Below are 144,179 nucleotides of genomic sequence, written 5' to 3'. Positions count from 1 at the left end.
TGTTATGCGTTTACTTTTCTACATTGTCTAGAGATATAGGGGGAGGGTTAAGATATTTTAATTTTAGTTGAAAATTAGTATGGCGTTCATTATCACTGAACTAGTATATATTTGTTTAGGGGCCAGCTGAAGGACGCCTCCGGGTGCGGGAATTTCTCGCTACATTGAAGACCTGTTGGTGACATTCTGCTGTTGTTTTCTTCTATTGTCAGGTTGTTGTCTCTTTGACACATTCCCCATTTCCATTCTCAATTTTATACATAGAACCTAACTATTTTAAAACTACTGCCATATTTCAGACTTTTTACGGGAAATTTTAAGAAAAAAGTAGGTTTGCTATTTTTTTTTTAGTAAATCTACAACTATGATAGACTATGGACAATATTGACATATTTTACAGAAATCCGTTTTCAATATCTACTGTTTATGATTGCACGATGCCTTCTATATGTCGTTCAGCATATTTTCTCTTTGGGTTGCTGTCTCATTCAAGTGACAAATAGCATACATGTCAATTAATTTTTTTTTTATATTTATGACAATAAAAATTCCATTTTAAGTATGCAATAAAACAGACAGTTGATACATGATTTAAATTCAATTACACATCTCAACAAAAACAAACCACAATGGCCTTCAATACAAATAAACGTGTATTAAATATGCAAAATTGATTGCATGATAAACGCGATGAAGAAAAAGAACATGATGAAAATACTTCGTTTCCCTCTTGTAAAACTACTAATAGCAACATGCAATTTATCAGTGTATCATATGAACTCAGTAAATAAATATGACAATTTTCTTTCCATGTTCACGTTTTGTAATTAAAAACAGATAAAATAAAATTTCGTTATGGTTTTGATAGTTATACGTTTGGAATATTCGATAATATCAATTCCCGAAGTTGTCATCAATTCTTTTGATGTGTTTGAGCTTTTGATTTATCCATTGATGAGGGACTTCCCGTTTTGAATTTTCCTCGGAGTTCAGTATTTTTGAAATTTTACTTTTTCCCCAAAGTATAAACACCAAACGGAGTTCGTTTGTATTTTAAATGAAATAGAAATAATATTTAATAACTTTTATCGATTTTTATAAGAGTTTCATTATCATTTAAACGACGGCACTTTTGTTAAGATTCGTTTAAAAAAACTACCTCTTCAAGTAAAAGTTAATCCGGTCAAATCTTTTCTCCTTCCGTTATTCAATATCAACATTCGAGATTAATAAAAATGATATCCTGGTCTATATCGAGGTGTATGCTAATCCAGTCAATTCTTATATGAAATTCAGTAAACCATATTGTTTTATCAACACAATTAACCAATAACGTCAAGCCCATTTTCAATTGCATCTTATAAGTTTCTTCGATATTAAAACATTTGCTACAGCTTGCTGTAAAATTCAATAGTTCAAATAAAGGAATTAATGAACTATTTAATGTTATTATTACGTGTGTATAAGCCTGAGGCGATGATTATTACGTGGATTCATTTGGATTCATTTGAAGACGGAAAAAACAATTGAAATAAATTAAACCTAGTATTCACACACATAATGTTAAAATTGGAATAAGAAGATCTTACATTTATCCCCAAAACTAACGCCAGTCTAATTAATGAGGTACGAAAGATACCAGAGGGACAGTTAAACTCATAAATCGGAAATAAACTGACAACGCCATGGTTAAAAATGAAAAAGACAAACATACAAACAATAGTGCACATGACACAACATAGAAAACTAAAGAATAAGCAACAAGAACCCCACCAAAAACTAGAGGTGGTGTTTGGTGCTCCGGAAGGGTAAACAAATCCTGCTTCACATGTGGCACCCGTCGTGTTGATCATAAATGATTATCATTAATATATTTCACTATATGACATGAACAGATCATATGAAAACCTTGATGAGAGGAAACTATACGAAAGTGTTTACCTCTTGATACATTACCTTGTATCGTTAGGGTGTCGTCTCTTTATGGACATACTAACATTAGCAAAATGTTTCGATGGTTAACTTTGACGGAGCGAATGGAGAATTTTAGAATAGTGTGCACGTGTTGTATGTCAATCCAGTACCTGATGATACTTCAGAAGACTCACAGACAATGAACAGCGGTATCGATGCGCGGATAATGAAAATATAAATTGTAATAACTATTTGTTTTCTAGTCTTAGGTATTTCAGTGTTGTACGAGAAACTCTACACTTAAATTTACGACAAAAGGGACACATTCTCATTGTTAATTTCATTTTATGATGGTGATGTTCCTTTGGTACCATCAATGTTGTTTATCTATCATAACTCGTTTTCTCTTCCCGTATCAGTTTTGACGTTTTATATTTCAATGAATGCAATCTCTTTAAAATGATTATTACTTGTAAATTATTTAATCAAGGATTTCTTTACAATAAGTTACTTAAACCTGTAAAAGTATTAATCGTAGTACGTTCGATACACAGTTCTTTTTTCTAATTCTATGTTTCATGGAAGAAAGGCATTGTAATGCTCAACTAAAGATTCATGATAACATACCAGCACTTGCATAACAGTTGAATAACTTAAGTAATAACAAATGTATTAACTTCAAAGTTTATGTTCAATTTTGTGTTTACTCCTAAATGCCTCATGATTTATGTAGATGGCAGTTATGTATCTTAGAGATAGTGTCATGTTTATTTGTTAATCCCGTACAGTAAAACTTACGCTAATAAATAATGGAACCTGCAAAGGGTTTCAGCGTTGAAAGAGCAAGTCTATGATGATCCCACATATATATTAACTGTTGGCACGTTTAAATCTGTATAGATTTGGCTGCGTATATTTCCAGTTAGTTAGAAGTTGGGTTCCCTACTATTTGATTTTGAAACTCTATTAGTTGAGCGTATCATCACCCTATCAGTGAGACTTTGAAGACGAAAAGCATCAAGATTTTGATAGTTTTTGTTAAATTTATTTACAACTTTGAAAGACTAGAGATAGTTTAAAGTTTGATCTATATGACAGACATCTGTCTTACATGTCTACTGTGGAAGAATGCATGCTACCTTCTAGATGTCTTTCAGTATTGTCTTTGAATTGCTAGCCTCATTCTAGTGACGTATGCCACTCACGTTCATTCATTCATAATTTTGATTTATGCCTATAACATTCCGGTTTACTAATACAATGAAAGAGACAGTTAATGCATGATTTAAATTCCATCGCACATCTAAACAAAAACTAGCCATAATGTCCTTCAATCCAAATAAGCGTGTATCAAAATAAGCAAAATTGATTTCATGATAATAGCAACAAAGAAACTGAACTTTGTGCGCTTCCTCCTTTGCAACACTTATAATTGCAATACACAATTTATTACTTTATCATATGCATTCAGTAAATAAATTTGACAATCTTCTATCCATGCTCGTGTTTTGTATTTTAAAACAGATAAAACAAAATGTTGTTATGGTTGTGGGAGGTTAAACGTTTGCAATATTAAAGATAAAATTCCCCAAAGATAAACACAATGAAGGAGATCGTTTTGGATTTAAGATAGTAATAGAATTACTATGTAATAATTCTAATCCCTTTATATTACAGTTTATGAAGCTACCTTTTTCAAGATAAAAGTGATGAAAAAAATTTCCTGATCTATATCAATTATACAAAATTTCAGACAATTCTTACATAGAATAAGAAGTTCTTTATTAACCTATTGGTTTATGTATGTAATCAACTAACACAGCCATGTCCGTTTTCAATTACATCTTGTACAATTTCTATATATTAACACATTGACAACAGTTAGCTTTAAATGTAATAGTTGCATGCTGATTACTACGCGGATTCATTTGGAAACGGAATAGAAATTAAAATAAAACATTAAATTGTTCAAATTCCACAAATGTGTCGAATTAGAAGATCTTACTGTTATCCACAAGATTAACGTTAATCTACTCAATGAAAATATAAGTGAATTGCACTATATGATTGGTAAATTATTTAGTCGAGGATTTCTTTACAACAAATTACTTAAACATTTATTAAATTCTTCCAAAATGTACAAAGGTTTTGAAGTTTGGCTGTAGATAACTCATTTGAAACATGATACCACATTATTATCTTTACTGAGGCGTTATTTACTGAGCCCATACATTAAGATATGTTCCGGGTAAACTTATCAATCCTTAAATAAACTATGCACCATTTCCTTTCTAAATTTTATTATTAAAGGTTACCAAATACATGATATGTTAGACTGTCTCTTTCTTGGAGTTAAGATCAAAAGTAACAGAGAAAAATGCAAGGCAATTTTCTAGCGCAGATTGACGGACAAAAGAGCGTACATAAATTAACATATTTTCATTGGAAGCGGAGGTGAAATAAATACACACTATGGGAATCAATTTAAAGATTTAGTCATTAATTTTCACATGTTATTTAGATAATTTTGACGAAGTTTCAATTCGTTATGGATTTTATTGTGTTATCGAACTACTAACACTTCTCCCATATAACACCAAATATAACAATTGATCGCCATATTTATCTTTGTACATGATGGAATAAGTGTATTGTTTTTCATTAACAAAGAAGAAGTAAATCATGAATTTATTTTTGTAATTTAACGGTCGAAAAATCATCAACTATATTTATCATTTCATAATCGGATGACCAATATGTTTCCTTATGAAACTACTTTTCACAACGAAAGATTTATATTTGAAATTGATACTGAAGCAAAGCAATAATCACGTTTGATAAACTGTTCTTTGTGTAAGTTTACGTTTCATGGAAGAAAGGCAGTGCAAGGTTCAACTAAGGATTCACGATAACATACCAGCACTAGCAAAACAGTTGAATAACTTTGGAATAACTAAACCCGAGGGTGTATACAAATGTAACAGAGTTTAATTTTGTGTTAAATCCTGAATGCTGCATGACTTATGTAAATGTAGCAAAAACAAATGGACAACTATAGGTTTAATTAACCGAACGGTATATTTTAAAACCTCGAGACTCCTAGGCAGTTATGTATCTTCGAGATAGTGTTATGTATGTTAATCCATACAGTTAATCATAAGCTACTAAGTAATGATACCTGCAAAGAGTTCGTTTTTTAAAAGAGTAAGAATATGACGCTCCCATACATATGTTAACTATTTACACATCTCAAGTAATTATGACGTAACTGTGTATATATCCATTGCACATTTGAGGTGTTTGGGTAATAAGACGGGATCCACTGTTGGTTAAGAGCCCTATTAGTTCATCCTGGCGTCCTATCAAAGGGACCTGGAGCACCATAAAATTTCACAAAGGATCCCAGAGACCAAAGCGATACAAAATCCAAAAGATACACTGTCTTGAGTAGTACACAAGTGTCGACGCGAATGATCAAGACTTTTGATAGTTTTTGCCTCTGATGGTGGACCAAGGTCATACAAGCCTGGGATAAGAAAATACTTAGTTTTTCGAAAAATTCAAAGTTTTGTAAACCGAAAATTTATAAAAATGACTACTGGGTTGGAGTTACCCTCGGAGACGTAAATTTTCTGTTTACAAAACTTTGAATTTTTCGAAAAACTAAGGATTTTCTTATCCCAGGCATGTATTACCTTAGCCGTATTTGGCACAACTACTTAGAATTTCGGATACTCAATGTTCTTCAACTTTGTACTTGTTTGGCTTTATAAATATTTCGATATGAACGTCAGTGATGAGTCTTATGTATACAAAACGCGCGTCTGGCGTACTAAATTATAATCCTGGTACCTTTGATAACTATTTGGTAAATCTATTTACCACATTGATTAACTAGAGACATTTTTGAGTTTGACGTGTTGTACATACATGTGTCTTAATTATCTACTGTTGATGACTGCATGCTAACTTCAGATATATGCCAGAATATTTTGTCTTAGGGTTGCTGTCTTATTCTAGTGACGTATACCACACATGTCGATTTTTTCTTAATTTTGATTTATGTCAATAAAATCCGTTTTTAGTATGTAAGGAAACAGACAGTTGATGCATGATTAAAATTCAATTAAACAAAAACAAACCACAATGGCCTTCAATCAAAATTGACGTGTAATTAAGCAAATTTGATCGCAATAAAGACATTGAATTACATGAAAATAGTCTGCTTCCTCCTAACAATACTAATATTTTCAACATGCAATTTGCCAGTTTATCATATGAATTCAGTAAATAAACATGAAAATCTGCGTTCCATGCTCGCATTTTGTAATTATAAATAAAAAAAACCAAAATGGTCGTGGTAGTTTGTCATGTTAAAGATATAACCCCCCTTCCTAACCAACCCCCCCCCCCCTAAAAAAAAATAACGGAAATCGTTTTAGGTTTAATATGACATAGAAATATTATCTAATTACTTTCTTACAATGGTATCAGAGTTCTTTTTAAGCGTTTTTTTTATAAGATTTATTTTCTAAACTGGCTCTGCAAACATCCGGGAAAACATCCTCTCTCCGTTCGTTCATCAATATCAGTAATCGAGATTAGATGAATAAAAATGATTTCCTGGTATATATCGAGGTGTATGATATTCCAGTCAAATATAATATGGAATAAAATTCTTTAAACCAATTAGTTAGCCAATAACGCCAAGCCTATTTTCAATTGCATCTTATAAATTTCTTTGATAGTAATAACTTTGCAAAAGGTTGCTGCTAATTTCAATCGTTGCAGTAAAGGATTTATTAATGAACTTAAGTTATTATCAAATGTGTATAAGCCTGACAAGATGTTAATTACTCGGATTTATTTGAAGACGGGAAAAAAAATTGAAATAAAACATTAACCTATTAAAACACACAAATACTAATAAAAGTAAAATAAGATGATCATATATTTATTCCCAAGAGAAACGTCAGTCGAATAAATGATTATTATTTAGATATTGCACTTTATGACTTTACTAGTGTATAAACTTCTGGATAAATTTAAATCTTTGCATAGTTGGAGTGCCGTCTCTGTTTTTGGACATAACAGGGATTAGCAAAAGTCATCGATGGTGAACTTTGACGGATTGATTTTGAACTTTATTTTCTTAACGGTATCTAAAATGATCAACGTCGAATTAACGAATGGCGTGTTTTATATCACGTCAGTACCGTATCAATATCTACTAACGGATATACTTTTGGGGACTTGCAATCAATCGACATCGATAGCGACGACCAACTGTTAAAAAATGAAAATATTGTTTTTCTGGTTTTAGATATTTTAGTTTTACACGGAAAACTCTACATTAAAATGTTTAACAAAAGGGACGAATTTGACGTTGTGTATTGTTAATTATTTTTTTGGAGGTTGATGTTTCTTTGGTTCCATCTAACATTGTTACTATATCACCTCTCGATCTCTATGCCCTTGTCTGTAGTGATGTTTTGTATTTCAATGAATGTAATCTATGTATTATTGGTAAATTATTTAGTCAGGGATTTCTTTACAATAGATTATATAAACCTTTATTAAATTATTCCAAAAAAATATAAAAAGGTTTTGAAGTTTGGCTATACTTATATTAACTAATTGCAAACGGGAAAACACTTTAAATTTTTTATGGAGGCGTTATTTACCAGAAATGTAAATACGATATGGATAAACTGATCGATCCTTAAAATAAACCTATTTTAAAAGGTTACCAAATACAGGAGTCTCTTTCTTCGAGTTAAGATAGGAACTTCCTGAGAAAATCTCAACGTCATTTCACATTGCAGACTGACGAACAGAAATTAACATGTATATCTTTTCTATTTGAAGCGGAGATTAAATAAAGAACCAATATGGGAATTAATTAAACGATTTAGTCATTATTGTTCACATGCTATCCGGATACATATGATGAAGTTGTTTCAATTCGTTATGACGTTTCTTGTGTGATCAAACTACTAACACCTCTCCCACATGGCACCAAATAAAACAATTGTTTGTTGTATTTATATATGTACATGTTGGAATAAGGTTTTAGTTTTCCTTTAACAAAGAAGAACAAAACCATGATCCATCCATGTAATTTTACTGTCGAAAAATCGTCAACTATATCTATCATTTCATAATCGTTTGACCAATGTGTTTCTTTATCTAAGGAGCCTGTAATTCAGTGGTTGTTTTCGTTCTTTTTTTAAAAATAAATAAGGCCGTTAATTTTCTCGTTTGAATTGTTTTAAATTGTCAATTCAGGGCCTTTTATAGCTGACTATGCGGAATTGGCTTTGCTAGTTAATGAAGGCCGTCCGGTGACCTGTAGTTGTTGATTTCTATGTCATTTTGGTCTCTTGTGGAGAGTTGTCTCATTTGCAATCATAGCACATCTTCTTTATATGTACTACAACGAAAGATCTATATTGGATACTTAAGCAAAGCATTAATCGTAGCACGTTTGATGAACAGTTCTTTTTGTAAGTCTACGTTTAAGGAAGATAGGAATTGCATGGCTCAACTAAAGATAAGGGATAACCTACCAGCACTTGCATGAAAGGTGAATAACTTAGTAATTGTTCTCAATCTAAATGTATATAATCAGACATTTTAGGTTAATTTTAGCGTTTTTTCCGGTTTGTGCGTTGAAAAAATTAGCCAATGATGACCCCTCTTATATATTAACTGTTTACACATCTTTATGAGTTTGGATGTGGCTGCTTATATATTTACGTACGTTTGAGATGTTTGAGTAATAAGACGTATTCCACAGTCACTGAGGTGCCCAGATCACTACTATTGGAGTTTGGAGCCCTATAATTGGAGTCTAACGTCCAGTCAGTGGGATCTGGAGGTCTTAAAATTTTCACAAAGGAGCCCGTTATTCATAACAAAAGTATCAGGATGAGGCAGCTATAACAAAGAACGTGTGTATTGCATTTTTACGTTGTGTCGTTTGTATTCTCTTATTTTTGAGATATTAAAATAAAACGTGGCACGGTACTTGTCTATCCCAAATTCGTGTATTTGGTTTTGATGTTATATTTGTTATTCTCGTGGTATTTTGTCTGATGCTTGGTCCGTTTCTGTGTGTGTTGCGTTTCGGTGTTGTGTCGTTGCTCTCCTCTTATATTTAATGCGTTTCCCTCGGTTTTAATTTGTTACCCCGATTTTGTTTTTTGTCCATGGATTTATGAGTTTTGAACAGCGGTATACTACTGTTGCTTTTATTTATCCTGAATGACGAAGATTTGAGTAAGCTTAGTGATATGGTGTCATAAATGGATATACCACAACCTTTAGTTTTCATCCAGGAGAATATACGTTTACGATACAGCAACCCAAAACGACACAAGAAGCCAAAAGATATACCAGTAATGTCTTGAAGTGTCAAGCAGCAATATTTTTGATGTTTCTTTTGTAAGTCTATTTACAACTTTGAAAGACTGGGGACAATTTGGAGTTTGGCCTATAGTACAAATATTTGTCTAACATGTCTACTGTTAACGACTGCATCTACCTTCAAGAAGTCATTCAGTATTTTCTTTGAATTGCTGTCTCATTCTAGTGACGTATGCCACGCATGTTCATTCATTCAATTTTGATTTATGCCTATAAAATTCCGTTTTACCAATGTAATGAAAGAGACAGTTAATGCATGATTTAAATTCAATTGCACATAAACAAAAACTAACCATAATGTCCTTCAATCCAAATAAACGTGTATTTAAAAAAGCAAAATTGATTTCATGATAATAGCAACAAAGACATTGAACTTGATGAAAATAGTACGCTTCCTCCTTGCAACACGTATTATTGCAACATGCAATTTATCACTTTATCATATGAATTGAATTAATAAATATGTCAATCTTCTTACAGATAAACCAAAATTTTGTTATGGTTGCTGTGGTTAATCGTTTGGAATATTGAAGAATAAATTCCCCTAAAATTTACACAAAAAAGGAGGTCGTTTTGAATTAAAAAGAGTAAACGAACTACTATTTAATAACTTTATAAAAAAGAAGATGTGGCATGATTGCCAATGAGACAACTGTCAACAAGAGACCAAAAAAAGACACAGAACCTTAAAACACCTATATGTCACCGTATGGTCGTCAATAATACGCAAAGCCCATACTGATTAGTCAGCTATGAAAGCCCCCGAAATGACAATGTAAAACAATTCAAACGAGAAAAGTAACGGCCTAATTTATGTTTTTTTTTTTATATTATAGCTCCTTTACTAAGCGTCATTCATTTAACCTGCCTCTGCAAGTCATATTGATCCCTTGGAAAATTATGTCCCCCTTTTTTTACTTCGATATCAACAATTCCATAAATCGAGATTAAAGGGATAAAAAAAGAAAGATTTCCTGGTCTATATCAATTGTATTATATTTCAGACAATTCTTACATGGAATGAAGTTCTTAAAACATATTGGTTTACGAATGTAATCAACTAACAAAGCAAAGCAAAGCAAAGCCAATTTGCAAATGCATCTTATACATTTTCTATATATCAATACCTTTGCAACAGTTAGTTGTAAAATTTATTAGTTGCAGGAAAGGATTTAATAAACTAATTTTTGTTTTAAAAAGTATGTATCAGTCTGACACGATGATTATTACGCGGGTTCATTTGGAGATGGAAAAGACATTTACATAAAACATCAATTTGTCCAAAACACACGAATGTTGAAATAAAAAGATTTTACTATTATACCTAAGATTAACGTTAATCTTATCAATTAAAAATATAAGTAAATGTCATTACATGACATAAGAAGATCCTATCAAAACTTGTATGAGACTTATTTGTGCTGGATAAATGTTTGTCGTGGACATAAAGAGATTATCCAAGTTCTTCGACGGAGTGACTTGTAATCTTAATTTCCTAAAGAATTTTTTAATTGAGCAATGGAAAATTTAAGAATAGTTTCTTATATATCATTCCAGTACCGAAATACTGACTACTTAGCGAATCATAATTTAGGGGACATACAACCCAGCAGCAGAGGTAGCGATCCACTGCTAGAAAAAGGAATATAATAGAAAAATAAATTAAACATATAACTATAAAAATGTCCTGTCCGAGTTTTAGATATTTCAGTTTAAAATGGAAAGCTCTACACTTCACGATTTCTTCTACAACATTTTATGCAATAAAGATAATTTAATTGTTTTAATAAAAAAAAACCAAAAACAAACTATTTCTTTCCTATTGGATTTTTTTCTTTCTTGGAGGTGATGTCATTTGTTTAGGGACTTTCCGTTTTGAATTTTCATCGTGGTTCAGTCATTTTGTGATTTTACTTCTTTTCATATCATCTTACGTTATTCCCATGTATTTCGCGACTTTTTATATTTCAATGTACGTAATCTATGTATTCTAAGTGACGCAAGGGCCTGTGTTGAAGACAATTCTTTTTTCAAATAATGGTTTACTTTTACAAAGTATGACTTGGATGGAGAGTTGTCTCATCAGCACTCATACCACATCTTCTTACATCTAATTAGTGGTAAATTATTTAGTCAGGCATTTCTTTACAACAAATTACTTAAACTTTTTATTAAATTCTTTCAAAATATCAGTGCAGATTGACAGACAGAAGAACGTACATAATTTTCAGTATATTTTCATTGGAAGCGGAGGTTAAATGAATAACCACTATAGGGATCAATTTAAATATTTTGTTATTATTTTTCATATGTTGTCTAGATACTTATGATCCAGTCTCAATTTGTTATGACTTTTCTTGTGTCATCGAACTACTAATACTTCTCCCACATAGCACCAAATATAAGAATTGATCGCCGTATTAATCTATGAACATGATGGAATAAGTATTTATTTTTCATTAACTAAGAAGAAAAAACAATGATACCATCTTTGTAATTTAACGATCGAAAAATCATCAACTACATTTATCATTTCATAACCGTTTGACCAATTAAGTCACACAACAAAAGATCTATTGTTGATACTGAAGCAAAGCAATAATCGTAGCACGTTTGATAGTCAGTTCATGTGTAAGGCCACGAGAATACTTAGGTATTTATCTGTTAATGTATCTTAGAGATTGTGTAATGTGTACTTGGTTATTCCATATGGGCAAACTTCTGCTAATAAGTAAGGGTACCGGAAAAGGGTGTGTGCGGTTAAAGAATGGGACTATGATTATCCCATATATATATATATTACCTGTTTACACATCTCTATCAGTAGGGATGTGGCTGCGTATATATCGTACGTTTGAAATGTTTGGGTACTAAGACGTATTTCACAGTTACTTAGGAGCTTGGATCCCTACTATTGGAGCTTGGAGCACTATAATGGAGCTTAGTGCCTTATCAGTGGAACATAGAGGACCTTTATTCCTCCAAAAGGAGACCGGAATTCATAAAAATAATGTAAGGATGAGGCCTATATCACAAATAACGTGTTATCCTCAAAGACGAAGATTCGTGTAGGCTTAGTGCTATGGTGTCATAAATGGATACAATATTTCTTATCGGTTACGTATACGAGACAACAACCCAAAAGCCACAAAAAGACAAATGATAAACTGACTTGAATAGAAGTATTGAATATTTGAAGTGTCGACGCAAAGCATCAAGATTTTGGGCAATCAGTTTAGGTTAATTTATTTCCAACTTTGATAGACTATGGGAAATTTGGAGTTTTTGTACAGACATCTGTCTTAAATGTCTACTGTAATGAGTAAAATTGAGAATGGAAATGGGGAATATGTCAAAGAGACAACAACCCGACCATAGAAAAAACAACAGCCAACAGGTCTTCAATGTAGCAAGAAATTCCCGCACCCGGAGGCGTCCTTCAGCTAGCCCCTAAACAAATATATACTAGTTCAGTGATAATGAACGCCATACTAATTTCCAAATTGTACACAAGAAACTAAAATTAAAAAAAGACAAGACTAACAAAGTACATGCTACCTTCTAGATGAATGAGTAGTTTTTCTCTCTGTGTGTGCTGTCTCATCCATGTGACATTTTTATTTATAATTTTGATTTATTTCGTTTTACAATATAAGGAAACAGGCAATTAATACATAATTAAAATTTAATTACACATCTAAACAAAAACAAACCACAAAGTCTTTCATTCCAAATTAACGTGTGTTTAAATAAACAAAATTGATTTGATGATGAAAGCAACAAAGAAATTAAATTTGCAGAAAATATCCCACTTCCTCCTTACAATACAAATAAGTGCATCAGGCAATTTATCAGTTTGTCATACGAATTGAGAAAATATATACGACTTTCTTCTTTCCATGCTCGTGTTTTGTAACTACAAACAGATAAAACAAAATGTCATTAGGGTTGTGGTAGTTTTACGTTTGGTATATTGAAGATATTTATATCCCAAAACATTAACACAATAACGGAGGTAGATTTGGATTGACAATAGAAAAGAAATATGACATTATAACTAACATCCATTTTTTTTTATAGAATTCTTTTTAAGCGTCATTTTTTTTGTTACGGTTTGTTTTCAAAACTGCTTCTGCAAACCAAATTTATTCTTTAGAAAATTATCTCTCCTTTTCTTCAGAATAAACAATTCCATTCATCGAGATTAAAGGGATAAACAAGATTTCCTGGTCTATATAAAGTGTATAACATTTCAGACAATTCTTATAGAGATTGAAGTTCTTAAAAAACATATTGGTTTACCACTAATGTAATCAACTAAGAAAGCAAATCCCATTTTCAATTGCATCTTATAAAATTTCCAGATATTAATACTTTTGCAACAGTAAGCTTTCATGTTCAATAGTTGCAGTAAAGGATTTAATGAACTAAGTTATTTTTTTTAAAGTGTGCGTATCAGCCTGACACGATGATTATAACGCGGATTCATTTGGAAAAGAAAAAAAAACCAACAATGAAATAAACCATTAATTAATTAAAAACAGACAAATGTCGGAAAAGAAATTCTTACTTTTATCCCCAAGATAATCAATAAAAAATAAAATAGATTTTACTATATGGCATAAAAAGATCCGTGAAAACCTTTATGAGGGAAACTAAACGCATTTGTGCTGGATAAATGTTGGTATTTGTATTATTAGTGTGAAGTCTATTTAAAGACATAAAGAGATTATCCAAATTCGTTGACATTCAACTTTTACAAAGTGATTTATTTTCTTAACGATTTCGTAATTGATTAATGGAGAATCAAGTAAATTGTGTTATATATTACGTCAGTACGGAACTATTATCTACAAAGCGAATCATGCGTTAGGGGACTTACAGTCCATAAACAGCTGTAGCGACCTATAGCTAAAAAATACAAGGAACATACTTTAAATTAATCAAAAACAAACGATAAAAATTGTCTTTCTCGAGTTTTATATATTTCAGTTAAACACGGAAACTCTACACTAAAATAAACGACAAAAGGGACAATTTATGTACCCTAAATAAATTAAAATTTACCCAAATTGTTATTTCAACTGCGATATCACATCCTAGTTTTTACGGAAACGTTTTTTTTCCAGCCATATAACTAGATACGATCCGGGTAAACAGTTCAAATTATCGTTCTTTTAAGTAAACTTGTTCAAAAAGATTACTTATTCAACACTTTTATTAGATCTTTGAATATTGCTTCTATTAGTATTAATATCAATATTGCTATAAGTAAATTAAAATTGAACTAAATACTTGTATTATACATACATGCCCATTTATTGCTCTACACTATATCGATAACTATTTCTTGCACATTGCACAATGTTATTTTTTTCTCTGTGACTGAAGTTTTTGCAATAAATCCATGTCGTATGTGAACTAAATGATATTTCTGTTATATTTGCATGATTTCTTATTAGTTGTTATTAGCTTTTAACTTAGTGTCTTTTTGTTATGGGGATGTATTGGTACCCTGTCTCGTCCACTCAGCGTTTTGGTTACATGTATTTCTGCTTTGTATAATTTTCTGATTAGTTAAGCCCATTTCAACTGATTTAATAGTTTGTTCTTATGTTGTATAGTTATACAACAGCCCAAGGTTAGACGTTGGTTGCCGCCGTTAAACTAATTTACCCTGCCCTATTCTGTTGTGCATGTCTTAAGATCCTGTAATTGAGTGGTTGGTGTTTGTAGCTGTATATCACATTTCTGTTCTGTTATTAATTTTTTATAACTTCCAGGCTGATCATAATCTCTTTTGATTTGATTTGCAGTTGTCATTTTGGGGTCGTGTTTTAGCTGATAGTCGTGTAAGTTATTTCATTTGGTTACTAGTATTTGTATAATACTATTGCAACACATTTACCGTCCTCATTTTATATCAGATTTTTGAAAAAGAGAAATTAAGTTGGACTAAAAAAGGGATAGAGACGTATACTAGTAGTATTTGGACAAAACTTTGCCGGGGGTTGTTAAAACAAATCGATTGACACAGCTGTGACCTGTTCAAAGACATATTTAGTTAAATTTCAATATTGAACACAATGTTTTTTATATAGATTTTCAGTTTCTTTAAATCGTCGACTACATAAATAATGTGTTAAAGTTTTCGACGCCGTTTTTCTACACCAAAAGCCAAAATTTATATACATTTTAAAAAATGTGCCAAAAAACAAACACAATTTAAAATTTTATTATGATTTTATTGTCCCGGAATATCCATAGAAATATGTGTTAACAATGTAAATATCACATTAATAAAGGGGAATATTTTTTTTATCAGAAAAAAGCACCAGCGATATACCAGTATTCCTTATGTAATCCGAAAGTTCAATAGTTTTGAAAGCCAATTAGCACAAATATACGATATCATAAAATCACTAGTTTTCACAACAATCTTGTTTAACGCGTAAATGAAAGCTTGATTCAACCTGAAGTATAAACATTTTATTTAAGAATTAGATAATTCTTTTTTTCTAATTTTGTAGGGTTGTGAAAGGCTTTATCGTGCGAACATTTATTGGATGAAGTCGGATTTAAAAAAAAATCTGTTAAAAGAACCAGGGAAAATTTGTAAAACCCTATAACTAAGAATCCGATATTTGATAAATCGTTACGATAAAAGATCAGCTGCACGGCTGTAAATGAAAAAGCAAGCAAACATTTACAGACATTTATACAAAGTCCTTTATAAAAAAAAGGAGATGTTCTGAATCCGAAGTGAAGCAATTGCGAAAAAGGTGTACCAAACACCGAATAACAGTCTTATCCTTTTGCACCTGAGACGTAATTTTCATACAAAGTATGTGGGTAGAAAAAACCCATTAGTTATTCACAATTTTATGAAAAGTAAACTAACAGAAAATTAAACGTATCAATGTGAACACAAATGTACTGAGCACGGAGCTAGTGATGTCATCGGGGACAAAACGTCTACACGCAATTATAGTAAAATATGAATATAGTTAACATACTATATAGTAAAAAATCATTTCTGTAGATCACCGAAAGGGGAAGTGGTCTAGAACACAGTATTATTTTATTTAGGGGGTTCACTATACATGCAAATTTTTATTAGTCTTCACTTCAAGGTTAATCGAGCAAATCTTATTAAATAAGGCTTTTTACAGTTGTTTTTTTACTTTACTACGGGCTCATAAGGATCTTAAATCTGATTTTATTGCTGTGTCCACAATAGACACAGCAATATTATTCTACGTATTTCACCTGTATCGGTTTGGACAATTCCATGGACTATTCCATACACACATCATTATGCTTAAGGGGTTTTCATATGTCATGTCAAGATGATATAGGCTATTTACCGTTATTTGCCACAAAAATAAATCTGGTAAAGTCACTTTTATGAAAAACCAATATAAATATAGTCAACATATTTATATATTTAATCTAACTGTTTTCATTGACCCGAATGTTTTAATGACAACACACACCTAAAATTCGTTTTGGTCTATTCCATGACATTTGCGCGGGAAATATTCATCACAGACTTAATTTTAATGGACGTTCATTTGGAAAATTTTACTATCTATTTTATGTGAACAATTGTCATATGTGTTTGTGTTTCGTACATTTAAAGGATCAACGTTATTTAAATTCCGTATATCTTCATTTGACTTCAGGTTTGTACGCATTTAGTCTCTTCTCTAGTGTATAATCTAAACTGAAGGCCGCGAAGGGACACATGTCATGATGACACGTGCTGCACAATCCCACACATTTCAACGAACAAAAAAGTTACTATTGAATAGACTTTATCAGCTGTTTATAGACATCTATATGCATTTCATCCCCTAATGTCAGTCATGATAAGGCAACAACCATTTGATTTTCGGGGGGGGGGGGGGGGGGGGGGCTTAGTCTAAATAATTATCAAAACGTTTTAGCATTACACAAAGTGGCAGTTGAGGGTGAAACATACAATTTTTTTTCTCAGGGTCCGAAACAAATTTTTTTTTTCACCAAAACCTGGAAACAAACTTCCAAAAAAACCATACCCCCCCCCCCCAAAATCAAATGGTTGCTGTCTAACACTGGCATTAACAGTGGAAACCGTGTATTCGCGCATTCTGTCTTTCTGGACGATTCCATACAACATTGTATATTCGGGGTTTACATTATGGACGATTCCATATAACATTGTAGTTCAGGGGTCGTTTACATGTTTAGTCGTATCTGGTATCTTAATGAAAACGATGTACATTATTTCTACATATTTGTATATGTTGAAGGATACAGATCAATTTCATGATAATTTGGTATATCCTACCATAGTCTAAGATCGTTCATCTTGTCAGTTCGTTAGGTATTTGTGTTTGAACTTAACACACGGGGAAACTCCGCATTGATGTCACTACGGTACTTCTGGCGTAGAAAAACAGTGCAAAATACGTTTTTTCTGCACTTTTGAATATAAAACATTTTTAAAGGTAAGTTTTCATTGTTCTCAATTATTGCCAAAAAATGCCAATTTTCTAATGCCCGTTTCAATCTCAACTTCCGAATATTTAATTAAAAACATTTTAGAACTTCACAAAATCCCATTTCGGGCCTCCATTGCTTTGTGTACATTCCATTCAGCGTCATCATTCTTGTGGCAGGCAATATAGGTCAAGCAAATCGTATTTTTAGGAATTTAGAAATGACATGCTCCTTACCTCTTTCTCGATTTTCCCGCGAAAAAAGCCCAACCAAAATGAAAGGAAAACTATATGAAAAAACGATGTCCATGCCATAATTTTGAACAGGCATATAGAGTTGGTTAATAAGAAACAATTTACATTTATTTTTCATAGAATTTTCTTTTTATTCATTATACATGTTATAAAAAGATCGATATTCTGACCATCATGACTGTAGGTAAATATTCATACAAAATTCCCTTGATGTCAAAAGGGATGGCAAAAAAAGAGTTTTCCTGTTGAATAAAACCCAGAACTATTGCAAACTATTTTGAAGCAATATCCCACAAAAAAATAACGTAATTGCCGTAGACTGAAAAATCCCCTAATTGACAGTAGAGCAATTTGATTGGATATAACGAATTGACATCACCTGATTTTGACGCCATTGAAATTTTAATGTAAACGAACAAGGTCAGAAGGTTCCGTATGGGACATCATCGTACATTTAGTTACTGACAAACAATTACGAGTTATCAAGCTTGCCAATGCATGCAATGGTTATAAAAAAATTAAAGCTAAGTCTACAGAAAAAATAAGAAAAAAATAGCCTTTATAGTATAACGACTTGTCATTACACCTGGATACAGAAACATGACATAAGTTTTTTGTACAATTTTGGTGTGTATAAATGACCTACATTACAGCCCTGAAATTTCTTGGTGCATTTAATGAGGGGGGATAGGAGGGGTTTACTCTTTAACGGATTTACTGTACACATGTAAATACTGGTGGAGGATATTCAGGCCATAATAAATAATAGGTTTGTTTGCCCAAACCCTACCTACCCAGAAAAAAGCTGCCTACTCAAATTCTTTTATTGTCCTGATCTGAAGAAGTTTTTTTTTAATCAAAAAGGCATGAAGACTAATAAACATCTGATACTACAATTTCTTTTTTTGAAAAAAAAAAGAAATTGCCTACCAACCTACCCACTGTCTCAACCTTTGGGTAGGGTTTGGGCAAACCAAAATATTTTTAAGTGTGGCCTCAGTGTATTTTTATACACCGTTCTCAGCTGGGTTTGCCTAAATTGGAAGAATATATTTACAGACAGCTATAGTATAGATGAAGCAGCTGTATTTAGACATGGCATTTACCTGGGAATTCCCAAAATACAATGCTGACATGGAATTTACCATCAATTTGGAATAAGCATGATAGTCATACTGTCATACGGCAGATTTTACAGTATTGTGTTCTGTCTCCTACTTTCATGTTGCTAACGTGACGGAGACATAAATTAGTAACGTTAGCGACATTGGGACATGTCACATGAGCAACAACATCTTTAAAAGTTAAAATGTATGCACACAGTGATGTTTAATATATGCCTGGAGTAATACAATTGTACAGTCTGGTTTAGAATTTCTAAATATACAGAATGTCATTTGCAGGTGTACTTTATATCAAATGAATACACAAGAAACCAATAAAATAGTAACGTTAGCGACATTTGGACATGTCACATGAGCAACAACATCTTTAAAAGTTAAAATGTATGCACACAGTGATGTTTAATATATGCCTGGAGTAATAAAATTGTACAGTCTGGTTTAGAATTTCTAAATATACAGAATGTCATTTGCAGGTGTACTTTATATCAAATGAATCCACAAGAAACCAATTCGTAATAGTAACATTAGCAACATCTACTATCATGACATTACGTTTTGTTGCGAACGACTTTTTGATGGACGGAATATATTTAAGGTCCTCTTGTAACGATATTACATACAACTTACCTTCTTTGCTTCCCCATCATGTGAAGGAACTGACTCTGAATCTATTTCTGCAAAGGGCGATATCGTAACTCCTATACAGGAGAGTTACAGATCTAAATATATGTTGCTCACGTGACACTGATTTGGACGGAAACCTCGAGCAGTAACGTTCGCAAAAAATAAAACAGCCAATGATATTGATTCCTCAAGTCCTTTGACCCCCTTACGTCATCCAAATTTAATATGATTGCTATTTTCAATTATTTATAAAACCAGGGATAAAAATAACTTCAATGGGCTGTCTGAGAACCAACAAGAAAATTGCGATCGTGACATACCACAATGGACGGAAAAGACGTGACGTTAGCAACAATATTATTTAATTACCTTTTTTAGCCTTTACCAATAAAAATCTGCCTTAAAGTTATGATTGAAACACAAAAGAAGACTTTTGATTAAAATATAAGTCCATGTTATTAGGCTCCACTTATAAATAATACTTCAAAATTCCACTCCAAATAAGCTGGATGTCAGTAAAGTAGGTCATGATGTCTATTCCATGTCCAATATTTTGAAATTAAAAACCCTCTAATTCTAACAAAAAACACAAACACAGAGTAATTTTTATTTTTATTTACTCAGAAAGACACATTTTATTCAATAACATAATGCATTACTCCATTACACAGTCTGTTTCACAGTTGCAGCAATTGCTTTTTTGATGGATACAAAAAAACAACAATTCCTTCTTATTGTAAAATCTGCCATAGAGTATGAAAAGTATAGTTTAGCAATGATTGTGTATATCCCTCCTGTAAATGTGCTTTAAATTTTGGTGTATCTATTTGGTATTATTCATTTATTTAAAAACATGATTTTATCATGTTTTACAGAAACGTATCCTTCAATTGTCATTTGTTTTGTTTATCTGTCTGTTTTGGTGTGATAAAATTCAATTTGCAAGGTTTAGTCACAAATTGGGATTTTGTAGTTTTTCGTGATTTGTAAATATTTCAATGGTGCTCTCAGGAAGGCCAAAAAAATATATGTTTGTTAACGGTTACCTGACCGATCCTATTTTGAGCACCCACCCTAAGCCATTTTATTGCCGTCATAAGAAATTATCCAATCATTATACATGTAAATAGGGGAACTCTCGCCCCATGGACAACTCGGACCATGCAAGACGGACCACACAATTCAAAATCATGGCGCAAAAAATAAAATGGACAAAATAATAAAAAGAAAATACTGACCTACCTACCTACCCTACATATTTTGATGATGTAAGCTTAAACAGACATTTTAGTTTTCTCGTTTGAATTGTTTTACATTGTCTTATCAGGGCCTTTTATAGCTGACTGCGGTATGGGCTTTGCTCATTTAACATGTACAACAATCAAACATCAACCCACACTAAACTGAATGTAATTTAAAGACATCTAGAGGTTGATATCAGAGGCGGATTTAGGGGGCCCTGCTTTTTGAGAAAAAATTTAATTGCTTATATATAGGGAATCACTGAATCGTGACTGGAGCGAGCCCCCTCTTAGGTCAGTCAGTGGGCCCCCACTTTAGAAAATTTCTGGATCCGCCACTGGATATACAGTATCGAACAGAAGATAAAAAAGGGAACAATATGGTGAATTTTAGAGATTAATATTATTTCATGTACATGCATTTGAAATATTTAAGATATATTGCTTCGATTTTTTTTAGTTCTAGGTTCCACGGTGACCTAGCTTCCATTTTCGAAAACTGTGATTTAAATGCTAGTCTATTAGAGGGATATTTCCTTTTCATTGGTTGTAGGTATGGAATCTAATTTTACCATGAAGTCAGATTTGAAAATGACTTTGGGAATGAAGATATCGTAAAGACTGAATGTCAGTTTTAGTCTTATATATACATGTATGTACTTTATAATTTTAGTCTTGCATGTACATAATTATGTGTACATAGATCACTGATTCAGTGGCAATGGTAAATAGACACTGACAAGTCTTAGATAATATTTTATAGTTTTGAATGTTTTGTTCGTTGACTAAAATTAGGTGGAGGTTTGTGTGTTCTTATTTCCAACAGAGGTAAACTCAACACATATCAATATGTGCATGAAACAAATTGATAGTTGCTAGATACGGAATGATTGTACCACAAGAAATTTTTAACCTGTGTATATATACTTAAAATATGATAAAAAAAATCATGTCTTTTTCAGGACTTCTGAATCCAACCATGTAGTATGGAATGTTTTTGAGATGTGGTTTTGGTCGATGGATGTTAATGAAGGACCTGTAGTACAAAGTATATCACTGAATTTAGCTCTTTGTCTAAGTGTATTATTGAATACTTTGCTTTGAGCTCAGTTCATTGTTATGCAAATCATTCTTTGTGAAATAAAGATTTGACAGAAAACTCCCATGTACAAGGATTTGTCAAAGTAGTATCACCTCTATTTACAATGTAAGTATTAGTGGCGGATCCAGAAATTTTCATAAGTGGGGGCCCACTGACTGACCTAAGAGGGGGCCTGCTCCAGTCAAGCTTCAGTGATTCCCTATATAAGCAACCAAATTTTTTTCCAAACGGGGGCTGGGCCCCCCCCTAAATCCGCCTCTGAGTATTCGGGAGATAAAAGCATTCTATTTTCATTTTGATTTGAACCAAACATATTATATAAAAAAAAAAAAAAAATTTACCCAAGAATGCTTCTACCAGGCTTAAATTAAAATATTGTTTGTTTGCAGTTTACCGACCGACCCTTGAAAATCCTCCCGACTGTGAAAATTTTATTGCTTTAAATTTGAAGAAATTTTTTTTAATACCTCTATTGACGCGATCCGGAACTTTGGGTCCTTTCCGGAAATCATTTAAAGTCTGGGTCAATTACGCATTTCAAGTTCGGTTTTTCTTAGCTTCCCGTCAAGCGTTCATGTGACCATTTAATGATAAAGCACATGGAAATTGTTTACAGGTATCCATGAAGTCACGGAGGAGACTGGAGCACAGGTTGAAATCCTATCAATGAGGGTCTAGACCCTGTAGAGAGAAGCTCTACTGTGATAGTCGAGTTGACATATTTATAGACCCTCATTGATAGGATTTCAACCTCCTGTGACTGGAGTAATAATAATAATAATAAAATTCTTTATTTAACGAAGGTAACACATTTAACAATTACATGTTACTTTACGCTGTCGTCTCGTGTCAATTTTAAGACAAATAACAAACAAAAAAGTTTATTAGTAAACTGTTTATACAGATTCAGGCACATGTAATGATGTGTGATGATATCATTGACGATGATGCAGCAGATATTCATAACTGACACGATAACCATTCTGTCTCAAACAAATCGGGTTCAGAATCTGTGGAGCCTGACTTTATGGAACCAATTTCAGTGGTTAAATAATTTGACAGCGGCTTGAAGTATGGCATATTTTCTACAAATCGTTGTGAAGACGACAAAGATGAAACCACTCCTCCGTGACTTAAATCTTCATGGATATCTGTAAACACGCCTGTACGGAGGAAGGGCTCATTTGAAATGTTAATGGATATAGATCATGCCAAATCAATCAGAAGCAACCCTAACTACACAAAGATGTAGATAAAATGAATGGTTAGCTTGAAAAATAAATATACTCTCTCTATAATAAATCTATCTTCGATTGCAATGCGTATGCTCCTTTAGGATAAGGGGGGCTGCCCCACTCATTGCAATTATTCTCTTTCTTACAATATTAGTTATCAAAAGTACCAGGATTATAATTGTATACGCCAGACGCGCGTTTCGTCTACATAAGACTCATCAGTGACGCTCAGATCAAAATAGTTTGAAAGCCAAACAAATACAAAGTTGAAGAGCATTGAGGACCCAAACATAAATATACCCAAACTGTGTGGCCTGTGTGAATTCAATTTAAACGTGTCCTTAGGAGCTATGCTGCCAATTTTTGTTATGCATTATAAACATTTCAGTACAGACCATTTACTTTTAATGGGGTGCTATGGATTTCACCCCGAACTTTAGATTTTTTTGGTTTTCATTAAAGCCTGGCAAAAATATAACCTTATCACATATAATTAAATATTGTTAGAAATATGAAAACAGTCGGATGTCTTAATACTTTTTTTTCAAGTTGCCTTTTTTTCAATTGAGGAAGATTCAATGGTTATTTTTTTTTTATTAAAAATACTCTTTAATAATTGTCTTATAAATCTATAATATATACATTTTTCTGATGAAAATACTCTACTCATGAAAACATTCTAGTCAAGAAGCATACATGTCTGAATATATTTCTTTAAAACAGTTCTAGTCATAATGACATTCCTTGTTTATAAGTGTTCCAGTATTTAATAATTATACCATATTTTATGTCATAAATTGGATAATGACACTATGTTAAAGTTTCAGTTTTGGTTAAAAAGTTTTTTATCTGAAAATGCCTGTTCATTTGATGTTGGTTTTCAGCATGTCCAGTGTTTGTTGTTTTAAAATGTTTTTTTTCTTCACAAGAAACTTGGTTTAGTGTAACTGCTTGTTTAAACTGTATTTTGGCTGATAAAATAAAATATTTTTCCTACCTACCGACCCTTCAGTCTGAAGGTACAGTCGGAAAACTGCAAACAAACATATTTTTAAGGTTGGCCCCACTACTAGCAATATGATGCTAGGTTGTTTTAATACATGTACATCTGTACTAGCTGCCTACTGATGACTCGGTTCTGAGTGTAAATGGTCCTTCAACTATGCGGGGAAAAATTATAAGGCATATCTAGGCTTATCAATTTCTAAAACAATATTTCATTGTACCAGTACATGTTTGAAATTTTTAAACAACCACAGAAATTTTTGCAGTTGAAATACATGTAGGTATCCTGTCGTCGTCTTCCCAAGACAGATGGTTTCTAAATAATAACTTCAGTATAAGTAAAAAGGAAGCCTTAACATTATAACATACTGTGGATTCATTTATTTTCGTGGGTACCAATGTTTGTGGATTAAAGAAAATTTACTTTTCATGGATATTTAATTTCGTGGTTTTGCCGAAGTCTGCATACAAGCCTATAGAATATTTGTTAATCGTTGAACATTTAATTTCGTGGTTAGACTCTACCCACGAAAGCCACGAAAATTGGTATCCAAAGAATAATAATGAATCCACAGTAATATTTAAAATCATAAAGGAAGCTTAGGATTGTTTTGGGGGGATATATATATATAGTCCCTAAGGTTTAGGAATAAGGGTTCCAAAGGTGACCAAAACAAGCATTAATCTAGTGTCCGTACAAAAAGTCGTGTATAAGTATTTCAATTGTTCTGAAATTGTACCATAATATTGAATACCATAAGTAGAAGGTTGAGGTCTATTTTGTGGGTTATGGGGCAAACAGTCTATGAATTAAGGGCCAAAAACAAACATCTTTGTAGATTCCAGACAATAAATTGGTGTTATTTCTTTGTCCAGAATGGTTGTTGAATTACCTAAAACCAATGCTTTATGAAATCTTCTTTAAAAATTGGAGTTTAGATTTCTCTGTCCAGAATAGTAGTTGAATCAACTTAAAATAATGCTATACATGTATATACAATATACAATGCAAAATTCACTTTACTACCAACTGATAAATTTAAGCAGTCTTTAATAGCCATTCAGTGATTACAAGCACTTTGATTATCATTCTAGGGTTATGCCCTTTCACAAATGGAAAAAATTCTCAAGTTTGTCTCAACTAAATTTAGTGAAATGTGTATATAATGCTTATTACCTCTAAACTCCTGATGAAGTTTAAGTTCAATTTTTGGCAGTTTCACTTTATGTACCTTTTTAACATTATATGCTAGCGGGGCTGCGCATCATCACCATGACTGTATGACATTTATATTTTAATACTTTATGTTTTATTAAAATGAGTAGTTGAATAATTAATTATTGTTGCAAACTCCAGTAGAAATTTGATTTGAGATCATTTTTATACGACCGCAAAAATTGAAAACTTTTTGGTTGTACATTGGTATCACGTTTGCGTCATCGTCTTCATCCAAAGACATTTGGTTTTCGCACTCTAACTTAAGTAAAAGTCAATAGAAATATATGAAATTTAGACACAAGGTTTATGACCATGAAAGGAAGGCTGGGATTGATTTTGGGTATTTTGGTCTCAACAGTTTAGGAATAAGGGCCCAAATTAGCATTGTTCTTGGTTTTTGCTCTATAACTCAAGTATTAGTAAACAGAAATCTATGATTTTTTAAAGGCAGTGCTTTAAGGCCTGACTTTTAAGTCATGAGGTTCATCTTTTCATACTCAATCTTTGCTGGGGGTCTTTTGGCCAGAAAAAGATCCGGAAATGTTCGAATTTCTCCTCTTCTTTTTATGGTATGATATGGTTTTTGTTTCTTTCATTTACATTGGGGACTAAAGAAACGATCAGTGTGTATTGTTCGTTTTGTAGAACTTGCTATTAGTGTGTATTTTGCATTATAAGCAGTCAACCTGACTACAAACTATCATTATTTGTATATTCCGTGAGGAAAGAGGTCGGGTCAATTTCAAGTGTTATCTGACATATAAAGATTCTTTAATTAGTTCAGACGTTGATATAACAATGAAAAGTCGACTGAACATGATTAATATTGCATCTTCTATAATTCAAAGCGGAATTCGGTTTATGAACGAGAAACCGTAAAGCGTTTTCAATTTCGGTATTAGTTATGTATTTTGTCTACTTATTATCCTGGTTCCCTGTACTACGTTCGGGGTATTAGCTATTTGATATATTTGATGTGTAACATTACAATCGGGTACCAGCCAATCTACGTGTGTATGTGTACATGATTTCCCGCCAAAATGACCGACTTAAAAAATAGTCCATAAACGTTCCGTATAATGATATGCAATTTCATAATTAATCGTAACTTTTTTTTTCTTTGTATAATAATATAACAAAATGGATTCAACAAAATTGAAAATAGCATTATTTTACGAGGATTTCTCATATTGTTTTCACTTCCGGGCGCAGTAATACGTATGTTTTGAAGAAGCTCGAAGAATTTGACAAAGTGAATTGAGAAGGAAACGGATAGATATACGTCCTTGTTATCAGGTAAAACAATTTAAATATACAGAACAAACACATTTACTTCACACAAATAGTACAGGCTTAAGCTTTTTATTGTCTAGCTTATACACGACTGTAGTCAAGTGTTTAAACAGTTAAACGACGACGGTGACCTACAAGGCACGGGTCATACTGGGTCAAGTCTAAATATGTAAACATATCCACGTGCTATTAGGTAGAACGCATCGTAATGCAATATCTACAATTTTTTCCTCCTTTATACATCGTTTAACCAGATATATTTCTCCTTTTTACATCGTTTAACCAGATTTATTTCTCTTTCAAATACACTTAAACACGGGTTGTATGTACTTCTTCTTATGGTATCCAGTTATCCATCAGATTTTTGATGATTACTAACTGCTGCGTACGTATCTTTTCTAGTGTTTTCTTGTCCTTATTAAAGTTCATTTGTTGATGTTTAAATATTTTTGAACGACTGAACACAGGAGTGAATGAATGCAACAATTATATATACTGAAGACTTGGGCTGTACAATGATAGTGTACATATATCATGCAGATAATTATTCTAGCAGTAATTATGTTAATTTAGGATGTAATGTCTAATGACAGGAATTCATGAGCTATGCCTCAGGCTTTCTGAAAAAATATCAATGACAATGTAAACAGGAACAAAACATTGACACGAATGATGCTCTCTTCTATGTTATATAGTTATTTAGGTATATGTGTTGCACAAGTTTCAATTAAACTTAAGTTATAAAACTTTTTTTCAGGGCACAAACCCACTTTAAAGAGACTTGTCTACTACCATACCCATCCTATTTTCATGCACCATTTGCAAGCAAGAGACTGAATGGTTTGCAAAATTAAAAATCAGGATGGTGTCCAATTAAAACAAAAGAACTAAACTGGATGATTATTGTAGGAGAAATCTAGAGGAAAGTTTTGATTTGTGAAATTGGTTTTCCTGAAAAGTCATTCATCCTAGCCTACAGAAAGGAACTATAACTGTCCACCACCAACTGACGAGCTAATGTTGAGCTTCACATATGGAATTACTCAAATACCATCAATGTCTATGTTTTCAGCACAGATTTCACAATTTATGACACAGCTGTGCTTTTTTTATACCTGTTAAAGAGTTGTATACTAAATTTTATTTTTTTATCAATAAATATATATTATATTAATTGTGTCATCTAAGAACTTGTATTTTGCCAAAAGATGCATACTAGTGAATGAAAGTGGTGCAGTTCATTTTGCTTTGGTATATAGAATTGAATTACAATTGTTCATGTTATTGGAATGCATATAAAAATACATATGGTACAATGTACATGTATATGATATTTAGTGAGTTTATCAAGCAAAAGTGAATAAGAAATAGGAATAAGCAGTTACAGGTACTACTGTACAATATTAAACAATGAGAAAAACTAATACCGTAAAGAGAATTTCATATTTACAAGTAAGTTTTGTTTTTGCGTTGAATAATTTTCTTCTATTGTTTTAATTGCAAATATGGGAAGTGGTTGAAATGCTAATGAGACAGCTGTTATGGCCACAGAGCCTTAATTGAAAACTTCTTTTTCATTCATACCGGTAGATTTTGCCTGGAGTTAGAAACATATCTGCCAACTTTTCAAAATGCACATGGGGGTTTTACGTGAAAGATGGTTCATATAGTCATACAAAACCTTCAAGGGGGCCTTCAAATGGAAGAAGGACAAGTTGCCCCACTGGCTAATCGCCCCACTCTTTAAAAAAACACCACAAACTGATTTATCAAATCGCCCCACATGTGAAATTGGTTAAATCATGTTAAATATTACTCCTGCCAACTCGCCCCACATGTGAAATTGGTTAAATCATGTTAAATCAGGGTTCTCGCTAAGGATTTTTGAAGGCGAGTCCAGGGACTCGTCATTTTTGGCCACGGTGAGTCATGGTAACTGTGTTCAGTTTATACAAAATATTTCAATATTGACGTATTTGTGGACTCACCAGTTTTGAAAATGGTGAGTCCAGACAGATTTTGATGAGTCCAGGACTCATGGACTTGCCTTAGCGAGAACCCTGTTTAATATTACTCCTGCCAACTCGCCCTACTTATAAAAAAAACGGTAATTTTTAGATTAATATATATATAAATAATTAAAAATTAAAACTCGCACCACTTTAATGAAAACTAATCTACACAGAATACAAACAAACCGAAAATTAATTTAATTACTATTGTTGAAGAATAAATGTAAGTTTTGAAGCTTAGTTATTTGCATAACAATTGAAAAGAAACCTGTTAATTGTATCATAAGGCAATATAAGGAATTGAACTTATATTCAAAAGGATAACATCTTTTTCCATACGTGGGGCGAGTTGGCATTACTAAATTCATCCTGGTTAATAATATATTTATCTAGATTTCACCGATTTCCATTAGGTGGGACCAGTTGGCAGGAGTAATATTAACAGAATTTAACTTATATACAACGGTATAACTTTTTACATAAGTGGGGCGAGTTGGCATTACTAAATTCTTCCTGGTTAATAATATATTTATCTAGATATTATCGTTTTCTATTAGGTGGGGCGAGTTGGCAGGAGTAATATTAACAGGATTTATCACAGTTCACAAGTGGGGCGATTTTGTAATCCAGGTTGGGGCAGTTTTTTTTTAAAGTGGGGCGAGTTAGTGAAAAAGTGGGGCTATTTGCTAATGGGGCGATTGTCATGGATTCCCTTCAAATATATTCTAATGTGGGTTTTGGCTTCTTCTTGCATTAACAAGCTTATAGCCATTGTTGAATTAATTGTTTTCTTTAAATAGTCGACAAAATTGCTCTTACAAAATTTCCATTTGGGAGCCTGGAGCTCGATGGGGGAAATACTCTGCAAATACTGACAGTTGGCAGGTATGGTCATCAAAAAAGTTGACATGTTACTATGTACATTTACCATTATGTTACATTTTACTTGATGTTCTTGCTATACACACAGTACAGAGACTAGTCAATCTTTGTGATCTATCTTTTATGGGAGTCATAGAATATGCGTATACAATCAATAATTAAAAATAGTCTATTTATATTGAAAAGGAAAAGTTCTTTTATGTCTAAAGAAGAGGGACGAAAGACACCAAAGGGACAGTCAAACTCATAAATTTAAAGCAAACTGACAAGGCCATGGCTAAAATGCATTTCATGGCGAGGCACAAAAAATATACTGTAAACAGTAGACTATAGATATAGGTGAACTAGGTACAAAAGAACTCTAAATCTTAAATTCTACAAACCACCTCTGTTCTATGGAAGATAATGATATAACTGGACTAGAAATACACACAACCTGTAATTAACTGCCTTTACAGCGCTTTCGCGCTTTGATTAACATAAGGTCTATGGCCACACAAGGAGGGTTGGAATAGATTTTGGTAGTTTTAGTCCCAACAGTGTAGGATTTAGGAACCAAAAACAGGTCACAAATAAGCATTTTTCATGGTTTATTTAACAATACCTTTAGCATAAGTTAATAGAAATTTATAAAGGTTTATGACCACAAAAGGAAGGTTTGGATTATTTTTGGGAGTTTTGGTCCCAAGGAATAAGGGGCCAAAATTAAACTTTGTTTGCTTTCATAAAAAAAAAAAATTATTGTGCTTCTTTGATATGCCAAATCTAACCGTGTTAAGATTCTTAATTTTTGGTCCTGTTTTTAAATTGATCTACATTAATGTCCAAAGGGCCCAAAATTAAAATTAGCTTGATTTTAATAAAAAAAAATATTTTTGGGGTTCTTTGATATGGTGAGTCTTAACATGTACTTAGATTTTTGATTATGGGCCCAGTTTTCAAGTTGGTCCCAATCGGGGTCAAAAATTATTATACTAAGTATTGTGCAATAGCAAGAAATTTTCAATTGCACAGTATTCTGCAACAGCAAGAAATCTTTAATTGCACAGTATTGTTCAATAGCAAGAAATGTTCAATTGCACATAATTGCACAATAGCATGAATTCTCCAATTGCACAGTATTGTGCAATAGCAAGAAATTTTTAATTGCACTGTATTGCACAATAGCAAGAAATATGTAATTGCACAATATTGCGCAAAAGCAAGAAATTTTCAATTGCACAGTATTGTCCCGTTTTCAAATTGGTCTACATTAAGATCCAAAGGGTCAAAAATTGAACTTTTTCATTTCAACAAAAATTGAATATATGGGGTTCTTCAATATGCTGAATCTAACCGTGTATTTAGATTTTTAATATTTGGGCCTGGTTATCAAATTGGTCCACATGGAGGTCTAAAGGGTCTAAAATTAAACATTATTTGATTTCATCAAAAATTGAATTCTTCAGGTTCTATGATATTCTGAATTTAACCATGTATTTAGATTTTGGATATTGGACCAAAATAGGTAAATGTCCAATTTAAAATTTTTAAGTTGAAGTTCTTAGGCCCTTAATAGAATATTGTTTGTTTCCCCAATCCCGACCGACCCTTCAAAATTGGTGCTACTCATAAAATTTTATTGTCAAAACTAAGTGAAATATTATTTTATTCATTTTGGATTTTCAGGCTTGCCGGATCGTCTGATAATATTCAAGCTTTTTGAAAAAATAAAATTATTTCCCTACCTACCTATCCACACCTGACTTGGCAGGGTCGGGATTTGGGAAACAAACAATATTTTAATTTAGGCCTTAGACCACATTCAATCTGTGTGAGAAACCTATGTTGTGTCAACTATTTAACCACAATCCAAATTCAGAGCTGTATCCAGCTTGAATGTTGTATCCATACTAGCCCCAACCGTTCAGGTTTCCAGTAAATGTTAATTACTACACTTGCATACCACAACAAATACTGTATTGGTACATGTATCACTTATATTTGTATCCATATAACAAAACAAAAAATGAAAAGGAATAATTTTGCAATACCTTTTGAGTACTAAATAGCTTTTTAGGTATTTAGACATATTAAGACTTATTAAGTAGATGTTGATGATATCTGCTTGACATGCTTCAAATTCTATCAGATTACTTTTGGAGCAGTTGTCTTTGAAGCATGCTCACAAAGGTTCTTTTGGTGAAATCATTTTTATATTGGTCAAAATTTGTCTTTGCTTCGACCAGCTTTGGAGGAGATATAAAGAATTGACATAAATCAGCACAGAGGTTTACTTCCTCTCTTATTTAGCCCCAATAATCATGTCAGACATAAGCCATTGTCATTACTTAAAACCAATAGATGTATTCTAATCTGAGGAAGAAATTCGACATTTTAACATAAAAATTTACTAATGATACTGACGATCCACCACAAAGTAATGTAAATAGAACCATACCAATAGTAAGCAAATACATATAAATAAAAAAGTTGAGGTATGATTGCCAATGAGACAATTCTCCACAAGAGACCAAATTGACACAGAAATTAACAATTGCTCTCCCAGCTACAAAATGTATCCAAAACCCAAGATGTAGAACATGTTCTATCATAATCATTTGGTTACTAATGTAATTACTGTCTCCCCATGTCTGTATTGAACATAAAATAAAAAAAAAAAAAATAACACTCCTAATGCTCAGATCGGTTGTCACCGTGCAACACAGTTATTAACACCATATAGGAAAAACATAGAACTTTATTGTCATAAGACACTGTCAAACATCCAAACATACTATCCAACTCATCTGTGTCCACACTTGTAGACGTTTAAAAAAATAATTTTGACACTGATGTTGGGTTTTCTTATATGAAGCGCCAGTTACCATCAAATAAACAAAGTGAATCTATCATGATTTATTGAATTAAACCAATACTTTGGATGGAGAGTTGTCTCAATGGCACTCATATCACATCGTCCAATATATATAAAAGAGTTCACATTTCTCCATATCAAAAAATAAATTTTGGTCTTTATTATTTGGAAATACATGTATTCATAGTTAGGAAAGTGGATATAAGAAACTTTATAGCAATCTATATAGCATCATGCAGGACAGTCAGAACTGTACTGAAATAAAGGAAGTAAGCCTTGGTTTGTAAAATAAACTCATCAAAGATACCAGGAATGTGATTTTGCTAGACGCGCGTTATGTTACTAAAAGACTCACTGGATCAAAAAGGTAAAAAAAGGCAAAATAAATTACAAATTTGAAGAGCATTGATGAACTAAAATGAAATAGAAACTGTATTTCCGATGAACCGCTTTTCCATTAAGTCTTTTATTTGAACAATTATCGTCTTTTCAAAATTGCATTCCAGGACTAGAGTTCCTTAAGAGTATTTGACAAAACCCTTAGGGATTTTGAGTTCTCAATGTTTTTGAACTTGTTTCTTTGTTTGAACTTTTCAACGTTTTAGACTCGAACGTCACCGATGAGTTTATTGCTGTTTGGACTGTATTTAAGATGCTTTTAGCCCCAACGGCAATGTTTTTTTTGTATAAATATATAGCGATAAACCGTTCATTGCATATTAATTCATTATTATTTCTTAACACTACACTTGATTCCATAGAAAAAAAAAAGTATGTGAGCAATGATAAAAAAGTAATAAAAATTATATTTATTCATTTATTCATATATTATGTATAATATGCGGAAACTACATTCTAATTTCTATTGTATCGTTTTGTTAATGTGCTGGTAGTATCAAAGTCGATGCAATTTACCATGGCTAGTGTATTCTATTACGAGTTACTTGAAAGAGGGTTAATATTCACAAGGAAGTTATTGAAAAATACGTGCTTTAAGTTGAAAAAATCTCTTTGAAAGTCATACGGATGCCTGCATGACTTTGTCGTTCTGTACATTATCAAATGTCTGTGTCACAGGTGACGAAATGAAGATGAAACAATTTAACCTATAGCAATCAATAGTGTACTGGAGAAAATCGAAAAATGACCGGACAAACTAATGAAAAAATGTTACTTAGTTAAAGAGACTATAACACAAAGAATAGACAACCTTAAACACGTAGACAGTTAGAGACGAAAAGAAAGGGCTGATTAATAAAATATTTTGATATGGTTGAGATTCTAATTTTACCATTTGATAAGGAACTTTCCGTTTTGAATTTTCCTTGAATTCAGTATTTTTATGATTGTATCCTTTTCAGACTTATTATGAATAAATGATATGGTGACTAAGCAAAACAGTACAGAACTACAAAACAACAAATATACTGATAAAAGAAGCAGGGAAATTTACATAAGAAAATGAATCTGGTGTTCGAAGTGAAAAAACAGCTATGCATTTACATTTTTTATAAACTTTCCGTGCCTGTCAAAGTAAAAGAAAACATTTAAAAAAAGATAAGAGGACATTATGAAAAAGATAATTTTCAAAAATTTCTAAAAAGAGAGACAGCCAGACATACTGATATTCAAAAGTTCTCTTTTCATTTTATTTATCATACATTTAACTCAACAGAAGTACTAGTAGAAACAGTGTAAAACAAGACCTACCAAAAACCGTTAGTGATCAAAAGATCATTCAAAAGTTTTTATGAAAAAAAACTCACCACAACGAACTAAATAACAAAACTTTTGAAATCTGACTACTAGTATTAATTCCTTTAAAATAAGATATGTTTGCCAATTGATATATGATTCTACATCTTATTGTTTATTATATTGAACAATGTATATCATATACGTGATATATAACACTAAGACGATGTCCTGCTTTAACGATCAATGTCTTGGTACTGTCTCAATGGACTTTCTTGTTCCAACTTTCTTGTTTTATAAGTTTTTGTTCCTATAATGCGCCTTGCGTGACCTCTTTTTTTGTGTTACAAACATTGAAGCTGTAACTGAACAATTTGAATCATTTCTTTTAGAATTATTCAATATATATAAAACCTTAAAATGGCATGTTCTTCTGATGAGTTGTGGTTATTATTGGTTTTAGTAGGCGGCTTACCTGTGTACTAAAAGCGCCTACTGATAAATACTTTGTGACATTTTCCAATTATTAAACAAATATAGTAATACTGAGTTCGATTATGAAGCCTTAAAATTCTTTCTTACTTTTTACTCTAGCACAAGGAGCGCTTGAGTTTTATTAATACGATGCTTTTATCGTAGTTAGTGAAGTTAAATCCGTAAAGCAGCTACATTACCCGACAAATACATCTAATGTACTTTTGTATTTCAAAACTATATGTTCGCAGGTGTTTCGAAATGGTAAAAAATCAAACTAAATCTATGCCAAAAGTGATGATTATCACTTTATAATTTCAATTGGTAACATATCGTCTGCGCTATAGTAAAGCGACTAATATATACCGAATAATATGCTTCGCTCGTGCATATAGGTTCGTCCTAATCACTCCTTACACAAACACAGCATCATCAGAGTAATGATGAAGAACGATTACACAAGTTTTAGAGACCGTAAATTACGAGTTGAATGCCCGATACGTTAGTATACCAACTAACTGGGGACATGTTTTTGAAGTCTTTGGTCTAGAAAAAAATTGTTCGTCTAATTTGTAATTAACTGTTTGTGTCTATTTCTATATGTGCCGCTTTGATTGCGTGTGAATTAACATGACAAAGAAATCCATTCGAATTCACCTGACTTAAGTTTATAATCAATTTTTAAAGTCACAATTATCAGTATTGTGGGTGTGATAATAAAACAATTGCAAAACTCTTACCTGATAATTTTCTGCGATATAATTGATTTGAATATTCCCCATTATATTGCTATATAACAGTAATTGGAACTATCTCAGCTTAAGGTATTTCCAAATGTATATAAAAATATTATTGAAATAGGAAATGTATTTCTTCTTAATGAAAAACGAACGCCAATGTTGATAAAAAATAGATATTTATATTATGAATGCCTCTTTCGATCATTAAGCTGATTGTAATTTTATTGAAATTTAATAATATGCTTAAATTTGAAGATTTACCTTGTTATTCCTGACAAAATCATTGAACTGCAAATGGTTTTCAAAAAGAAGATGTAAAAACAATCAGTCTTCAATTGAAGTACTGAAATAATTTGCATTAATATTGCAAAATTCGCCAACTCTATGCAATACAATAGACAATTTGCAGTGAGATTATGGAAGAGAAATAACAAAAAATATTGAGAGTATTGCCAGAAAAAATATCAGACTAACTACAAAATTGCTGGATTAAAACATCCAGCATGATGTTTTTTATGGAACGCCTCAGCTGTCTTATGTGGAACTGCGATATAACTTTATGTTGTTTTATCATTACTTAATGATATTTTGTCTTAACTTGATATGGTTTTGACAAAACGTAATAATGTTTTAATATAACTCAATATGGAATAGTCATTACTTTATGATATTTCGATATTACACGATATGGTTTCGTATTGACTTGATATAGTTTTTTCATTACTCAATATGGTTTTGTCATTACTCGATGTGGTTTCACCATTATTTAATATGGTTGTGTCATTAGTCAATGTGGTTTTACCATTACTTGATGTGTATGTGACTTAACGTAATGTAGTTGTTTCATTACATGATGTGGTTTTGTTATTTCGTAATGATGATTTTTCTATTCTTTAAATGATTTTAACATTAAGTAATGATGTTTCAAAATTTAACCATTTTACACTCTTTGATAGTAGATGTTTTTGTGTCCTGTTAGATTGTTCCTTTTACAATTGTTATACGATGATGACTGTTGTACCCATATTTTGACTATTTAATTAATTGTGACTGTTTATTTAACGCATCATGTAAATGTAGCGGAAGTTGATGAGACTGTAATTAAAGTGAGAGGGTTAGCGCTATAGAACCAGGTTTAATCCACCATTTTCTACATTTGAAATGCCTGTACCAAGTCAGGAATATGACAGTTCTTGTCCATTCGTTTTTGATGCGTTTTGTTTTTTGATTTTGCCATGTGATTATGGACTTTCCAAATTGATTTTCCTCTGAGTTCAGTATTTTTGTGATTTTACTTTTTGATGTGTTCGTTTCATTATTTGATGTCGACTTGTCATTCTTTGATGTGGTCCTGTCATTCTCTGATGTGGTTATCCCATTACTTGATGAGGTAAAACCACGTGACCAATTCGGAAAAACCTATTCTATTTTTAGATAGATTTCTATATTGCATGTGCCTTGAATGCGTTTGGCCATCCATCTAATTAGTGTTCAAATTAAAGTTCGAGTTACTGTTTGAGTTAAACTTTTAGTTAGTTTTCGAATTCAAGTCATACTTATAATTAAAGTCTAGTTGGCATTGAGTTTCGATTTGGACTTCGAGTTTGAGTCACATTTAAAGGCAGAGTTCTAGTTACAACACTTCTTGAGGTAGAGTTTGAGTAAGATTAGAATTCAGGTCTAATTTCTTTATTAATTAAGATTTCGTGTTGAAATTCGAACTATTTTATACGCCTTTTTTAGTTCGTAATTAAATTTTATATCGCGTAACAAGGGCTTTTGCCCGGGGTTCCGAAAAGAGGGCTCCGGGATATGCGTTCTAAATAAACAAGGTTGCAGTATACAAATCGCAAACAAGGAGTTGAAATAAAGTTAGGTGTGGTATGATGGCCAATGAGACAACTATCCACCAGAGTTTAAATTCAGTGGATGTTAGAAATCATATAAAGGCAACCGTACAGCTTTCAACACTCCGTATAATCAGCTACAAAAGGCCACCAAAATGTTCGAGTGGTTGTTTAAAGTTATTTGGTATGAAAAAGGGGAACAGCAGACAATAATAAAAAAAATAAAATCTTAAAAAGTTTACAGTATTTCGGACATAATTAGGATATCACCAAACCACTTGGTACTGTTATTTGATACGAAAGTTTTAAAATAGAAGCAGTATTATAATAAATTTGTGAAAAAGTCCACGGAACGCTGTGTCTCGCCTGATATTGCTGATTATTCCGCATAACTCCTTAAACAGTTTGAATCCTATGAAGTTTTCTCTTTACTGTCTATTTGTACATGTATTGAAGGTGTGCTGCATGTGGTCGGGGTATAATTTTTACTAATATGTGCTCTTTTGGGAGAAAGTTGAACTTTGTCATTTTTGGGAATTTTACTTGCATAAGTAGGGCGTTTCCAAATTACTCATCCTACAGATTGAATGCTTGGAATTTATAACTCTGCTGGCTGTTTGTACATGTATTGATGGTGCGCATGTGGTCAGGGGTTTTTCTTTTTATTATTGTTCCTCTTTTGGGAGAGAAATTGAACTTTGTCCTTTTTGAGGTCAAATGAGTGGAGTGCGGGGACATCGATTTGTCTAGTTTACATTTTTTCTCTCGTGTTGTGCTGTTACACTACTGTTAAAGTTCGATGTTCTCTCACCTTCATGCTAAACTCCGCCACGTGCACAGTCTTAATGTACATGAACCAAGTCAGGAGCACGAAGTTCAATTGTTGTCGTTGTATACATATGTGTCATAGTTTTTTTTTGTGTAAAATAGACCGTTAGTTTTTTCGTTTGAATTTTTGTTCACATAGTGCATGGTGGTCTTTTGTAGATGACTGTACGGAGTGTTGAAGGCTGTACAGTTGCCGATATTTGATTTCTTACATCCACTGCATTTAAACACTGGTGGACAGTTGTCTCATTGACAATCACACCACATCTAACTTTATTTCAACTCCTATGTTGCGATTTCTATACGGCAACCTTGTTTATTTAGTACATAAAATTGAGAATGGAAATGGGGAATGTGTCAATAAAGCAACAACCCGACCATAGAAAAAGAAACAACAGCAGAACACATATCCCGGAGCCCTCTTTTCGGAACCCCGAGCAAAAGCCCTTGTTCCGCGATAGAAAATTTAATTACGAACTCAAAAAGACAGATAAAATAGCTCTAGTTTCAACTCAAAATCTTAATTAATAAGAATAAGACTTAAATTCGATTCTTACTCAAACTCTACCCCAAGAAGTAACTCAAATTTAAAGTTGAAACTAGAATTCTGCCTTCAAATGTGACTCAAACTCGAAGTTCAAATCGAAACTCAATGCCAACTAGACTTTAATTATAAGTATGACTTGAATTCGAAAACTAACTAAAAGTTTAACTCAAACAGTAACTCGAACTTTAATTTGAACACTAATTAGATGGATGGCCAAACGCAGTCAAAGCTGATGCAATATGGAAATCTATTTAAAAATAGAATATGTTTTTCCGAATTGGTCACGTGGTTTTACCTCATCAAGTAATGGGATAACCACAGCAAAAAAATGACAGGACCACATCAAAGAATGACAAGACGACAGCAAATAATGAAATGAACACATCAAAGAGTGTAAAATGGTTAAATTTTTAAACATCATTACTTAATGTTAAAATCATATAAAGAATAGACAAATCATCATTACGAAATAACAAAACCACATCATGTACTGTAACAACTACATTACGTTAAGTCACATACACATCAAGTAATGGTAAAACCATATTGACTAATGACACAACCATATTAAATAATGGTGAAACCACATCGAGTAATGACAAAACCATATTGAGTTATGACAAAACTATATTAAGTCAATACGAAACCATATCGTGTAATATCGAAATATCATTAAGTAATGACTATTCCATATTGAGTTATATTAAAACATTATTACGTAATGTGAAAACCATATCAAGTTAAGACAAAATATCATTAAGTAATGATAAAACAACATAAAGTAATATCAGAGTTCCACATAAGACAGCTGTGGCGTTCCATCTTTTAGCAGAGTTTAATTTTTTTTAAACTTTGCCCCTATTTCGGAGAAGATTGAAGTGTAAAGCATTTGTAAATAGATTGCTTTAATAAATGCCTCAATAAAAGAAATATAACAATGTTATACAGATAATGGAAGTCTATAAATGTTGATGTTTAAAAGATTGTTTGTCGTAAAACTTTGTAGATTTGTTTGAATTGTTGTGGTACATGTTTCTGTAATGTCTTAATACCAATATTATAAATAGTAAATGAACCAGCGGGGAATGCACGAATTGTTGACTATTGAAAGCCAAAGTTCAGCAAGAAAAGACCAATTCGACCGGAATAATGTATTGTTCGAACTGTTGTCTAGACCAATATAAGCTAAAAATAGATACAATACAGAATGCTGTGAAAAATACACTAATATCAAATATGTATTACTAATTTGAAGAGGCTTCCTGCGTTGATGATACTATATACCCCGTATAAAGATATAGAATTTTTTTAAAAGAAAGTTTATTACGATTATATTTTTATTTCCAAAGCATAGACATATAACTCATCATAGATACAAGACTTATGACAGTCTTATATACTGTTTCTTGGAAAAAATCATAAATGCAGTATTTAAAGAGTGTCATTGAAATGTCAATGATAACATCTCATAGATATTGCATTTTTTTTTACACTAAACTTGACATAACTGAGCAAACGTTTGTATATTTAATTTAATTTCTGCACAGGACATGCTAATCCTTCCGGAGTATTAGATATCACCCAAAGTTTTTTTTAAGGACCATGTTACTCAATCGTTAACTTTTCTTTATATATATTTTTGTGCAATGATTGTATTTTGATTGTTTAACGTTATTTTTCCATGGCATTGTCTGTTTCTTTTCGACTAGGGAGTTTGAATATCTCTTGGTATTGTCTATGTCCCATTAACCCGACATCCTTATTTCAATGAAAACATTCTATATTTAAGGATGTACACCTCTGAGGAGCCAAACATTTCTAGAATTAACTTATTTTCTAAACCTGATATTTGGGTTTATATGACTGTAAGAAATAATTGGCGAAGAAAAAACTCATATGGTGGTGAGCTTCATTTTTGTTTTGCTACTGTCCTTAGAAAGTACCCAATTTTGATGATTTCTCCATTTTCATAAATTTTTACCCATTTTTCGGCTATTATTGTGACAAAAATCACAGTTCCACAATTAAACTTTTTTTCATATTCACAACACTGACGATGTGGACAGATCTGTATAAATTCAACTACTTTTTTGCTACGGTCCTTTGAAAGTACCTTATTTTGATTATTTTCCCAATTTTTGGGCTGTTATTGTGAAAAAAAATCACAGTTCCACAATTAAACTTTTTTTTCATACTCTCAATAAAGATGAAATGGACCAATCTGAATAAATGCAACTAAAAAAAACCTATAGGTAGGTGTCATAATAAGAAAGTCTTTGTTGTCAATTTGGGAAATTTGGGATTTTTATCTGTTTAAAGAATAAAATACATATTATTTCAATTTACTTGTTATAAATGATTGACAAAATACATATAGAGGAAATTTGAAAAGGAAAAATTATATGGGATGTCTACGTTTCTGGTAAACTCATTTTTTGTTCCGTTTCTTTTAAAATTTCAGCTAAAAAACTGACTTGGTTAGTAATAAAATTAGAAAATTTCATTACTCTAAAACGACTTATTGGAAATACACAGAGTAAAGTTTGATCATGATAATTATCAAATTCATTGCTTTGTTCAACTTTGTACTTGTTTCGGCTTTCAAACTTTTGTATCTGGGCGTCACTAGTAGGTCTTGTGTGGCCAAATGCACTTCTGGCGTATTAAAATTTTTGAACTTGTTGCCTTTTTTTGGCTGTTGTTCTTGTGATTCTTTGTCAATTGTGTTCTCAAATTTATTTATATTGTATTCCTGTGGTGTTGTGTTGTCATTTTGATGTTATATTTCACATGGCCATAAAAGTGCGAGGTTTGGCATGCCACAAAACCAGGTTCAACCCACCATTTTTTTCTTTTAAAAATGTCCTGTACCAAGTCAGGAATATTGCCATTGTTATATCATAGTTCGTTTCTTTTTGTGTGTTACATTTTAACGTTGCGTCGTTTGTTTTCTCCCATTTTTTAGTGTAAATTCACATTGCGATAAGACGTGTCACGATACTTTTCTATCCCAAATTCATGTATTTGATTTTGATGTTATATTTGTTATTCTTGTGGGATTTTGTCTGATGCTCGGTTCGTTTCTGTGTTTGTTAAATTTTAGTGTTATGTCGTTATTTTCCTCTTATATTTAATGCTTTTCCCTCGGTTTAAGTTTGTCACCCCGATTTTGTTTTTTGTTCATGGATTTATGATTTATAATTTATGGGATCGAGATTTCAATGAGACTGCATGAAACTGAAACGTCAGAAGAATACATCCTTACTATTTTCTTTCGCTGTTAAATATAAGTGCCAAATAGCACAACCTAGAATTAGTAATTTATTTAAAGACCAGTTTATAGTGGTCATAACGAAAACATATATGTATACCATTTTCATTGTATATTATATTATCATTTGCATTTAGAAACCAAGGCTGAAAATCCATATTTTTCACAAATACTAGTTTACCGATAAAGTTCAGTTATTTTTGAAAAACAAACTGCATTATTTATCATTGTTCCGTAAAAGTGCTAGTATTCAATGACAGATGCATTAAACGCACTTAACTATTCACATTTGAGTTAAGAATTTGTATTGCCATTCATACCAAATGAATGCACATCAAGGCGTTGAAAACATAACTCTTTAATTAATCAATTCAATGTCGATATTTAATGAAATTAACTTTAAATTTTGAATGAAATTAAAATCAATGACCGACCTAAAGAGTTATAGATTGATATCCTGTTGTTTGAAATATTATGCAATCAACTATTCCTGAACTTCATGAATAAGACGTTATTTTATAATCTGTAATGAACAGACGAGTTAAAGTCTATACTTTCTTTAAACTTGATACACTCGTCAAGCATAACGATTTTTATAATTCCACATTTCTTGTCACCATTGCAGTTGTGAATATACTTACGAGTCTACAAACAGTAATTAATACCAAAATGCTTGTTACATAATATGTTATGTAATTTACAATCCCCTACCCTTTCATGAATATGACCTACCGAATTAGACTATTTACGGGGTTTGTTATCACATAAGCAACACGGCGGGTGCCACATGTGGAGCAGGATCTGCTTACCCTGAGATCATCCCTAGTTTTTGTTGGGCTTCGTGTTGTTTATTATTTAGTTTTCTATGTTGTGTCATGTGTACTATTGTTTGTTTGTCTTTTTCATTTTTTGCCATGGCGTTGTCAGTTTATTTTCAATTTATGAGTTTGACTGTCCCTCTGGTATCGTTCTTCCCTCTTTTATCTGTATAGTTTTGTTCGTATGTTTGTCTGAGGGTCTTAGTCAATGCCTAAGACAACCAGAATAAATATCGTCAACACTGCGAAAAAATCCCGTATTAAGTCAAACAATTATGTTTACTAATCCAGTGAAATGGACACCACACTTAAAACACCGAAACATACAAAGGAACCGAAATTTATAAACAATACACACGGGCGTCCAAACGTGGCACAGACACAAACTGCTGAGGTGTTTAACATGTTTTGTGAGACCTCAAACCCCTTACTCATCAAGCAAATAAAGAAAGAAAAAAGCACACATCAATACGCACAGTAAAACTCAGTCCGAGTCCGATGTTAAAATAGGTAACAGAAAAATCTAAGCAAAGTGACAATAATAGAAAGCCAAAGATAATTATTCAAGTTATAACTTAAAGTAATGAAACTAACTCGTTGCGTTGTATGTTTCATGCGTCGATAGTGCTTTTCTGGATTTACATTCATCATCGATCAACCGAATATTTGAAATTCACTGTTAAAAAGATACTAAACTTTTGAATAGCTGTATAAATGAAAGAGGCTTAAACAAATAGCAAAAATATCTCAGGTCAACATCCACTGATAGAGTTAAAGCCTCATATCATGCCAGCACTGAAGTATTTAGTGCCGGGTAGATGACACAATCAACTGCAACCGTCTTTACACTTTGTTCTTATGTCGTTCCGTTATACCACTGTTACAAGTTTATGCATGAGGAGTTGAGGCATCAAAAACAAGTTGCGTTAACGTTATCATAATGTGTTTTGACTGTACCATGTTAGGAATCTTTCATTACTAACATCTAATTAAAGTTTTATCCGTTTACTACGAGTAGTAAAACAGTTTTATTTATACATTGCTATACACGTTGTTTTAAATATTTGTTCTTTGTTTTTTTTCGTGGAAAGTTTTTTTTAAAGAAGTTCATCCTAACTTCAACATTTTATCATGTGCATATGTGTTTTTACTGCAGTTTACCCTTGAAAGGAACGTCCAGAAATTTTTAAAGTTTGCAAGTACATAAACGGTACCAATTGTTCTGCACCAGATGCGCGTTTTGACAATTAACTTCTCTTCAGTGATTCTCGAACAAACAGCTCGTGTGAAACTGGTTTCCATTTACCTACTCTTTGAAGCTTCTCTTTATATTTGTTTTATTATTTATTTCAATTCTGGCAAAACTAATTGATCATTTATCAGTAATTGTAATATTTCGTGGTACAATTCCCATGAAAGATAATTAAGTATTTTTAAAGGTAATGGCCTGTTTTTATCTTGCTAAAGTATCAGCCAATATAAGGTAATACAGTTTCCTGATACAATTTATGGATATATACTCAGGAAAAAGTGAATGACCAGGATTCTAAACAAAAGTTATGACATATACAATAAAAGTTCAATTTAATGAAATGTTTTCCAATCTGTTTTTTTTTAAAACATATTGATTCGGTAGAATTGGCCACACCAATTATTTATTTATTAAAAACTTGTACACACAGAATGCCAAAGAAGCTTTCAAACCCGAGGTGGAACAGTCTACCGGTAATCAATGAGAATGATTATTACCACGTATCAACACGTAGAGCGTTTACAATCTGAGTTAAAGACAATGAGTTCGTACCATTGAGTTTAGGAGTAACATAAGCCATAACAGTCATAATTTTATTTTCAGAAATTCAAAAAAAAAATTGTTTTCGACATAGTAATATTCAGTTGTGAAAAACTTTTAACGTGACTATGAATGATTTTGGAACGGTACTGACTTTACTCATCTTTTTAAAATCAGTATTCATGCCGGCAGGAGGTAAGTCAAATTAGTTGATTTTATTCTATTATGTCTTTGTACGTAATTTGACATTGTCTTTACTAGTGAATTTAAAAACAAACATTTGAAAAAAAAACCGGATTGAGAAATTCATATTTAAATTAAGTTTGATAATACTAAAACGATTTTCAAACCTTCATGCGTGCAGGGTTATGTTGTTTTACAGAGGTGTGTTTGGTTTTTTTCATTTTGTTTTTGTGATTCCTAATTTGTCTATTTTTTTCAATTTTCTTATTTTAATTTGCTACGTACGAGTGAAACTTTATGAACTTGGTCAAGATAAATACAAATAAAAGACTTAAGCGTATTATGTCTTTACTCTAATGTTGTTTTAACTTTAATTTTAACAACATCACGGTTTTTCTGTGATGAGTATCGAAGAATATATAACGATGCGATGACAATGATTATAAGGTAATGCTCACTATAATTTGATATAGAGATTTTATCAAAATATTAATTTTTACCACATAATATTATAAAACAGATGATTTCTTATCATTATAACTATTTTGACATGAACAGTTAATGACAGAAATGTAACAGACTCCCTAGTCGACTTCATTTGAGAAATATTGTTTACATTTCATACAAATATATAAACGACGTATTATTTGTAAGAATCTGCTATATTGCAAATGTAATACATATATTGTTGACCCGATCATACTTTAACACAATCGACTGTTGTAAGTGATCGTTGTCCTTTTTAAATGGTTAGTTTAATCCACCTTTTCTACATAAGGTAACATCTGAACCAAGTCGGGAACATGCTGTTTCGTTTCCCATTCGTTTTATGTATTTTAGCTTTTGATATTTGTAAAGGGACTTTCCGCTTTGAATTCCTAGAAGTTCAGATTTTGTTTTGTATTTTAGAATTTGAAATAGAATTAGGAAAAAAACACAAATGACAAAAGGGCCGAATTTTGAGTCTTAAATATGAATATTACACTTTCTTGAGGATTGAGGATATAACATTGTCTCATTCTCAGCACGTCCGATAGGCACACAACACATACCTAACACCACTTATCAAGGAGGAAATCTGTAAAAATCATAGATCTGCTCTATGTTGCTTTGGATTGAAAAACTAGATCTTCCTTCACTCTATTGGAGACGAGACGCTCTTTGACATAACACTAGTTCGTCTGCTTTTACTCAGACTCTGGTGCCAGGCTTCAAAATCTGGGTCGCAGCTGCAAGATCTTGAATATCGTATGAGTTTGGAAATGTATTTATAAACCCTATGCAAGTGATTTTGTTAGATTGCAACTAAGGTGGGGGATATGGATAATTTCCAAAATCAAAATAGTCTCGAAACATTAGATGTTAACATAAGAGAACATAAGAGTTCTTATTTTTAATTGTAACGTGCTTAGGATTTTGCTGAACATGTAGAAAATTGTTGACCAAAAAGAATGAACATGATTTTAAAATTTGTTTAGATTTCAGTTTCATAAGCTTCATATACAATTATCTCGATAAATACCGATCATTAGAATAACGTGTTTTGGATGTATCTTTTTTATTGCATATTTTAACCAAACAATTTCTTTAAAATGTACAATTATTGTTTAGAAATAATTTTGACCAGTATCGTCACCGGCATTGTTTTATTATTAATATTTCTCGTTATTTTCAGAAGAAGAGTGAATTGTCTTTTTTTCGCATTCACTAGACTTCTAACTTTGGCATATACATATATATATAGCTAACTGATTTTACACAATCGTTTACATTAAAAAGTTCTCCGACAATTAATGATAATTGCAGTATGGTGTGGTACTAATTCCCATGGCAAATAATCAAGTATTTCTAAAGCTAATGAAAGATTTATATCTATATAAACTAACAGTCAATATTTGCATATTCAGTTACTAAGTTATCTCTATAAAAGATGTTAAATGAATGTGTAAAGGATCAAGAAATAAAGTAATAGTATAAAAAAAATCTTTTAAATAAGTTGCAATTTTTTGTAATGCAATTGATTACAGATACGCATAAACAACTTTTGCATTATCTATTGCAGCGTTTTTTACCAATAGAATTGGTTTCTGCGATAGCAGATTTCAATTAAAAGGTCTTTAATCATTGTAAAGTGATTCTTGTATCTATGCAAATTTACGGTCTGTGTAAAATAGAAAGTCTCTGTACCTTTATTCTCGGACGACCTTCTTAGACTAAAGATGTAATATCGGTCGAAAGAACAGAAGAGAAAACAACCATGTACCATAACAATATTGAATGTATGCTCACATTATCATTTATTCTGAAAACGTAAAAGGACAAAACAATTACGAAGTTATCTTTATAAAAGTTGCAATAAAGTATGCTGACAACTGTACTAAAATAACACTGATATATGTAATGGCGGAAGTTGCTGTTTCTAGTCTGAGTTATAAATAATGATTTTTTACAAATATAAACAGATATTGTTTGATTGCGAATGAGACAACTATGCTGCTTTAGAGAAGAGGTGAATATAAGGAAATAGAGATCACCGTACGTTTTTTTTTACAATAAATGTAACCGAGATCAGAAAGAAAGATCGAAGAGGCCAAAGCATCAATAAATGTGAACCAATTCAAAAGAGAAAAACACAACAGCCTTTTTTTATGCTCAAAACAATGAACGAAAAACATTGTAGACATCAACAAACGACATTCAATTACTTATTCTAATGCAATTAGTTTGTAACGATAATTTTCATTAGACGTTGACAAATATTTTGAGAGGTTAGATTCCACTTTCTACCAGTCTGTAACTAAGAAAGCCACCATTTTGAATTTCATTTTTTTTGGGGTATCTTATTTCTCAAAAAATGAACAAGATAGTCACATTTTAAGCCTCAAATCCTTCTTTTTGTCCATATTTCAACCATAGTGAAGCGTACGAAAAGAAAAAATACGTTTAGTATTCATGTTTGACATCTGGAGTATACATATGACGTTACATTGTGTAGATGCTAAAGACGATGCAGCAGTTTTCGGACTTTTTACATTATGCCATTTTTTTAACAAAATATTAATTAAATGACATTTATTTTAATATGTGGCATTAGAATATAGATAACTATATTTTACTTTAAGCTTGGCCTTCGTAAAACTTGATTTTACTGTCGCAAATATTCGTTTATCTATCTCCGCTCCGCGTTGCTAGGTAAACTCAATTTGCGACAGTAAAATCTACGTTTTACGAAGGCCAAGCAATACAGTTATCTCCTAATTAGACGTGTTTGGATACTTCTCTCTCTCTATAAGAGAAAGTAAACCCCTAAACACACATAAATTATCTTTGGTCATTATGTATGGATATCAATTTTAATGAATTCAACTATTAACTGTTGGTGTGTGCCTTAAATTTTATTCGGTGTCGACATAGTTGTCATTTTCAAAAGTTAAAAGACAATTTGGATGTTCTAATTTTTATGTTTAAAATTATAAAGTTTTTAGAATATTAGTGACATCGACTTATTATTCATTCGACAAAAAACATAACAAATTTAAATAATGTGTATTCCATAATCATAGCTGCATTATAGTTATCTTCAGTTGCACAGACAAAACAAAAACAGTTTATTTTATTTTTTTACAATTTTTTATTTTGTTTTTAATCATTGTTTAGAAACTTATGATCAGACGTCGTCTAATTGCTATTTACAAAAAGATTACAGTTACAATATACATTTATTTAATGTCATTTGCCAAATATGTTTAATAAAATAAAATTTCATCACAAACCACAATTGATTTTGATGTTTCATCAGGTAAATGTACACTCAAAACAAACTTTTGGGGAACAAAATACAAAAAATTATATATGCCACACAACAAAATAGGTCAAGGTTAAACTTTACGTACAAACGTTATGGTTCTTAAAACATAAAACATAAACATTTCCAAGGTCTACTTCAAAATCTCCAATCACAGTCATAACAATGGTGAAGTTATGTCAAAACTGTTTTTATATTCTCAACAAGTATGGAAGCGACGTAGATGCAAACAATATAGGTCACTGTTACAATGAGCAAACCAATACGTTAAGAAAGCTATGAAAGGCCCAGGACTCATCTAATTTGAATCAATTAAAAAAATCAAACATTTTGATTCGTACTAATTGATTAAAGGAAAAACAAACATGACTAAAACTAACACAACTACTTAATAACATGCTTCTAACTTGGAACAAGCAACATTAAAATGCGACAGGGTGAGCACGTTTGAATGTAATCAATCTTCCCGCAGCCAGTTGGTATTTAAAGCAGTAGGTCCAGTAAGACCTCTTTTTGTCCCCAAAATATAGCAGTTTTACAAAATTGTTTAAATGTAAACTGTTATTTATTTATTGGACAGTAGAATGCTTCTGCTACATAAATATGGGCAATACAATGAACATATATCGGGTACTAGCACCATCAAGTCATGCTAAATTACTGAAATCTTCTCCATTCTAGCATTTTAGTTAAATTTTAGACGGTTTCCGTGTAAAACAAAAGTGGCCGCATTCGTGTTCATCCTTAATATTGAAATGTAAGTTGTATTCGATGATAATACATAACATATATAATGGTTGAGGATGAACACGGATGCGGCCATTTTCAATTTTGTACAAAATCTGTCTGAAAAGTGACATTTTACGGCATATTTGGTAGATTTGTCATATTTAAGCTTGTATCGGATCGTTTTTATGGACTAAATTTCTTTCACATAAATTAATTGAAACAAATGAAATAGACACTTAGGTGTTTACAAAGTGGTCAAAATCTTTCGTCAGATGATCCTGAAATTTGAGGCCAAAATCGGTCCTTACCGGACCGATTTCTTTCACACGAAGAAAAAATACGGTTTAACATCTTTTGATTTCAAAATGTTTGTTCTTCTTCTGGTTGTTATATTTTGGACCGATTGCATATTCACATTTATTGTAATGCATGCATAGCAGAAGAGCCTACAAAAGACTCATCAGTGACGTTCGATTCTAAAAAAGTTTAAAATTCCAAATAAAGAACGAAGTTCAATAGCATTGAGGACCAACATTCCTAAAACGTTTTGCAGAATACAACATATTACCCTTTTGAATAAAGGAATTCTTACATATTTTTTAGGTAAATTCTTTTTATATTGTTTTAATTGTACTGATGATGCTTATATTGATTCGTTTCTAATAGTAGCTTAATACACTTTAAAACTCAGTAGAAGGTTCATTTCATAATAAACATCCGTCACATTAAATGTCTGCATAGAGAATAATGCTCCTTTAACACGAAACTGAAATAAACAAGTTTAGATATGATCTAAAAGACTATTTCATTACATTGGAACTCAACATAGTTCATGACCTAGAGGTTATTAACTTTATTCCATCGGGAATATGCTGGAAACAATGCCGTCAAGATATTAAACCCTTGTTTTTGTTGGATTCGTGTAGATCTGTCTTAGTTTAATATGTTATACTGTTGTATTTCTTTCTGTCTTTTATATTTTTTTTGCGATGGCATTGTCAATTTATCATCGACATATAGATTTAAATAACGTTTCTGTATCGTCCGCCTCTATCTCACGAAATACTCTTTCAACTATCGCAACATTGATATAAATGGAAGAAATTGTATAAAGTCAATTGATTTTCATTGGAATAAATATATGAATATAGTGGATATTTACATGGTACATAATTATTTTTTAGTATATCATCACATTATTTTGATACTTACCATACTAACATATTTAATACAGAACCTTTAGCTAAAGATATTAAATGCCCATCATTGTTAGTATCAAATTTCCAATAAAATAATAATATACAAACTAATCTTTTTTCCATCCGTTTTGTTTAAAAAATTTATAAGAAATAATTTATAAAACATGAAAAACTATGTAAGGAATAAGAGTTTATTGAGTCGTCTATAAATGATTTCACACACGCTGAACAAGGCTTTTTGTTGAAATATATTGATAATATGACAATCAATAACTGTTTCAATACCGAAATTAAAATTGATGTTTTCTTGAAGGTAGAATCAACCTTTTTATTGGGGAAAGAAATATTGGTTGAACTCAATACATCTTCGACAAAAAGTTGTGAAACGAAAATAGGTATTTGGTGTAATAGCTTTGTTTTCTTAATACAATGTTCCCGTATTCAATTATAACTTGGTTTTATGACATTCTGCCAATCATTATGGAATAAGTTTTAAAATTAATGGAAGATTCATACGCAAGGCTTTCAATTTATGACTTAAAGCATCTCAGTTTAATCTATAAAGAAAACGTTGCGATTTGCAAATTATGAACAAAGCTTAAGTATTTTTTCTCCAGCAATGGTTCGATGACTCTGCAAGAATATTATAATTTCAGTAGTCAGCGCTTCGGTACTGATATGGTTTAAAACGTACTCTTCTTAACAAGTTTTTTGCTCATAAATTGAGAAAATGTTATAATTTTCTCAGTTGATCAACGATCTGGTCACGTTATCAAATAGTTAAACATCATTATATTTGTCATTTTTGGTCATACCGTCCCTGAGGAAGGTGAATTCAAAATAGAAAGCGAAATTTATAAACACGAAACGTAGGTTTATTCACAAATGACATTTTTACCTATTATATAGATGTACGAATATGTGGTATGAGTTCCAATGAGAAAACTCTCCATCCAAGTCACAATATGTAAAAGTAAACCATTGTAGGTCAAAATACGGTCTTCATCAAGGAGGCTATATATATAAAAAATCAGATGTGGTATGATTGCCAATGAGACAACTGTCCACAAGAGACCAAAATGACACAGACACTAACAACTATAGGTCACCGTACGGCCTTCAACAATGAGGAAATCCATACCACATTGGCAGCTATAAAAAGCCCCGATATGACAATGTTAAACAGTTCAAACGAGAAAACTAACGGCCTTATTTATATAAGGAATGAACGAAAAACAAATATTTAACACATAAACAAACGACAACCACTGAATTACAGGCTCCTGACTTGGGACAGGCACATACATTCATAATGTCTATGTGTTTTGTTCACATATTTTTGTCAATATTATGGAATTGTATACGACTGTCATAGAAGTGAGAGGATTAGCTAGATATACACCAGATTTAAAGTACCATTTTGTACATGCGGAAATGTCTGTACCAAGTCAGGAAATCCAGTTGTTTTCCACAAGTTTGAAGAGTTTGAGGTTTTGATTTTGCCATTTAATAAGGGACTTTCCGTTGTATATGTTTCCTTGGAGTTATTTTTGTTATTAAATTTTTATGGAAACACTATGACCAATCTATAAATTATTGGGTGCATTTTTACGTTTTTTCAAATGCATGAGCCATCTCACGTCCATGCACATAACTTTTTGTGTTGCATCTACACAAGTATATCACTTACAAATAAAATAATTCAGGAATGATTTATCTTACTAAAATAAAAAGAGTAAACAAACATTGCTAAAAAATATTCCAATATATATTTCGGACATTCACTAAACAGATAATACTTTCAGTTTTAGATTTGTTGTTGTACCTTTGAATGAATAAGCATATTCATTGAATCCTATAAAAGGGTCTGTTTCCATTCAAACATATATGTATGGATTATCGAGATATGTATTTTTTGTGCTTCTTTGTAACATTTTCTTTTATAGTGATTCAGATTTTATCACAAATTGAATACTGTACCCCTATATTTGATATGTTTACCTATGATATCTGTTTGTTTGTTCACACATTGTTGTCAGTACTATGGAATTTCATGCGACTGTCCCACAAGTGTGAGGTTTAGCTAGCTATAGAACTAGGTTTAAATCAACATGTACCCTATCTAATACATAAAAATAAACTACATTACACCTACATGTAAATTAGGTAAGCAATTTATGTTCGGTTCGTAAAAGGGAAGCGGTTGTGTTTAAAATTGGCCCTAATCTCAAATTAATTTCGAAATTTCTCAAATTCGTGTAATAACATAAAGAATCTGTGTGCAATGCAATTCAGTAAATTATTTTAATACTCAATATTTCTCTTCTATGGATTATACGTTCATAAAAGACAAGGATTTTTTAGTAAAACGGTGACATAAAATAAAACAAAACACATTTATGAGCGATCAATTCATTCCATTTTTATGTTGATCAGTGTTCGCAATTTTAATTTTATTTTGATGAATATTTGATACAACAACGTCACGCAAAGGTCTTGAAAATGAACAAAGTAATTATGAATAGAGAACTCTAACAAAGATTATATTATTGATAAAATTAATGCTGTTACTATTTCCAGGACAATATTTATCTTCTTTCATTTTGCACAAACTGTGAATTAAAAATAAAAAAAGGAAATTCAAACATCACTTTATCAAGAACGGTTTTATATTCTGAAGGCATATTTGCCAATATTTGATAAATCACTTTTGTGATCAATTTTAGAAGTGAATAATTCTGATATTTATTCCATAATTCGCGGCACGGGGTCTCTAAATTAGCTCTTCTACGTATATTTTAGGGATATCTGTCGATTAACATTTTGAGAGGAATCATTTGCTAGAACGATTAACCAATTATGATTGTCAAACAAAAAAATCAGGCAAATTACTAACACAGAAGCGATAGCATATAATCAAGGCAATTTTGACAACATAAATTTTAGGCGATGATAAATGACCCAGGACTGCTCTTGAATAGTAAAAAACAGTTCATTGACGTAAATGCAGATACAAAAATAACACAGCGGCTTTTCGAATAGAATATTGAAACTTTTGCAAGAAACATCTACACAGATAAAAATGAAAATACTTTAACAGAGCTTTTTGAATATTAGTTACAATTATCATGATCTTGTCGTTTTGTTGATCTCTATGGTAACTGAAAAAAGTAAAATCACAAAAGTACTGAACTCAGAGGAAAATGCAATCGGAGAGTCCATGATCACATGGCTAAAATCAAATGACAAAACACATCAAAAACGAATTGACAAGAACTGTCATATTCCTGACTTGGTACAGTCATTTTCAAATGTAGAAAAAGGTGGATTAAACCTGGTTTTAAAGCGCTAGCTTGCTAACTTTTAATTGTTTTTTCAATTTTTTGACTAAGTAGGAACTGTAGAAATGTGTTGTTATCAAGGTAGCAACACTTAAGCATATTTGAAACGATAAAAATAAGTATGCAATACCAGTTATACTGTGCGAACATAAAAATGAAACACTTTCGAAATGAGTTTGAATGATTATTAAGATTGGCTTATTCAATTAAAACTGTGTATTATCTGTTCTTATTTAGACCAAGTTCCTTACTAATTGCGTATTTACGGAAAATAAAGGTAGGATGCTGACAGGCATGCACAAAATAGAATTTTTTTTACCAAACATGTGACATGTATTTTCGAAATGCGCATTTGGTGCAAGAAGATTGGTACCGGTTATTTTATTACTATTCAAAATCAAAACTTACATGTTAATCTTACATTTTTTTTTATAGCATTTGATTAAAGCGAGCACGTGCAAAAGTGCATATTTAGCAGTAGGTCAATCGTCTTTATTTATTATTAATTCATGGTCAGCGTTGTTTACTTGAAATATACAATTAATAGTAGTTCTTTAAAATATAAAATTGTTATTGTCGGTATCTGTTTTGATGTGTTTCCCTTGGTTTCACTTAATCGATTTGAGACGTTTGAACCGCATTTTACTACTGTTGTCTTTATTTAACAACAGTGCTAGTAGGATACACATGCATTAAACTGACATGCAAGCTTTTATTTTAGAAAAAAAAAGAAATGGTTTAAAATCCAAAGGATTAATTCTTATTTGTGTTTTACTCAATGAATTCTAAACAGAAGTCAATTATCAGATGTCTTTAATACATGTCAATAATAATTGCACCAATGTTGGTGGGGATAAAAAAAAATAAGTACTTAAAACATTAAAGATAAAAATATTATTTGCAAACTTGCACTTTCGGAATAACATATTCAGATATAAACAACCACGACAAGAACAGGTGCAATTGTAAATGAATAATATACAAAAATATAAGAATATTGACCTTGTATCCTTAATGATCTTTTACAACTAATGTAGCGATGTCTTTGCCGTTGGACATTCGTCCCTGGAGCTATCACGTAGTCAAGTAGTTTTCAATTTAAGTATTGATCTAAACATATTTTGCTTTCCACTCCCTGGCAGAGATGGTCTTAGTCGTATGTTGCATTTCTTGTTAGAATTTTATGTTGTCAGGATCTCCAAGTTTGTGTTTCATTTGGTCCCCTACTGTTTTTATGTGCGTATCCCAGTAATAAGTGTCATTTATTCGAAATGGGCATATTTTGTAAATTATATAACCCTAGGCTCTTTGATAAGCTCATACAACTAATAGATATATGTCAATGATGTTGGACTTTTCAATGTACGGCGGAATTCTAGTCAAGTAATAAGGAGTTATATTTTTCATAGAGTCCGGAGCACTGTCTACACGAAAGTTTATTGTTAAGAGATACCTTGCTTTAGAGAAATCACTACTTACCTTGAATCGCATGGGCCACATTTTTTTTCAGATATTCTTTTATGTAGAATGATCGAATGTCTACTTGCGATCTCCAATGCAATTCATTTCTACGTAAAATTTCTTTTTAAATTGCCTTTACAAAGTCAATAGTGTGAAATTAATTTGTTTCAATGTGTCGCACAGTACAGTATAATATTATGAGTAGATTAAATTGTGATTTCTATGTAAGTCTAAATTACATTTGTTATTTCCTCTACTTTGTTATTCCCATGATGTAAATCTTCCACCGTCTAAGAATTACTCTATATAATTATACACTGAATTTTCTTTTCTTTATATTGAACAAGTGGTTATTTCATACCAACTTAATAGAACTCAAACAAATGTATCGACTATCAATTCGTTTCTATGAACGTTTTGCCTTTAATATTATATCACTTAAGGATAAAGTTGAAGATATAAGATACAAATAAAAGCAGAATGTAATTAAACTACATATTACAAGGTGCCATGCAACTATCCGTGATGAAAGGTTGACTAAGCCCAATTGATATATGAAATGAAATGTAAGGCTTATATTAGTTTTATATCAAAGTTCAATATGGCTCTATATGTATGAATATAATAACGTTATATCAATATTATGTATGTGTTAGAAAATAAACAAGTCAAACTGAAAACAACATGCAAACATATGCGTGCGTTGGATTAAAAGCGCATTTTCTATTCGTATTCCTTATAAGAGGAGTCTTAATACAGCACATTGTCGAAAAGACCAAGAAAACAACATATGTTCTTAAACCCTGCTGACTATCATTGCGATTGCCAAAATATGTCAATATAATGAAATTTGACGCGACTGTCATACAAGTGAGAGGTTTAGCTAGCTTTAAAATAAGGTTTAACCTATCTTTTTCTACATGAGAAAATGTCTGTACCAAGTCAGAAATATGATAATTATTATCCATTCGTTTTGATTTGTTTGAGGTTGTAATTTTGCCATTTGATTTGGGACTTTCCTTTCTTGAATTGTCGGGGTTCTGTATTTTGGTGTTTTTACTTTATTGTAAACCATATCTGGATTTCTACAATAAAAGTCTTTACAGTGGTGTTACAAATCGTAACGGTATTTGGAAGACCATTGTTTAGATTAGATTATATCAAGATGTATTTAGAAATCTTAAGTCTAATAAAAACCGACACTGGAAAAGACAGACAACTTAAGTCAAAAACATTACACAAAATAGAAATTAATCAATACAAACTCAACAAAGGATGGCATTCCAAAAACAATGATTAGGAAGGAAGATTTCACATTCATATTTCCATAAATAAACATTTAAATGTTTGTTTTGTAACGACAGATCTATAATAAAATGTCATGGTAAAAAAATACAATTGAATAAAAGCACAAATTGTTTATGAGTTCGAGATTCAGATGATACAGGTATAGGTTTGTATGACATAAATGTACTGAGAACAAAGTTAAATGGTGCATAAAACAATGGATTTAGAAATATAATGGTAGGACAAACATTTCTCATCAGCTTAATCATAAAAGATGTAATACGAGGTTCAGTAACCTTCTAATAAGGAGAAGTATAAATCAGCGGTAAAGTTACCAAAAGAACATTCAAACCCAAATGTCTACCACAAATAGAAACGACATGGGAACCCTCTCTAAGAACAAACCGCAAAATAATAAAAATACCCCCCAAAAAAAAACAACAACAAAAAAACAAAAAAACAAACGACAAGTTAGGTCACTTTTTACTCAGAAAATTAAAATAAAATTGAGAAAGGAAATGGTGAATATGTCAAAGCGACAACCACCCGACCATAGAGCAGACAACAGCCGAAGGCAACCAATGGGTCTTCAATGTAGCGAGAATTCCCGCACCCGTAGGTGTCCTTCAGCTGGCCCCTAAAAATATGCATAATAGTACAGTGATAATGGACTTCATACTAAACTCCGAAATATACACAAGAAACTAAAATTTAAAATCATACAAGACTAACAAAGGCCAGAGGCTCCTGACTTGGGACAGGCGCAAAATTGCGGCGGGGTTAAACATGTTTATGAGATCTCAACCCTCCCCCTATACCTCTAGCCAATGTAGAAAAGTAAAAGAATAACAATACACACATTAAAATTCAGTTCAAGAGAAGTCCGAGTCCGATGTCAAAAGATGTAACAAAAGAAAATAAAAAAAATGACAATAATACATAAATAACAACAGACTACTAGCAGTTAACTGACATGCCAGCTCCAGACCTCAATTAAACTGATCGAAAGATTATGTCTTCATCATATGAATATCAGGTATAATCCCCCCCCCCGTTAGGGGTTTAGTATCATACTATCATAAAATATATGAGAAGAACATAACCGTTGTCATGCCATCAACTGTTTTTTTAGAAATAAATGTGTTTACTTCCGACGCAAAGACCCTATCAGTGAATCAATGTTAAAGCCAAAATATGCAATCTTTAATGACCTGGCAACAGTATCGTAACTATATCCCCTTTTAATAAGTCTATTTAAAGGTTTTGTTAGTTTCTGAGGAGAATACTGACATTTTTGTGCTTTATAAAGAATATTTCCATAAAAAATTGGATGTGAAATACCTGAACGTATAAGATGTCTGCATGTTGAGTTATATTTACGAATTATTTCCTTATACCGGTGATAAAATTTAGTAAATGTTTTGACCAGTTTGTGATATCGAAAACCCTGGTGTAATAATTTTTCAGTAATACATAATTTTTTCTCGCTAAAATATAATACGTTGTTACATACACGAGCGAATCGTACAAGTTGAGATATATAAACACCATAAAATGGTGACAAGGGAACGTCACCATCTAAAAATGAATAATTTACAATAGGAAATGAAAAATCATCTCTTTTATCATAAATTTTTGTATTAAGCTTCCCGTTTATGATATAGATATCAAGATCGAGGAAAGGGCAGTGGTCATTGTTATCATTAGCTTTATTTAAAGTAAGTTCTACAGGATAAATTTCTTTAGTATACACAACTCTTAACAAAAACTAAAAGTGATCTAGTATGCAAATGTATTTGATTTTAAAAGTTCAATAACGAAAACAAAAATATACTACCAATTATGTTGGGGAAAAAATCAGAATCGCATAAACTTCACCTTGAATGATATAATGTACTTCAATATCGGATGCAACGCAAAGTGTTCATTAAGCGACAAAACCAAACGTTATCAACTAACGAATCAAGTGAAAAACAACTGTCATTTTTCTGACTTTGTACAAGGATTTTTGCAAAAAAGAAACCAAAATGAGTCTATAGGAAAATCATGCATTTTTAGGTTCCACGCCACATTCATTTAAATGTATCAATTCCAAAAACAACACCGGTTAACCTTTTTATTTCTAAATTCAAAATAAGAAGAATGTATATAATAAGTGTCATAAAGCACCGACTTCTCATCTGAATAATATCTTGTAATACCGATCAAATAGGTCTAATCAAATAGCGTCCGAAGTTCTTTTCTAAGTTTTCTAAAGTTTCTTTTCATAAAAATATATAATATAACGATATAACAACAACTATTCAGCCATTACATTTTATATAGAAGTTCGTATTTTCGCCCAAGGCGACGTCAATGACAATACGACGTCGACAATAAACGTACAATAGTTGGAACGTTATGTTCCCGCGATAATCTCAACATACTGGGGCCGCGAAAAAGTAAAAATTATCACAATTTTCTAAAATTCTCAATTGTCCATTGATGAATCGTTTCACTGATAAATAACTGTCCATCAATAAATAATATCACTTTGAAATTGTCTCTCGCGTCGTGTTTTTTCTTTGTAATACTGAGCAAATCATATAAAAACGAAAATTACATTTAGCGATTAAATTCAATTAAAGTCTCACATGAAATAAAATAAAATTCAACTTTGCGCTAAAAGCGTAATTGTCTATCAACAACATCACTAATGGTCGTCTTCAGCATCATTGGTGTATTCAATTCCTTATGGTCTCACGGGATATTTCGTCACGGAATGTTCTGTTAGTCCTGTATTTGTTACTGAATTTTTGTCCCATGAAATTCAAGTAACGGCGTAAGATGTCCGTATTTCCATCTTTTCCTTTTTATAGAGTCATAAACAATTCTGTTAGATGTGATACTGGGTTCCTTCAGTGTTGGATAATCACGAATGTAACGTAGTTTTCGTGGAGGTTCTGTTGTTTCATTCGTCTTTACTGGGAAGTCCCATCGTTCTTGGTCTTGAGTAATATTTCCATATTCCGTATTGCTAGTTTTCGACGTGTTAGTTTTCTTGCTGTATGTAGGTCCCGAGAGCAAATATCCGATCTTGGATTTCACAGCGGTCGGACCGTTTCCTCGTACTATATGGTCTTCTACAATGTCCCAGTAGTGATCTGCACCTACAAGCAAGGATATATCAAACGAATCTTGCTGCGTCATCGTGTGTGCTAACTTCAAACCACGTAAATAACCGTTCTGTGTATCAATATTACGTATGAGATTCTGTAGAGGCGTGGCGATCATCGGTACTATCAGTACTTTAATTGGCAATACGTGTCCTGCATCGGTTTTCAGGTAGACTGTTGTGTTTTCTAAATGTCTCGCGGTTTTCTCTTTACCTTCAAATGCCGATAACTATATCATTTCTGTTCCCTCTATCTGTAAGTGAAGTTTATTCGCTACTTCCTGCGTTAAAAACGATCTTTGCGCTCCTTCGTCAAGGAGAATGTTCGTATCCAGAAAGTGTTGGTTCGCTCCAACTTGTGCTACGGCGGTTTTCAACAGTACATTTGATCGTGATTCTTTTGATTTTGAAAACAACATTGTAGTATCTTGTTCCGTTGTATGACTATCATTTACGAGGCGAACGTTTGTCGAATTCAAAGATGACGGGTTTGGCGGGTTTAGCGGGTTGCTGCTCTAGTTATCATTTGCGCGGAAATTCGTATGCGTTGAAGTATTATCTCTATTTCTATCATTTTCTTCATTACTTGGTTTTATGTGGTTTGTTTTATGGGCATTACATAAGCTTGTATGGTGTTTTCTGTTACAATATCTACATGTATTCTCAGTTTTGCATTCGTTAAGTCTGTGGTTACCAAGGCAGTTAAAGCATAACTTATCTCGTTTTACTACGTCCATGCGGATTCCGTGTCGGTTATATTACTGCAATAAGTAGGTGAGTGTATTTCATGACAAAACACACAAGGTCTTGTCTCAATATTCTTGTAATGTTTGGACTTTGCCGATTTCGCTCCGGCAAAGAAAGCTGATGTTGTGGGCAAAAGGTGTGACGACTCTATTTCTTGTCCTGCGTCCATTATATTGATCTCATCTAAAATGCTTTTACGGAGGTCCCGTAATACCCAAGTTTGTATTATGTGTTCTCGCGCGAGATGTTGTCTGACTTCCCCGGGTAATTTCTTCATAATAATTGGAACAAGTAGAGTGCCGTATGTTTCTTGTGTTTGACCTAGAGCTTCTAATCCTCTGACGTAACTTTCCATTTTATCATAAAAACTTCGTAACCTTGTAAGTTGATTTCTAGGCGAAGGGATTTCTAATAATGCCTGCATGTATGCATTTATGATTTTGTCTTGTTGACCGAACCTCACTTTTAATAGATTTACGGCTTCATCGTAGTTTACGTTTGTAAGTGCGAACCCCGCTATAGAATCTAGTGCTTCATGTTCTAGCTGTGCTTTCAAGTAATCGAATTTTTGTACATTTGTAAGTGACAAGTTAAGGTGTACGGCCGACTCATATGAGTCCCAGAAAGTTTGCCATTCTAAGATGTTGCCTGAGAATATTGGAAGCGAAAGTTTGGGTAAGCGGTGACTACTAGCTGACGAAAATGTGCTTTGCTGTGTGTTGAACGTATGACTGGCTTGTACAGACGGGTTCTCAAACGACTGTGCGTTGTGTGGGTTGGCTATGTTGTGCGTTGGTACAAACGGTATAGTTTCTGGATTTAATGTGTGGGTTGTTGTATGTGAATCAATTTGACGGGACTGTGGTGTTTGGACATTTTGTATGAACTTACGTATGTGGCGAATCTTTGTTTCCATATCCACTGAATATTCATCTGAATCCACTATCTCATTTTCCACATCTTCCGGTTCTGTTAACTTAAGAATTTGTTCGTTTAAGTCCTCAAACAATGTTTGTTTTTGCACCAGTTTTCCGAGAGTTGCAATAACTTCTTCTTCGTCGAAATTCGAATTCTCCTTTACTTCATCTAATCTTCGGAATAATCTGGTAACAGCGCTTCTGTTCCCCGATCGGACTGATTTCAATTTTACGAGATCCATTGGTCAAGGCACCATAACTATAGATAATATAACGATATAACAACAACTATTCAGCCATTACATTTTATATAGAAGTTCGTATTTTCGCCCAAGGCGACGTCACTGACAATACGACGTCGACAATAAACGTACAATAGTTGGAACGTTATGTTCCCGCGATAATCTCAACAAATATCTTGTAATACCGATCAAATAGGTCTAAAATCTTAATAGATGAAGAGCGTCCGAAGTTCTTTTCTAGATTTTCCTTTACAAAGAACAATCAAACTGAAATAAATACCTGAATACTTAAGGCGTTATATAATCAAAAGCAACATAAAAAGATTCTAGAGAAAGACAACATTATGCACAACAAAACATAAAAAAAAACCTAAAGACTGAGCGATTCAAACTCACCATAAATCGGGGTTAATATCAGGTTCGTAGCTTATGTCATTTCAAACTCAATGATAAGTGTAAATCGGTTAGGAATAATGGTTCATAAAAACGGATATGAACTCTCGATTGTGAAACTAAAATCATCACTTTTGTTTAAAAAGTTTTCACCAGAAAATTTTGTATAAGAACAACTTTGCCTGTTGGAATAGGACCCTTAGTTTCTTACTAATTTTTATATTAGCATAAATAATGATATTTTTTTTATAAGATATGCCCAAATAGAAACAATGAATTAATGATAATCCCGGGGATGAGAAAAAATAGAATTACAAAAAATACTGAACTTCGAGGAAAATTCAAAATGGAAATTTTCTACTCAAATGTTAAAATCAAAAGCTCAAACACATCAAACGAATGGATAACAACTATCATACAGAGTGAAAATAATAAAATATTCATGATCCAAATAGTGAAAATAGGAGGTATAATAGCAGTGGGTGTCGATGTAAAAGTAGATTCGTTGATTCCCTTCTATTGTTAGAATGCTTAGGGACACCATTTATTTCATTGTGATAATGAGATGAAACATTAGAATTATTCTGATTAAAGTCAACTATGCAATTGCGAATTTTTCAAGTAGAGGTTAATTACTGTTAAAGTGTGTGCTTTTTGTTTTTATATAACGATACGATTTTAAATATCTTATATTATTATGACATTTATACAAATGGATATGACAGTCATGTCAATAATAATGAATTAAATTCGAGGTCTAAAAAAATTCTATTTGAAACTTTATTTCAATATTTTATTGAAAAGTATAATTTTTTATGAATTTAATTCTTTAATTTCACTTTCATTGTGATAGAAACTTGAATATAGAACGTGATCATCAAAATCCATTTCATAAGTCTGAATAATAGAAAAACATATAATCCATTTGCCAATTACCGAGTGCTGATATGATTCTGATATTACACACTTATTTTAGAAATTGCTCCCCTTTGTCAATCGTACATATATTATATTCCAGCGGAAAAAAATGACTTCTACCCACGCAAAGCATGATAAGTTGAAAGCGAAATATTGGCGTTGTGCTAAAAGAAATTAGTGAAAGTAACAACTAGTTTCAAAAGTTTTTAGATAACAAAACAAATAATATTATCATGTCCCTATTGAGGGAGACAACTAAAAATGGATTTCCTATAATATCGTTAATTACCGGAATTGGCAAACAGACTATCACATGACGAATAATTTATGATGCACAATTATTTGCACAATTCTTTAATTATTTATACGCCAAATATATTTTTTAAATAAGGGATCTGTTTTCAACATGAAATTGTGCGTATTAGGTGAAACGAAACAAGTGTTCAGCCTACGATATCTGCGCCACTGATTAGTCTTATGCAAATGAACCGCACTTTTGGCGTAACAAATTGATAAAACTGTTATCAGTAATGCTTTTGTTTTCATATTGATATTTAAATCATTTATCACAAGCCCAGTAGTCAGCACTTTTTGTGGTGACATGAATTGTCATTGATATGGTTATATTTATAAATTTACTTAATTTATTTAAGTTTACAAATTTTAGATTTTTTTCAAATACTTATAGATTATTACATGTCATTTTCCATATGGCCCTGGTATCAGCCCTAGACTCCCATATCAAGCCAAAGGTCTTTAGCCCGAGGGCTTGATATGGATCGTGGGCTGATACCATGGACCATATGAAAAATGACATGTAATAATCTATTTATCACATATTTTTAAGCAAGAGAAAACAAAAATAGCTTACAACAAATTATGTCTGATATTTCATCAAAACTCAAAAAGATATTTAAACTCGGGGGCTTGATATTGATTTTGAGATTGATATCGATATCGGCCCCGAGGGCTGATAACCAACCTTGACTTCTGGCTATTATTGGCCATGCAAAAACGTACATATCAGTACAAAATATGTGATAATAAGGCTTATCTACCTCAGGCATAAATTACCTTAGCTGTATTTGGCAAACCGTGTGGAATTTTCGTCCTCAATGTTCTTCAAATTCGTACTTTATTTGGCCTTTTTAACTTTTTTGAATTCGAGCGTCACTAATGAGTCTTTTGTAGACAAAACGCGCGTCTGACGTATTTACTAGATTTAGTCCTGGTATCTATGATGAGTTTATCGATTTGAAATGTAAACCAAAATTTCTAACAACGAAAACTAACAAATACAAAAAAATCATAGAATACCCGTGTAAGCATTTATTATTTATACACTTTTTGTTTTTTTTTATCTTTGAAATCTTTAATTGTAATGTTTTCCATTCATTATACATTGTTTTAGTTTACTTGTCTGATATTGTAACAACATGATTAGAAAATGAGTGGTCATTGTCTACAATAGTTTAGTACTGATCATAATTGTCCGAATTCTGTAAAAGTTGTAATGATTTGTTTAACATACTTATAGATATAGATATATAATTTAAAATTACAGTTGATAATAAAGATCAAGCACATTAGTTCCTGCTTGTCATACGTTTGTGCACAGCAACGTACTAGTATATGAAGAACGGATTGCTGTCTCTTTGACACATTCCCCATTTTCAATCTCAATCATATATGTTAATGTTAACTTTAGGTAAAAAAATCAAACTACAACAGAAATCATGAATAAACAAATTAAATCTAGAGCAATCCGGAAAAGATTCCGTAGAATTGAAAGAAGAAAAAAACCTCTTACAACATGAAAGCACAAACAATCATGTGACTGCATCGTATCAGTAGCTAGTATTTAAGCAGCTGCCCTCTATAATGGAACCACTTGCGATTTTTAACAGACGAGATATTAACAAGTTGATAGAAAATTACGTTGTTTTTGTAGGTTCACAATTATATAAAGGTAACTGTAGAGTGACGAACGTTCAAATGTTCATTTGTGATTAAAAAAACAAACGAAACACACAACATCGACTTTTTGTTGTCGAACATTTCATTACCTGTAAATTTTTCTAAAAGAAACGTTTGGAGTACTGTGTTTTAGTATAAATATTCTGAAACAATAGCGATATAATGCATTTTTAAAAGAACATGTAACTATTAATTGAGTTAATCCATTTTTTTTGTTCGTTCTCATATTGTACTGACACACACCGTCCTAAGTTAAGGCGAGTCATAGGCTTTATTGAGTGAGAAAACATACGATAAACCACATAACTGGAGTATAATCTACTTTAACGAGCTTTGTATGATGACCCTTGGACTGACTGGTCAGTATCAAATCGACGCGACATCAATTAGGCATTGGAAAGTCCTTTAACAATGAAGCTGTCCGAACAACCAGTCGGGTTACTGATCGAGAACCAATGCATCTTTTTTTCTTTTCTTTTTTTTTTTTTATCCCAGAAATAGATTATCATAGCCGTATTTGGCACCACTTTTAGGCATTTAAAGTCCACAATGTTCTTCACCTTCATACTTGTTTGGCTTTAAAAGTATTTTGATCTGAGCGTCATAGATGAGTCTTATGTGAGACGAAATGCGCATCTAGCGTACTAAATTATAATCCTGGTAAAGTTGATAACTTTTTATAACCTATTACTAGAATGAAGTTCTGATATCCGTTTTCACACACGAATGAGAAATAAATTCATTTTATCGTTTATTAGACCTGAATGTTTTTGAGAATTTATGTCAATACAATATACCAATTATTAAGTAAGAACAGCTAATCAACTTGAAATTGACGTAATTATAACGAGTAATCTCGAATCATACATTTTAATCATCATATATATCATTACATTGTCAACATCAAACAATCAAATATTGATGACCATCTCCTACTTCGTAAATTAAGTTGTGTAATCTATATCCGGTAATTTTGTGTGGAACAAATAACACGCAACTTTGCGCGCGATTTAAGTAATAACTACAAATGAAAATTGGAATAATTTAATAACAGTTAATAATGTACCAAAAGGAATATTTCCGAATCTTTGTTTCGTATGACCAAAGTTCAAATATTTAAATAGGCTTAAGCTTAAAATAATCTTTCCGTGATTTTTTTCGGTCGGATTTTATGATTTAAAAACCTGAAAGTTCCATGGTGCTATGATGCTATCCCAAATTCATGTATTTAGTTTGATGTTATATTTGTCATTCTCATCTGATTTTGTCAAATTTGCTGACGTCTTTTCTATTATATGCATGTGTTATGGTAAAGAAAATTAATCACCGCCTACATTTATTAGATTTGAATTTTTTTTTAAGTAATCTGTACGATGTTTTACGTTTGAAGTCAGATTTAATAAAACGGACATATATATGTTATAGTTAATTGCTATTAATAAGTTTTGCAATGTGCATGGTGTTTAAATGTAATATCAGTTTTTAGTTCAATTATAATCTTAAGTCAATCCTAATTCTATCTTATTTTTGAGATATAGTTTTTTAAATGTGATGTCATTTCTGTGCTGTTTCAGAAATTCAAATGTGACCTAATTTGTGTGCCTTTTCACCACTTCGTATGTGACGTCATTTTTATGACTTTTTGTGTTGAGGCATGGACTAAATCGGGTGTGTCTATTTTCTGTATTGATCTTTGTATCCGGGTTTTGTTTTATGTAATACTTCAGTTTTATCATGTATTTCTTTTATATTCATTTGATAAAATTTACTGTTTGCAATAGAATAAACTGTTCTAAATAATAAGGATGTTCTTGTCCGAAGCAGAAAAAAACTCGAGCCGTATTTGGCACAACCTTTTTCAACTTTTGATCCTCAGTGCTGTACAACTTTGTACTTTTTTTTTACTTTAGAACTTATATATGGGCGTCACTGATAAGTCTTGTGTGGACGAGGCGCGTTTTTAGCGTATTAAATTATAAACCTATTGCCTTTTGTTATCTATTATTTAGTTACTTTACCGTCTAATACGTTCTCCTATTTATTTGCATTGTAGTCCTGTAATATAATCCCGTAATCTATACTTCATTTTTTTATATTTTTCTTTTATTCTCGTCTTTTATATTTGTTAATGTGCTTTGACTATATGCTTTTTTTTTGTTTCTTTGATGCATATGACGTGCCTCAGTACGTCTAAATCCCGTCATTGTGTTATTGCGCTATTGTAGAATCTAAATAGTCCTGTCTTTAAGTGTAGCTAATGTGCTTTGTATATATGCTTTTAGTGCTTCTTTCTTACATTTTTGTTTGATTTTAAAGATAATACGATTGAATCATAGTGTTGACTGTTGTATCCCTATTTTTGACATTTTTACCTTTTATATCTGTTTGTTTTGTTCACACATTGTTGTCAATAGGATGGAATTAAATGTGATTACCATACAAGTGAGAGGTTAAGCTAGCTATAAAACTGGTTTTATCCACAATTTCCTACAAAAGAAAATGCCTGTTTTAAGTCAGGAATTTGACAGTTGTTATCCATTCGTTTGATGTGTTTGAGCTTTTGATTTTGCCATTTAGTGACATTCTTGTTTGAACTTTCCTCGGAGTTTAGTATTCTTTGTGATTTTGCTTTTCACCAATGTTGATGGAAGAAAACATTGACCAGTGGAAGTGTACTGTTTTTATTCTGTCCATATGTTCAAGGAAATTCCATCTTTTTTTTCCTCAGAAACCAGGATTCAGGCGTTCCTGACTTTTGTTATAAATCTGCATGTATATATTATAAACAATGTGATGCGGATTCAGATAAATCGATACTTAAATTTGTGTAAACCGAATACTTCTAACTCATTATGGACACATCTGAAAATGACATCGCGTTTTTCTAGAATACAACACAGAATATTGTTTTGACGTGTGTTATCATGCTTTATGTAGGCATTTTGTACCATCACTGAAAAAAACCTCTTGCGTCCGAATCTCACACCAGACCCCACTTGCACCACGAACACCCACAGTTAACATTTCTATAGCGGAATACAAAAATACCGAGTCACCTCTAAAGACATACTACGAAAAGAAATATAATCGAACGAGAAAAATCAAGGGAAAATTTATAGTAAATAAATTATTAACAACTTTAGCACCTACAATCTATTGTTTCGGGACAATGTTGTATTATTTGTAAAGTATACACTAAATATTCAACTAGAAGGTCTTGGTATTTTCCGATAAACGCTTTGAGAATAAGGACGAGAAGTTCTTTGACAAAACTCTGGCTCATATTTTTTGCTCAGACATTTATGCGGTTAAACAAAGTCTAAGTAGCAGCTACAAGCTTGTGAATATTGTATAAATTAAGAAATATATAATCCATACACGGATGAAGTTATTATTTTTCTGCTAAGGTGACAAAAACTTATAATTTCAAAATTTAAATCGTCTCGTTTGTCAAAGATTCTTGTCAAATTTGATGTAAATGTCATGAGATTAACTAGAGAAAGCTGTATGAGCGGTTTGAGATCTAGTTCCGAAGAACATATTAAAGAAGAGGGACGAAAGGTACCAGAGGGACAGTCAAACTCATAAATCGAAAATAAACTGACAACGTCATGGCTAAAAAAGGACAAACAAACAAACAATAGCATACATGACACAACATATTAATTGTACCCAATCAGAAAAGTTTGGATTTCATGTTAAATTGTTTTCAGAATTATGACTTTTTATCAACTTTTTACCAAAGACTTATATTTTCACAAAAGAATGCGTATGTTTGAAATACTCGTCCGTTTTTCTCAAAGGATCTACATATAAATTATCCTTGTAATTTAATGTAAAGACCACTTGATGTCTTAATAAATTCTCTTAGTATTTCCCTAAATGAACAGTTTGAAAAAGAACTATTGATGTAGATAGTGGTTTATCGTTAAAAAAAATGTATGGGTCACATGTCAGTTTGATTTAATTAAAAGATAATTATGTTTGCTTGTAAAATTTGTTCTATAAGAATTTTCCAGGTAACGAATTATTCCCATATGAAATACATGACCTGTTTCTATGAAATCGTGTTGCTCTATATTTTAAAGCGTGGTTATCAAGAACAGTAACAATGCAAATGAGGTAAATGTCAAATTCGTGCAAAAACTCAAAGTTTATAAATAAAACGGAAGTATAATAGTTGCTAATGATTACATTTTCTAGACTTCGTGTCTTAGTTTGATTACAGCACCATACATAATTCAAAGTATTCAATGTTCGTGTATTGAACGAATAAAAATAAATCAAAGAATATAACCAACCTTATTATCATAACAATTGATACATGCGTTTGAAATTATTCAATCCGAGGGGAAAATTCAAATTGATGAAACTTCTGATGAATTTAAAAACATAACACAATTAAAACTATTTATTTGAGTCTCGTAAAGTTATTGGAATTAAAGAAAGTACTTTAACAAATAATTAATGAACCAAGGTTGCAAAGGAAATTTAAACTAATTAAGAGAGATTCTTATCTTACATATTTATACTTAACATTAATTAATCTATTACATTCATGAATGACTGGACATTTAATTTCGACCAATGCGTTGGTTAATAAACTATTTAATGTATCTTATAGTCAAATGTCTAAAAAAAATCATTAGTATAGTTAACCAAATGTGAGTTGCATGTTATAATTGCAATTAGACACTCAGATGATTAGTAGAAAATTAGACTGGAATAATCAAAATAATACAGAAATGTAAATTATTTATATAAAGCGTCGGTAATGAAGGCGTACACGATATACTATAACTGTTATAAAGTTCAGCTATCAATATCGGTTTTCCCTTGTAGACGTCTAACAAAAAATATTTAATTTAATTAAAACTTGAAAACAAACAAGATTAATAAAGAAATAAGCAGTTGTGGTATAATTGCCAATTAGACAAACCATCTAACAGAGACAAATAGATTTGGATGTACACATCTATAGGTCACCTTTTTTGTGTTAACAATGAGCCAACTCTATACCTAATAAAAATCATAAAAGGCTTAAACATGACAAAATGTGACATAATTCAAATGCAAAAGTCACTAACAGGCTGTTTTACAGACATCAACAAACAAAAACCTCTAAATAATAGACTCTTGACCTTGGACTGATAAATAATTAGGTGTTGACATATTCCCGATCGCTTAACTCTCTTATGACCTGAGACAACATGATAAACAGGTTATCAAAACAGAAAACTGGCTCGACTCAGCAAGTCTTTCTGAAACACAATGAAACTAAAAACAAGATGAGCGATTTCTATTAAGATCAAAATATCTGTCATATTCTTGACTTGGTACAAGGAATCACTTTGTTTGAAATGGTGTATTTAACCTGGTTTTATAGCAGCAAAACCACACACCATAATTTATGAAAACTGTTCTTGACAACATTTTGACTTTATTTCTACTGCTTAAAGGTTTTCGAATATTATGTGACTTGTATAATGTTTAATAAATAATGCAGCATTTTAATCGTAGGTTTTATTCTCAATTATCAATACTGTGGATTCATTTATTTTTGTGGGTTCCAATTTTCGTGGATTGATGATAACTTGCATATTCGTGGATATGCAAATTCGTTGTTTTCCCAAATTCTGCATACATTCCTATAGAAAACTAGTATTTCGTTGAATATTTAAATTCATGGTTCCCCTGTACCCACGAAATCCACGAAAATTGGTACCCAACGAATATTAATGAATCCACAGTAACAAGTTACCGAATAAGACTATTTTTCGGATTTGTAATAACATAAGAGATAACCAAGAGTTCAAAATGATTAAGTTGAAATCATCCCTTCGTAAATTACGGTCGCCATCACGAGTTTGTTGACCGTTATGGATTAACCGTTTAACGGATGATTTCGGATGTTTCTTCCGTCGTAACTACTATCCCTTTCCCTGTTCATGAATGTGACCTACCGAATTAGGAAAATTAGACTTTTTACCAAATAAATGTCAAAACCGTCAAAAAAGGGTTCAGCAGGCAACATTCTGTTATAATCTTAATCACTATAAAACATTCATATATGTCAACAAAGAAAATGAAATGGCTTATAGACAATATCTTGTTTTTTTCCGTTTTTTTTTAAAGAAAAAAGACGTTCTTGACATAATCCTGGTTCATTTACATTCCTATTTACATGTTGTGTCATGTGTACTATTGTTTTTCTGTTTGTCTTTTTCTTTTTTAGCCATGGCGTTGTCAGTTTGTTTTAGATTTACGAGTTTGACTGTCCCTTTGGTATCTTTCGTCCCTCTTTTATTACCACTGGGTCGATGTCTCTGCTGGTGGACATTTTGTCCCCGAGGACATCATCCGCCCAGTAGCAAAACTACAATTGCATGAACTCACGAAGAACTAACAAGAAACTGGCTCGGACGTCGCCCAGTATAAAAAGGTCCGAAACAGACGTCACCATGGACACCAGACATGACAAATATCCCAAACACGACTCATTCAGATCATCGTCCTAGTGACAACAGCAATATTACACATATACAGCCTTGTTCAGTTCTCCTTAAAGACATTTTGGTTTTTGATGACACAGCACAACACTGTCGCATTTCAAAATTTGAGACCAAAGGCTGCAAAACTTGTGCTATTTTAATTACAGATGCTGAATTCACTAGCAATTTGACCAAGAAGTCATATTTTACCAGAAGTTACGATGATCTGAATTGTAAATGTCGTCTACGGATTAGAGTGCAACCTTTGCGGATTGGTATACGTCGGTGAAACGAAAGGAAGGCTACACAAACGTATGTGCGGTCATAGATCAGACATTAACCTCAATGCTAACGACATTCTATACCAGCATTTCAATCAGCCCGATCATTTCATCGTTTCTATGACAGTTCGAATTATCGAAAAAATATACCATAGCTCGAACAATCCTAATCTTTCAACGACTCTCCGTAGACAAAAAGAAGACTATTGGATTAGACAATTGGGAACTGCAACACCGTATGGCTGCAATGACAAAATTGATGGTATAGGTATTCTATCTAGTTCTTCGTGTAACTCGGTGAATGTGATGAATATTTTCAACTCGACTCCTCGACGTAGACGTAGTCATGGCCATCGTCATTATACATCACCCTCTCTGCATGATGTCTCTATTAATGACTTGCTGCCATGCATACAAAAACCGTTAGGTATTCATCACATTCGCACGAAACTCTATTCATTACCCCTTTCAAAACTTCATTCTCTGTTCAATATATGTTTGGAATCCACTGTTACAAACCCTCATTCAAACCAAAACAAACTACAAGCTATAATTTCGGATATTGCTAGTCACAGACTTTTCGAGCCAGTTCGCATTTGAAAAGATGAAAAAGAGATAAGATCATTTTCTAAATCTTTCCTTTGCCAACAAAGGTCTCGATGGCGTCAACCTAGGCAATATCCTTCATCATAAATTAGTTCAATCGAAAATACCTCCTTATTTCAAAGACCAGTCTGTACCAATAATTTCTTATACCTATACCAAACCTATTGCAACTAAAGTTTTCAATTACAAACGCGTTTTGCAGGATCTCGATATTGACGACTTCAAGTCTAAACCTCCTGATTGCACTCGTGCTAGTTCCCAATTCACATATAATCCTGCTGGCCACGTTATTACCTGTGACCTTAACATTGTTAATAACACTTCTCTACGAAACGTGTTATCGAAAGGTCCGAATTATCGTGAGCCTAAATCCATCAATTGGAAATACAACTTTAAAATTTTGATGGATTCAGTCGAGGATTATGCCAGACAATGGGCTAAGCGCGAGAAGGAAGACGTAGACACTCTATCCGAATGGATTAAGACAGTGAGGTCGTTAATACAAATCAGAATTAAGAAACTGAATGGGTCCATCAATGCCCATGCTACGTCAATCTTCAAAGATCCAAATGTTGCTAAACACCTATCTGACCTCCATGATAAATGTGTTGTTGTCCCGCAGACAACGCCCCAAATAACATCGTTTTTGTCTGTAAAAGTCATTACATTAATTGCTTGATAAACGAATTAGGTATAGACAATTCACTTGCATGGAAACCCAACATATACCCTCACGACACTTACCAAAGAGGAAATCCTGGATAATCATAGGTCTGTTCTTTGTTCCTTTGGTATTTCAACCAAAGATGAAGAACTGGATCTTCCATCACTGTATTGGATACCTAAACTACATAAGTGTCCTTACAAACAACGGTATATTGCTGGGTCGTCCAAGTGCCCCACGAAACCCCTTTCGAAATTATTAACATCTATTTTATCAGCAATCAAAGACGGGCTTCAAAGTTATTGTGAAACTGTCTATTCTAGAGGTGGCGTGAATCAGATGTGGATACTTAAAAATTCCAAAGCATTTGATATTAAATTAAAACATTTGACTTTTCTACTCTTAACACAAGTTTTCCACATTCCAAACTAAAAGACAAATTAAAAGATTTGGTATTACTTTGCTTCATAAAAAAGAATGGCCAACGTAGATACAAGTATCTTGTCTTAGGGAGGGATAAATCCTACTTTGTAAAGAATCATTCTGATTCAAACAAAAAATTCTCTGAAACCGATATTATCAAGATGCTTCATTTCTTGATTGACAACATATTTGTTACGTTCGGAGGACGTGTTTTTCAACAGACTGTCGGCATCCCAATGGGAACAAACTGTGCCCCTTTACTTGCTGACTTGTTTCTTTATTATCATGAGGCTGACTTCATGCAGGAACTTCTTAGGAAGAACGATAAGAAGTTAGCAATATCCTTTAACTCTACTTTCCGCTATAAAGATGACGTTCTTTCACTAAACAATTCAAAATTTGGTGACTATAAGGATCGCATCTATCCCATCGAATTGGAAATAAAGGATACTACAGATACAGTTAAGTCGGCTTCATATCTTGACTTACATCTAGAAATTGACAATGAGGGTCGGTTGAAGACAAAACTTTACGACAAAAGAGATGATTTGAGCTTTCCAATTGTGAACTTTCCATTTCTAAGTAGCAACATTCCAGCAGCACCTGCATACGGGGTATATATCTCCCAATTGATACGATATTCCCGTGCTTGCATTTCCTATCATGATTTTCTTGATAGAGGGTTACTGCTCACAAGGAAGCTATTAAACCAAGAGTTCCAAATGGTGAAGTTGAAATCATCCCTTCGTAAATTTTACGGACGCTATCACGAGTTGGTTGACCGTTATGGAATAACCGTTTCACAAATGATATCGAATATGTTCCTTACGTCGTAACTACAATCCCCTTCCCTTTCATGAATTTGACCTACCGAATTAGACTATTTACCGGATTTGTAATCACATAAGCAACACGACGGGTGCCGCATGTTGAGCAGGATATGCTTACCCTTCCGGAGCACCTGAGATCACCCCTAGTTTTTTGGTGGGGTTCGTGTTGTTTATTCTTTAGTTTTCTATGTTGTGTCATGTGTACTATTGTTTTTCTGTTTGTCTTTTTCTTTTTTAGCCATGGCGTTGTCAGTTTGTTTTAGATTTACGAGTTTGACTGTCCCTTTGGTATCTTTCGTCCCTTTTTTACATTTGATAAGACACTGGTGAAGTTTAAAAAAGTCGGGTTAGTAGCTGCAAAATATATGGAAATGTTTTGCTTCTATGGTGGGTGAAATTGATAATGATTCTGGTTCTGAGATGATCGATTATGTCAAATTCGTTAACAATAAACAAAAATGAGACGTGTCTGATGTTTCTTTAAGTTCTAGTTCTAGATGATATATTTATGGAGCCGACTCTGTAAAGTTTGGAATGATTAATGAAAAGAAAATCATCAACAAATCTAAGTTTGAATTTGATTGATCTGGCTTCTTTGATATTCTTGTTTTGACAAGTGTCGGAGGGAACTCCGAATGAAAATAAGAAGTAATCACCAAAGAGAGGTGCACAGCACGTTTCCATAGAATAAACAACTACAACTGTTGATATATAACCATGAAATCGAAAATAAAACCATCTCCAAATATACACATGTTTTTAAAAGTCATAAAAGTATGACCTGAAAGAACTTTTTTCGAGACAGTGTAAAGAAAAATATCCGCAGCAAAACATTTGATCTGAGCGAAAATGCACTAGCTGAAATATAACATAAGAAGACTTTGTGATTTCTAGCGAAGCAATTATCCACCAAAAACGAAAAATGGCAAGCCAATGACCTCATTATTTGCTGATATGAGAAATGGAAAAAGAAAGTAATAACCAACGGCAACACAAAAGAACTTCTGTGTTGACATACCATAGACTGGATATTAACTGAATATGTAACAATTGTACTTTGTTAAGGATACATTGTTCAATTCTGTTTACGTCCTGTAAATATTTCAGTGCAATTATTGAAAAATAAGAACTAAACATACTCATACTTTAATGGAAAATAAATTTAAATAAAACGAAAACAAAAAACAAATGCTAGATATATATTGTTCTCATAAGGTTCACGCTATACTTTTTTCAATGGATTATCACTATATTCTTTAAATCTCAGCAATTCTTTCAAGATATCTATTTTATTAGAAGCGGCTTAACACAACGGAAGTATTTTTGTTCATACGTCTTCTTCCGTAACAAGCATGTTTTATTCAAAATGTCTTGAAAGATTCTTGAAAGATTCTTGATTTAATTTCAAATACTTTTTTATTGTCTTCTTAAATGTCATGTCAGTCGACATTTCAGATTCTATGACCTCATATTAAAGGTAGATCTCTGCCTCTAAGATCACATTAATTGACACTGCTTCACGATAAAGTTTGTAATTAAATTTACATATATGTATTGTAAGCTCACATAAAACACTTATATGTTTCTTTCCTGCATCAAGAGCCTTTCATACAACTAGGCAATTATAATTAAATACTGTCACAAAGTTTCGAATACTGAAACTGTGAAAAAAGATCATAATAATTAAAAAAGAGAGACGAAAGGTACCAAAGGGACAGTCAAACTCATAAATCTAAAACAAACTGACAACGCCATGGCTAAAAATAAAAAAAGGCAAACAGACAAACAATAGTTCACATGAAACAACATAGAAAACAATAAATTGTTTATTGGTCTACTAAAATGGGACTGTAGAAGAAAAAAATTATACAAGTTATTCTCTGCAAAAATAAGCCGAGATTAACGTTTACAATATAAATATTGATGGACCAACAAATCAGTTACGTTTATGCTCAGTTTCCATCCATAGTTTGACAAATCATCACATTTAATTTGCAAATCATTTACCGAAATCGAACTGTTAAAGATCCTACAAGTGTCTACCGTAACGGCTTTCAATAAAGGCCTCAGATACTCGCTAGTGACAAACTGACTTCCCCCTAAACATGCTAGTCGTCAATAGACTTTTGCAAAGGTTGTAGGAACTGATGTTGTCTGATTTTTAATGATATACTGCACACCCAGACTTTTAAGTCACTCCACTGTTACGAAACATACTACATTTTGCAGTGTTATTTACAGTACTGAAATAACTATGTTTCGTCTACAGTCCAAATGTGATAATCAATGAAATGAGTAAGTTCGTGAATCAAAACAGCATTTTACAACCATACAAACGGCCATCGATATGACTATTAAAGAGCCTTCCAAAAAGGCATTGGAGATCCAATAGACTAAATCGATTGGCTGTAATCATCAATGACCATAAAACTGCTTTGATTCGGGGAAAATTTTAAATATGAAAATTAAAAACGTTGGCCATAAATCGGATCAATTGAAAAATGTATAGATTTGTAACCTCAATCGAGTAGTGCTAATAATTGTAGCTGGTTGTGTGAGTTTTATTTATGATAATTATATACGCAGCCTCTGTAAATGTAGTTGCCCATTTGTTGGATGTTTGTTATCCTTTGATTTTGCCATTTGATGCGGGACTTTTCGTTTTGAAATTTCCTCAGTTTTCAGTATTTTTGTGATTTTACTTTTTGTTTTAGTTGATTCAGTAGTATACCGCTGTTCGAAACTCATAAAACGATAGAAAAAAACCAATCCGGGTTACAAACCAAAACTGAGGGAAACGCATCAATATAAAAGGAGAATAACGACACAGCAGAAACACAACATTAAAATGTAACATACACCGAAACGAACTAAGCATAAAACATAATCTGATGAGAATAACAAATATAACATTCAAACTAAATACATAAATTTGAGATAGAAAAGTACCGTGACACGTCTTATAGCAATGCGAATTCACACTCAAATATAAGAGGAAACAAACGACGCAACAGAAACACAACATTAGAATGTACCGCTAGGATTCGCCGCCTGTACAAGCATGGTTGGGGTTATAATTGTGTTTCGATCCAGTTTATTTAAGGAAAATCAGCTTAGAGGTTATATGTAATTCGTCTAAAATTTAGCCTCGCAATGTTAGATCTGCAAATATTCGTAAACAAGCATTTTTTCCTCCCTCAGCGTAATTTGCTGCCTTATGATACATAATGGACAATACACAATAGATAATCAATATTGACGTCGGTTCGAGACCGACCGTCAACTAGATTCTAACATACATCTTCGTCCATGCATGCATGAAATCAGTTTAGTTTTTTCATGTTTGCATAATATGAAAAGGTTAAGTCAGTCTATCAAGTGTAAGCAATTTATTTCTTAAGGTAAGTTATAATGCACAATATATATCTTTAAATCCTACGAAATAGGTTGGATATGAAAAAGTCGACTAAGAAGAAGAAAAAAGATAGTTACATTAAATAAGAAATAAATGTATGTACATCACGAAGTAGAGCGATAAGAAGTAATGCAGGGTTTCTAAACTTTATGTTGATTCTCAGTTTTATTTAATACCTTGCTGAAAGTAAATTTACGAATTACTTCCACGAGCTTCCAATCAAGAAGATATTGCAATTAAGCATTGTATATCTGTGTTTTATTTAAAGACCCACTGCCGGGACCCAGTTATAGTTAATCTACCAGGAGTCGGATTAACAAAAACAGAATACGACTAAGATTGATTTTGAACAGTTGAGGTATATTACGACCGATCTTAGTCCTAAGTTTTTTTTCTTGAAACTGATTCCTGGCTTTTTATGTGATACATCAGACGCGCGTTTTGTCTACAGAAGAATTATCAGTGAAGCTCAAATCAAAATAATTAAAAAGGCAAACAAATATGAAGTTGAAGAGCAAAAGGAACCAAAAATCCAATAAAGTTAATCCAAATACGTCTAAGGTAATCTATGTCTGGTATAAGAAAATCCTTACTAATTCAAATAATTCGTAATTTTGCAAACAGTAAATTAAAATAAAATAACCATATAATTGATATTCATGTCAACACCAAAGTTCTGGCTACTGGGTTGTATATAAATTGAGAAACAAGTGCATGCAAGATCATATGTGTAAACACAGTTGTGTTTGGTGACATCTGCATTTCAATATAATGTAAATATTTGACAATGATTTATTTTAGATAATATTCAAATATTTATTGAAATTAATTGTATAGCTTTTAGTTATATTGTTCATGATTGAACCGTTCCTGGTACGGTAATTATCAAACGCGTTAAATTTCAGGTATTTTATGATTTTGGTACTTTTTCAACAATAAAATGGAAAAGGCACATAGAAAAACTAGCAAATAAAACTATTGAATTAATTCAAAATCATTTTAAACGTCACATAAAGTAAAACGGTCCATTAGAAATTAAACGATTAAATCAATTGGATATGAACTGACTGATATTTAAGTACTGGAGCACATGATTAATTTAATAAATTGTCATTGGGTTTGGACTTTGTAACACTAACTGCAAGTAGGTACTCAGTGTCTTCAGTCATTTTGTTATTTCTTTGTGTGCTTCGTGCTAATCGATGTGGATATTACCAAATAATTGAGTCGGTTTCGTGTGAACATTATAATTACACGGTTGAAATATTGATAACGAAGTGTTTTATGGAAACAAAAGCTGAGTTTTAGCAAAAAATCTAAATAAATTTGATTTTAATTGACCTTAAATGTACATTATGACAGTTATAAAACAAAAGTTTTCTGTTACAATCTAAAGGTCACGGCAATACAATATTAACAACAATGATAACTTATTGTCTGTTTACTGAATACGCCAATTATCAGTAGCTGATGCACTTTTATTGTATTATAGTTTTAAAATACCTTTATTATATTTATTCTATAGCATGAGTAAATATCAACAATTATCATTCAATCGAAGAATTCTAACGGGAATAGACAATAATTGACAATTATTGAATATATTTTACATTATAGACAAGAAAACATCAACCCAGTTTCAAATTTCACTCTATAATTACAGTCTACTCGATGGGTTTGGTATTGAGTAGAATAAACAAAAAAGTAAATCTGGAGTATATTTTGATAGTTTATCTATTCTATACTGATGATATAAAATATGTGTCCAAAGCAAGTGTTCAGATGTTTTGAAATAAAGAGGCATACTATTGTTCTGTCCCAAACTCAATAATATAGGAGATGACATCGATACCTTAACAAATAATTTGATAAAAAAACAGCATTATGGCATACAGTATTTATTGCTGAGAATTAGGCAAAAACACTCATCATAAAAACCAGGATTTAAATTGAGTACACCAGAGGTGTCCTGTTTCGTCTACAAAAGACTTATTAGTGACAATCAAATCGATAAAAAGAAAAAGGCAAAATAAAGTATGAAAGTGAAGAGTATTGAAGACCCTTATACCTCAAATTTTGCCAAATACAGCTAATAATAAAAGGATATATATTCCTAAGGGTAAAAAAATCCTTAAAATTTCGTTAAATATAAAAAAAAAAAAATTATGCTGCTTTTCATCTTTATTTAAACGTTTCCTTTCTTCTAGGAAAGGGTTTGTTTGTTATCGGCAACCCTCTATCATATTTGTTATGCCTGATCGTACAGCATCATATATTATAATTGTTTAATCTATAGATGTCAGCATATAATACACGGGTATTCGTTTTTGAAGGTGGTACAACGATGTGTAGTGGTTGAATAACTGTCATCTGCTTATGTTGAATAATTGTCTCATTGACAACATTTCCTCATGTTGTTTCATATGCACTAAACAATTCGCCCCTAAACTTCGTCGTCTGGATCCCGTAGTAATATATGTCCACTTTATTTAAAATGCAGAGGTCTTTGATATGTCTCTATAAAGTTACAATTTAAGATTTCTACACCCCATCAATTTTTGTCAAAACAACTTAGTATTATCTCCACATTTCCATTTTCTTATCCATCTTGTTATATAGTTTAGAGAAGTGATTGATGCTTAATATGTTTGCATCACTTAAACTTAAACGTTTTCTATGAGCATTCTTATCAAATCAAACAGTCAAAAATTGTGGATAGTACAAAATTCATGGTAATTCTGATATAGAAATGTAGTGAACTTTTTTTTATTTCCAGTGGATTCTTTTATTATCTTGTATATTAAAAAGAGCTTGTCAAACGAAAAGTTAATCCACATGTTCACACTGATGTACGTCAATTTGATTCCAAGTGCAATGGTCAATCTACAAATACACATTTTATGCGGAATTCTTGTAGTTTTTGTCAGTCCTTCACTATTATATTTCTACACCCCATTGGGTTATAACAGCTTATTCGTCTATTAATTGTTGGGAAATACATTTTTTAAACTGTAGTATCTACACATAAATAAGGAGACAATTATCCTCCAAAGTTAAAATGATACATCTTTATAGTTGTGGTTTTAAATTTTGCATTAAAAAATCATTGATATCCAAATGGTAGACAGTATTTTATTTGGTGAGAACTTTAAAATCCAAAAGAATTGATATCATGAATAATAATGATTCTTTGACTTATCTCAAATATTGATTTCTAGTCTAGACAAATTCACCAATGAATAGTATTCCGTGAATACAGAATCAATTGATTTCGTCAGTCATCATATCTTGTAACTATCATATTGATGTTAAATGGAATTAACATATGAATATCATATAAAATTAATAAAATATAATCACGTAAACGTCAATGAGACAGCAAGCTTATGTCATAATTTACCAGAAGAAGATATCTGAAAAGTAACTTAATGAGTCTGAACGTTTCGAGATTTAGACGTTTCAAACGATGTTAAGATCACAATGAGATTGGAACCTAAGGATCTTCTTATCCCAGGCATATATTACCTTAGCCGTATTTGGCACAACTATTTGGAATTTTGAATCCTCAATGCTCTTCAACTTTGTACTTGTTTGGCTTTATAAATAATTTAATATGAGCGTCACTGATGAGTCTTATGTAGACGAAACGCGCGTCTGGCGTACTAAATTATAATCTTGGTACCTTTGATAACTATTAGGTGATTATAAAAAAACAAGTTCAAATTTGAAACAAATACATTTCAAAGGCTATAACGAGTTTCGGTAAATTCTAAAGGACATTGTCATACTTTTGACAATAAGCAAGAGTCTTGCAGTAATTGTTTTAGTTTTTAACATATGAGCAATTGATATATTAGGTGCGATACGTGCAATGCGGATGGTCTCTTACAACGTCATTGTAGATATTCTTTGACTTTCTGATAAGTTTTTGAGATTTAAGACAAAAACTGAATATAACCCTTGCAGTAAATTATTGTAACAATTAGACCAGTAATTAGAATATTATATATACAAAAAAGATTTTGATCTTATATTTAGATTTAGTTTGGATATTTTAGGCTTGTCAGTTTGAACATCCCTTAATTACTTTTCACCACGTTTTCTGCATAAACTACAAATGGAGAAAAACAAATGGTTATCACTGCTATTATGTCAGAATCTGGACTTTTTCTAATCTTTATAAAGCCACTTATCATAGCTGTAGGCGCTAGAGTTCATAATACACATTAATCAAAATCATGTCCAATGCGTCAACAATATCAGTCTATAGATTAAAATACTTGTGAACGTTTTTTTGCAATTTTAAAATATGCATATATACATTTCAGCACAGTATGTTAAAACACTACTAGCCATCTCCAACGGAACAGGAATAGGATTATTCAACCTATGGCATTTGTCAAATGTTTCTTGTGGAACTGTTGATGATGATTTTATCCGCAGTGATATCATTGATAAATTTCGACTAGATATCAGCTGCCCTTATCTGGTAATAATAATTTTATTTTATTATTATTTCAATTGGATTCAGTATATGTAAGTACTATCTTTAAATAACATACAGTATAACATTCTGACATACTTTTGATTTTTGAACCCTGTTGCCAACATTCCACATGTGAAATTATAAAATTGATTTGTTTATATTGAATGACAAAAATTCTTCCTTTGTGACGTATATAAATTTTCTGACGTCAGACTCGCGAAGCAATGAATGTGTTTTTAATTTGATAGATGCTTGTGTGCTGTTTTTGTAAAATTGTTTGTTTAAGATTGTAACACAGTGATGACTGCTGTATCAATATTTCGACTTTTTTATTTATTATGTCTGTTTTGTTCACGTATCGTTGTAAATATAACGGAATTTGATGAGACTGTCGTCAAAATGAGAGGTTTTGCGCTTTAAAACCAGGCTCAATCCACCATTTTCCTTTTTTGAAAATGCCTGTACCAAGTCAGGAATATGACAGTTGTTGATAGAGAGCCATTCTATTCAAATGGTTTTGAATATTGGTAAAAAAAAAAGAAGACATATCCTAATGAATATAATTAGACCATAGTACCCTATTTAACAATTTGAGATCAAACCAGATGAGCAGACAGGTTTTGAAATGGTGAAATGTGTCTTGATTAATAATGCATGCACACTTTTCACATAATATATATAACATTCAATATTGGCTAGAACGTTGTGATACTTAAAATACATGCTAATACAGACAAAAGTTTCATTTCAGTTATATTTGAGAATGAAGACAGCAGATGGAACAGTGAAGAAAATGACAAAATATTTTACAAATATAACATTGGAGAAGACTTTAGAAGGTGGTTCCATATTCGAAACACCAGGATCCTTTCCATCTCCGCATGTATCATCAGTTCAGTATGTGTTTATTTGAAAAATATGACAATTATAAATAAAATCTTAATATAAACAAGTGTACACTATATGACAAAACAAATATGAGTAGAAACAAATACTCTTATCTCCATGCAACAAGGTTGGCAGAATATGATCTCGATGCAAACCGGTGTACAGAATATGATTCCAAAAACATTCATATGTATAGTATGTGATCTAAATACAGACAGCTTTGCATTATATTATGTCATTTCAAAACAGGTGTGCAGCAGTCTATTTTATCAATGTTAACTAAGATTTAATGATCTCAATGCAAACTCATGTGTTAATATTGAAATTATGCGTAGAAAAAAAGTTGGTTTGTGCTAGAGTCTATGTAGTCCGTCTTTTTATCTGTTTTCATGTTTGTCGTAATTGGTCAGTTTCTTTGCTTCGCCATGTAAACTCAATGTGCGACAGTTAAATCTACGTTTTACGAAGGCCAAGCTTAAACTATACTAAAGTTTTCTTCTAATCATATGACTGTTTATTTCCCAAATAACCTAATTGTTTGGAATTACTACCCCTGATACTAGCGATACTAGTAAATGGAATTTATTCACCTTACTCGTAATTTAAAACAATATTAGAGAACATTGAAGATTTATGGAAATGGGAATATAATCCAATAATGTTAAATCACTCCAAAAAGTTCAAACTGAACATCAACTTTGACGCGTTGAAAGTTGCAGTAAAGCATCATCTTAGAAATAACTAATATTGTATCTATATGTGTAACCTAAATTAGCCATATCAACTATTAATTTCTTAATATAGATGCAAACTCTTAATTTCGTAATTTTAAAATCTAGTTCAGAGACGCGTTGGTGTTATCCTATAGAATACGCGAAAGCCCTTTCATTGGTTATCATTTTAAGGATATCGGTTCGAGAGGACATTTCAGCATCATTATATTTGTTTCATTTCATAGATATTTTTGATAATGCATATCAATAAATATACATATATAAAATCTACCTGTATTTACCTGATTTTTCCTGTGAAATAATGTAAGCAAAGTGTAATAAAAAGCGATGCAAAAGTGATTTTGCGCGGAAATGTTTTGCATAAAAGTTTTAATATATGCGAAGAATATTAATTAAAGCGGTTTCATTATTACAACGTATTTTGTTATATCGGACATTTTTGTTTGTTTTAGAAAGTATTATTGTTTTCGAATTTCTCAAATATTTGGACTTTTAATTACTGCAAAAATTACATCTTAGTGCTTCCAATAATTTGACAGTGATGAAAGTTAAAATACTTCATATACATATCAAAATTTCTTATGCAAAGTTACTCATCAGTATATGTGGTTTTAATTTCTGTTTCCTTTCAGCACTGTAGATGGTTTTGAATATAAATTAGCCGATCCTACTGGAAGATACTTGTATTTTGGTATTTTAAAACCTTCAAACAATACTAAAGTGGTATATTATACCAATGATACAGGTTACGACCTAACAAGTAAGATAACTTTACACTTTCACTGATTGACAAATGTTCTTTGTAATTGTTAGTTAAATAAACTTGAAGGACGCTTCAGGGTGCGGGAATTTCTCGCTACATTGAAGACCCGTTAGTGACCTTCTGCTGTTGTTTTTTCTATGGTCGGGTTGTTGTCATTTTGACACATTCCCCATTTCCATTCTAAATTTTATTTACTTGTTTGTCGATCTTGGTTGCGACATGTTTTTATAAGATACAAAGTCTTATGTCAAAGCGTGTTTGGATGAAGTAGTATATACATATATTAAGAATAACCATCCATGGTCTTAAAATGTACATTTTATTTGTACTCAGCTTCATGCTCGAAAAAAAAAAGTTTATCAGCCTTGTGCAAAATAATATTTATTCTTTATATACTGAACTCCTACAACTGTTCAAAATGAAGAAAATATTTAATTTGGATCAAATTCCGCGTCATAAAGAAAACTCTACCGAAATTGATTGTCAACATCATCAGCAATGCTATGTACGGTCATTGACTGTTTAGCATATATCATAGCTGTCGTTTGTGTGCTAATTTCGATTGTCGAAAATAACGACCCTTTTAAAAAGAACAATCTATCAACCAAATAAATAAAGGCACCAGTAGTAAACTGCTGTTCAAAAGTTATGATGAACTTGTTAATACTACTAGTGTAAAACTGTCGACAAAATCAACCTTTCGTCCATTTTAAGCTGGCTTTCACGAAAACCTGATGATCAATTCAAACATATTGATTTTGTCAACCTGTCAACTTATCGAATCTATCAATCTTATCTACTCGTCGATCCAGTAAACCTGGTCAATTTACCAACCTATATTTTTGTGTTTGAATAAATTATGTAAAGACAGATTTTAAAATCTCTATTACATTTAACCGGAACTATTTGTCCGTTTATTAGTCAGTGGGATATGTGGCCATTATCAGGAATCAATTCACATTATCATTTCTGTTAATTTCTTTGAGATATTAATTCTTGCTTACTCTTGAATACGATGTTTTTTTTACCAATAGTATAGTTTTGTTTAGTCATCAAATACCATGTTGAAAGTAATTTTTATATTGTTATACGAAGAACTTAATTCAAAGTAAAACAGTATAAACTTGACAAAAGAAAAAATATTTTCACACATTATATCATCTAATCACCGATTTGAAAAACGAAGCACACAATTGTTGTGAACATACCCATCAAGCTAGTGAATTCGATCTACATGTAGTTTATGGAACTTTGGAGATAAAAATGTTTCGAAGTACATTTTCCTGATAGTTCACATTCAAGCTATTATATTTTTGGTGGCGATGTGGTGATTTTTTTTTCATCTTGCCTCATATATATCCGATGTACTATTTCTATTTCTTTGTTTCATAAAACAGCAATGCGTAACATCAGTGAAACAAATAGCCAAATTTTGAACTTATTCTATATTATAAACCCTGTTACCAAAATAATATTATTTTTTTATATTTCATTAAAAAAACCTAGAATGATATATTCACATTTTTAACTGCTTATTTCTTCCTGGTCATTTTTAGCCTAATCCAGAGTTTTTTTTTAATATATATCGAGTTAGAGGAGGGGATAAGGTCTCTGCGCAATGCTAGGCGGTGTTGTCGTAGAAGTTAGGAAAAAAAGGACAGGTTCTAGCTCCGGCGCCGAGGAGGAAGTTACGAATCAAATCTACTCTAACATCGTTAGGTTGATTTTCTAGGCACTTTATATATATATTCTTTTTTATAACCTACGATATTTTGAAAAATATCAGCACACATGAAATGTATCGCATAGTAAAATAAACCAAATAAATTCTTGATTACCTACTTGTAATTGGATTCAAAAGAAGTTAAATAATGAAGTCAATTCTATTTGATTTTCTTTTTTAACAGATGGATTGCCACTGACTACGGATATTGCAATGGTGGAAATAATAGCCTCGTTTTATAGTAAGTAATAACAATTAAACTGCTTATAGAAAAGAGATCCACATTTTTGGGGGTTATATATGAACTATTTAGAAAAATGATAACTACATGCATATATTCATCATTGTTTTTCATTATTAAAGGCAAAATTATCATGTTATATATTGAAAACAACCTACAGAGCAAAGCCACACATTGGTTATCAACACAATAGGAAAATCCTGCCTCTGAAGGCGGGGTTCTGCTGGCACTAAACAAAAAGGAATACGAGTTCAGCTAAAATGAGCGTCACTCTAAAATCCGGAAGATAAAATGAATCAGTTATTAAAAACATACAAGCCTAATGGAAGCCTGATTTGGGACACTTGCAAAAATGCGACGGGGGTAAACGTGTTTAAATGTTTAAGATAAGAATAAAAGTCACCATGTTTTAATATATTATAGATGAAAGTTGTAATGAGGTAACTATGGAATCACCAGTAGATGTGGCCACCTGTAACGGTCAGTAATATTTTCGAAATTATATCAGTATTTTCCGATTTTTTTCTTGGTCAGATCTTACTAATTTAAGATATACAGACTCCAGAACTTCAGAATACCACCACTTCAACGCTTATGTTACAATATTTCTTCACTCTAAACACACTTAACAGTAAGATTTCAAATCTTAATATATAAATCCCAAGGCTTACTAATTTTAGATAATAAACAGACGGACCGAAAGTAATAATGCTCCATATGTAACACAATTTTAACGACATCAAAGGCCAGTGAAAACTGAGTTCAAGTACTAGTATACATGAATTGGAAAATCCATGATCTTCTGCAAAGTGCTGTCAATAAATTTATACAAAATAGATGTTATTAAGTCATACTTCAAAAATATTAGTTTTTTTTAATTTGTTTTTAGTATCTCTTATGAATTATATGCAAATTTGTAAGGACACATACAAAATCGACCGCTTTTAAAATGGGGAAAGGGTCAAATGTCTGAAAAAATTACATCTAAACCATTAAGGCTCAAAACTATAATTTAAAAGCCAAGGATGTATAAGTTCTTGAATACGTTAGGAGTTACATGGTAAAAAAGAACCGAAAAAGAAAAGCCAAACTCATCTGGAGCCTTTTTTCTGAGGAAGTAGCAATCTTTCTTTATAAATTTATCAAAGGAACAATAAGGTATGTAAAACACATCTGTATCGGAACACTTAAGCTAATGATGCTCTCTAGCAAAAGCAGTTCACCAGTATTGGTACCGATCTAGTACAGCTAAATGCAAATATCAGTAAATATTAACATCAACCTCGTATTGTTCGCTAAAGGCGAATGCATTGCAGACTGCTTCTATTTAAATCATCTTTCTCTAGACGATTATTTTTTCCAAAAATGTCTCATCTGATGAACATTTTCAAGAACAATTATTTTGAAATATACTATGATTGATATACCTATAATGATAACGAAAGAGTAAATGGCAATTTATCAAATTCAACAACTTAATTCTCTTTCAGAACCACCTACAGTCACTGCCAGTTTATCTTATATTGAAGCCGTATACGGTGATAATATTACTTTACAGTGTACCGTTAACAGTGTTATTCCAATTATTGAATCATTCTGGAACACTGTTACACAAGGACAGATTGATGTTGATATAAGTAGTACCATGGATATGACTTTAAATCATGAGAGAGTATCATTTACGTATACAGGAATATACAGATGTTGTGTTACCAACAAGCTTCATTTCAAAGAATGCGATCAAATACTAGTAAACGTGACAGGAGGTAAGATACTACAAAGAAATAAATCATCTTGTTTATTAAAACCAGCAGATCACTATTTTAAAGTATGTTATTAAAAAAAAAGGATGCACGATGATAATTAATATCAAACCTGAAGTTCAAAAGTTAGCAAGAAATTTATTTTATCAAATACTTGAACAAAACACGATGTATAGTTATAAAAACAGAGGGTAGATCAGATCAAGAAAAATTAATATACTGTACTATCATGACTATGGGATTTTAATCGAAGAATTGAAGATATCTACTGTCTATTTTTTTTAATTTGATAACCGTTTATAAACTTTTAGTACCGAAGTCAATAATTTGTTAATTCGTTCGTGACACCACTAATGCGTCTATCGTCAGGTACCAGAAGGAAGATAACGGCTGTCACTAGTTATACTTGCTTTGAGAAGACGTTACTAAGTTGTAAAACTTGTATGTGATCCGTTTGTCATTTTGAACGATAAAATATGTTTAAAATAAAACCTGTTTAGTCTATGGATGCACATTTAGTCCAATCGGCTTTAGAAGGTACACCAGGCAGTACTAGTCTATGATACTGTGCTAACAATACCAATCTCAAAAAGTATTTTAAGTAGCAAGAGGGGCTATAGATACAAGAGGAACAGTCAAACTCGTAAATTGAAAATAAACTGACAACGCCATGGCTAAAAATGAAAAAGACAAGCAGACAATTAGTAGTACACAAGAAACAACATAGAAATATATAGACTGAGCAACACGATCCCCACCAAAACAACTAGGGGTGACCTCCAGTGCTCCAGAAGGCTAGGCAAATTCGGCTCCAAATGTGGCACCTGCCGGGTTGCTCATCTTATGACAAATCTGGTAAATAGTCTAATTCGGTAGGTCACATTTGTGAAAAGAAAAAGGGATTGTAGTTAAGACGTAAGAAACATATCGGATATCATCTGTGAAACGGTTATTCCATAATGGTCAACCAACTCGTGATGGCGACCATAAAATTACAAAGGGATGATTTCAACTTAACCATTATGAACTCTTGCTTAAAAAGCTTCCTAGTGAACAGCAACTCTCTATCAAGAAAATCATGATAGGAAATACAAGCCCGGGAATATCGTATCAATTTAGAGATATACTCCGTATGCTTGAATTTTGCTACATAAAAATGGAAAGTTCACGATTTGGAAGCTGAAATCATCACGTTTGTCGTAAAGTTTTGTTTTCAACCGACCCTCATTGTCCATTTTTAGATGTAAATCAAGATATGAGGCAGACTTCACTGTATCTGTTGTATCCGTTATTTCTAGTTCTATGGGATTGATGCGTTCAACATAGTCATTAAATTTGAATTATTTAGTAAGAGAACATCATCTTTATAGAGAAAAGTAAAGTTAAACGATATTGCTAACTTCTTATTTTTCATCCTAAGATGTTCCAGTATGAGGTCAGCCTCATAATAATAAAGAAATACTTCGGAAAGAAGAGGTGCACACTTGGTTCCCATTGGAATGGCGACCGTCTGTTGAATTAAGCATCGCAATAATGTCAGAACTTTTATTTTGAATCAGTGTACTTCTTTAAAATGTATGATTTATCTCTCCCTAAGACAAGATACTTATATCTACGTTGGCCATTCCTTTTTATTAAACAAATCAATACCAGCTCTTTCGATTTGTCTTTTATCTTGGAATAGGGAATACTTGTGTAAAGTGAAGAAAAGTAAAATGTTTAATACTATTGCAAGATTGCAAGATTGGATGTACTCTAAAAATATTCTAGTATCCACATCTGATTCCTGCCTCCTCAAGATTAGGCAGTTTCGCAATACTTTTGAAGAACGGCTTTGATTACTGTTAAAAGATCTGTAAATAATTTAGAAAGAGGTTTCGTAGAGCACTCGGAAGACCCAGTAATATAACGTTGTGTTTTAGGACACTTATGTAGTTTAGGTTTCCAATACAGTGATGGGAGGTCCAGTTCTTCATATTTGTTTGAAATTCCAAATAATTCAAATAAAAAAAATAGAATAAATATGACCACGGGTGCATTATTTAATCGTATGCATCTGAATCTATGAATTATTTCAGAAAGAAATTTATAAAAGCAGACTACGACATATCATAATAATATAAAGTCATTGATTGTTCTCTTGTGTCTTTTACAAAGGCTTTCCACTAGTGACCACGACTTCATTATCAACAACTCTGAATACAAGTGAGTCAGTTACCTTCGATTGTTCTGTCACAGCTTCGCCTAGTGTAACCGATTTTTATTGGAGAAAACGAGTTAGCGGAGTAAATTCAGTAATTTCAACAACAGACAGTAGATTTACTATTGCGGGATTGTCAGCACCGACCTTAACTATCACAAATCTACAAGAAGCTGATGGTGGAGAATATTTTTGTGTTGCGTCCAATCCAATTGGAGAAGGTACAAGTACAGGGATAACATTAACTGTTACTTCACAAAATACAGGTTCGTATGAGACTCACAAGCTTCAATTAGATTTATTGCAAATGTATAACGATATTATCTAAATATTGATGGCAAATAATTCAAATATTATCATTATACCTTTTTAATTAAAATAATTGAACATAGATTATTGTTTCAAACGTTGGAATGAGCGATATTCCTCGTTTTAAACATCATAATGGATTAAAAGAAACGACTATTTGCCGTTATATGTCAATGCAAGATTACAGATGGGAGAGCATACGCAGTTAAAGACCATCTTTATTCTTTTCATCAAGTATTTCTTAATATGCAATTGTTTAATTTTGCTAATGCGGTATCGCATTCGGGCGAAGATACCACCAGGATAGTTTTGTTTAACTTACGGTGAGATTTTGATTTTCTAGATTACTTCGCTTCATTTGTGTACATCATTCAAATAAACCGATATAATATGCACGTTAGTTTTAAAATCAAAAACGTAACTAGTTTTTATGACTGTAATGACCATAAGCAAAGTTCTGAGTATCACCAATTCAAGATTTCTGTAAAATAATGTGCTATTTGAGGGACTTTCAAAATCAATAAGTCAAAGAGAATCGGAAAACCCTATCACAAAATAACGAATAAAATCCCTATCTTAAAACGGAGTTTGATATAAGCTGCTCCGGAAGAGAAAGCAGATCATGTAAAATTATAATTAGTAGAACCGATATTGTTTCTCAATCAATTCATGTCCGTAAATAAGAGCATAACACGGGTAATCTTTATTTGTTCGCGTCTATCTGCACAAAAAGATGTCTCTCATTAGAACTAAAACGTTTTACTCGTTGATTAGAGACAAAACAAAATGAAGACACATATAAACTTAACTTTGAGTATGTAAATTTGAGACAGTTGAATTAGGGTGAAGTTTAGTTTTCCACCAGTGCAGTTGCTTTTCAAACTGCTTGTTGCAGTTTTAACATCTTACGTGGTCTGTGTAATATATGTTTTGATCTTTTACTTGTTTTATTTTTTCTTTATTGACTCTCTATTCTATTATCTGTATTTAACTAAAAAAAAATCATATCACAATATCACATATTGATCTAATAATTTGGCTGGAAGCCGACGCGTTTTAATATTAAAGAATTAAAACAAGTAAAAACAAATAAAATGACCCCTTTACACACGATTTATCGGCCGATGCGTATGAATATCAAAACACTATCTATTTGTTTTAGATAATTACAAAGGAATGCAGATGTTGCTGTCTGACATTTCTGATTTTCCGGTTATGCGCCTTTTATATGCTAATGCAACTCATTCAATCTAGCGAATATAAAAGAAAATAGGTTTAATTAATGGATACGTTTTTCGTTAGTGACATCCAGTATGATAAAACTGTTTGAAAACATGTGTTGTTTTTTATTCAAATGTTAATCATGATGAGCAACAGTAAAATATTAAGAAATTTTATTGGAAGAAATTTGAAAAAGGATATACTGAAGTCTGTTTCTTACAATGAATTTAGGCCGAAATACTTGGAAAAACGAGTCATGCAAAAAAGAACAATATACCAATGAAACATGTGTTCTAATGAAGCTATCAACAAATCATAATGGGTGGAGAGACAATTTGCGAATGTGTCAAAACAGTCAAAAATATTAGACCTTTTTACAGAATGTATATACTGAAATTATATAGAGCTAAAAATGAGAATGGAAATGGGGAATATGTCATAATGCACTTGTGAATAAATGTTTTCAAAACTATTTACAGATTTATGTCCATGTTCGTGTGAATACCGATCCAAAGTAGACTACTGGGCATCTCACAATGTTACAAATATGACATATGATGAAATAGTTGTCTGGTTGCAGCCAAAAATTAAAGAACTAGAGAAGACTCTAACAGTTGATAAAGCTAACCTATCATCTCTTATTAACAAACGAATTAGTATGAAAGATGATCGTCCATCAGCTAGAAGTATCGGATATATCGGGATTGTTATATTATCTGTTGTTTTTGTCATGATATTGTTTATCGATGTGTCCTCGATCTCAAGGCATACACAAAATATTAAACGATTGTGGGGAGTGAAAACATGACCATGCGACTAAAGTAAATCATTACTGTTTTTGTTACATATTTGCTCAATTAAAAAATGTCATACTTCATCAATGTGTTTAGAAAGCAATCACAATTTTGTACAATGTACTCATTTGGTGCACTATTTTAGATTATCCTTATCATTTGCGCCTTCAGACATGCGTATAGAATGTATTCCATAATTACCTTACAAGTCAAGTTATCATTAGCGACAATCACATGAACTACAGTACAGTTATACATGCATATAAATGTATATATGCACCATAATTAATAATTTTATATTAGTGTTTATAGAATGTGATAGAAAAACTAATGCATAATAAAACTAGGTCCGTTTTGTTTAATTGATCTTTAACGGCTTCGTCTCGTATTACAAATTGTCACTACAGAAACAATTCCAGACTGTATATATCTAACAGTATTGTATTGGAATTAATAAAATAAATGCAACAAATGTGTTCTGGTATAAGTTTCATGTTAGTGATATGCTACTAATGGTTCTAATGCAAGAGTTATGTGAGACATTATATCGTAATGACATGCGGAAATGTCAATGCTAGGCTAGAATGACCATGTCTAACATCTGTGGTTTTATCCTTAAATATGATAGATTTGTAAGCAAATGCACCCAAATATTCATTATGCATGTCGTAATTATAACGGATTCCATTAGTGCTGTTGTTGATTTATTGTTCAATAGTTGTAATATAGCACTGTAATTATAGAAGTTGAATGATTCTTTTTATAGTTTTGAAAGGTAGCAAAAGCGTAGATTTTCTGCTTAATTTTCTGAGTCATACAAAACGTGCTTCGGTACACAGCATAAAAATTTCAATACTTAGATTATGTCTTCAAGAGATCCATTTGGCTGAAACGAAAATAAAAAAAGATAACTGTATTTGTATAATAAAATTGAGAATGGAAATGGGGAATGTGTCAAAGAGACAACAACCCGACCAAATAAAAAAACAACAGCAGAAGGTCACCAACAGGTCTTCAATGTAGCCAGAAATTCCCGCACCAGGAGGCGTCCTTCAGCTGGCCCCTAAACAAATATATACTAGTTTAGTGATAATGAACGTTTATTTATACTTTTTAACTGCTAACTTTATTATGGACTCTTCAGTTCGTGAAACTATACCTCCAACATAAGTATTTCAAGCAACCAATCGACAAAAGTAACTAAAAGACATCCAGAGGAAACTCTTTTTAACCAGACAGGTGTAGAATGTTCAATGCTATGAAGAAGTGTTTTTGAGTAATTTAGATGTGGTGTCTCACTTTTTGATAGAAATAGGTTGCTATAAAAAAAAACGATTGTGATGATAGAAAAACAAAGAATAAAAAATGTTTATATTTTATCAATATTCTGTGTACTTACCTGGATACTCAGAAAATATTTCACAAGAATACTTTATTGGAGCTTGGACAATGAAATAAAGTTGTAACTATCAATTTGAGGAATAAATAAAATTTATTTGTTGTTAAAATAGAAAAAAGAATATGGGTATCCATCCATGACACGAAATCGACACAACAAGAAACACACAAAATGCATAAAAACAACGCTTCTTTAACCTGAGTTTCCTTTATATGTTTTTAATGTGATTGAATATAAGAACATGTCTTTTTTAGACTGCTTATTTTTGCATATTTACGGTAACATTTATTTTTGCTACATTTAAAGAGGTAATGTAAATTTGCATTTTCTATTTTATGATGACAAGTTTATATTTCTATAAAAAAACAACCTACATACATATGATATGGATGCCAAATTCTGCCTTTAGAAATTTAATGTCGAAACTAAGTTGTTTTATCAGCTTGTATGATTGTACACAAGTAAATAATTTAAAAAAGACGATGTGATTTGATTGCCAATGAGACAACTATCCACAAAAGACCAAAATGACACAAATATTAACAACTATAGGTCACCGTACGGCCTTAACTCCTCATAGATACCAGGACTTAATTTTGTATATACGCCAGACGCTCGTTTCGTCTACCAAAGACTCACCAGTGACGTTCGAATCCAAAAAAGTTAAAAAGGTCAAATAAAGTACGACGTTGAAATAGTTTATTGGCAGTTGAATGTTTTATAACAGTTATTATTTCTTGGAATTTATGTAGTCTCTGATAATTCTGTGTAGAAAATAAACTACAAAAGTAGTATACTGTTTTTTTTTCAAAAGTCATGAATCGATTAAGAGAAAAAAGTCAAGGTAACAAACTAAAACCGAGGGAAACAAATCAATTATAAGAAGAAAACAACGGAACAACAGAAATACTTAAGTGCAACAAAAACAAAAACAAATGCAACATACATAGACTCGGAAAATGTGATAACAGCTGCCATTTTCCAAACTTGGTACAAGACATTTTAAGAAAATAATGATTAAAACAAAACAAAACCTCGCGCTTAATGACACACACGGAAATTTCATGTGCTGATAATGGCTTTAATCGTCTCCTCATGTGTTTTTTCTGACTATTTATTGAGTCCGAAATGGCAAAGCTGTTTAATAGAGATCTTTGCAAGTGACACATGAACACAGGATCTGTAGATTGATCAAATTGATTACATTTTTTTTACAAAATTTTTCAAATATTATATTCATTGATACTTCTTACTTTCTTTCCTTTTCAAATCAGGCAAAATTGAAAGCAACTGGATCAACCTTTTATTCTTTAACACACGTATATATAGCTACGGCACTGAATGTTTAATTATAAAACAAAATAAGGCAAATAAACTAATCATAGATACCAGGATTGACATTTCATATTTATGCCAGACGCGCGTTTCGTTTACAAAATACTCATCAGTGGCGCTCGAATCAAAAAATGTTAAAAAGGCCAAATAAAGTATTAAATTGTAGAACATTGAGGAGCAAAAATTCTTACAGTTTTACAAAATACAGCTAAGGTAATCTATTCCTAAGGTAGAAAAGCCTTCGTATTTGAAAAAGTTTTGCTTCAGTAAATTTATAATTATGAACATAAAATTGATAACGCAAGTCAACACAAAAGTACTGACTACTGGGCTGGTAATACCCTTGGGTAGTTTAAACTCCACCTGGCATCGACGCAGTGATTGTAAATAAACTAATCATATAAACCAGGATTGACATTTCATATTTATGCCAGACGCGCGTTTCGTTAATAAAAGACTCATCAGTGGCGCTCGAATCGAAAAGTGTAAGAAAAGGCAAATAAAGTACGAAATTGGAGAACATTGAGGAGCAAAAATTTCTAAAAGTTTTACCAAATACAGCTAAGGTAATCTATTCCTGAGTAGAAAAGCCTAAGTATTTCAAAAAGAAAAAGTTTTGTTAACAGTAAATTTATAATTATGAACATAAAAAAGATAACTCAAGTCAACACAGAAGTACTGACTACTTGTCTGGTGATACCCTTTGGGAATTATAACTCCACCAGCAGTTGCATCGAAACAGTGATAGTAAATAAACTAATCATAGATACCAGGATTGACATTTACGCCAGACGCGCGTTTCGTCTACAAAAGACTCATTAGTGACGCTCGAATCAAAAATGTTAAAAGACCAAATAAAAAACGATCGAAGTTGAAGAGTATTGAGGAGCAAACATTCAAACAGTTTTGCAAAAATACAGCTAAGGTAATCTATCCCTGAAGTAGAACATCCTAAGTATTTCAATAATAAAAAGTTTTGTTAACAGTCAATTAATATTTATGAACATATCAATGATAACCCAAGTCAACACAGAAGTGCTAACTACTGGGCTGGTGACAACCTCGGGGAATTAAAGCTCCACCAGCAGTGGCATCGATTTAGTGGTTGTAAATAAACTAATCACTGATACCAGAATGGACTTTTTATATTTACGCCAAACGCGCGTTTCGTCTACAAAAGACTCATCAGTGACGCTCGAATCGAATATTTTTAAAAAGGCAAAATAAAGTACGAAGTTGAAGAGCATTTAGGACCAAAAAATTCTAAAAAGACACATGTTATAATTGCGTTTTAGTACATCTTTTAAATGTTTTAGTGCTAAGGCCGAATCTCTAAACTACATTATCATTTCATTGAGTTGATAACTTAAAGATTCGAAGTCACAATATGTAGTCTTTCTATTGCTTACTTGGAACAGGCACATACACCCAGTATGTGGCGGGGTAATTTTTTTTAGCGTGATTTCAACCCTTCTCCTAATATTGGATAATAACAATACAAAATAAATCAATTGAAAAGGGCTTACACATCAGATTGATACAAATAGAAATACATACTAGTTTCTCAATTGTTTGTAAAACAATTGAAAGGTCTTTCCTATAAAAGTGATGTTTTCGTATTGTACGACTTTTCGTTTTAAATACGACAAGCATACCTTCTGAAACTTTTCACTTTTTTCACTTAATGACCTCATCCGCCTAAATTTTTGCAATCGGAAGTATTATATATGTAACACAGGGTAGATGAGCTTTCATTTGATATGCCACAACGACATGTTCTAGAAAGTTTGATTTTTGCACTAAATAACCCCATCCAACTAATTTTTGGAGATCAGGAATTTGATATTTCAAATATACACATCATGACCCTTCATTTGATATACAACAACCCGATCGTAAAAGAAAATTTATTTTTTGCTCTCAATGACCCCATCCAACCTATTTTTAAGGGACGTCAATTTGAAATGTTCGCGTACGCTTTATGTTCTTTCGTTTGATATGCGACAACCTTACCATCTGAGAGGTTTAAATATTTGCACTAAATGACCCTACCCTTCCACCTGGTATGAAAAAGAGGTTTAAAATTTTCATTTTTAAGTAGAGTTTATTGAGACCTTCAATTTGATATATCAGATGACCCCATTTCACAAAGTGCCAAAAATGATGCAATATCAACAACATGAATAGAAGTTATGAAACTTACAAGTCAATGCGAAACATGAACATTTCAAAATAATTTTTTGGTGTTTTTTTCCATAGAAAGTTTTTGGTATTTGGTAAACTATGTTAACCTCTCCAATTTCTTAAACATTTAAGTGGTAAGCTGTTGTTAATCCAGAAATACAAGCAGCCGCTCGCAAAATTTTAAACTGCGTTTTCTCTTAAGCGACATAGATATCTCAAATCTGTTAAATGGTAAATTGTCTTCAGTTAAAGGACAACATTATAGAAAAAGAATTGGGACAATTTCAAAGTTCACCAAGGTCACAAATAATCATCAAATATATGATGCAATACCAAAACTTGAGAACCGGAGTCGTAGAGACATGGGACTATCACCATTCAACTCAGGACCACTTGACCTTTCAGATATCACAAGGTCAAGGTCATACTATAATGTGAAGGTCAGGTGAAATTTCAACATGAACTGGCATTGACCTCAAATTGAAGGTCTTGAATTACTGATCATCTTTGCGGTATATAGTAGGTTGATATCTGTTACCTTTAAAAAGATATACACAAAATACTATACTTTTAAGAATCATCCCGTTGTAACCTTTTAACAGACGGTCGGACTTTGTTGGACTTGGTATTTAAAATGTAGAGCTTGTCGAGAGGAACATTTTATTCGCTGAATGTATGCACCAAAGTCTTATCGTTTTCCTAATATGTAAGCTTGAAATTGCAGCGTAATTTTGTTTCGTACTCTGTGACTTTTGACCTTAGGTGTGTATTGAAGGTCACATGCATTTAAGAGTATTTATTGGTGAAGGTCCCAAGTCTCTACAACATCCGGGTCTCGAAATACAATTTTTCTTAAGCTGTGTACATGTTTTTCAAGGGGAACAACTCCTTATAAGGGTTTATAACAAATTGATTGTATATGGTCATTAACATTGCATTCTGTTCCTGTACGTTGTGCCGTTTTCATATCGATTCTATCTCTAATCCTTTTTGAGAAAAATGAAAAGGGAAGAAATTGTTTCAAGAGGATATACCTCTCATAGGGGACGATGAAATATTATTCAGCTTCATATGGTAATACATCATGATGAGATGTACCTATCGTCCAAAAAAGGTCATGCTATCTTTTAAAACAACGAGAGGAGTGCATGTTGAAAAAAAACCAATAAAAGGAAGATAACTTCTAAAGGAGAAAATTAAATCCTACAAAAGTTCATCTGGTAACAGTTCATGATAAGGTCTATCGATGGTTCAAATTTGGTATTGATAACTCCAATAAAAGCGATAGGAGGGCGTGCCAAAAAAATGCTGGAAGTAAAATAAGGAGAAAAAACATTAGAAAAACAATAAGGTCTTTCCTTGAGTAGAGGAAAGACCTTCATGACAAAAACATTGATTGGACGTTACCAGGTACATGATCACCCCAACAATAAAACAGACACTAAGTACAGATATAAGAATACTCGAACTACTATGAATTGTTCTTTAACGAATACAGCGCTGTCAGATTATCTTCGACTTTGAAATGTTTGGTTGACAAATAGCGATGAAGTTACTTTTTGAGATATTTATTGACATTAATTATAAAAGCAATATGGCTAGTTTTTCTATGTGCTAGTAACTAGTATTCCTGAAAAGGAGGAGTAGTATCTGTCATTACCAGCATGAATGGTGTGGCTGCTCGAATCCATATTACGCACCAAAACAATATCGTCCTCTTCTAATGACAGAACAACAGTATGACCTCCCATGTCAAAGTTAATGGTTTGCATAGCAGCTACCTGTACACCATTTTTCTGTATTTCTGTTCTAACAGTGCTTCCAACTCCATGCGTTGTAGCCGAAAATATGTAAAGACCTCTAACAGGTGCTTTAAAAACTCCAGTGATCGGATTATATACGTTTCCTTGTTTTAAAATAGAAAAATGTTTTACTGCAGATTTTAAAATAGATGCATAATTATTTCAAATCCTTTCTATTATTAAACAGAAATATTGAATGCTTTGTAAATATGGGAAATTGCCAAAAATAAATGGATAGCATTATCTAATAATCAATTTGATATATAGATTTCTCGTGTGTGTGTGGTTTTTTTTATCACAGTTCTTCATTGGCCATACACGTGTTCTCATTTTCTATCCTTTTGATATTATTAAGTTATCAATTTTTAAATGTTTTTTAAGTGCAATACTTACTTTGTTTTAGAAAATATCAGTTGACGAAAGATGTTTATTTGGTTAAATTCCAACCCTCATACACATAATATTTTTAATTTGATAAATTTAAAAACTAATTATTTAATTATAGATCTGTTAAATGAGACACTATTGTAGATTTTAAAGAACCTTCTTTTTAATTTTGTTAACAGAAGAATGATGCGACATTGACATTCATCATTTTTGTTTTGTAATAATTTCTTCAATTTTCCCAGATGATAATCCTTGACACCAGGCACATTAACACATATATCCCTCCTGAAGTTTAATTCCTTTTTTAGGACAAATCGTCAAAACATTTGACATTCCCCTTTGAAAGAACGGTTGTCTTATTGTATTTGTTATCAGGTAACATGATATAATGTTCAGGTTTGTCTTTGTATGAAAGATGAATAAGAATTTGAATTTAACAATATTTTAAACGCATTACTTACATGATCTAAAAAATGCAGATGGCACTGACTAACCTCGTAATATTCGAGCGCACCGTCATCAGTGAACACATATGCGCACACAAGTTTTATTTTTTTGCACGCATAACGCATTGAACATCTTCCGAAGGATAGTTGACACTTAAAGTAATCAGTGAAATGTAATTTCGAAAGTAATAAACATCTTTGGAATGACAGTTGACACATAAGTTAATCAGTGAACCGTAATTTCTAAAGTTTAATAGCTGTCTTTTTTTCTTACTGTCAATGCATTTGTGCTGCTTAGTGACTGGCGTTGATCTAACTTTTATATTGTTTTATAAAGTTAACATGATTAGCTACCTTCCTTACTATTCTTAAGTTTGATAAAAAGTATTTTAAACTACTAATCAATCTACTGTTACTATCCTTATGCACATATATTAAGATTTCATCTATAGTTTTACCTTTATTTGTCAACACCTTATCGAATGGTATTGTCTGGTAGGATCCAAGAGAAAAGTCATGAGTTAGAACGGCAGTGAAGCCTACTGGTAATTCTGTGTTTCGTAATTCTGAAAAAATTTTAAACATCGTTCACCTGTGTACCTTTACATAGTATAGCGGATGGGATAAAGTAAGATGTAACTATGGCCTCTAAAGAGAGTATGCAGCTCACCTTGGTTTATGTACATATCAAACAATGAACACTCTCCAACTTCGTAGACTTGATGAGAAACATCTTTATTAAGTTGATCTCGTATTACTGATCTTTTAGTCTGTTTCATTTCTTTTTTTTATAGTTTTTTTCTCCAAACACAAAAGAGGGTAAAAACAATCAGCATTTAAAATGTAGCACAATACAAACATTTTTTCACTTCCAATATCCAACCCTTTAAAGTGATGTTACTTTCTTATGACTGCATATAAATTGATAAAAGAGGTATATGAAGATAGATAAAAGATTAATCTTTTACATAAATGCTATATTTTTGTTATACAATAATATGTAATCAATTATGCAATTAATGACAAAATCTTGGTCAGTTCACTTCAATGAATGTAGCTCTGACACCACTACACAAAATATTTTAACGATATCTTAATAACACAGACGGAGCTACAAAAGGGTATCTCAAATTATCGCTATCATATTCCATTCTCTCATTAATCTGTAATTAGTGTAAATATCCTTACCACATTAAAGTAGAGATTGTTTGATTAGGTGTAAAAGAAGGGGGACGAAAGATACCAAAGGGAGAGTCAAACTCATAAATCTAAAACAAACTGACAACGCCATGGCTAAAAATGAAAAAGACAAACAGAAAAACAATAGTACACATGACACAACATAGAAAACTAAAGAATAAACAACACGAACCCCACCAAAAACTAGGGGTGATCTAAGGTGCTCCGGAAGGGTAAGCAGATCCTGCTCCAGATGTGGCACCCGTCGTGTTGCTTATATGATTACAAATCCGGTAAATAGGCTAATTCGGTAGGTCACATTCATGGAAGGGAATGGGATTGTAGTTACGACGTAAGGAACATATCCGATATCATTTGTGAAACGAACAACCAATTCGTGATGGAGTCCGTAAAATTTACGAAGGGATGATTTCAACTTCACCATTTGGAACTCTTGGTTTAATAGCTTCCTTGTGAGCAGTAAGCCTCTATCAAGAAAATTATGATAGGAAATGCAAGCACGAGAATATCGTATCAATTATACCCCTTATGCAGGTGCTTCTGGAATGTTGCTACTTAGAAATGGAAAGTTCACAATTGGAAAGCTGAAATCATCTCTTTTGTCGTAAAGTTTTGTCTTCAACCGACCCTTATTGTCAATTTCTAGATGTAAGTCAAGATATGAAGCCGAATTAACTGTATCTGTAGTATCCTTTATCTCCAATTCGATGGGATAGATGTATTCCACATAGTCACCAAATTTTGAATTGTTTAGTGAAAGAACGTCATCTATATAGCGGAAAGTAGAGTTAAAGGATATTGCTAACTTCTTATCTTTCTTCCTAAGAAGTTCCTGCATGAAGTCAGCCTCATAATAATAAAGAAACAAGTCAGCAAGTAGAGGGGCACGGTTTGCTCCCATTGGGATGCCGACAATCTGTTGAAAAACACGTCCTCCAAACGTAACAAATATGTTGTCAATCAAGAAATCAAGCATCTTGATAATATCGGTTTCAGAGAATTTTTTGTTTGAATCAGAGTGATCCTTTACAAAGTAGGATTTATCCCTCCCTTAGACCAGATACTTGTTTCTACGTTGGCCATTCTTTTTTTTTAAGCAAAGTAATACCAACTCTTTTAATTTGTCTTTTAGTTTGGAATGTGGAATACTAGTGTAAAGAGTAGAAAAGTCAAATGTTTTAATACTGTTACAAGATGATAGAGAGTTAGATTGTATGTACTCTAAAAGATCTTTGGAATTTTTAAGTATCCACATCTGATTCACCCCACCTCTAGAATAGGCAGTTTCACAATAACTTTGAAGCCCGTCTTTGATTGCTGATAAAATAGATGTTAATAATTTAGAAAGGGGTTTTGTGGAGCACTTGGAAGACCTAGCAATATACCGTTGTTTGTAAGGACACTTATGTAGTTTAGGTATCCAATACAGTGATGGAAGATCCAGTTCTTCATCTTTGGTTGAAATACCAAAGGAACAAAGAACAGACCTGATTATCCAGGATTTCCTCTTTGGTAAGAGTCGTGAGGGTAAATGTCGAGTTTCCAAGTGAATTGTCTATACCTAATTCTTTTATCAAGCAATTAATGTAATGACTTTTAGAGACAAAAACGATGTTATTTGGGGCTTTGTCTGTGGGGACAATAACATATTTATCATGGAGATCGGATATGTGTTTAGCATGAATATTGACGTAGCATGGGCATTGATGGACCCATTCAGTTTCTTAATTCTGATTTGTATTAACGACCTCACTGCCTTAATCCATTCGGATAGAGTGTCTACGTCTTCCTTCTCGCGCTTAGCCCATTGCCTGGCATAATCCTCGACTGAATCCATCAAAATTTTAAAGTTGTATTTCCAATTGAGGGATTTAGGCTCACGATATTTCGGACCTTTCGATAACACATTTGGTAGAGAAGTGTTATTAACAATGTTAAGGTCACCGGTAATAACGTGGCCAACAGGATTATATGTGAATTGGGAACTAGCACAAGTGCAGTCTGGAGGTTTGTAAAATGTTATCTTTACATTGTATCTAAAATCTGGAACACCCTTTTGTAGATAACGGCTCGACGAACAACATATTATAAAAGCATCCCTATTGAGGTATCAATGACGAAGCTAATTTCATTTGAAAGTGGAAATTTCTTTTGTTTGTTATTAGACACATTTAAAATTATAAGTGATTACATAGTTGTTGTATAATACTAATATTGCATTGATCTGAAAGAGTTACATGTATCAATTAGCTATCCATGAATACCACTGTTATAAAATTTCAAGCATTATTAAGAAAGTTACAGCATTTTAAAACTATGGAGGTGGTGGTTTACAATCTTTGTATTGTGCTACCTTAAGGGACAACCACTCCTTTGTGTCAGTTAACTTACTATATCAACAAAGATTGACTTTTTAATAAAAGTTGCTTTGTGAACATTTTGTAGTTTTAAGGTAAAAATGAAAATGAATAATAAAAATTCTCATTTATGAGCAATTACTCCTATTTAAATTTGTCTAATAGTTTTGACGTATACGCACAATAGGTAGAGCTCATTATTCTGAACATATTTGCTTCTTACAGATTTTCTCTATCTTTAACGGTTTAAAAAAAAAAGACAAAACTTGCAAATTAACCTTTCTTTTTTTTTCAGCCATGGCGGCCATTTTGATTGATGGGCGGTGTAATTGGATACTAGATATCCTAAAGATAATACACCAGGACTAATTATCCACCTGTATCTACATCAGGATTTTTTTGTACCAAGTCATGAATATGACAGTTGTTTATTTGATCGTGTGATGTGTTTGAGCTTTTGATTTTGTCATTTTATAAGGGACTTTAGATTTTGAATTTCATCGAATTCATTTATTTTTGTGATTTTTTATTTTTTCGTAGACCAAGATTGGTTTTATTTTGCCAAGTAGTTTCAGAGTTAAAGGACGACAACGGACGACAACGACGACAGACACCAAATGTCGAGAATAACTCACTAGGCCTTTTTTTGGGCCGGTGAATCAAAAAAAGTAGAATGATGCTTTTTTGCAGATAAGAGGTTTATAACGCCAATCATTACATGTTTTATTGGTGTGTATTATTTAATACGGGGAAAACCCATTTGAGCCCGAAAATTTTAACAGAACACTATTTAAATTTCTAATATAGAAAAAAAACACCATTCATTTCTAAAATTGGCAGAATAAATTACAACTATCATACACAATCTAATTTTAAATAAGATTATTAGGAACAATTTATAGACTTTTCCCCCGTGTTATTAATTTAGTTATACTATTTATTTACGCATACCCCATTCATCATTTGATGATGACTAACGAAAAATGAAAAAAAAAAGTATTTTTTGGTATTATCAACGTAATCATCTTGACATCAAGTTGACTGCAATGTTTACCTGGTTTGAGTTGCATTCTCTTGTTAATGTTAGAAAGCATTTCTTGATTTATCTGACCACTTTTTTCTTGTTTGGTATGCTTCAAGGAAAGTGTTTGAGAATTTGTATCCGTTGATTTCATTTCAACAACCTCTCGCGCACAATTTGTGCTGAAGTCTGAAACTGTTTTTATTTGCGACTTAAATATTTCATTTTCATCCTTCAAAAGCTGATTTTGGACTTCCATATTTCCAAGTCGTCTTGTTATGACTTCAACACTAGATTTCAGTTCCTTTATATCGCCTGAAAAAACAACTTAAAATTAAAATGATTTCAATGGTGGCTTATAGAAAAATGAACACATTTACTGTTTGTGATTTGTTTAAATAAAGGGCGTCAAATGTTTGTTCCCTTGTCACGATCTTACGGTGTTTATTTATCTCAACTTGTACGATTTGCTCGTGTATTTAACAATGTTTTATATTTTAACGAGAGAAATTTATGTATTACTGAAAAATTATTACACCAGGGTTTTCGATATCACAAACTAGTCAAACCATTTACTAAATTTTATCAACGGTATAAGGACATCATTCGTAAATATAGCTCAACATGCAGACTTCTAATACGTTTAGGTATTTCACATCCAATTGTTTATGGAAATATTCTTTATAAAGCACAAAAATGTCAGTATTCACCGCAGAAACTAACAAAACCTTTAAAAAACTTATTAAGAAGGGATATAGTTACGATACTGTTGTCAGGTCAATTAAAATTGCATATTTTGGAGTTAATATTGATTCACTTATAGGGTCTTTGCATCGGAACTAAACACATTTATTCAAAAACCAGTTGTTGGCATGACACGGGTTATGTTCTTCTCATATATGTTATGATGGTATGATACTGAACCCCTAACGGGACGGATTGTGCCTGATATTCATATGATAAAATCATAATCTTTCAATCAGTTTAATTGAAGTCTGGAGCTGGCATGTCATGGATCAGTTAACTGCTAGATTTCGGTTGTTATTTATGTATAATTGGCATTTTGTTTATTTTTTTTGGTTAGATCTTCTGACATCAGACTCGGACTTCTCTTGAATTGAAATTTAAATGTACGTATTGTTATGCGTTTACTTTTCTACATTGGCTAGAGGTATAGAGGGAGGGTTGAGATCTCATAAACATGTTTAACCCCGCCGCATTTTTGCGCCTGTCCCAAGTCAGGAGCCTCTGGGGTTGAAGTCATAAAACTTTGCTCAGTGCACGGAGCACAAAAATCATGCTTGAAACATGAAATCCAGCATTTTGATTGGTTGATTTTCGAGTACGAGTACAAAAAACTGACTCAAAAGTTTTATGACCGCAAGGCCTGGTCTTTGTTAGTCTTTTATTATTTTAATTTTAGTTTCTTGTGTACAATTTGGAAATTAGTATGCCGTTCATTATCACTGAACTAGTATACATTTGATTAGGGGCCAGCTGAAGGACGCCTCCGGGTGCGGGAATTTCTCGTTACATTGAAGACCTGTTGTTGACCTTCTGCTGTTGTTTTTTTCTATGGTCGGGTTGTTGTCTCTTTGATACATTCCCCATTTCCATTCTCAATTTTATTTAGTTAAAAATCCGTTGTTCGCAATACGCATGAATCTGTCATTGAAATAAACTATTATCTGAATGTACATGTTATATACGTGCTCAATATCCTTACTTTTTTGTTGTTTGTTTATGGTATATACATGCATTGGTTTAAGAATTGAATAAACATTATTTTTCATCAATCACTCGATTCATATGACTTTGAATAATTAAGAATTAAAAATTACTGCCGAAATTGGCTAATAGGAATTTACATTGAATGCATCAAAAACTAACAGCAATAACTGTCCTTTTTTAGATTTACAGATTTATTTAAATGGAAAAATGAACACATATTTATGACAAAAGAAACTATCTTTTTATCTCTTATTTACAATTGTTAATTGTATTTTTAAAAACTATTTTCCTTTTGCAGCATCTTACGATGTCTATATACAAAATAATTTGCTATGCCCGTGTGTGACGTTTTGGATATCAAAACAATAATTGGTTTGGGATTGGCTGCACAACTTATTCTTTACGGTTATGTTGTTTATCGAGCCAATAATTTAACTGATCTGTTGAATTTAGTTATAAGGTGATAAATTCAACCTTGTGATAGATAGTTTAACTGTTGTTTATTTCAGTATAAATATTGAAGTTGTTATAAAACAAATTACCTCTGCAAAATATTATTGTTATACACATATGTTCATTCACCGTCCAACAATCCGTACTTATATTTTGGCATTGCACAGTGTCATGTTTTTTCTTTGACTGTTAATAGTGTCTTTGACTAATTCCGTTTTTTGTTTGATGTGCACTGGTTGATGCTGTAGTATGATATACATTATTCGGTTATTAGTTTTTATTGGCTCTGAACTGTTTATAAATTCATTATAGATACTCGAAGATCGTATTGATCGAAGTATGAACACAGGCCCTTTATACGACAGTATCAATAGCGAACACGGACCTCTTATAACACCCACACACATAAACGAGTTGACATGATAAAAAAAACATACCCAACAATAAGTCGCGGTCAGATATTTCAGGATCCGTTGTTACCATCTCTATATTTACAAAAAAGAGGCAAATGCAAAACAAAACTGGCTGACACATGTCCTCTATCATGAACGGGTTATTTCGACCACTTATATCCTTTAGATAAGGCCAATCTTTCTACATAATACGAACTGTCTGATAACCGTGGCATACATTTTTAAAACTATCGACACACTTTAATAAAATAATGGAATTTGTTTAGGCAAAATCACATTGCACAGTGTCATATTTTCTTCTGTGACTGTTAAAAGTGTATTTGACTAATTCCGTTGGATGTTTGATGTGCACCGGTTGATGTAGTATAAGATACATTATTCGGTTATTAGTTTTTATTGGATCTGAACTGTCTATAAGTTAATTATAGATACTCGAAGATCGTATTGATCGAAGTATGAATTTCGTCTGTTCATTTAAAAACTTTGACTTTTGTACTTAATGCCGTTTATATTGCAGCACATCATAAAAAAAGAACATTACAATATTCCGGCCGACGTCATTTAAGGGCTTGCGTGAAAAAGCTGAAGCTGTTATAAAGGGCTGTTATAGGTTCCTGTCTAACCGTTATACAATTCAAGTGTTACAAATTCAGTCCACCATTTTATAGTAGTTAATTCAGATATTGAACAGTGCTCCTAACTTAGTTATTGTACATTATAGTGTCATAAAACTTTTGGATTTTCTAGAAGCAAGATCGTTTTGGTAAAACCTTTGACATAATCTTTCAATCAGTTAAGTAGAGGTCTTGAGCTGGCATGTCAGTAATTGCTTGTAGTAGTCCTTTGATTATTAATGTACCATTGTCATTTGTGTTTCTTCTGTAACTTTGGAGAGAGGTATAGAGTTAAGATTTCACAAAACATGTTTATCCTCTGCCGCAATTTGGCTCCTTCCCAAGCTAGAAGCCCCCAGTCTTTGTCAGTGTAGTATGTGTTTTAGTTTTAGTTCATTTATATGTACCGGAGTTTAGTGTCACAGCCATTTTAACTGAACTATTACACAGTTTTGTCTAGGTGACATCTAATGCCCGATTCGGGTAGCAGGATTTTCCCGTTGTGTTGAAGACCCATTGGTGGTCATGCGCTATTTCTCCTTTTGGTCGGGTTGTTGTCCTTTTGAAACATCTTGAGTTCTATTCTCAACTTTTTGTGTAATGTGTAATTAATGAAGGTGATTTCAAACTGCTGCGTTTAGGTAAAATACATTTCCTAGAATAAAAAAGAGGGTCGAAAAAACCAGGGGGATAGTCAAAATCATAGATTGAAAATAAACTGACAACGCAAAGGCTAAACATTAAAAGACAAACAGACAAATATTAGAACAGAAGACAAATATAAAAAAAAATAAAGACTAAACAACACAAACCCCACCAAAAAAACTGGTAATAAAATATGATAATTTTCCCTGCTGGTGTTTTTAAAAACGAAAAGATGCAAAGTAACTGCTAATCCTCCTATTAAAATCAACTGAATATTTTAATAAAGGAATTCCGAATAATCATTGATTGAATAAGTTAATAATCCATTTAATAATATGAGGCAGGCATTACCTGTGAATGGGGACAAAGTCTGTATTTTTTTTAAATTCAAACATGTTGATAAAAGAAACGGAAATACCGTAACGTTTCCGATATTGGTTCTGTTGTTAGGGATTTAGTTGTGACGTTATTTCAGTTACGACGTCATACTCAATGTAAACAAAAACACGCTGTTATCCAGGTAACGTTTTTTTTCATTTCAAACAATTATTCAAAATGATTGGGTGTTGAATTCCTTCCTATATTTGTTGATATGTTGATAAATAAACATTTCATTCAAAGTCTCATACAAACAAGACCGAAAACGGAAGAAGATCGGACACGGAATTAGATCTGAAAAAAAGTTAACGATTTTGAGGTCATTAGTAGAATGAAAAAATCGGGCAATTTTCCCTTTTTTAAAAATTTTTTTTGATTGATTTTTCTTACGTAATTTGGGACTTCGTCCCCATATATAAATTAAAGCATTTTGTTAATACCAATTAATATAAATGGGTGTTTTAAGTCATATGAAACAAGTGACTATTGAAAAATAGTTTTATTCCAGTTATTGAACCAATGCATGCACATATCTTAAACTAAGTCTTCCGTGCACAATTTTATCAATTTTTACTCCTCAATTTCTTAAAGTCGTAAAAAAAGTTAGTTCATTCGGATAGACGGAGAGAGTTTCACGTTTGTCGACTCTCTCTGCCAAGTTGGTTTTCGGTTTCGCACTTGCGTATTGCGATCACTGGTTTTTTTTACGAGAGGGTCACGCTGAGGTAACTACATGCGTAGTAAATATCCCAAATTGTGAATAATAGACGTATTTACACTTGTATGCACATTTGTCCGCCATTACGTAAAATCACACAGGTTCCCGTAAACTTTGACATCATAATTTAAAATATTTGACGTCTTAATTTAAAAGTAATTGTTGCTTGACGTCAAAAGGTGATTCGGAGTAGATATAAGGTCATTCGGAGGCAAGATTCAGCTAAAAACCAAAAGTGTGAATACGTTTATTGTCATTCTCCTTGGTCAGAACGGTTAAATTTCATGCAACATGATTTTATCTAGTTCCATTCTGTCTTAGTACGAAAGATAAATATCGAATTTTGTTTATGGTTTCAACTAGGTTTTAGTTCCTATATCGCCTGTAAAACCTTAAAAAAAATTCGTAAAAATATTGAGCGATTACAGTGGTTAAAATAGGGAAAATATAGATAAAAGGACGATAAATTAACACTTTTGCTGTTTGTGATTTGTGAGAGGGGATTTGTTGGCGCATGCATATATTTCATACCTAGACCGTATATTACGTTGTCATTAAAATGCGTTTGTTTTGTTTTTGTTTTGTATTGTTTATTTTTTTGTTTTTTTAGCCTTATTGCCTTTTTTGAAAAATACCGAACTTCAAGCTCATATACATCAAACGAATAGACAACAGGTCGATACAGACATTTCCTGAAGGATTCAACCTAGATTTATCGCTAGGTAAATTTCTGAACTTTATGAAAATCGCATAATTTTCCATCATATTGACAACGATGTCATTACAGAATGCATTTACAATTTGTCTGCAATCACGAAAACTGAGTAAAACTATGGATATGTATCTTTCCCCGGGTAAACGTTTAAAATATTATGGTATTGAAAAATTTGCGAAATTGACGGCGCCCTATTGCCATTTTTTAAGTGAATATTTTGTTTGCTTTGCTTGCGATTAGCTTGGATCTTACAAGGTGATACATGCAAGAAAACAGAAGTAGAAAATGTTTGTCTCATAGCTATAAAACCAGGTTTAATCCACTTATTTTTCTACATAGAAAATATATGTACCAAGTCAGGAATATGAAAGTTGTTATTCATTCATTTGATGTGTTTTGGCTTTTGATTTTGCCATTTGCTAATTGACTTTCCGTTTACAGTTTTTGTCGGAGTTCGTATTTTTGTTATCTTACTTCTTATTAATTGATGTTTATTTTACTAATATGACGAACAACAAAATGAGGTACAGTGTTTTGTTCGTGTGACAAATGTGTACAAACATTCCGATTGTGTGTACTTACTGTTCATGGATTTTCTATATGTGTTTTTATATTTCATTCAGACCTGTGGTAAGTCTATTTGTTTAATGTAATTTTTATATTTTGATACTGTATAAACTTGAACAACACATGGAAGATCCTAACTGTTTTACACAATCTTTTTTTCGATCTTCCGTTTCCCTGTCCTGACGCAGTTCACAAAATCTAGCCGCTACATTTGAAAAAAATACCAAACTGTTTTGACGGAAAAGCCACAGATGTAACAAGAATCTATCTTACCAAACTCGTAGAGTATGTAAATTCATAAGATGTGCTTCCAAGAACGTATAATCATTATTCTAAACAACATAACAAAAAAAATTATAGGTATTCATATAGATAAGGTTGGAACATTATCTCACCTCAACTAAGTGAACTGATGTATCGACAATGATATTTTAAATGAATTTCAGTAAGGTCTGAAGTCTAAGTGTCAGACAACATTCGAGTGCTATCAATCGGTCTTCAACGCAGCGAAAAAAATTAGCACCCGGAAGTGGTCACCAGCTTGCCTCTAAATAGAATTGTGTACTAGTTCGGTGGAAATGGACGTCTCCCTTAACTCAAAAACATATAAATGAACTACTATCAAAAAACAATCGAGACTGGCTTTGTTTGGTGTTGCATTTATTTAAGAGGAATAAAAAAATTAACAAACTGTTATCTTAATTGTTTATTATACATTAGATAGTTTAGTTACATCTAATGAGATGTTAAAATATGACAAAAAACTTACTTACCTTAAATTTAAATATATTAAGATGTTGAAATGAAAATGTTGCCAAAGAATAACATTAATTTACAGTCATTTTGATTAGAAGACTAATTAAAGCCTGTCCTTTTGGAATTGTCAAGTGTTTGAGTTATAAATTAGTTTATGTTTTTGTCTTTCTTTTTTGAATATTCAATAGATAAATGTGTAGCTGTATTTAAAAGTTACTCAATAATGGATTTGAAAATTACATTGTTTTTACATATGTTTGAATTTAATATATCCGTAGATGATATGAAATATCCGACACATTTCCGCTACATCTTTCGTTAATTTACTATTATACTATGAAACATTAAACCTGAATTCACAAGACAAGAATAGATGGCCATATGCTGATTTTGAAGGCATATTTTTGGTTGTAGGGGTTTTATCTTCAATTTTCTTCTGAGAGCCATTCTAGTGAATGCATTAAAATTGGATGAAATATTCAATCAGGTCGAATTCATGGCTTTCAAATATTTAGATTTGAAATAGACGAGAAATGGCAGAAAAACCTAACGAAAACAATAAAAATTGATTACGTTCTTACAGGATAGACGAATTAGTAAACCTGTCTTTTTCCAAAACAAACGCGTTTATTATAATCTTTATCATTAGTAATTGAGATGGAAGATACTGATAGGACATCTACATCTCATTATTAGAAGAAATCTTGACAACTCCCTGAAAAAATGGAAAGAGACCAACAACAACAAATAGTGGTCATCATAGTAAATTAACATTGAGCATCACGAATTAGCTAAATGAAAATATCTCAAAAATTGCTTTAAACATGGACGTACTTTTTCATTTGTTTTGTTTGTAAAAACTCAAAGATTTCAATTTATTTTTGATAGCTTTTAGAATGTAAGTTCAAAGCGTATTAAGGTTTTATTGAGTGAGAAAAAATAATGACAACAGGTAATATGAGTATTAACAATATTGCTGATAAAAAGACCTCATTTTTTGCTATCAAAAGGTCAATATTAAAGCGCAGTGTTCGTTCGGGATGTATTTTTACGGTAAAAAAGGGGAATATGAGTCTGATACATGATAATGGGAAAGTTCCAAGATGTCCTCATGTCATAGAAAATAATAAAATCATGAAAATTGAACTCCGAGGGAAATTCAAAACGAAAACGCCCCAATCATTCGGCAAAATCTAAAGCTCAAGTTCAATAAATGAATGTACAACAACTGTCAAATTCATGACTTGATACAGGCATTTTTCTCTTCTAGAAAATAATGGTTATTTAGCTAGGTAAACCTCTAATTGTATGACATTCGTATACAATTTCATTATGTTGACCACGATGTGTAAACAAAACAACTAGATAAAAATGTCAAATATAAGGGAACAGCTTTAAACATTGTGTTATTATCGTAATCACTATAAACAAACAAATATATATAAGAACAGAGCCACGTCATTTGTAAGAAAGAAACACTAAAAGGCATTGTGACGTTTTACAAAGTCTGATTAATTACTGCATGCACTTGAATACAGAACAAGTTAGGGGATATATATATATCCCATATGCAGTTGAAGTTGGTTAAATGCTACTAAAGTAGGGGAAATTGATAATTAACAACAACTTCTCTTAAACCAAACAATGAAATGAATTAGGTGATGTGTTTCTTTTAAAATAACTACATCCTACAGGATAAGTAGTGAAGAGATTGTTATCCGGACCAACATGTATTGTACTTCAGGATGAACAAATAATACAACCGTCATGTCCTTGTGCCGGAATCAAGTAAGTTTTATAGGATGTCTGATCTCACACCTCGCTCAGTATGGCATTTCAAAGTTTGGCACGTATTCAAGACATCAGATGAACTCATCGTGGAAACCAAGATCAAATTTTATATTTACGCCAGACGCGCGTTTCGTCTACAAAAGACTCAACCGTGACGCTCGAACCCCCCACAAAAATATAATAGACTGACGGTCTAATGTCTATTTAAGTGAACAAAAAAAAACGGACTAGTTGTCGTTTGTGTATGTTCCTAAGTGTTACTTGTTTCTCTTTTTTTATATAGATTAGACCGTTAGTTTTCCCGTTTGAATGGTTTAACACTAGTACTTTTTGTGCTCGTTATAGCATACTATTCGGTGTGAGCCAAGGCTCCGTGAAAAAGACCGAACATTGACCTATAATGGTTTACTTTCATAAATTGTTACGTAGATTCAGAGCTGTCTGTCTCATTGACACTCATACCACATCTTAAAAGACTTACTAAACTTTCAGCTGTATTAAATTTGATTCACTGCCTTAACCATCATTTTTCTTTAATTGCAAGCCATAACAAGTAAAAAGAAAAACACTCCGACCTTTGATATATTCTTGAAGTATAAAACTGAGAATGGAAATAGGGAATATGTCAAAGACACAACAAACCGACCAAAGAAGAGACAACTTCCTAAGGAAACCAATGGGTTTTCAACGCAGCGAGACAATAGCATAATAGCTCAATTTATAACATACGTTTGTTTATGTGCTACATATTTGTTTTTTGTTCATTATTTGTTCATACAGTAGGCCGTTAGTTTTCTCGTTTAAATTATTTAAAATTATCATTTCAAGGCCTTTCATATAGCTGACCATGCGATATGGGCTTTGTTGAAGGCCGTACGGTGACCTATAGTTGTTAATTTCTGTGTTATTTTGGGCTCTTGTGGAGAGTTGTCTCATTGGCAACCATACAACATCTTCTTTTTTTATATAGTTTACTTAATATATTGGTTTATGTTATAAGAAATATTGTTGTGATTAAACACTATACATATTTTTGGTAATTTTATCTTGTGCTTTATCAGAGACATCGTATGCCAAGTGGTCTAAGTAATATTTATGCTGGTGCACTCGACTTTTATCTTAATTGGCTAGAATTGTTTTGCTGTCGAAGATCGGTGGTTTTCTCCAGACACTTCGGCCTCCGCTAACCATAAAAAATGGCCGCCACGAAATCACAAAAGCGGTGCTTATAAATAGTGTTAGAACACAGAAAATCAAATCAAATCAAACCTAATACTAATTTTTAAGTGGTCGATCAATTGGGTTGCCAAGTCTTTGGTCAAACATACGGCGTACAATTACAGCATACATGTTTAAGGATGGAAAGGTCAAAACAAATTGTAAGACAATTATCATGCATTAAATTTGAACAGACATGTTGAAAACAGGACCACCTAAAATGGACATAGAATTTCTTAGACTCGTTTTACTTTCGCATAAGAATTATAAATATGTTATATCATTAAATGCACCCAAAGACGTATTCTTCACAATAATATATAAGGAAGAATGGCTAATCAACTTGGGCATCAGCTGTGTTAAAGTGGTAATCAATATTAGGAATTAATATTTATAGTTCGGCAACACTTGTATTTTGGCTTATAAAAGCAGTGTTTGGCGAGATTGGAATATACAAATGTACAAAAAGCCATGGCGTTGTCAGTTTATTTTCGATTTTTGAGTCTGAATGTCACTGTGGTATCTTTAGCCCCTCTGTCTCACACACGAGATTACCATTGTTATTCTAATGAAAGTGTAACCAGATTTTAACCTATTCTTTTCTATCCCTCTCTGTTTTTGTGATGGTGCATACGCAAAAGGACAAATTCACCAATCAATCAACAATAAAAGGCTGTGACCGGGCAAATTACTTAACATATAAAATTGACCCCGCAGAGGTTGACCCTTTATATGTTTGAGCAAGATAAATTTAAGTTTTCTTTTTTGCCATTATATCTTCTAGTAGTCTCATAACTTAATGGTGAACAGGTGATTTATCCAAAAACTGATACAGAAATTACTAATATGTAGTTGATTTGGTCACATCCATCGTAATACGTGTGTAAATAGTTATCAAAGGTACCAGGATTATAATTTAGTTCGCCAGACGCGCGTTTCGTCTACATAAGATTCATCAGTGACGCTCATATCATAATAGTTATAACCAAAACAAATACAAAGTTGAAGAGCATTGAGGATCCAAAATTCCCAAAAGTTGTTCCAAATACGGCTAAGGTAATCTATGCCTGGGATAAGAAAATCCTTAGTTTTTCGAAAAATTGAAAGTTTTGTAAACAGGAAATTTATAAAAATGACCACATAATTGATATTCATTTCAACACCGAAGTGCTGACTACTGGGCTGGTGATACCCTCGGGGACGAAACGTCCACCAGCAGAGGCATCGACCCAGTGGTGTAAATAGTTATCAAAGGTACCAGGGTTATAATTTAGTTCGCCAGACGCGCGTTTCGTCTACATAAGATTCATCAGTGACGCTCATATCAAAATAGTTATAACCAAAACAAATACAAAGTTGAAGAGCATTGAGGATCCAAAATTCCCAAAAGTTGTTCCAAATACGGCTAAGGTAATCTATGCCTGGGATAAGAAAATCCTTAGTTTTTCGAAAAATTGAAAGTTTTGTAAACAGGAAATTAAAAAAATGACCACATAATTGATATTCATTTCAACACCGAAGTGCTGACTACTGGGCTGGTGATACCCTCGGGGACGAAACGTCCACCAGCAGAAGCATCGACCCAGTGGTGTAAATAGTTATCAAAGGTACCAGGATTATAATTTAGTTCGCCAGACGCGCGTTTCGTCTACATAAGACTCATCAGTGACGATGTAAGTCGTGTATTAAAACAGAGGCAACAGATACCAATGGCATTTTCAAAAGCCTAAGTTGTAAACAAACTGACAATGCCATGGAAAATAAACCCAGCAAAAAAATCAGTTTAAGCATACAACTACACAAATAATAACATAGACATATAACAGGATACACGAACCCTAAGGAAAAATGTTGATCTCGTGTGCCCTGGAAGTGTGAGCAGATCCTGATCCAAGTGTTGAACAAGTTGCGTTGCTCAGTTAAGCGAACACTCGCTGATATTTCTACTTCCGTAGGTCACATTTGACATATATCACATCGCGCTCAAACAATTCGTATTGGCGAAACTTTTTCAAATGGATGATATCAACGTCACTACTTTAAACTTTTGTTTTAATAGCCTCCTTGCAAGCAGCAACCTTCTTCTAAGGGAAATCATAATAGGAAATGCAAACTTCAGAAAATCGAATCAACTAAGGGATGTTTCAATAAACTCATCATATATACCAGTACTGAAATTTAATATTTGCGCCAGACGCGCGTTCTGTCTAGAATCCATATGCAGGCGCTGCTTACTTGTTTCTAAATAGATATGGGAAGTTTACGACTGGGAAGCTATAATCAATCATTTGTTATAACTGACCCTCATTGTCAACTTAATGCTAGTCAAGATAAGAGGCAGACGTAAATGCTTTTTTGACTGTTTTTCTGTTACATATACCATTTTCTAAACATTAAAAAATAATAGCACAATCCGCTGTAACCTCATTTCGACATTATTTCCAATTATTTTGTTTTGTCTGGCTTACACTTACACATTGTTGAAAATTTAATAAAACGCCTAAAACACCACAAGATATTTATAAAATCTGGAAACAAAACTTGAAATATAATCTAAAATTTGTTCTTCTTTTGAAAGGCGTTGATATCATTGATAAGACAAATTTGGAGTCTGTAATAATGAAAATTTAGACATTTTTTATACAGCTTGAGTCAAAGTACTTTTTTTTTATGGTTTATAGTATTAGAATAATAATTGTATCAAAAACAAATGATAAAAAAAAAGTATTAGCCTATCATGGTTATTGTAGTAAATGCACATCTTTTATGTGGGTATCTTATAATTATTTACTTACTATTTTAAAATTAAGGGTAGAACTGTTAGATGCTTCTAACATTATATGAATATTATATTTTTTACACTAAATGTATTCCAAGGTTAAAAGTGGATAACTTTTATTTTATTGCCTTCTATTTCCCCTGGATAGATGTTTTTTTTTTGTAAACAGGGACCCTTAGCCTGATCCTGGAAGACTAAGGTAATTGTACACAGGAAATATTTAGAAATAAAACGTTTGTATGTCTTAAAAAAAAAATAAAAAAAAAATAATGAAATTCGATGCACCTGTCATAGAAGTGAAAGTTTTAGATAGCTATAAAACAATGGGTTAAACCACCATTTTCTACATAAGGAGATGCCTGTCCCAATTAAGGAATATGGCATTTGTTTTCCAGTCTTGAGATGTATTAAAGCATTTGAGTTTGCCAAACTATAACAAAATCACTTGATTCTACATTTTTTTCAGACAGCTTAACTAACGAAATGAATAAGTATTTGGAGAAATTGAACAATGTTGCAGCATGTTGTCATTGGGGATTAGTTATAGTTGGTGCCTATTTTGTTCTTACGTTTCTGTCAGTGGGATCAACATGCGCGATGGGAATATATTATATCTATATAATGGACAAATTTAAAGTAAACTTAACATCAGCAACAGTCATAGGTGCATTGAATACTGCAGTAGGACACTCAGGGGGTAAGATACCATGTTATTAGTGTACGTACAACTTTATTTAGCTATTGATTAGAAAGGTTTTTTTTATTAATGTATATGACACATACTATATTATGTTTTCAAAGAAAGCTTTTCTCTTATGAAAAAATTAAAAGAGAAGAATTGCAATCGGAATTAAGACAAGTTGTGTCGACAGGATTGCCATCATGTCAGGCAATAATCATCTTAGGTCAGGAATGACGTTTGTTAAAAATCCAAAAAATAAGAAGATTTTGGAACTTTGACGTCGACGATCGTTTAGTGTAAAGTGCTAATTTTTGTGTAGATTGGTTGCTGTCTATTTAAGTTTTAATTCAAAATAACTATAAGAGAAGTTAGTTTTCTGTCACAATAAAAACAACAAAAAAAGAGAAAGAAAAAAAAGTTTTAGGTATCAATACGTAAATGTGTCAAACGATAGAAGATTCGATTAAACGAATGATCAGTAAACTAAATGGTAGATCATTTTATATCAAATATCGATACATTGTACACGTAAAATAATCGAATGATCGATATGCAAGTTGTCTTCAAATTAATCGATTCGATATCAGAAATCGATACATGGAAACGTTAACAAATCTATTTTTGGATTGATAGAAAGATAAAAAGATTGCATGGTAGAAAAGTCGATTTCAGATATCGATACAAAAATAGTCAAACGATTTAATGTTCGATTGCTAGGCTGATCGAAAGGAATACTGGTATGGATACATGCGTACGCCAAACCATCGACTGTTCGATTGAAACAAAGTTGTGTAGATGCTAAATTGAGAAATGTTAGATATCGATACATCAACCTATTTGAACTGTTAATTGGTCGAGGAATAATAAGATTTATGGAAAGATGATCAAATTGATTGAAGAATAAGTTCATTGATCAATAAAATATAGCGATACATATATGCGTCAAAAGATCAAATATGTGATTTCTGTGCATGCACATCTACAAGTTCAAACATGTATCAAGAGATTTATCAAGAAAACAGTACCAGAATCAAATCAATAACACGTAACTTATGATGTCCCAATGAGCAAGGAAGACGATGATAACATAAACATACGTATTTATTCAATCTACGTTCAATTTTGTGGATTTTTTCATTGTTTTTCATACGACATAAAAATACGTGTAATGTAGTTTATGTTTATAAGTGTAACAAGTTATTATTTTAGGATACTCCATTTCACTGTCCTGAAGAGAACTTATAACGTCAAACAAAGTTTTGTCCACAACATTCCCACATACATTAACAATTGATAAAACTATGTGACGAGGAGTGATTTTTTTCAACACATCAATATTGATATGTCTCGAAACTCATGTTTTCTTTTAAATTGCACATATCACTTGTCTATTCTAGCCATAATTGCAATGCCCTTTGTTGAAAAGTTTGGAGAGCGACCTGTTATGATCCTTGGAGGAATTTTAAATCTAATTGGATACAGTGTGTCTACATTTGTGACGTCATTTCCTTTATTATATGCAACAATGGGTATAATTCCAGGTATATATCAGGTGATGTCTTTTCAAAGTATTCTATTTACAATGTTAATTTATTTCTGAAAATAGCAGATTATTGAAAAAAAAATGGGCACAAAATTTGAAGGTCAAAATCCACGCCATAAAGTTGCATTTCAATATTCTACTGCTCATGGCTGTCCATCTAACCAAAAGATTACTAGTCTATTTATGTTCGATCATATGGTTGCAATTTTAGTTTGTTTGCACTTTAGAATTTCGTCTGTATTTTCGTGATATATAAATACACAGTCGTTTAAAATAAGAAGTATATGGAAAAGACATTTTGCGCCAAAAAGTCTTTTAATTGAAGTATTTGGACATCGTTTTACATTTATTCATATTCCTGCGCAAACATATACTTTAGATTATAGCATTTACGATTTAATATTTCTGTTGTCGATGTTTTAAGATATATAAAAAGTACTTTTAATAATTGTTTACCAAAAATTAATATGTTAACATAGCATTGTTATGTTCAATCTGCAAAAGTGTAGATTCAAACACGCGTTATTGTAAACAGTGAAGGAGATACTAGATACAACTAAATACGAAATAAACATTAAATGATCAGCTCAATCAATTGTTACAAATTTTATATGCCTCATAAACCATTATTTTGATAGCTTTAATCCATTTAAGTTGGAATCAAGAACATATTCATAAATGGCGGAATGTATTTTCGAAGGGTTGAATAAATCGGCAAGGATTTAAACTTTTGTGTAAAAACCTTTAAGCAGTTTGTTTTTCTGCTTCTGATTTAACCACCTTTATAATGTTTGTACAATGATATATAAAGCCATACCGTATCAAAAGGCAAAATGTTTCGATCTGCTTTTATGTTTATTCCTTACGATATTCATTTGCCTCATCTCAGCTGTGTTATAAATCTTCATTACTGTATAAAATGTTTGTCACAATTTCAATTATCAAGTATTTTCAGGTCTTGGAATTTCATTTTCAAGGGTCAGTATAGTAATTGCAGTTAACAGATATTTCCAAAAAGCTAAAATGCTTTCCGTATCATTTGGAGTAGTTGGTGCCTCTGTTGGTATGCTATCGTTTCCACTTTTAATTAGGTTCCTTGCAGAACTATATGGATTGAACGGTGCATTGCTTATTCATGCTGGATTGTGTTTCAATATAGTAGCGTGTGGGGCAACAATATTTCCATCTAAAAGGAAGCAACTTAAAAAAGAAAAGAGTGTAAGTATATAAGCTGATGTATACATAGTAAAAGTATTGACCTTCGTTTGATTACAATAAAAAACATGTTACTTTCGATCGTTGCAAAATAATGCGGAAAAGTGAGAGCAGTTCTATTGAGATAAGAAAGTTAAACGAAATCATAGTTTTGAAGTATCATTTGGAGAACGTTAGGTTGCATCGTGAAGATACGGTTGTTTCTCAAACCAAGCCTCGGTTAGGGAGATAATTAATATTCATAGATAATTTGTGTTGTTTACTTACTGACTGCTTCTTAGATATAATCTCCATGTTTGTTTTTCTTACAGACATAACTTTGGATTGCCAGGTAGATTTAAGGTCATAGGAGGAAAAGCACACCATTTTAATATACGTTTAAACTCCTAGCGCTTCGAGGTATATTAATGTTTAAATTTTGCTGCACAACCCTATGTTTTAACATTTGAAATAAGAGTTTATGTACACATTATGACATATATCGCTTGTCAAAATCCATTAATATTAAAAAATAATATATGTATTGCAGTGAGGTGTAGGCTTCTGTGCCGTTATACAATCCTAAATTTGACACGAAGAACAGCGTTATGCGCTGGTTTTTGACAAGTGCGTATGAAATTTGATGTCATTTATTAAATTTCATTATTTTCTATTTTATTGTATTTATATAGGACGAGGAAAAAACGTTAACATGTGGTAATAAACAGACTGTAGGATTTTCCTTTTGTGTGCAACCACCTTTCATAGGATACATGTTTACCAACTTTCTCTTCATGGCTGCATTGTATATTCCAACAACTCAGATTCCAAAACATGCTGTGTCAATTGGCATAAGTGTCAAGGATATTTCACTTGCAATAGCAGTTAGTGGAATTGGAAATATGTTTGGCCGAATATCTTTTGGCGTTCTGTCACATCGTTATGAGAGCCATGTGGTAAAGTTATGGATAATCTGTTTGACCTGCAGTGGGCTTATAATGTTAATGGTACCGTTTTCAACAAAAGTGGAAGAGTTTATGATCTTCATGATTATATATGGATATTTTGAAGGTAAATATATTCATAAGAAGGCACGGTTAACTTTGTGTTCAGAAATGCTATTGAAAAGATTTTGATTTTTTTTATTAAACTGATTGACAGATTATGTGGTCATCATGTGAATATCAAGCACAATTCTCGTTGGAGATTTAGTATTATCCCATCATGCCATATATGAGAAGAACATAACCCGTGTCATGACAACAACTGGTTTTAGAAAAAACGTGTTTAATTTCGATGAAAAGAACCTATAAGTGAATCAATATTAAAGTCAAAATAAGCAATCTTTAATGACCTGACAACAGTATCGTAACAATACACGAGCAAATCGTACAAGGTGAGATATATAAACACCATTAGACCATTAGATAGTGACAAGAGAACATCATCATCTAAAATGAATAATTAGCGATAGGAAATGAAAATCATCTCTTTTATCAGAAAGTTTTATACCAAGCTTCCCGTTACGAAATAGATATCAAGATCGAGAAAAAGGCAGTGGTCATTGTTAGTATTAGCTTTATTTAAAGTTAGTTTATTCTATGGTTATAATCTTTAAGCAATTGATCTTTTCTTTCCAAAAGGAGCATCTAGTGTTGGTTGGAATATTAGTCTGTTCAACCTGATCAACATTAAGTATTACGAAAGAGGAATCAGTGTAGCCTACTTTGTAGCTGGAATTGGACTGGCAGTAGGAAGTCCTTTTACGGGTAAAATTAAACACCAACTCTGTATTTATGTTGGTCTTTTTAATTTACGATGAGTTTTCAAGACGAAATGCGATTCTGGTGTACAACCTAAGACATGGTGTCTATGAACACTTATCACATGTTTCCGACTTATAACATCAATCGCGTATCGGTATGTTTTACTCTACTCATACGATATTCAATAGCTTGGAGCTGCTACATTGTACTCAGACTTTGTTAACGTCATAATTAATGAACCAGGGGTTTGTTAAAGAACGTTTCGTAATTTTTCTCAATAAAAATTGACCAGAAATCACTAATATCTAATAGTAACTGGTAAATAGTCAGTATCAACTTCACAAATCATACAAAATAGTCTCGAATTAATTTAATAGGTGCTAAAGCCGTTTGTTTTATTTTACTTTACCTTTTCCGCATTTCTTTCCAAGCTATAGTGTTGATTTTTGCCGTATGATATTGAAATGACTAAGTATTCATGTATCCAGTCATCATTTTGTTTAACTATGTGGCACTCCTGGTTCAGCTTGGTCCGGAAGTACGATTAGGACACAACGAGTTTTATGGAGTAGTTTCATTTTGTTTACCCTTTTACTTCTATTTACTATTTAAGTGCCTACTATATAAAGTATCTTCTAACTATGCACCAATCATATTTTCTTAGTGAAGTCATTGTTTAATTCACATTCCTGATGAGACTTCTGTAGATGGTGCGCGGTTCAGGCGTTAACATTTTTTTGTTGGCATATATGAAGAGTTATTGCTATTTACTACACCGTGATATGATTGCCGATGCAGCTTATGTCCACAAAAGTTTAAATAAAGTTAATTTAAGCAATTAAAGGCAACCATACAACCTTTATCAATGAGGCCATATGGTCGGCTTATTAATGCCTCGACATGAAAAGTGTGAAATAATCCAATAGAGATAAAAACTATAGACCTAATTTAGAACAAAACAATTTAAGAAAGAAAAAAAAGACAGACGAACATGAACAACGAAAACCACTGAACTATAGACTCCTAGATTAGAACAGTCACATAAAGAATGTGACCAGATGAAACATTTGTGTGTCCACTCAACCCTCCCCTTAACCTGGGACAGTAGTGTAACAGTTCACCATGACAGCGTGCACAAAGCTGAGTCCACAAACGTAACGTCTTCAAGTTATAAAATTCATTTACGACGTCGTCATTATCCCCCAAAAAACATAAACGTAACAAAAACACTGGACACTCAGTTTATCACATAACTTTTAATATAAACGTTCTACATAATGCTTTTTTAATGAACAACAAAGTAAAGCAAATGCACATTCTGAAAATATGAATAAATATAAGCTAAGAGTACTTTAATGGAAATGATAAGCGACTATGTCGTGGACCCTATTGAGAAAATGGCGTTAAGAACGACATTTCTTTAAATTGTAACATAATAACTGGACATTTAAAAAATTGAGGTGTTCAGCCTAGACAATCAAATCATTCTTGTTTTGCAGATTTTTTTAAACCTCTTGAAATGCACATTTGGAAAATCATTCTATTCTAAAACAAAACAAAATGCAATTACATAATTTTCTTTATCGATTCTTCATTTTCGAATAAAATTTCTTCAAATTACTACTTATTACACATAACGAACTACATTCTAAGCGCATCCACAATGGTCGTTATTCAGTTTTTTTGCTCTGAATTTCGTAAGACGACATAGTCCAAATCTGAAAAATTCTACTTTACGAAAATTTTGGAAAAAAATTTGAATTTGTATAAATTTCAGGTCAAAATCTCTAGTTTATGCTTATTTAATGTTACAAGTTACACATGTTTTTGCCGTTTTCTATGTGTTCGTTTCATACTTTAAAGATTTAATTTTGAAAGCCTTACTAGTTATGTGGATTTTAATTCTTAATATTCATAATTTTATCATAAAAAAAATCCACATAGAAAAGATATTTCAAACACGGTTGCATAAAACTACTTTTAAAAGCGTATTTTATAGTTGCCGTCAACTTTGTGCACGCCGTCCATACGAAAGAACTACCAAGAAATTAATTTGAAGTGTGTTCTCGTTTTTCTTGTAGCGTTCCTGAGCGAGGAGTTCAGTTCAAATGGGATATCATACTATATCGGATGTGGAATGTTTGTTTTAGGTGCCTTCATCATGATTCCATTTGCATCAATATCAGCCAACACAGATAACGTGTTTCATGCGTCGAAAAAACCAAATGAACCTATCTCAACTGTATATGGTTCATGTTAAATAAATGTCGAATTTTAAATTGCAGAAGTAATACAGTCACTTAATCAAACCACTCTCTTAATACGTAGATAAAAACAACAATACCTTGTTAAGAATACAAAAATATATCGAAACATTGTTGGGAGGTGGTGCCATGACCAATTAGATTTATTAAGAGCAATAATTTCTATATGTTCATTTCGTGAATTGATAGCTTTGATACGTGTCAATATAATGAGTGTAGTTGTTTAAATAACTATTATCTTTTATGCACACTCAATGTTTCTTTCTGCGGACTTATTTATAAAACCTAATTGCACTTTACAAGTATAATATTGGTGTAATTAATAATTTTATTGGTAATACTAGTAGCATATATTGATATCGAAAGAGTGTCAATGAGACAACTATCCATCCAAGTCACAGTTATAAAAGTTAACCATCAAAGGTCAACGTATGGACTTTTACACGGAGTCTTGGCTTCCACCTAACAATAAGCTCCAAAGGGTCCTAATTAACAAGTGTAAAACCATTCATACGGGAAAAACAACGATCTTATCCATATAAAAAAAACAAGAAACACTAAATAAAGGAATACGCACTTTTTTGTTCACGGAATGTCTTGAATTTTCTTTTCTCTACACTCTAATGATTGAAACGTACTGCACTGTAAAGGGAGACGCAACTAAACGGATGATTGTATCGGTAACAGGATATATTGAACTTGGTTTGTAGAACAAATGTTGCATAGGATAATAAAGAAACTGTGATTATTCGTAAAAGTTATTATGTATACTCTAAAATCAAATTTAGAAAGGAAATGGGGAACGTGCCGAAAAGGTAACCACCCGACAAAAGAGCTTAAAACAGCCGATGTCTACCAATATTTCATTTTGCAGATTTTAAGGCAATAACACAAATAAAAAAATGTTGTGCCCTTCTGACATTGTATGCGCATACATTATACAAAGTTCTTAAAAAATAATAATAGATAAAATAAAATCTATAATTATACTACACTTTTGCTCTGAAAATTCGACATTTTTTAGAATTACCTATATAAGAGTCATAATAATAATGACCATTATAATTGTTTTCCAGACATAGTCATGTATACATAAATTCAAGATCAAAAAGATTTTAATAAGTTCAAGAATGATAAGCATTAGTAGATGTACCCTCTGTAAATTCTGCCATATAATAATTATTAGTTTTAAAATCACAAGAATAGATGACCGTTAACAACGCACGGGAATCCATGCATTAGTATCTCAAGAATGCTTTAAAGGAAATTGCATGAAAATTTACACCACTTTCAATCTATGAAAACAAACATGCTACTGAATTTCCAATTTTTATTTACGTTATTCCAGATTTGTTAATATCATTAAAACGAGATGTTATTACTATTTTTAAATCACTTATATCTAATGACTGATCAATTACCAGCATGTATCAGGATTGTTTTAATTTTGGGAGAGTTCAACAAATTTAATAATAAATATTTTTGAATATATATTTTGTTTCAATGACATAATAACAATTATATCACTTCTTCAACGTAACAAATTTGCTCTAACTAATCACTTCAAAAGACAAAAAAACATAAAATTTATGGAAGACGAGGCCGGATGTCGACACGTTTTGTGAAACTATATAAGCAGACATTATATAAATTATTTTTTTACATCACAACACGTTGTACTATATTTCACCTTAAGTCTGTCTCGTTTCGTCGAATTCCAAAACGGTGACCACAAGCACACAGTATTAGTAGACAACCTGTCAGTGATATATAACCATATCCTTTTTATTTATACTACATTATATAACCATTTGTACTGTTTAAATTATACCACAGGTCAAACTTGGTAAACAGAAACACTTTAAGAAAGTTTGCCACGCCTCGATAAAATGGCGAACTATAAAAGGCATTAACTAGAATTATTAGTATCCAACTAAATTCAACCAGCCCATATATACCATGATTGGTATCAGAGTTGTTTCTCTTATACAATCGGATTTCTTCACTAGGCTAACGACTCCCATCTGACAAATCAATAACCAACGATTATATCTGTTATTGAAGCAGTATATGTTATCATGTAATTACCAACTCTTTACTGAAATGCACCTTTGTTTACGGTTTACTCTAATATTAAATACATGGATTCCCTTAACAGTATATAAAAAAAAAACTGTCGCTCACCTTTTATTTTAAGCATGTCTCAATAAATGAAAAAAAATATAGAAATGAGGAGATTTGATAGGATTGCCAATGAAGTAAATAAAAAATACACTAATTGAAAATGATATGAATGAGAATAAGTCAATGTTCGTCCCCAAACGATGAGCAAAATACATACCAAATAGTGTCATATAATAGTCCCCAGATAACAAAACGTCAAAACATTCAATAGTTCTCACCTTGTACTTCTGCTTTCCCCAATACCGAAATATGACATCCATAACAAAGTAAAGGTTGCTGAAAACACCAAACTACATGCCAAAAGATATATACTACTTTTACAAATGAATATGCAAGACAACAACCAACAGCGCTTGGCTTTGCTTCACTGGTTTGTGAACCATCACCGTTATCATGAGAAAAAAGTATTAACAAAATACCGAACTACAATTAAATACAAAATGGAGGAACTCCATAAAAAATTACAAAATTAAACGTCAGACGTAATCAACCAACGGAACTAATTGATTTAACAATCGTCACATTCTTAACGTTGTTATGACATTTTTCCGAAAATGGTGAATTACACCAGGTGTTTGATGGGTTATATTGGAAAAGGTAGCTACAACACCTCATAAAACAAATAGTGAAAATCAAAATAGCTAATAGCAGAAAGACTAACAACACAAAGTACTCATAAAAAAGTACTTGCTTAAAAGTAATCCTAACCGAAATTTGTGAAACATGGTTTTCCCAGATTAAATTCAATCAGTACACCTTCTAATGTTTCGGATCTTTAATTCTAATAAATCACTGCAAAAGGATATACAACAACAGTTGACGAACGACAATGTCGTATAAAAGGTCAAAGATGCCGGATTCAAACAAATTTATATACACGAATTTACAATATTATACATACACACATTATTACTCAATCTACATTTTTTTTGGTCACCCCTTACTTATATTAAAAAAACAAGTACGAGTTCTATTATTTAAGTCAACAGTATTTTACCTTTTTTAAATGTCATATTAATGACCAATTTGTAGGTTTGTGTATTTAAAAATCTTCCAAGTCCTACCATATCAAAACTGTAGAAAAAAATATAATACAAGTTGAGTGCAATTTTAAACATTAAATACATGAAAATGTGGTTTAAAAAGTCACTGTTAAATGCTTATTGCATTACATAAAAAATGGGATTTGGGACAAATAAAGCTAATATTTTTGTAAAACAAAACCCAACAGATTTAATTACAAAGATTTTCGTTATAAAATTTTATATATAGATTAAATTTGGAATTCTTGTTGGATATTGTGTTATGTCTTATCGTTAGTGATTTTAATTTACTTTTTATTTTCTATATGTGTGTAAAAGTAAAGATCAGCTATTTCATTTATATCATTTTTCATTTTGGAACAAATGTATACACATAATTTATTTGCTTTTTCCACAGTTTGATTCAAAGGAAAAGCATGGTTTGATAAAACAAATAAGTACAAATTGACAAAAACTAATCTGTATATATATTCTTATAATGGTTGGAAAATACATACAATTCCTTTACATTACAGGCAAATTGGATTCCATGCAATACAGTTTGGTTTAAAGTACTTATCCTTATGCTTCACATAAAATGTCATTCACATGAGTTTAAAATGTATAAAGAAATCATTATCGAACACATTAAACTTTTCGATCTTTACAAATTAATATATCATTTGTCTCCTATAAAATATATAAACTTAAATGTACTTGAATCTTCAGTTTGGCACTGAAAATATTACCATTACTGCAAGTAATGTCATAGTTCAAAGTTTAAAAATAATTATTTCTCAGATCAACAGATAAATACTACAAGTTTAAGTTGTTCAGTCTATATATTTCAATGTTATGTTTTGTGAATAGTTTTTCTCAGTTTCGTTTGGACTAATCAGTTTGAATGTCCCTCTAGTATCCATCTCCTCTTGTTTCCAGCTGAAATGTCAACCAATTGCTACTGAATTGCAAGTTCCTAATTCAACTGATTGATAATTCTGAAAGATACTCGATTAAATGAATCAAACTTTATGTGTCATTTGATTACGGACTTTCCGTTTCGAATTTTCCTCTAAGTTCAGTAATTTTGTGATTTTACATTTGATTATGGACTTTCCGTTTCGAATTTTCCTTGTAGTTCAGTATTTTTGTTATTTTACTTATCACTGCACCGAAGCGGATAAAACTTTGCCAACATTTGAAAAACGGTGCAACCTTATAAGGACATAGAGTCATTAAGAAAAAACGATTCAGGATAATATGTTTAACTATATCATATATATAACTGTTGATAAAATCCAAAAGTCATATCCGAGAGAAATATTGATTACCATACAGAAATATGATGTATCTAACAAATAAGCTGCGTCTGCTTGAAATCGACGATATGCAAATTTAAATCAATCCATCTTTGTACTCATTTCGGGATAAAAAAAAATACTCCATGCAAAGTCTGTTACATTTTGAAAACCGTGTTGACTTGAGGAACCCTACAAAACAGCTTAAAATTCATCTTTCCTTTTGTATTTGATCGTTTGAAAATCATTGCAAGTCTTATATGTGTTACAAGTACTATATACGTTAACTTGCATAAGGTTGATTTATTATATATTTAGTGTATTCGTTACGCGTATTGTTTTATTTTGGGTACACCAGTCACATTTTTGTTTCATAACGTATCATACTCAGATTATAAGTCAATGAAACAAGTTAATGAAAGTGACATTAAGATGTGTATATGCATTAACCGGACTTTTTTTCCTTCGCGTAAGTATGTTTTAAAATCAGTCTTTGATAAACCAGGATGTCTTAACATATGCTACTATTTTTTATATATTATTAATTTTATAATTGATAATTTCAAGTTTTTAAATTATTACTGTACTGATTATAATATAAATAATAGGAGTTGTGAGGTATACATCAACGCTATGTGGTATGGGCTTTGCTCATTGTTGAAGGCCGTACAATGACCTATGGTTGTTCATTTCTGTGTCATTTGGACTCTTGTGTAGAGTTTTCTCAATCGCAATCATAACACACCTTCTTTTTTATATATAGCCACCAAATGACAAAAAAACAAACTAAAAGCAAATTAAAAAACTGTTTATTTTTCAAAATGCCGTCCAATTACACATTTTCAATGAGAAAAGTTAGACAAAAACAAACTAAAACCACAAGAGATAAGGTCACAAAGATCAAAGACCAACTATAAACAAATTCTAAATAGTACTAGAGGTCTAGTAGATCCTTTGGCTCCTCACATGAATTTTGACGTTACGTCGTCACCTGGTGATACTCTATGTGCGATAAACTGGTTTTCCGTTTCCCCACTTTCCCCTTAATTTTTAATAAACGATTATCCGTGATGAAATTCAATTATTCTAAACCGTGTTTTCATTCATGGTGACTAATTTAAATCATATAAACATCGTATCAGACACATACAAACGTCACGTAGGAGAGCTATTCATATGAATTCCAAGAAATTCATCATTAACATATTATTTTTTAATGTAAAAGTGATTGACGTTGATGAATTTAAAAACAAGCGTCTTTGTTACGATTTTAGCTATAGGTTTCCGGTAAATTTCAAGTATCATTCAACTGGTTTGTAAATGCAGTAGTGTTTAGAATGATATAAAAAAAACTAAGTACTTTGTTCAACAATATTAATCATATTAAATAAGGACGTTGCAGATCCGTGTATTTACTTTGTCATATTACATGACATGTATGTCTTAAAAACGTGTTATCAATTTATGTATACTTATATAGTGTGAAACTGTAAGACAAATTATTGTTTGTTCTAATAATTAGTATGCTTTGTGTTATTAATTGACCAGTCACAATCTCAATATAAATATCCTTTTGCCAGTACCTGTAATGAGGATTCTTTTTATGAGGTTTTAATTCTATTTGTTGTACAAACTATGCCATTAAAAGAACTGTGCAATTTTTAGAATTAAAAAAACCCGAATAAACCCATTTCCTTCATGTTATTTCTAATAAATGCAATGTTATTTCAATCCTTATGTATAATCAAATTATGTTCAAGTGTCTTCCAAACATCAGGAACCGCATGCATGAATGTGTTGAGCTAGCTGGGAATATTTGTATCCTTGTGAAAAGCTTGTTGCCGATCTTCAACAGTCTGTGTTAAAGTAAACACAATTCTCAAGACCACATTAATCTAATTTTTGATGCATTAGATTTGTTCTAGTATCGAGAACGAGAATTGACCTCTTAAAAGTGTATGTCTTTCGTTATGTTGAACTACGGAATGCAACAACTTTATAAAAATATGTTAAGGACAGACTAAAAACCATACGAAATTGTTGTAATTTTTTTATCACGAAATACGATACTACTTATGCTGTCCACTTCATTCAAGAGATTGAAAAGGAAGAAAAGAAAAAAAGGCATGCAAAATAGAAAAATTACATTTGAATTATAGGTAATACAAACTTGATTTATATTATTGTATATCATATTTTTCAGACAGTTGAACTTACGAAATGAACAAGTACTTGGAGAAATTGACCAAACTAACATCATGTTGTCATTGGGGACTAGTTATAGTTGGTGCCTACTTTGTATTAACTTTTCTGTCAGTGGGTTCAACGAGTGCAATGGGAATATATTATATTTATATAATGGACAAGTTTGAAGTGAACCTAACATCAACAACGGTAATAGGAGCGTTGAATACGGCAGTAGGACACTCAGGTGGTAAGCTATATTTATTATCATATAAACTTGATTGTGATAAAAAGTAGAATATTTCTAATTTACAATTTACATACTAATGTACATCCTGAAGTACCTCCTGTGGATCAGATTGAAGACATGTTTTTGACAGTGTTGCAGTATCTTGCTATGTTATTGAAGCCAAGGCTGTTTTATAAACTTGCCACCTCATATTTAAGTCTGTTAAAAATGTTTGTTTTTTAAACAAGATCTTAAAACGGGACACACATAGATCTATCAAGAGTACTGGTAATAACATGATCACAGGGAACCAAAAGAAGTTATTTGAACAACAGTAATATTCCCACACATATCAATGTTCAATTATTACGGTGAACGAGTAATATTAGTATTCGTTTAATATTTTCCTATTACTATTGGTTTTGTTTCGAACTTTATGTTTCTTTTTTACTACAAATATAACTTATCTATTTCAGCCATCATTGCAATGCCTTTTGTTGAAAAGTTTGGAGAGCGACCGGTCATGATCCTTGGAGGAGTTTTAAATCTAATTGGTTACAGTGCGTCTATATTTGTGACATCATTCCCTTTACTTTATACAACAATGGGTATAATTCCAGGTAAGTATCACGTAAAGCTGTTCCCTTTTTTTTTTTTTTTTTTTAGCAAATAGTAGATTAAAGCAAAAGAAATGACTATAAAACTTGAAGAACACATAAACACTCAACCATCAAAACTCACATCCTTACATTGCATTTCATTATTTTAAACTATACAAGACTGCAAATCGTACGATATATTTTTGAAATAAAGCTCTTTGCAGCATCAAAAGAGTGTGTCTGAGTTCGTTTAACACTTGTTTTATGTTGTTGTTTTAGTTGTTGATAAAGGGATTTCTGAAGTTTGCTTATTATGTAATAAAACCAACCAAATGTCATCCAAAGTTGTTATGGTAATGACAGGCATACAAGCATGAAAAAGGGTGCGCCGTTAATCTTTGTGATAACAAGCTAGTATATTGACATTATTTCACTTGCCATAGGTTGCTTTATATTAATGCGCAGGGAAATAATTTAGGTGATATCATTTACATTCTAATTTCCATGTAATGAGATGGGTTTTGTAAGATCTAAGAAGAATTTTACTTTTGTCAGATGACATTTGGAGGAATTGGGCTTTTCTGATCCATCTCTTGATTTAATTACCATTGTAATTTGAGTCATAAAATGTTATATGCTACATAACATGCATAAAGCCATACCGAATTGAAAGTCAAAAAGACATTATTTGCTGTCATAATTATATCATATAAGATATTCATTTGTTTCAACTCAACTTTGTCAAATAAATAGTTATCAAAGGTACCAGGATTATAATTTAGTACGCCAGACGCGCGTTTCGTCTACATAAGACTCATCAGTGACGCTCATATCAAAATATTTATAAAGCCAAACAAGTAAAAAGTTAAGGGGAATTGTGGATCCAAAAGTCCAAAAAGTTGTGCCAAATACGGCTAAGGTAATCTTTGCCTGGGATAAGAAAATCCTTAGTTTTTCGGTTAATTCAAAGTTTTGTAAACAGGAAATTTATAAAATGACCACATTAATTATATTCATGTCAACACCGAAGTGTTGACTACTGGGCATAAACTATCTTTCTGTCTCCACTGAAATAGAAACATTTATTTCAGGTCTTGGAATATCATTTTCAAGGGTTAGTATAGTAATTGCAGTTAACAGATATTTCCAAAAAGCTAAAATGCTTTCCGTGTCATTTGGAGTAGTTGGCGCCTCCGTTGGTATGCTATCGTTTCCGCTTTTAATAAGGTCTCTAGCAGAATCATATGGATTGAATGGTGCATTGCTTATTCATGCTGGTTTGAGTTTCAATTTAGTAGCGTGTGGAGCAGCAATATTCCCAACAAAAAGTAAACAACCTGTTGAAGAAAAAGGCGTAAGTACATAAATAAACTCATCATAGATACCAAGACTAAATTTTGTATATACGCAAAACGCGCGTTTCGTCTTCAAAAGACTCATCAGTGACGCTCGAATCCAAATAGTTGAAAAGGCCAAATAAAGTACGAAGTTGAGGAGCTTTAAGGACCAAAATTCCTAAAACATTTGTCAAACACAGCTTATGTAATATATGCCTGAGGTAGAAAAGTCAAGGTAAATAGGAAAAGATACTGAGGCATTATTTCAAGAGTTTTAGAAATATCCATTCTCACTATTTATTCATATATCAAACAGAAAAATAAATTTAAATCTGAGATGAAGAATAGCTTTATAGTTTGGATTTGTCAAGTGCGTGTGCAATGTTATGTCATGTATTAACATCTTTAATGTTCTATTCCATTGTTTTTGTGTAGGATGAGGATAAACAGTCAGTATGTTGTTATAAACAGACAGTTGCCTTTTCCTTTTGTGTGCAACCACCTTATATAGCTTATATATTTACAAACTTTCTCTTCATGGCTGCATTGTATATTCCAACAACTCAGATTCCAAAACATGCTGTGTCAATTGGCATAAGTGTTAAGGATATTTCACTTGCAATAGCAGTTAGTGGAATTGGAAATATGTTTGGTCGAATCTCATTTGGCGTTCTGTCACATTTTTATGAGAGCCATGTGGTAAAGTTATGGATAATCTGTTTGACTTGCAGTGGACTAATAATGTTAATGGTACCGTTTTCAACAAAAGTCGAAGACTTTATGATCTTCATGATTATCTATGGATATTTTGAAGGTAAATATATTCATAAGAAGGAATTGGTATGTGAACAAAATACTTAAAAATTATTGTGTTTATGGTTAATTCTGTTTATATCATACTGTAGAGCGAAGAAACAAACAATTAATAAGAATGTTTTACTTCATACACTTTCTCTTCAGATGTAATTTAATGATAATGATATATATCATGAAAAGGAAAATCACAAAAATATTTAGCTCCGAGGAATATTCAAAAGTCCCATATCAAATGGAAAAATCAAAACCTCAAAACATATCAAGCAAATGGAATGATAAAGACCACAGTCATTGACAGTAGTATACCGCTGTTCGAAATTCATAAAGCGATTGAGAAAAAAACAAATCCGGGTTACAATCTAAAACTGAAGGAAACACACCAAATATAAGAGGAAAACTACGACACAACAGAAGCACAACAATAAAATGTAACACACACAGAAACGAGCTATAATTTATCAGCTATAATATTCATGACCTGTTAGGCGTTTTCTTATATAGAAAATGGTGGATTAAAGTTGGTTTTATAGCTAGCTAAACCTTTGACTTGTATGACAGTCGCATAAAATTCCATCATATTGACAACTATTAATGAACAAACCAAACAGACGTAATAGGCAAAACTGTCAATAGTTGAAATACAGCAGTCAACATCGTCTTATAACCTGAATCACTATAAAAACAAACAAATATATAACAAAGAAGCACAAAAAGATAAATACCCAAATCCAAACCACACCAGCAATATTGAGAGACAAGTATACGAAAGATTATCATAACAAAATCAAGGGATGTATAAGTACAGAGCAACGTCATATGGATATCACGAGCGAGAGATAGTAATTTAGCACACATATTAACGGAAAGTTTAAACAGTCGACAAGTAATGGTTACAATTTTCAATTAATTGTATTTATTTTGTAAAGGAGCATCTAGTGTTGGTTGGAATATTAGTCTGTTCAACCTGATCAACATTAAGTATTACGAAAGAGGAATCAGTATAGCATACTTTGTAGCTGGAATTGGACTGGCAGTAGGAAGTCCTTTTACAGGTACAATTATACACCATCTCACTTATACCAATATCATGATATATTTGGATTACGGAAGAAAAAATAGCACCATAACATTTTGATTGTGTTTCTTTTTAAAAATGTTGTACATATAGATATATATGATAATTCGATGGTAATTTTATTGTTATTCCTATTTGTAGGTATTAAATATAATTGAAATTAATATAAAAATTTTAATCTCAATTGGCAATTGACGTATACGACTGTTTAAAGTTATTTTTAACATATAATTTTTTAATAAAAAAAAAATATGTTCTCACTTTACTTTTAGCGTTCCTGAACGATCATTTCAGTTCACATGGGATATCATACTATATTGGATGTGGAATGTTTGTTTTAGGTGCTCTCATCATGATTCCATTTGCGTCAATATCAGCCAAAAAAGATAGCCTCATTCCGCCGTCAAAAACTCAAAATGAACCTAAAGTGTTGGTATTTGAGAGTGATAGTAAAATTGGTTGTTCTAAATGTTTTCCAGAAGTGCAAATGTCAACATACATGTAACACGACAAATGTGTAAGAAGCAATGTAAATGTAATGGAGTCGTGTTTGATTTTAAACATGCATTTATAAGTTATGTAAATTTTAAATGGCATGTTAAATAAATGCTCGAAGAATGATATTTTCTCTGACTTATTTGATCAACAACTGTTTTTTTGTGATTTTTATTGCAAATATACGATCATTTAATATGGTTACAATGTTCTCATTAATTTGCTATCCAGTAATTTAACAACTATAGTCCTTAACAGAGGGACAAAAGATACCAAAGGGACAGTCAAACTCTTAAATCAAAAAACAAACTGACAACACCGGCTCAAAATGAAAAAAAAAAACAGACAAACAATAGTACACATGACACAACATAGAAAACTAAAGAATGAACAACACGAACCCCACCAAAAACTAGGGGTGATCTCAGATGATCCGGAAGGGTAAGCAGACCCTGCTCCACATGTGGCACCCGTCGTGTTGCTTATGTGATAACAAATCCGGTAAATAGTCTAATTCGGTAGGTCACATTCACAAAAGGGATGGAGAATGTAGTAACGGCGTAAGGAACATATCCGATTTCATTTTTAAAACGGTTATTCCATAACGGTCAACCAACTCGTGATGGCGTCCGTAAAATTTACGAAGGGAGGATTTCAACTTCACCATTTTGAACTCTTGGTTTAATATCTTCCTTGTGAGCAGCAACTCTCTATCAGGAAAATCATGATGGGAAATGCAAGCACGGGAATATCGTATCAATTGATAGATATATACCCCGTATGCAGGTGCTGCTGGAATGTTGCTACTTAGAAATGGAAAGTTCACAATTGGACAGCCGAAATCATCTCTTTTGTCGTAAAGTTTTGTTTTCAACCGACCCTCATTGTCAATTTCTAGATGTAAGTCAAGATATGATGCCGACTTAACTGTATCTGTCGTACCCTTTATCTCTAGTTCGATGGGATAGATGCGTTCCATATAGTCACCAAATTTTGAATTATTTAGTGAAAGAACATCATTTATATAGCGGAAAGTAGAGTTAAAGGATATTGTTAACTTCTTATCTTTCTTCCTAAGAAGTTCCTGCATGAAGTCAGCCTCATACTAATAAAGAAACAAGTAGGCAAGAAGAGTGGCACAGTTTGTTCCCATTGGAATGCCGACAGTCTGTTGAAAAACACGTCCTCCGAACGTAACAAATATGTTGTCAATCAAGAAATCAAGCATCTTGATAATATCGGTTTCAGAGAAGTTTTTGTTTGAATCAGAGTGATCCTTTACAAAGTAGGATTTATCCCTCCCTAAAACAAGATACTTTTGTCTACGTTGGCCATTCTTTTTTATGAAGCAAAGTATTACCAACAATTTGTCTTTAAGTTGGAATGTGGAATACTTGTGTAAAGAGTAGAAAAGTCAAATGTTTTAATACTGTAACAAGATGAAAGAGTAAAAGATCTTTGGAATTTTTAAGTATCCACATCTGATTCACGTCACCTCTAGAATAGGCAGTTTCACAATAACTTTGAAGCCCGTTTTTGATTGCTGATAAAATAGATGTCTTTTACAATTGTAGGAGGAAAATTCCGAGCTCAAGTTGTTCCAGAACGCTACGCAATTTATGTATATGCACTGAAGAACGTCTATTAAACTGAAGTCCAACTATCGAAATAAACCAAGCTCTTTTCTATAGTTTTACAAGTAAAGCTTTTTAATATTATTCACTTCAAAATACTACATCAAAATCATACTTATTTATCACAAATCCAAAGTGGATTGAACCTGTTTATATATTTATAACAACATGACAAATGTTGTCCCTTTTGAGTATTGAGACAATTTTGAAATTCACTTTATCAGTAAGTACTGGTACGATTGACATGAATGGTACATATTCAAATATTGTCTGCATTTTAAACACAAACTAATTTTACATATTTTATTTCAAAAATAAGTATAATGTCCATTATTGACTCAAAATGTTGGGTATTTCTGTTCTTTTTATTCCCGACGAGGGAAGAACAAAAATATTGCGAGAGTAAATTTTCAGATCGAATATTGTTAAGCTGATGTTTCGACGAACTATATATACAGAATGAATCTTCAGCCTTGTATCACCATTACTACTGGTAATCCTATGCATACAATCTGCTGTAGAGTCTTACTTTTTTCAGATGTAATTATAATTTAAATATTTCGGTGACTGCATCTTACATTAATTTGTAGGATCCTTTACAATAGATAAAAAAAATGAGCTGATCTGTAACAATCCATCGTCATGCCTTATATACTGTGTTACGAAGCTAGGTTATATTCTGTGTTACGTAGCTACATTATACACTGTGTTACAAAGCTAGATTATACACTGTGTTACGAACCTAGATTAAAAGTGACGAGGAAAGGTAACACCCGACCACCGAGTTTAAGTGTATTAAGATAAATACGAGGTCCGCTCTAGAAAAAATGGGTAGCCTTTTTCTGCTTTCAATTATAAATCATTTAAAAGTTACATCGATTATACATCAAATTAAGTTTGTACCCAAACTTCCTGATTTAGTTTTTTTTCTCAAAATAATCTCAATACTTCAAAACAAAATACAACACTATAAATTTACAAAATTTATCTGTTAACACAGTGTATCAGGAAGTTTTGCCTCTGCTTTCTATTAACAGTTTGAATTATTTACATTTAACGTAAATTCGAAGTACGTTATCGAAGTGATTTATCATCCTAATTAAGCACTTGAACTTTGATAACTATTTACACTACTGGGTCGGTGTATGTTTCGTCCCCGGGGGTATCACCAGCTCAGTAGTCAACATTTCGGTGTTGACATGAATATCAATAATGTGGTCATTTTCATAAAGGAGTAGGTCCGGTAAGACCCCTTTTTGGCCCCAAAATATAACAGTTTTACAAAATTGTTAAATCATAATTTTTTAATTATTTATTGGACAGAAGAATGCTTCTGCTTCATGAATATGGGCTGTTTTTGACAATACAATGCACATATATCGGGTTGTAGAACAATTAAGTCATGGTAAGTTACTGAAATCTTCAAAATTCTAGCTTTTTAGTTAAATTTTAGACGGTTTCCATGTAAAACGAAAGTGGCCGCATTCGTGTTCATCCTTAATATTGAAATGTAAGTTGTATTTTATGTTAATACTTAACGTATCTTAAGGTTGTGGATGCACACGGATGCGGCCACTTTCGTTTTTGACAAAAACCATCTGTAAAGTGACTTTTTTCGGCATATTTGGTAGATTTTTCATATTTGAGCTTCTATCGGATCGTTTTAATGACTAAATCAGTTAAAATCTTTAACATAAAGTAATTGAATCAAGTGAAATAGACACTTAAGTGTTTAAAAAATTGTCAAAATCTCAATCTCAATCGTCAGATGAACCTGAAATTTGAGGCCAAAATCAATCCTTATCAGACCTACTCCTCCTTGTTGACAAAACTTTGAATTTTACGAAAAACTAAGGATTTTCTTATCCCAGGCATAGATAACCGTAGCCGTATTTGGCACAACATTTTGGAATTTCGGATCCTCAATGCTCTTCAACTTTATACTTGTTTGGCATTATACATATTTTGATATGAGCGTCACTGATGAGTCTTATGTAGACGAAACGCGCGTCTAGCGTACTAAATTATAATCCTGGTACCTTTAATAACTATTTACACCACTGGGTCGATGCCACTGCTTGTGGACGTTTCGTCTCCGAAAGTATCACCAGCCCAGTAGTCAACATTTCGGTGCTGACATGAATATCAATAATGTGGTCATTCTTATAAATTTCTTGTTGACAAAACTTTGAATTTTACGAAAAACTAAGGATTTTCTTATCCCAGGCATAGATAACCTTTGTCGTATTTGGCACAACTATTTTTGGAATTTTTAATCCTCAATGCTCTTCAACTTTGTACTTGTTTGGCTTTATAAATATTTCGATAAGAGCGTCACTGATGAGTCTTATGTAGACGAAACGCGCGTCTGGCGTACTTAACTATAATCCTGGTACCTTTGATAACTATTTAATCTACCACAGTTTTGGTGATGCTCGTGTTGCTCAGTCTTTAGTTTTCTGTGTTGTGGTTTGTGTTCTATTGTTTGTCTGTTTACCTTTTGATTTCATCCATGGCGTTATCAGATTATGTTCGTCTTATATGACGGAGTTTGGATATTCCTCTGGTATCTTTCGCCTTTCTTTTATAAGACTTTTAATTTATTTATACAAGTGCACGGAAGTCATTTTAACCAAAATATAAGGAATATGTATCCGAATGTCTGCATAAACCGTAAATACCTGGCAATGTGATAACTTAAATACCGTTAACCATACAAAGGCTGACCGGTATATAGACAAAGTATCAACATAGTTAACAAACTAACATAGTTAACAAACTAACATAGTTAACAAACTAACATAGTTAACAAACTAACATAGTTAACAAACTAACATAGTTAACAAACTAACATAGTTACCAAACTAACATAGTTAACAAACTCCGCCACATTATTTATGTATGTGCCTGTCCCAAGTCAGGAGCCTGTAATTCGGTGGTCTTTTATAGCTGATTATGCGGTATGGGCTTTGCTCATTGTTGAAGGCCGTACGGTGACCTATAGTTGTTAATATCTGTGTTAATTTGGTCTTTTGTGGATAGTTGGTAATCATACCACATCTTCTTTTTTATATTAGTATTGTTTATGGAACATCTTCTATTTATCAGAACAGATAGCCTCTTTTTGTATCTTGGAGAGAAGCTTCGACATAAATTCGCACTAATATAAATAAAGGAGAAAGTTGACAAGAGGGGGAATCTAGTTAATTCCCATAGGAATGCTGAATGCTTGTAGATCAACATTTACAATCGTAACAAATATCTTGTCAATAAAAAGCAAACATCGTTAAATGTCAGTCTCGGAATGTTTTTTGTTTGTTTAAAAGTAGGTTCTTACAAAGTAAGAAGTACTACTTCGTTAATCTAAATAATTGTTTCTACGTTTCTCAATCTTTTAAAAGAAACAAGCAACATTTACTGTAGTAGACTACAACATATTTGTCATGAAAGTACAACATGTGCTTTTTAAATTAACATTAGACTCGGTAGTTCCTTTGCTTTTATGAAAGAACTTATAATCATTACCCTGTGTACAACAATATTTGGAAATAGTGAAATAAACTTTTGAATTTTCTAGATATTTACAGACTGTACATGCTGTTCACGATCCTTATGAATAGGCTGACAGTTCCAACTTTCGCACTCTTAAGGACACACTGCCACACAATTGTGTTCCTATTTAATTCATTTGTCGTTTGATAAATATGATTGCCAATTTAGTTTTTGCAACTTGTACTAAGCCTTTTACTTAAATAATAAAGATAAATATGCTAGATAATCTAACTGAAGCTGCAAAGAAATGACTAAAGCCGTTAATTTGTTCCATGGAAACATTTGTTTATGTTTTGACAATATAGTTCATCTACAGGATATTCATACGGTCAGCAGTAGTACCCCTTTTAATAACAGACATGTTCATAGTCTTTACTGCTATTAATCACATTGTATGGCCAAACTCAGTAGAGAACCTTTTTAAATATTGATTTAATTGGTTTAAGTATCAATTTTGTTATCAGTAAATTACAACTGTACTAAATAGTATCGTATTGCATGTTTCTACAATCTGTCGATGCCAATATTTTGGCATTGTACAACATTATGTTTTTTATATGACTGTTAATGAAGTCTTTACACTAAATCCGTTGGACGTTGGATGTGTACTGATTGCTATCTTAGTCTAAAATGCATGATTTTCGTCGTTTTTTTAAATCTAGAGTAGTAATACAGTTGTTTTTTTTTTTTTATTCACCAGCAAATTGCACTTTCTGCTGTTAACAATATACCTCACTAGTCCAGCATACCAGTGAAGAGTCCCTGTCTGTTGATACCAGAAATCCTGTTTTCTGGTTAGCATCAATATATTAAATCAACATTAGTCTTATAATCTAACAGCTAAGTTATAAAATTATCAGCAATGAAATAATAAACAAGTAAATATCAGCGAGACTTACCGTATTTGTTTACCTATACATAATATAAATAGAAAAATAATACTATATGTATATATCATCTAGCAATAAATGACTTTTGAGTATAGTTTCCGGAAATTTTCTATATTTTCTCCGTTAAGGTATGCATTGTTTTTCTATCGAATAACTTCCTGGTCCATTATCTATCGTACAGGATCTCACAAATTAATGTAGGATGCAGTAAATAAAGGCTATTGTGGTATACCGCTGTTCGAAAGTCATTATATATCGATTGAGAGAAAAAAATAAATCCGGGAAACAAACTAAAACTGAGATCATCACATCAGCTATAAAAGGAAAATAACGAAAAAACACTGAAGTGCAACAAATGCAAAACACACAGAAACGAACTATAAGATATCAACTGCTATTTTCTTGACTTGGTATAGGACATTTAAAGAAAAATGGTGAGTTAAACCTGTTTTGCGACTAGCCAAACCTCGGGTTTTAATTCGAATGTAAAATAAAACATTTTAATGAAAACATTACATGACAGGACTACAGTACAAATAAATGCAAGAACATACAGGACAGAAAAATACACAAATAAACATTACAATATGACATGTTAATAATGTCAACCATCGGATCACAAGTGATGGTGATACAAGGCTAAAAACACATTATGGTTATATAATTCGTCTAAATATCAGCCAAACAATGTGAGATCTGCAATTACAGAAGCATTTATTTTTGTTCTTCGAGCTCATGCTACTGAGATATTTTGACACCAAATCGCCGTGCACTGTACCCAACGCCCTGGTCACTGTATATACTAAACATGTAAATGCATAATACATTTAGGAACATCTGCATGGTTCGCCTATGGGAATCCTTAATTTGTTGGTGTACTTTGATAAGCACGAGGACCACCCTAGAAAACAGTGTTCAGTTTTTATTACTTTTAAATTATAAATTATAATGTCTATATTAAAACTGTTTACTTTCGACAATCAATGGATTATATATCAAGTTTAGTTCGTAACTGAACTTCCTGATTCAAACTTTTTTCAAAATATCTCCATTTTTCAAACAAAATAAAACACTATAAATATTCAAAATTATTTAATTTGTATCAGGACGTTTTGCCAATGCTTTCTATAGTGCAATATATTCATTTGAAAGATTTATTCAGTTTGAATTATTTACAGATAACTTAAAATTCGAAGTACGTACTTGAAATGCTTAATCAATCTAAAGAAGAGGTACTTTTATAAGACTTTTGATGTAACAATTGTGTTTCAATTTATTTATATGTTTACACTGATTGTTCACATAACCGAAAATACATGGCAATGTGCTTATTCAAAGACCAGAAACTATTTCAAGGGTAACCGGGCTATAGAAATAAGGGTCAACATAATCAACGAAATTGAAATTGTTAAGTTAGGGAACATCTTCTATATATCGAAACGGAATGTTAAAGGATAATGATACTCTAGACGAGAAACTTCAATATAAAGTGTCCCTCGTATGAATAAAGGAACAAAATGAACAAAAAGGGGTTTATAGTCGGTTCCCAACGGATTGTTGAGTGTTTGTTGATCATGTACAAGTTAATAAATGATATAAATATGTTATCGATAAAAAAAAACATCTTAAAGAATA

General features: G+C 32.0%; 4 protein-coding genes across 4 annotated transcripts; 3 read left to right on the top strand and 1 right to left on the bottom strand.

Moving 5' to 3' along the window:
- Positions 1-44,419: 44,419 nt before the first annotated feature.
- LOC134709532 (uncharacterized) lies at positions 44,420-93,337 on the top strand. Its single transcript, XM_063569692.1, has 9 exons — positions 44,420-44,881; positions 82,078-82,238; positions 82,987-83,132; positions 84,490-84,617; positions 86,528-86,584; positions 87,008-87,064; positions 88,075-88,350; positions 90,505-90,813; positions 92,557-93,337. Exons 1-9 carry the CDS (start codon positions 44,815-44,817, stop codon positions 92,883-92,885), a joined length of 1,530 nt encoding a protein of 509 aa, XP_063425762.1. The 5' UTR covers positions 44,420-44,814; the 3' UTR covers positions 92,886-93,337.
- A 6,059-nt stretch (positions 93,338-99,396) lies between these two features.
- LOC134710877 (collagen alpha-1(X) chain-like) lies at positions 99,397-107,669 on the bottom strand. Its single transcript, XM_063571287.1, has 4 exons — positions 107,624-107,669; positions 105,036-105,317; positions 100,883-100,990; positions 99,397-99,695 (listed from the first exon to the last, which is right to left on the bottom strand). Exons 1-4 carry the CDS (start codon positions 107,667-107,669, stop codon positions 99,397-99,399), a joined length of 735 nt encoding a protein of 244 aa, XP_063427357.1.
- A 3,491-nt stretch (positions 107,670-111,160) lies between these two features.
- Positions 111,161-126,720, top strand: LOC134711802 (monocarboxylate transporter 9-like). Its single transcript, XM_063572689.1, has 7 exons — positions 111,161-111,299; positions 118,247-118,477; positions 119,860-120,003; positions 120,961-121,223; positions 121,892-122,270; positions 122,843-122,968; positions 125,047-126,720. The coding sequence occupies exons 1-7, from the start codon at positions 111,257-111,259 to the stop codon at positions 125,223-125,225; spliced, it is 1,365 nt and encodes a 454-aa protein (XP_063428759.1). The 5' UTR covers positions 111,161-111,256; the 3' UTR covers positions 125,226-126,720.
- Positions 126,721-130,058: 3,338 nt separating this feature from the next.
- LOC134711801 (monocarboxylate transporter 12-like) lies at positions 130,059-136,596 on the top strand. The gene is made up of 7 exons (XM_063572688.1): positions 130,059-130,202; positions 131,937-132,167; positions 132,623-132,766; positions 133,837-134,099; positions 134,518-134,896; positions 135,825-135,950; positions 136,246-136,596. The coding sequence occupies exons 2-7, from the start codon at positions 131,954-131,956 to the stop codon at positions 136,476-136,478; spliced, it is 1,359 nt and encodes a 452-aa protein (XP_063428758.1). The 5' UTR covers positions 130,059-130,202; positions 131,937-131,953; the 3' UTR covers positions 136,479-136,596.
- The last annotated feature ends 7,583 nt before the right edge of the window (positions 136,597-144,179 follow it).

Source organism: Mytilus trossulus, chromosome 3 (genome assembly GCF_036588685.1).
Source record: "Mytilus trossulus isolate FHL-02 chromosome 3, PNRI_Mtr1.1.1.hap1, whole genome shotgun sequence".
Lineage (NCBI taxonomy): Eukaryota > Metazoa > Mollusca > Bivalvia > Mytilida > Mytilidae > Mytilus > Mytilus trossulus.
This window is presented reverse-complemented; position numbering and strand designations above follow the sequence as displayed.

Excerpts from the sequence above, each read along its gene's own strand:
- LOC134709532 (XM_063569692.1), top strand. The coding sequence starts at position 44,815 with ATGAATGATTTTGGAACGGTACTGACTTTACTCATCTTTTTAAAATCA. Across the intron at positions 83,133-84,489 it reads CCGCATGTATCATCAGTTCA|CACTGTAGATGGTTTTGAAT; the intron begins GTATGTGTTTAT and ends GTTTCCTTTCAG. Across the intron at positions 86,585-87,007 it reads AATAATAGCCTCGTTTTATA|ATGAAAGTTGTAATGAGGTA; the intron begins GTAAGTAATAAC and ends AATATATTATAG.
- LOC134711802 (XM_063572689.1), top strand. The coding sequence starts at position 111,257 with ATGGATTTTCTATATGTGTTTTTATATTTCATTCAGACCTGTG. Across the intron at positions 111,300-118,246 it reads ATATTTCATTCAGACCTGTG|ACAGCTTAACTAACGAAATG; the intron begins GTAAGTCTATTT and ends CATTTTTTTCAG. Across the intron at positions 122,271-122,842 it reads TATATATGGATATTTTGAAG|GAGCATCTAGTGTTGGTTGG; the intron begins GTAAATATATTC and ends TCTTTCCAAAAG.
- LOC134711801 (XM_063572688.1), top strand. The coding sequence starts at position 131,954 with ATGAACAAGTACTTGGAGAAATTGACCAAACTAACATCATGTTGTCAT. Across the intron at positions 132,767-133,836 it reads AACAATGGGTATAATTCCAG|GTCTTGGAATATCATTTTCA; the intron begins GTAAGTATCACG and ends CATTTATTTCAG. Across the intron at positions 134,897-135,824 it reads TATCTATGGATATTTTGAAG|GAGCATCTAGTGTTGGTTGG; the intron begins GTAAATATATTC and ends TATTTTGTAAAG.
- LOC134710877 (XM_063571287.1), bottom strand. The coding sequence starts at position 107,669 with ATGGTAACAACGGATCCTGAAATATCTGACCGCGACTTATTGTTGG. Across the intron at positions 105,318-107,623 it reads TGACCGCGACTTATTGTTGG|GCGATATAAAGGAACTGAAA; the intron begins GTATGTTTTTTT and ends TTGTTTTTTCAG. Across the intron at positions 100,991-105,035 it reads GAGAATGCAACTCAAACCAG|AATTACGAAACACAGAATTA; the intron begins GTAAACATTGCA and ends AAATTTTTTCAG.